At 45.3% G+C, this 144,179-nt stretch overlaps 2 protein-coding genes across 3 annotated transcripts; one reads left to right on the forward strand and one right to left on the reverse strand.

Moving 5' to 3' along the window:
* Nucleotides 1-13,582: 13,582 nt before the first annotated feature.
* LOC140720363 (uncharacterized) lies at nucleotides 13,583-16,623 on the reverse strand. The gene is made up of 2 exons (XM_073035236.1): nucleotides 16,091-16,623; nucleotides 13,583-14,885 (listed from the first exon to the last, which is right to left on the reverse strand). The coding sequence occupies exons 1-2, from the start codon at nucleotides 16,601-16,603 to the stop codon at nucleotides 14,334-14,336; spliced, it is 1,065 nt and encodes a 354-aa protein (XP_072891337.1). The 5' UTR covers nucleotides 16,604-16,623; the 3' UTR covers nucleotides 13,583-14,333.
* Nucleotides 16,624-26,032: 9,409 nt separating this feature from the next.
* Nucleotides 26,033-110,967, forward strand: LOC140720380 (NACHT, LRR and PYD domains-containing protein 3-like). Of its 2 annotated transcripts, XM_073035257.1 has the most exons (12): nucleotides 26,033-26,173; nucleotides 85,414-85,544; nucleotides 90,964-91,051; nucleotides 92,645-92,811; nucleotides 95,398-95,569; nucleotides 95,668-95,733; nucleotides 102,055-103,810; nucleotides 104,943-105,029; nucleotides 105,183-105,353; nucleotides 109,554-109,724; nucleotides 109,880-110,047; nucleotides 110,212-110,967. In XM_073035257.1, exons 3-12 carry the CDS (start codon nucleotides 91,042-91,044, stop codon nucleotides 110,312-110,314), a joined length of 2,871 nt encoding a protein of 956 aa, XP_072891358.1. In that variant the 5' UTR covers nucleotides 26,033-26,173; nucleotides 85,414-85,544; nucleotides 90,964-91,041; the 3' UTR covers nucleotides 110,315-110,967. The 2 variants fall into 2 exon arrangements, with proteins under 2 accessions (XP_072891358.1, XP_072891359.1); XM_073035258.1 differs by lacking the exons at nucleotides 26,033-26,173; nucleotides 85,414-85,544 and adding an exon at nucleotides 85,787-85,893.
* Nucleotides 110,968-144,179: the final 33,212 nt, after the last annotated feature.

Here is a 144,179-nt window from a genome sequence, read left to right on the forward strand (position 1 = left end):
CGCGTTCACTGCGTCACTCAAATGGGATATCCAGTAATCTGGCGGATTGAAGACATTTACTACCCTGTTATTTCAGCCCTTGGAATTCCCGGTAAGCCGCTGTCACACCTGCAAACGGCAGAAACTGAGAGTTAATTCCAATGTTCCGAAGTGTTTCTCTCGCTACTTGTTTCCACAGCCACCTGTCCAGTCCCCGCCTTTCAGTCATGGGCGGAAGGCGCTGACAATATTAATCCCATTGCTTTCGTAGCAGGCAGCGCTCCATACTGGAGCCGAGATGCTGACTTTGACTGAAATCCTCTCCGCTGTCTCGGTATAATGTAATAATTGTGAATGGAAATGTCTGCACAGGGGGACACCGGGCTACACTGCATCCGTGGGAGCCAGCCGACCTTCTGTTCTGACCGTATGAATCGACTATGAATTGCCTGACTGGGTGATGGAACAACGCGAATGGCTCATTTATGTTAGAAATATGAGCAGAGGGAACCGCCGATGTGGATTTCATTTCATTCCTGTGCGGTTCAGACCAGTGACGTTGGTATATCAGACCCATTCCTTACTGCGGCCAGGAAGCGTTTACCCAGCTGTCATCTGGTCGGTTTGGGAATTCACCCAGATTGAACCCATTTACAAAACTCGCGGAGAGTTCTTTGTCACGCCGAAATTGCACACTGTCAGCGGGTTCATATGTTCTGAGTCCAGTATCCACCATTTGAAGCAGAAAAAAAACACAAGATGAAGTCTAATAATAATAATTTTGCTCTATTGCCCTGACTAGTCAGTAATTTCTCTGCTTCTTTCCCTCCCTCTTGCAGTTAACCTGGTGGCGATTGTTATCCTGTCCCGAGGAAAGTGCGGTCTCTCCAAATGTATCACTCGCTACCTGCTGGGAATGGCAGCGGCCGATCTCCTGGTCGTTATCTCTGACCCTCTGCTGAAATGGACTATTCTCATATACTTTCGGTCTTCCTTCCTCCATTGGACTCCCGTTTGTAGGGTTGTTCATTGCCTGCTTTTAGCAAGCACCGGGGTCTCTGTCTGGCTGACAGTCGCGTTCACCTGTGACAGATTGTGGCCATTTGTTGTGAAAAGCTGAAAACAAAATATTGTACCGAAAGAACGGCGGCTGTGGTTATCGGGACAGTGAGTGTTCTGGGCTGTTTAGAAAGTATCCCTTTCTACTTTATATTAGAACCTGGGATGATAATTGATGGAGTTTACTATGGTTGCGCCACCAAAGAGAATTTCTATACATCTCCCTCCTGGGCGGCACTTCGCACGATACATCGCATTTTAATGCCTTGTCTCCCGTTTGTTCTGATTTTATTGTTCAATGCTCTGACAGTCAGACGGATTTTGTCCGCTAATAAAGTCCGGATGGGTTTCCGGGGCCGCAGTAACGGAAAGAATGACAAGGACCCGGAGATGGAGAACCGAAAGAAATCGGTCGTTTTACTATTCAGTATAACCGGTAGTTTTATATTTCTGTGGTTAACACTGCTGGTTTTTGATATCTACGTACTGATTGCAAACATCCCTCGTTACTCGGAAACTGATCCGATTTATATCGCAGAATCCACGGCGACGATGCTGCAGATCCTCAGCTCCTGCACCAACACATGTATTTACGCCGTGACTCAGAGCAAGTTCAGAGAGGAGCTGAAGAACGCGGTGAAATACCCGCTGAAACTGTTAACCAAATTCGTTAAATCATAGAGCGACTTGTTTCTTTCTGCCGGAGATTTCAGTCAAACACCATGTTTCCTCCATAATCTATCCACTTGCCGATATGTAGAACCACAGGTAACAACTGAGCGCTGTGAAATACGCATGCGTTTTGTGATGATATATTTCACTCGCTGTTTACACCGTACAGGTGAAATGTGTCCTTCATCAAATATGTAATATGTAGCGGTCAGCTCAGCTATAATTCACCCCGACGGAGGGTCTATACTCAGGTCCCGCCCGTTTTACTTTAATAATCTCCCTTACATCTGACCGCGTTTTACTCTGGGTTGGTCCAGTTAAAATCCTCTCCGTTTTTTCCTTTCTCTCCGTTGTTTCTGATGCATCCATTTCCGTGACGCTCACGGTGTTTTACTCCCAATATCTCTCACGTTGTCCTCGCTCACTCCTTCCCCCACGCCAGTGAGGGGAACGTTATCAGAATGAAACATAGCGGGTATGTGTGTGTGTGTGTGTGTGTGTGTGTGTGTGTGTGTGTGTGTGTGTGTGTGTGTGTGTGTGTGTGTGTGTGTGTGTGTGTGTGTGTGTGTGTGTGTGTGTGTGTGTGTACATAATACTTTTAAGTATGCCTTTATTTGATGACTTGGCTTTATTTGACGGTCCTGCGAAGGACACTGTAAAGGAAATGCCAAAGACACGGTTATTATCTTAAACCATGAGATCTTATCGGAAGGGAATCTATACATGCCCAAAAGTATTTTGTTAAATCATGCCGGTATTTACACCATGGAGAAACTTGTTAATGGTTGTGCTCTTAACCCACAGGGCAGTGAATGAAAGCCTTATCAGCCCATCATATTCCTACAGCAAAATGAACGCCACAGTGTTTCAGCATCTAACTGTTCCTCAGGCGGATTCAACAGAGATTTTGTCCGTCACTTTACTGTTCGAAATCCACAGCACGAATAACAAATGTTATGCATATAGATTTTGTGATATATAAGAGTTGCACACAAACATCCATACACATGCGCACACGCAATAAAAACACACACAAACACACCTATACACACACCCACACACACACACGCACGCACACACATACGCACGCACAAACACACGCACAAACACCCACACACACACACCCACACACACACACCCACACACACACACACGCACGCACACACACACACACACACACACACACACACACACACACACATACGCACACACAGACACACGCACAAGCACACACACACGCACACACACAGACACACACATATACACATAAAAACACGCGCGCGCTCATACGCACAAACCCACACCCACACACATACATATAAACATAGGTACACACAGATATTACAGATGTGGAGAAGATAGTTTAAGAGTTGGAGGGAACCGTGGACAGTTCTGGACTTACCGACGGTGTCGAAAATAAACATTATACAGGGAAAGTGATCAAACTGACGTAAACATCGATGCCGTCCAGGTCTGAAGGAGAACTGGACAGAGTGTCTGTGTACACAGCGGGTATGTTTATATCTGTCGGCACATAATGGAGCATAATGGGGTGGGTTTAACAGCTGAGCGGTCAAAGTGAAGCTGCTGAATTAAAAACAAATACAAAGTGAATGACATTAACTGAAAGTCTACAGAAGGAGACTGACAGTGTCCCTGGATCCACAGCACACTGAGGGGAAACCAGGTCTATTTGTAGATGAAACAATAGATGTGACAGTGAAAATTGTCCAAAATGTTGGAAGCACCGATTCCCGTTTGCTCGTGGAAAGAGAACCAAAGTGAAAGTCTGAAGGAGAACTGGACCGAGTGTCTGTGTACACAACGACTATGTTTTGTATATGGTGACACATCGTCGGACGTGGTGGGATGGGTTTGGTGTCTGATGGGGAACTGGACCGTGTGTCTGTGTACACAACGACTATGTTTTGTATATGGTGACACATCGTCGGACGGGGTGGGATGGGTTTGATGTCTGAGCGGCCAGAGTAGAACTGCTGAATTAAGAAAAAGTGCATGGTATTAAATTAAAGTCCGCGGGAGGAGACTGAGAGGGGTTTTCATGTGTCCCTGGATCCAGAGCACACTGAGGGGAAACCGGAGCTATTTGTAGATGAAACAGCAGGCATAACAGTGAAAATTGCTGAAAATGCTGGAAACATCGATTCCGGAATGCCTGTGGAAAGAGAACCACAGTGAAAGTTTCAGGTTGAAAAATGCGAACAGTTGGAATCTCTGCCAATACAACTGTAGAATGTTGTAAATGAAGCTGATTGCTCACTTACAGGTCTCAAAGCACATTTTGCTCGAATTACACAAAGGGATCTGACTGAGGTAATGCTAATGATATTGATGTGTTCGCGTTACATCCCCACATAATTCACATCTGAGACACTGCCGGTGATCTAATTTGTGTGTTCAATAACAATGGTCAGAGGTGGGACCTTGTCACTGGAGATCCGTATAAATCAGAGCCTGTTGCAGTACGTCAGCCCAGAGTGTCTTGCCGAGCTGTGGAATTCAGAGCAATAGCGTTCACTGCGTCACTCAAATGGGATATCCAGTAATCTGGCGGATTGAAGACATTTACTACCCTGTTATTTCAGCCGTTGGAATTCCCGGTAAGCCGCTGTCACACCTGCAAACGGCAGAAACTGAGAGTTAATTCCGATGTTCTGAAGTGTTTCTCTCGCTACTTGTTTCCACAGCCACCTGTCCAGACCCCGCATTTCAGTCATGGGTGGAAGGCGCTGACAATATTAATCCCATTGTTTTCGTAGCAGGCAGTACTCCATATTGGAGCCGAGATGCTGCCTTTGACTGAAATCCTCTCCGCTGTCTCGGCATCATGTAATAATTGTGAATCGAAATGTCTGCACAGGATGACTCCGGGCTACACTGCATCCCTGGGAGCCAGCCGACCTTCCGTTCTGTCCGTATGAATCGACTATGAATTGCCTGACTGGGTGATGGAACAACGCGAAGGGCTCATTTATGTTAGAAATATGAGCAGAGGGAACCGCCGATGTGGATTTCATTTCATTCCTGTGCGGCTCAGACCAGTGACGTTGGTATATCAGACCCATTCCTTACTGCGGCGAGGAAGCGTTTACCCAGCTGTCATCTGGTCGGTTTGGGAATTCACCCAGATTGAACCCATTTACAAAACTCGCGGAGAGTTCTCTGTCACGCCGATATTGCACACCGTCAGCGAGTTCATATGTTCTGGGTCCAGTATCCACCATTTGAAGCAGGATAAAAAAACACAAGATGAAATCTAATAATAATAATTTTGTTCTATTGCCCTGACAGGTCAGTAATTTCTCTGTTTCCCTCCCTCTCTCTTTCAGTTAACCCGATGGCGATTGTTATCCTGTCCCGAGGAAAGTGCGGTCTCTCCAAATGCATCACTCGCTAACTGCTGGGAATGGCAGCGGCCGTACTCCTGGTCGTTATCTCTGACCCTCTGCTGAGGTGGACTGTTCTCATATACTTTAGGTTTTCCTTCCTCCATTGGACTCCCGTTTGTAGAGTTGTTCGTTGCCTGCTTTTAGCAAGCACCGGGTTCTCTGTCTGACTGACAGTCGCGTTCACCTGTGACAGATTTGTGGCCATTTGTTGTGAAAAGCTGAAAACAAAATATTGTCCCGAAAGAACGGCGGCTGTGGTTATCGGGACAGTGAGTGTGTTGGGCTGTTTGGAAAGTATCCCTTTCTACTTTACATTGGAGCCTGTGGTGATAATTGATGGAGTTTTCTATGGCTGTGCCACCAAAGAGAGCTTCTATACTTCTCCCTCGTGGGCCGCACTTATTATGATACATCGCATTTACATGCCTTGTCTCCCGTTTATTCTGATTTTATTGTTCAATGCTCTGACAGTTAGACGGATTTTGTCCGCTAATAAAGTCCGGATGGGGCTCCGGGGCCGCAGTAACGGAAAGAATGACAAGGACCCGGAGATGGAGAACCGAAAGAAATCGGTCGTTTTACTATTCAGTGTAACCGGTAGTTTTATATTTCTGTGGTTAACACTGCTGGTTTTTGATATTTACGTACTGATTGCAAACATCCCTCGTGACACGGACACGGATCCGATTTATATCGCAGAATCCACGGCGACGATTCTGCAGATCGTCAGCTCCTGCACCAACACATGTATTTACGCCGTGACTCAGAGCAAGTTCAGAGAGGAGCTGAAAAACGCGGTGAAATACCCGCTAAAACTGTTAACCAAATGCCTCAAAACATAGAGCCACTTGTTGGTTTCTGCCAGAGATTTCAGTCGAACACCATGTTTCCTCCATAATCTATCCACTTTCCGATATGTAGAACCACGGGTAACAACTGAGCGCTCTGAAATACGCATGTGTTTTGTGATGATATATTTCACTCACTGTTTAGCCCGTACAGGTGAAATGTGTCCTTCATCAAATATGTAATATGTAGCGGTCACCTCAGCTGTAATTCACCCCGATGGAGGGTCTATAGTCAGTCCCTGCCCGTTTTATTTTAATAAACTCCCTTACATCTGACAGCGTTTTACTCTGGGTTGGTCCAGTTAGGAAGAATCCTCTCCCTTTTCTCCATTCTCTCCGTTGTTTCTGATTCTTCCTTTTCAGTGACGCTCACGGTGTTTTACTCCCAATATCTCTCACGTTGTCCTCGCTCACTCCTTCCCCCTCGCCGGTGAGGGGAACGTGATCAGACTGAAACATAGCGGAGTTGTGTGTGTGTGTGTGTGTGTGTGTGTGTGTGTGTGTGTGTGTGTGTGTGTGTGTGTGTGTGTGTGTGTGTGTGTGTGTGTGTGTGTGTGTGTGTGTTTTCTTTCCTTTTCCATCTCCGGACTGCTCCGCTTTGTCCTTTCCTATCTGCCTCTTTATCTCCGTTCACATTCGGTGGTCCCGTGAAAATCTGTTTCCTCTGTTCCCTGTTTCTCTCTGTCCACAAGTCGGGTCCCGTTCTGAACAAAATCTAATCTCATTGTAGACGAGTGAGTTTCACCGTGAGGGAAACATGATCGGGCTGGAACAGAGCGTGTGTGCGTTATTTTCCTTCTTTTTCAACTCCATCTCCATCTCCGACCTGCTCCCTCGTTGTCCCCGCATCTCTCCGGCTTTATCTCTGTTCACATCCCGAGGCCCCGTCACAGTCTGATTCTTTCCCTCTGTTTCCCTCTGTTCTCTTTCTCTCTGACCACTCTTCCGTCCGGTCGCGTACTGAGCAAAGTAAATCTCATTGCAGGAACATATATTTATATTGATCATCAATGTACGCTGAAATTTAATCAACTTCCAGAGCCACGGGAAAAAGTTATTTGTTTATTTTTTTCTCTCTCGAACTAACTGAGCTCTACCTGGAAGTTTTATCGATGCACGAAAAATAAAAGAACGATACTGGAAATCCGAATTAAAATTACTTTAAAAGATGTTTTACCGCTTTCTGACGGAACATTACTCACTCTGTTGCATTTCCAGTTCCGTCTCACTGATGTCTGTCCTGCCACCGATCAGCGTTACACAACACCGGTGATTCTCCTCTCCCGGGGTTGACGGAAGCAAGAGTCGACACGACAGATACCTTTTCGAGCGCAGAATAGATTTATGCATCTCGCGCCAGTTAATGCTAACTCAACGCTTTATCAGAAATAATGTTTCGAGTGATACGTAAGGATTATGTCCAATCTCCGGCCACCGTTAGCACAAATGCAGCGTGAATCCCAAGCGACGACATTCTAGTCTTGTCCAATTTAACTCCCAATCAGATTGAGTGGCTTAAAGACTACGACATAATTGCCTGGCAAGATTAAATGACAAGAGCTTCGCATTCCGGAGTTGGTAATGACCCGGGGTTAATTTTGCCTGGTGAAGGCAGCGCAGTTTCCAATGCTGTTGACTGTTGTCCAAGTCTAATCGCAAACTGGGGAACATCTGCAGACGCTGGAAATCAAAGTAATACCCACACAATCCTAAGGAGCTCAGCAAGCCGGGCAGAATCTATGCAAAAGAGTAAACGGTCAATGTTCCGGGCCGACACACTTCATCAGGGAGATCCCATTTAATAGCATCGGACGTTTCTACCATAATTATATGTATAAGATGATGAGCGGCATTGATCATGTGGATAACCAGAGGCAAAATGGCTAATACGCGGGGTATACTTTTAATGTGCTTGGAAATAGGTACCGAGGGAATGTCAGAGTCCAGTTTTCACACAGAGAGTGTTGTGTGCGTGGAATACACTGCCGGCGGCGGTGATGGAAGCGAATACAATAGGGTGTTTCAGAGCCTCTCGGACAGGTACATGGAACTTTGAAAAGTAGAGGTCTATGCACTGGGGAAATCCAAGGCAGTTTCTAGAGTGGGTTTCATGGTGGGCACAACATTGTGGGCCGAAGGGCCTGTAATGGGCTGTAGGTTTCTATGTTCTATGTTTTTTAATTGTAGTATCGGTGACAGATGTTAGACACCTAGGTATGCCTCTCACAACTGCTGGTAATTGTGCAGAGCACTGTGCAATGGGTTGTCTGCGGTCCCGTGTCGTTCTGATAACTTGCCATCAGTAAACCCTTCACATGCTATCCTGCTAATCGCTCTTAAGTATTGCAAAAAAAAAAGTCACTCATTATCACGACCTGTTTTTGGAACTGGTAAACTAAGAGAATTACGGGGACTACAGGTTGGTAGAAGCCCTTCCTGATCGAATAGTACTTTATGACAGGTTTCATGCTTTACATTGCCTCCAGTGACAAATCATGTAGCCGTATACATGATTTGTCGTGTATATAAAAGCACGAGGAAAGACATTCTTGCCATAGAGGGAGTACAAAGAAGGTTCACCAGATTGATTCCTGGGATGGCAGGACTTTCATATGAAGAAAGACTGGATCGACTAGGCTTATACTCGCTGGAATTTAGAAGACTGAGGGGGGATCTTATTGAAACATATAAAATTCTAAAGGGATTGGACAGGCTAGATGCAGGAAGATTGTTTCCGATGTTGGAGAAGTCCAGAACGAGGGGATCACAGTTTAAGGATAAAGGGGAAGACTTTTAGGACCGAGATGAGTAAAAACCTGTTCACACACAGAGTGGTGAATCTGTGGAATTCTCTGCCACATGAAACAGTTGAGGCCGGTCCATTTGCTATATTTGAGGAAGTTAGGTATGGCCCTTGTTGCTAAAGGGATCAGGGGGTATGGAGAGAAAGCAGGTACAGGGTTCTGAGTTGGATGATCAGCCATGATCAGACTGAATGGCGGTGCAGGCTCGCCGGGCCGAATGGCCTACTCCTGCACCTATTTTCTATGTTTCTATGTATAGAGTCTTCGTGTGGTGGGGCGGAATGTACAAATCCCTCGTGATGTTTGTTTATCACCCACCGAGAGGGAAGTGCCTGCGAAAGCCACGCGTGTACGACATGCTCAGGCAAAGCAGCGGGAGCAAAGATGACAAACTTTGTTTTAACGATGAAGAAAGAAATATTATACATCCAGCCTGAGCGGAATGGAGTTGTAGAGCAGCGTTAGTATTAGGCAGAGTTAGACACTGTGTGCGGTTTAACTCCTGTAAAGTCTGAAGCACGGGTTCGAGTATTTGAGAAGTTGCAGTCTTTTCTGACTATAGTGACATGAGGGGTTGAGTTTGGCAATTCAACTCGTTGATTCTGTTGTTCACTCAAAAACCCTACTACCACTTTGTCCATTGGACCATAATAGATGAGTCCGGTTAAAGAAAGAGTTTCTGCTCTGTTACGCACAGAAAGGAGCTTCCGGTGATCGCTCGGCTGAGATGTTTCGGTGTATCGGGCGGTGCGATGGAAATGCTTCAGAGGTCGGCATGTCAGGATAAGCTGTCGTTGGTTAACATCTTAGTCCAAGTGGTTTTTTTTTCAGTTCTGTGTTTGGCAGCGCAGAGTTGCTCTGCAAGTCTATCAAGTGTCAGGGAAACGGGAAATGAAGTCAGTTATATTGTCTCCTGATTTTTGCCTGCACCAGGTTCCCTCTCCATAATCACTCTGCTGACGGATTGCCCCACTCGGGTAGGTTCCCTCTCCAAAATCACTCTGCTGACCGATTGTCCCACACGGGCAGCCGAGCACGGTCCCCTTTAACCACATCCCCATGGTAACGGAATATCCATCATTATCGTTTCCCCCTCTATTCCTCTGGGGAATTCAAACGCGCTTTGTACTTCAGGCCAAGTGGGTTCCGCACACAAGTTTTCAGAACATCTCAACATTTCCAGGCAAGGAGTTATAAATTTCACAAATTTGTCCCATAGCCCGAACTTCATACGGGGTCTATAGCCCAATTACTGTGGTGGTGCCAATAATATTTTTTTTTTGGATATTATGTAGCAGGATCGAGTTCTGAATTCGCTTCTTTCTTATTTCTCCTCATTTCCTGTTCAAATACGCAAATTATAGACATGTCCTTTTTTTTTGAGACCCCTCGACCGTTCAGAAGCGACCTTAAAACTGGGCTCATCTTTCCTTGCATAGTTCTTTGTCTTGCTGTTTGTCCCCCTCCTGCTCATCTGCTTCGTTATCAGGCGGGGTCGGGGTGTTAGATTCTGTCGTATCGCTTCTGCTGACATGAAATCTTTGTCCAGACCTGATTCCGGCCTGGGCACAGGCTGTCTAGGTGAGGACATAAACATTGAGACGCCTCCACTTTCGTTTGTTTGGACATTGTTTGGTCAGTCAGTCTATTTTGTTGTTGTTGTTGTTGTTGTTGTTGTTGTTGTTGTTGTTGTTTCGGAGTTTGGTGTCTCTTAGATGCCTCCAGCACTTATTCAACTCAAGTCCAGTTTACTGTCATTTAACTACGCACACGCACACCGACAAACGAGACAACGTTTCTCCGACCCAGGGTGTGAAGCACAGCAGCGCACACAGAACACACACAACACAGCAACACTTCTCAAAGCAAGGACAACATCCTCCGATGAGACAGGCACCAATAAACAAAGTTGTGCATAAGTCAAAGCACGTTTTTATATAATCATAATCCCACGTAGGATCTCCGTCTCCGCTACCAGTTTACTGTTGAAAATATTTGATATACTTTAACTAAAAAGATCCCCATAGAGCCACCGTCCTTTGGTCCAATCACACAAGCCACTAGTAAAAGGAATCACATGGCTAGTATACCCACTTTCCAACCAGACCTTATCAGCCGGGAGACCCCAACGGATCTCCCAGTGGTCACTTTATTCGTTCAACATTCGGATGCTTCTTTCTCGTTTTCTTCTTCATCTTTACAGATAAAATTCTCCCCGCATTACACTCATCAACATTACTATCATTACTTATCATCTTCCTTCAATCTACTTACCTTGTTTTCATCTTTATCTTTACAGGGAATTCTCTCCACTCCTCCACATTCCTGATCAATGTTACTGTTCTACTTCCCATCCTACTTCAATCTACTTACCTGGTCCTGCAAAGGGAAGACAGTCAGTCGCAGGCACAAGCGCGAAAGAAATTTCGTTACATTCCTCTCTTCAAATCTTATTTATATCTATTGGTTTTATTTACTAATCGGAGAATATCTTGGGTGGGACTAGGATCCGGATCTGGATCTCCTTATTTCAGACAATACTTCACATAATACTGCCGTCTTTCCTACTTGGTTCCTCCGATCCCATCCTTTCTACCCGGTCATGGGCCAGGATCAGGGAGGCTCACAGCGAAACACCCAACGGGTGGCGAACTCGAAATTGCCTCTGCGAGTCTCAGTCATTCCATCGTTCCACCCCGTTTTGTTGGGATCCTCCTGGTCTACAGCAATTTGTCAGAGATATTTCAAAATGAAGTTCGGTACCAGATTTCAATAGGAGAATATTTTATTTTAGCATGATATCACAGAGAGTCCACATGTGTGGAACTCTGAGGTACAAGTAAAAGGCTTGCCTTTAGATCTAGTAGCAGGGAACCGTGCGAAACCGTAGAACAATAGAATGCGGTAATAATATTGTTTTCTTGATTTGTGGTTCATCCATTTCCACCCATCTGACTTGTGCGGCCGCGTTATCGTTCCAAGCCGCATTGGTGAGGAGAGGATTTCTTAAGTGGAAAACGCAGAAGTCTTCAATTTCACAAACTAAAGCAACATCAGGTACAACATCGGGATAATGAACGATACAAAGTCCTGCACCGCTTGATTCAGAGAACATGTAAGGAAGCGAAAGAGAATTGGATGAATGAACAGTGCGGTGAAATTGAGCAGCATGAACGAAGTCATGGTTATAGAGGCCTTCACCAACAGGCAAAGGATATGAGGAAATGAAGGAGGACTGTGTCATCAGCTGGGTGTATGGAAGACGGTAGTGGTAATCCATGCCATGATAAAGAAGAGATCATGGACAGATGAGTTAAGTACATCTCGGAATTATTTGAAGATAGCAGGATTGAGGATTTACCACAATCAAATCAAATGACTAATCAGCAGAAAAACAATTGATGTCAGAGATGGAAAGTGCGATTCGGAGTCTAAACGTCAGAAAGGCGGCCGGTGAAGATAAGATTTCCACACAAGTTCTGAAATCACTTGGCCCGAAGGGAAAAATGAACCTTTCAGCGATACTAAACAACAGTTATACGACAGGAAATCTTCTGGAGGACTTTCTCTAATAGGTATTTATCGCCTTACCAATAAAGCCAAGGACGATAAAATGTAACGAACACAGGACGATGAGCATAATGTCTCATTGCGTCAAGGTACTGTTGAAAATAGTGTTCAGCAGAATGAAAGGTACAATCAGCGGTGAAACAGAAGAAACACAGTTTGGTTTTCGTAAAGGCTCAGGAACAAGGGAAGGAATATTTGCGATGAGAAACTTCATGGACAGATGCACTGAGGCAAAAAAGACCATCTACTTATGCTTTATTGACTATGAAAATGCTTTTGATAAAGAAAAACATGAGAAAGTAACAGAGATGCTGAACAAGTACGATCTGGGATGGGAGCATTTGCAAATAATAAGGAAATTGTATTGGAAACAGAAAGCGGCGGTCAGGGCAGAAAATGGGCTATCACCATGGGCATGTATTAAACCAGGCGTAAGGCTCTCCGGATTTGTTCAACCTCTTCGGAGAATGGATATTTCGGGAATGCGACCATCAGGAGACAGGTATTCCAATGGGAGGCCGGAAGGTGGAAAACTTCAGGTATGCGGACGACACCGCGTTGTTAGCTGACAGTGAAAGAGAACTGCAAATTATGCTGAATAAAGTGAATGAGAAAGGCCTTGAATACGGACTAAAAATCAATCGTAAGAAAACAAAATCGATGGTGGTAAGCAAAACAAACACTAAGGCTCATTCATGATGGTATCATTGCAAGTCAATGGACAAGACATTGAACAGGTGCGAAAGTTTGATTATCTTGGCAGTTTTCTGACAGATAACGGGAGATGTGAGGTTGAGATCAGAAGGAGAATAGTTATGGCTAAAACCCAGTTCATGAAGCTAAATGATCTACTATGCAATCGGAAGGTAGACATCCAAAAGTAGAATCCGCTTCGTCGAGTGTTACGGGTGGTCAGTGCTGAGGTGAGGATCAGAAACATAGATCCTGAGGAATGATGACATGAAACGAATTCATGCTTTTGAAATGTGCTGCTGTCGACGAATGTTGTAGATCAGCTGGGTGGAGAAAGTTTCAAATGAGAGGGTTTTGTCCGAAGCTGGTAGACCACTGATGTTGCTGGAGAAGATTATGAAGGTAAAAGTTGCTTATTGTGGACACGTTACGCGGAGCTATAACATCTTGTCGGACTTGCTATTGTCGTGGTTTCTCGTGCCCCGCAAATGACTAGGAGACGCAGAAGATTCTTCAAGAAGGGTTAAACTTTAATTTGCAAATCAAAGCTGAGACAGTCATTGAGCTAGTCGCTGATTGCCCACCGATCCTTGGACACAGCATTTTTTATAGCAATCTCCTGGTCCAGTTGCATTAGCATATGTAATCGATCTATAGTTGCGTATTACACGTACCTCACGTACATCATGTCCCTACTGTTTCTATCAATTGACTTAATCATGTTCTAATCTACATCTCTTAGCTACCTCTCATTAACATACCATTGTCTTCTACTACATTTTTAAGATTTCAGTCTCCTACCAAATTGGGTACATGTATAGCAAATAGTAGTCCTAGGATTATGTGACTTAATTATGTTCTAATCTATATCTCTTAGCTACTTCTCTATATCTCTTAGCTACTTCTCATTAACACATCATTGTCTTCTACATTTTTAGGATACATGCATAGCAAATAGTAAGCTCTTTCTGTAGCTACCTCTCATTAACACACCATTGTCTTTTACATTCTTAAGATACATGCATAGCAAATAGCAAGTTTCAAAACTGACTTCATAGTTTTGGTAAATTTATACTTTTATACTCCAATATATCCCCCCTTTGAGACCCAGAGGGTCTCACACAGAGAAAGAAGACTAAGAGTTTGCGCACAAAAGCCCCAATAAACTCAAGCACTTATTCCCAAATCTCGGCTTAAATTAAATTTTCTGCGCCAAGACCTCAAAGTATTCTCTCCCTGTTACCCTGGGCCGCTGAGCCAAAAACCTGTCCCTATGTATCTGAGACAGGGAAAAAGACTCAGCAGCCCTTACAATCTACTCCCACACTGTCGTTTTGCTTCTGTTCATCCTGCAGGTGTTGTAGGCTGTAACGATACATTTTCGGTGTTTCTTTCTCCACTAAGCTTGCTTCAGTAATTGCCACGAGCATCGGAAATTGTTTGGTTGCAGCACACACTACAAGAGATTTGAGACAAGGAAGAAAACAGCACAGCAGAAGCGCACAGCTGAACAATATAATACTAACAGTTATTGCTATTTTAGTCAGCCATGCTCCCCATCCTCCGAGTCTACTTTCTAACCAATCAAAGAACTGATGTCCGAACCCTGCATTCTGTTTGACCTCCGTCCGCAGATTCTTTAACTTATTCATTGCTCTGGTGAAAGACCCTTCTGGGCTAGTATTGTTCGGTATGAAAGTACAGCATTGTTCTCCAAACATTACACACACACCCCCTTTCTCTGCCAAAAGCCAATCCAGTACCTGTCTGTTTTGCCACGCCATCCTGCTAGTTGCATCCAGCTGTTGCCCTAAGGCCTCCAGTGCATCATCGGTGTAGTTGATGAATCTCTGCTGATTATAGTATATATAGTTTATCCATTCAACATTTTTGCTCACCCCTATCACAGGTATGATAGCTTCCCAGCCTGCAGCAATCTCATTTCGTGCCTTGAATTCGTTAGGTATACCTCTGGGCTGCCCTATACTGTCAAACCGGATTGTCGGATCCGGGTCATATTTTCTCTTCTGCCGTAGCAGAGTCCGCTGCTCAGGGAAGTTAGCATTGGATTGTACTTCAGGGAACATTATAACTTCCTAAAGCAGCATGACACGCGTACATGTTCCTGCCCACCTGAGGGGGAGCGTAGATCTCAGACCTCCTTCCTGCCCACACAGCCACCAAGTGTCTGCTAATGGGATAGTCTGAGACTCCATTGCACTCCATTGTACCTGGGGTTACATCCCATGTCTGAGTGCAGTTGCCTCGGAAATGGCCAACTGGGTGAGTGCCCACCCGCATGAAACATTCATAATGCAGATGGTCCTGCATTATAAGCTGTGGCAGTGTAGGTGTCTGGCTTCTTTTGTTTATAGCCCAGGGTCTGCTATAATTACTGTGATAGGCAAGCTTGTTTTGGTCAAACTGCGAGGACTCCTGATATAGCATACACCAATATGGGCACATGGGTGCATTGTTCATACAGTTTTGATAGCAGGAATCTGTTTTAACGCAAACCCTCATGAAACAAGCCCTACCCGGACCTGGACACTGTCATTCGCATTGTTCCCTGTGCTCTCTTCGCCACCGCTTGCAAGTGGAGGAGTTATAAGGCATGGGAACTACATGCTGAGTGGGGGTTTCCCTTGAGCACAGGTAACAATTCTGTCTCTTCATCATTCCTGCCGTGTAAGCTGCCCATTGATACCACTGATTAGTATGTGTCTTTAACCATGGCGAGGAGGTAAGTGTTGTGCTCCTCTTACTTCTTTTCTGCAGGTTACCAGTCCCATTCCATATCTGCCCCACTAATGGTACCCAAGTCTGCACTACTAGAGTATGTGGGTGTTTTGTCCCCAGGGGCACAACTGGTCGTTCCCAGCTCATCCCCATTATCTGGAGAAGCCCTATTATCCACCACCACATCCTGAGGGTCTTGAGGCCCATCCTCAGAATCAAAAATTTCCCTTACCAATTGATCAAACTCCTGTGGTGCAGTGTCAGCTTCTTGTTCCCCCTGTCTGTCTCCTGCTAATTGCTCTTCCGCATCACTTACCTCGGACACTTCACCTGATTGCCCTTGCAGGACTGCCCTCGTGCAATGGTTCAGGTGGTACCAGGTGGAACGTCCTTCTACCTGAACTGCGGTGGGTGATGCCTTAGTTACCGTAAAGGGTCCCTCCCTTCTTGGCTTGTTCCACTTTCTCCAAAAAACTCGCAGGTAAACCTGGTCTCCTGGTTTAATCCGTCCTTCCCCTTGTATGGTCTCCGGCTCTTTCTGTTTTTCCTGGACATAAATAGACCTGTGTATCATAGTTAGCTGCTGCATGTATTGTTTCAATTCTATTTCCAATTGTTCCAAGCTAGGTCCCTTATACGGCCCTCTCCACTGGGGCACTGGCATGGGCCTCCCAGTGAGCATCTCATGCGGTGTCAGGCATGTTATTCCATTAGTTTGCATGCGGTAACTCATCAATGCTAACGGTAAAGCATCGACCCAATTAAGTTTAGTATCTGCACAAATTTTGTTTAGTTTGGCTTTCAGGGTTCCATTAATTCTCTCTACCATGCCCTGCGACTGAGGGTGGTATACACATTCAAACCTTTGCTTTATCCTGAGCGCCTGTAGTACCAGTTTGACCACTTTCTGGATAAAAGCTGAACCGTTGTCTGAACTAACTTCTGTAGGTATTCCAAACCTTGGGATCACTTCATTTGTCAGAAATTTTACCACTGTCTTTGCCGCTTGATCTCTTGAAGGTACCGCCTCCACCCATCTGCTAAATCTATCAATTACTACCAGCATGTATCTTTTCCCTCTCACTGTCTTTATAATGTCTACGTAATCGATCACTAAATGTTTAAATGGTCCTTCAGGTACAGGAATGTGACCTATTGGGGTTGTAATTCCCTTCCGAACATTATATTGTGCGCATACCTCGCACTGTGACGAAACAAAGTCCACTGAAGCCTGTAAATAAGGTGACCAAAAATCATCCTTCTTTATTTTCCTTCTCACTTCCCCCCTTGCACAATGGTCCATCCCATGCGCTTCTGAAATCAGAATCGTCAGTAGAGGGGTGGGCGCTACCAACAAACCGTCTTCCGTGCTCCACAAACCTTCCGGGTTCTGCTTGGCCCCCTTTTTCTCCACATTGTCTGTTCTGCCAAAGTTGCCTTACCTTGTATTTCAATTAGGTCCTCTACGTCAGGTTCTGGAGTTAGGCTTACCTGGGGGGCAATGACAGCTGACGTACATCCAGACGCTTTTCTAGCTGCCTCGTCTGCAGCTTGATTTCCCTTTGTTATTACATCGTTTCCCTTTTTATGTGCCTGGCATTTTACTATAGCCAATGCTTTAGGTTTCATTATGGCTTTTATTAAGTCTAGAATTTGCTGACAATGTTGTATGGGATCTCCGCTACTTTTTTAAAAAACCTCTCTGCTTCCACACTGCCCCGAACAAATGGCATACTCCGTGAGCATATGCTGAATCAGTATAGGTGTCTACTTTCTCACCTTCCATCATTTCACCCATGCAGCTGTCAGGGCTTTGAGTTCTGCTAGTTGGGCGAAACACGGTTGGGGACAGGACTCCATCCTAATAATCTTATAGCTCGACTGATCCTGCTGCACCACTGAGAATCCTGCGTGATTTCCATCATAATCCGTATAATAAGAGCCATCTACGAACAGAACCTTTTTATCTATCTCCTCTAGTGGTTCTGACCGTAAATCTGCTCTCAATTTGGCAAATGCCATCGTCTTCCCTACACAATCATGGGGTTCTCCTTCATAGTCTAAAGGGACAAAATCGGCTATATTACTGGTAGTGCATCTCTGTATAGTTATGGCAGGAAATGTCAATAGCATCTGATACGCTGCTATCCTGGCTGGCGTCAGCACAAATTTCCCTTTTTCCAGCAATTCTGCTACTTTGCGGTGTGTGTACAGAGTTACAGGATAGCCCAGGGTTACCGATGATGCTTTTTCATATGCATAGTACAGCGCCGCCAATCCCTGATAACAGGGTGGGTACCCCTGAGCCACCTCATCTAGTCTCGTACTGTAGTATGCTATCGGCTGCTTTGCTTTTCCTGTGCCTGTCTCTTGTGTTAGAACCGCTGTAACATAACCCTCCTGTCGATTGGATACATACAAATAAAAAATCTTCTCGTAGTCAGGCAAAGCTAATGCTGGTGCTGACTGCAATTCCTGCTTAATAGTATTGAAAGCTATCTCCGCCTCTCCATTCCACTGTAAGCCGTTCTTCAAATTTGTATGTCCTGCTTCTTTCATTATCTTTCTTAAAGGTGCCACAATCTCAGCATATTCTCCTATCCAATCTGAGCTATACCCTGCCGTTCCCAAAAATGTCATCATCTGCCCTACAGTCTGGGGTTTTGGGACCTTAGCTATCGCCTCAATCTGATCTGGTGCTATCGCCTTCACTCCCTTGGATATTACCCTGCCTAAGTACTCCACTTGCTGTGGGCAGAATTGCAGTTTCTTTTTGGATACTTTATGTCCTCCGTGCACTAGCTTCTCTAACAGAGTTATAGTGTCCTGCTTACACTGTTCCTCGCTGTGGGAGCAAATCAACAGGTCATCCACATATTGTAACAATGTACTTTCCAATGGCATGCCCTCTAGGTCTGCCTTCAATACCTGATTAAAAATGTGTGGTGAATGTTTAAATCCTTGCGGCATTCTGGTCTAGGTATACTGAGCACCTCTGTAGGTAAATGCAAACAAATACTGACACTGGTCGGCCAGAGGAATGCTGAAGAAAGCCGAACACAAATCAACACTGAAAAGTAACTTGCTTCTGGTGGAACATTAGTCAAAAGCGTGTGTGGGTTGGGGACTACCGCTGGCCAGTCCTCTACCACATTGTTTACCGCTCGCAAATCATGCACCAATCTCCACTAAGATTTATCTGCTTTTAAGACCGGCAACAATGGGGTATTGCATGGACTGTTTGTTCTTTTAAGCACTCCTATTTCAAGCAACCCCTGCACTGTCGATGCTATTCCCTCTTCTGCTTCTGGTCTTAGTGGGTATTGTGGTCTCCTGGGTGGAATTGCTCCTTTTTTCAGCCTTATTTCCACCGGACTAGCTGTTTTTATTTTCCCTACGTCCGTGTCATGCTGTGACCACAGAATAGACGGCAACTCATCTAACCTTTTATCTTTCTGCTGGTCTCTTTCCTTTCCCAGCACGGGCATGTGTGATTGGGGAGTTGTTTCGACCTCCCTCACTGTCCCTACCATATCTACACTTACCATTATTTGAATACAATTATTGTCTTCTGATATCCACACCTCTGGCGTGATTTTCCTCCACATTGTTACGGTTTCAGCACTCTTAACTAAAGGTCCTAAGTCTTTAGACTGATATCCCTTATTTACCAACAACGTTACGTGGGGCGCCGCCTCCGGTATCCTGTACCATTTTTCTAAAAAGGTGTTCCACTTAACTTGTAAAGCTGCCCCTTGCTTTCCAATTATCACCGCCTCCCCTTCCAGGTGCTGTTGGGCACATGCCTCCAGGTGCCATTTCTCCTCTAACTCCCTGAGTCTCGTCAAAAATCACTGTACAATGTAGCTCAGATTTGGGCATTACAACCCTGGATAATATAGCCTGCACGCCCTTTTTCCATTTTTCCCAGGTTTCCTGAATCTGATCTGTGATGTCTCCTATCCAAAAGACATTAGCCTTCTTGTCTTCTCGCACTATCAATTGAGCCCCTGCTCTTTTCACACTCAGCCCATTTTTGGTGCATTCTAATTTTAATCCCAGTTTCAACAAGGCATCTCTGCCTAACAAATTAATCGGAGTTCCTTTAAATACTAGCACCGGCAAAACAATTTCTTTATTTCCCATTCTCAAACACACTGGAGCCATGCACTGTGTCAACTGTGTTTTTCCCGAGAACCCTACCGTCTTAATAAACTTTCCTGACATGGGAAGGTGAAGGGCATACTGTGGCTGTACGCAAGTGTACGTGGCTCCAGTATCTATCATCATTGTTGTCAGTTGCCCTTCTAACATAACCTGAACAATGGGTTCCTCATCTGCCTCCCTTGTTATCATTGGGTAATGTCCCTTCCCACTCAAGTTCTCAGGGCACCCCTAAAACCTCGCATAGGGGTTCACAGGTCCGCTTGGGCCGGTGGGGGCTAGTCCTTGGCTAAACTTTAGTTCCCTTCTTATCGGTTCCTGCTGGTGTGTGACAGGCCATAGTATAAACGGACAATCTCTTCTCATGTGAGCTGGCTGATTACATTCCCAGCACAATCTCTCTACCTCTCTTTCCCACTGTCTTCTCACTGGTCTCCTTTGCCCATAGCTCCTCTGTCCCCCTCCTTGGGACTTCCAGTCCTGTCTGGGCTGTTTGAATTTAGTCTGTTCCTGATAGAGCATTTGTGGGAACGCTCCCTCAAAGTTAATTATTGGCATGGGGTTTTCCAGCCCTTGTCTTACAGTATGACCGCTCCCTCCATATAGCATTGCTTTGTCCAGCTCGATGGCTGTACTCGAACCGGTGGTTGTTGGCAGCATCTTTTTGTTTTTCGCTTTTTCCTTCTTTTTGAGTTCTTCGAGCTGCATTTGTATTAACTTTCTTTGCACCTCTTCCTGCTGCTCAGCCAACCTTTGTTTGTCTTTCCGGTATTTCTCAACCGCATGGACTACGTGGACTCTAAATTCTTGTGGGGTCTTTGACGTTAGCCCAACCACCTCCTCCAGTTTGGATTTTACTTGTGGTGGCATTGCATCCAAAAGGCTATGTCGGAACAGTGAGGTCATAAATAAGCTATTCTCCACCTCTTGCTCAGTCTCCAGTCTCCACCTTTTCAACTGGTTTTCTACGTAGGCTGCTGGGTTTTCAGTGTCTCCCAGTGGATTCCCTTTTAAGGCTTTGGGGTCCACTTTGGGTGGATAAAGCTTTCTGAGGGCCTGCCATACCCTCTGCCTCACTCTGTCAAAGCCATCTCCATCAGTTCTTGGGTCGTTCGAGTTTACTATGCCAGCCATTTCCATTAGTTCGTTAAATTTGGAGGTTCCCATCAGCCTTATCAACAATGCCTTCAACTCTCCCATAGCCAATAATCGTCCCGCTGTTTCTTCTTCAAAGGCTCTAATCCATTTCCCTGCTCCTTCATGTAAATTGGGCAGAGTGTTTTTCAGACCTTCTAGGTCCTGGGATCCCCAAGGGATATACTGCACTTGTCCTGATCCTTTAACTAACAACGGCATCATTCTTCCTGCTCCTTCCCACCTGCCCTGGCTTTCCTCCTCACCTGACTCCCCATTTGTCTCTGGGTATGTCTTTACTGCCTCTCACACAAATGTCTCCGGGGTTCTGCTCTTCCCTCGGTCTCCCTGTGGAGTCCTTCATTTCTGTATTGATTCAATACTTGGTTGGCCCCTAGAATATTTTTCGCATCTCTCCTGGCAATCCCCTTTCAGTAACTTATCTGGCTCTCTCTCTACTTCCGCAAGTCGCTCTCCTACTGCCTCCTTCTTTCCTTCTAGGCTTCTGCCTCCTACCTCTTCCCCACAAATTCTCACATCCTCTCTCTCTCCACTTAACTCTTGCTCCTCCAATGAGTCACCTTTTCTAGTCTGTTTATTTCTATGGTATAATCGATACTCCTCATATTCCTTTTCCTCTCTCAAGTATTTCATCCGTTCAATCTGTTTTTGCATTTCTCTCTGTACCTGTTCTATCTTTATCCTTTCTGCCTGTATCTCCTGCCATATCGCCGCTTTTTCCTTCTCGTATTTCTTTTTCCTCCTCATTATCCCAAACTTGGACTTCTCCCTGCATGTTTACTGTTCCCGTCAGCAGGGGGCACTGCTTAGGGGTTCCTTCCTCATTATAGGGAGGGGGTTTTTCTGTTTCTTTCGCATCCGGGTACGGAGCCGAAGACAACTTCTCACCGTACCCTTCTCTCTCTTTAACAGGCTGTTTCTCCAGCACCTTAGTGTCTTCCTCGCTTGTAATCAATATTCTACCTGTCCTCCTCAGCATTTCTCCCTCCGTTCTGAAGAGTTTTAGCACTTCCATTTCTCGTTCTCTTTTTTGCTCTCTTTTCTTAGATTTATCTTTTGATTTGTAATTTTTAATTAGTCCCTCCATTTCCTCGCACAAACTTACATCAAATGTTCCTTCTTTTAGCCACTTTGTGACCAGGTTTTTGGTTCTTTTTTCCCATTTTTCTGAAGTTTTTGTGATCTCATCTTGAACTAATGGGAGTTTTTTTGCTCAGAATCTCTAATGCTGTTCCTTTACCTGTCATGTTATTCTCTCTTGTTAAGGTATTTTAGAGATTCACAGTTTGTTTACTGGATAATACTATTTACTCTAATTCTACACCTAGTCCTAGTCTAACACCATGTGGACTTTTTCTTCCTATAACTTACTCTAATTCTACGCCTAATCTAACACCTCGCCCGTTCAGACCCTTATCTCTTAAGGCGGTAACCACGAGGACTTTCTACTCTAATTCTATTCTAACACCTCGCCCGAGCAGACCCTTATCTCTTAAGGCAGTAACCACGATGACTATCTACTCTAATTCTATTCTAACACCTCGCCCGAGCAGACCCTTATCTCTTAAGGCAGTAACCACGAGGACTTTCTCTACTCTAATTCTATTCTAACACCTCGCCCGGGCAGACCCTTATCTCTTAAGGCGGTATCCACGAGGACTTTCTACTCTAATTCTATTCTACTTTCCCTGCCCGTTCAGCCCTTCCTTTCATACGAAGCGGTACCCACAGGGATTTACCAACACCACGTGGACTTTTTCTTAACGTATTAACTTATTTGTACTTACCCTCACTGCAGTGTTCTTGAGCAATCCTCTGAGCCTCCTCTGTTAACCCCCAATTCTGCCAGATTCTTTGGACCGGAGAGACCCTTCGGCAGTGGTTCCACACTTCTGAGACTCCAAGACCTCCCCAAAGCCAACCGAATTCTTAGTCCAAATTGTCGCAAAAAGCGCTTTCCTTTTGTTTGGGTGCACCCTTAATTCTGTTAGCCTTGTGGGGGTCCCTAGAGGACCGGGAAGCGTTCCCAATCTGCGGTTTCCCTTCCGCAGGTCTCTATCCGGTCCCATCTGGGTCGCCAATTATGTCGTGGTTTTTCGATCTTCACAAATGACCAGGAGACGCAGAAGATTCTTCAAGAAGGGTTAAACTTTAATTTGCAAATCAAAGTTGAGACAGTCATTGAGCTAGTCGCTGATTGCCCCCCGATCCCCGGACACTGCAGCTTTTACAGCAATCTCTAGTTGCATACTGCACATACTGCACGTACATCATGTCCCTTTTGTTCCTATCAATTGGCTTAATCATGTTTTAATCTACATCTCTTAGCTACCTCTCATTAACACACCATTGTCTTCTACATTTTTAAGACTTTGGTCTCCTACCAAATTGGATACATGCATAGAAAATAATAAACTGAGAACTGAGCAATGTTCTAATCTACATTTCTTTAGTTCTTTAGCTACCTCTCATTAACACACTATTGTCTTCTACATTCCTAAGATTTCATTCTACTAAATTGAGTACATGCATAGCAAATAACTGACTTCATAGTTAAAGTTTATACTTTTATACTCCAATAAACACAGCAGGCAAGGCAGCATCTATAGGCAGAAGCACTTTCGACGTTTCAGGCCGAGACCCTTCGTCAGGACTAACTGAAAGGAAAGATAGTAAGAGATTTGAAAGTACGAGGGGAGGGGAAAATGCGAAATGATAGAAGACTGGAGGGGTGGGGAGAAGCCAAGAGCTGGAAAGGTGATTGGCGAAAGTGATACAGAGCTGGAGAAGGGAAAGGATCATGGGACGGGAGTCCTCAGGAGAAAGAAAGAGGGAGGGGGGCACCAGAGGGAGATGGAGAACAGGTAGAGTGACGGGCAGAAAGAGAGAAAAAAAAGGAGGGTGAAAACAAACTAAATATATCAGGGATGGGGTAAGAAGGGGAGGAGGGGCATTAATGGAAGTTAGAGAAGTCAATGTTCATGCCATCAGGTTGTAGGCTACCCAGCCGGTATATAAGGTGTTGTTCCTCCAACCTGAGTGTGGCTTCATCTTGACAGTAGAGGAGACCATGGATAGACATATCAGAATGGGAATGGGACGTGGAATTAAAATGTGTGGCCACTGGGAAATCCTGCTTTCCTTGGCAGACAGAGCGTAGGTGTTCAGCAAAACAGTCTCTCAGTCTGCGTCGGGTCTCACCAAAGGCCACACCGGGAGCAGCGGACGCAGTATACCACACCAGCCGACTCACAGGTGAAGTGTCGCCTCACCTGGAAGGACTGTCTGGGGCCCTGAATGGTGGTGAGGGAGGAAGTGTAAGGGCAGGTGTAGCAGTTGTTCTGCTTACAGGGATAAGTGCCAGGAGGGAGATCGGTGGGGAGGGATGGGGGGACAAGGGAGTCGGATAGGGAGCGATCCCTGTGGAAAGCAGAAAGGGAATGTGGAGGGAAAGATGTGCTTAGTAGTGGGATCTCGTCGGAGGTGGTGGAGGTTACGGAGAATTATACGTTGGACCTGGAGGCTGGCGGGGTGGTAGGTGAGGACAAGGGGAACCCTATCCCGAGTCGGGTGGTGGGCAGATGGGGTGAGGGCAGATGTGCGGGAAATGGGAGAGATACGTTTCAGAGCAGAGGTGATGACAGACAGACAGACATACTTTATTGATCCCGAGGGAAATTGGGTTTCGTTACAGACACACCACCAAGAATAGTGAAGAAATATAGCAATATAAAACCACAAATAATTAAATAATAATAAGCTAATCATGCCAAGTGGAAATAAGTCCAGGGCCAGCCTATTGGCTCAGGGTGTCTGACACACCGCGGGAGGAGTTGTAAAGTTTGATGGCCACAGGCAGGAATGACTTCCTATGATGCTCAGTGTTGCATCTCGGTGGAATGAGTCTCTGGCTGAATGTACTCCTGTGCCTAACCAGTACATTATGGAGTGGATGGGAGTCATTGTCCAAGATGGCATGCAACTTGGACAGCATCCTCTTTTCAGACACCACCGTCAGAGCCCCTTTGTTTAAAAAAGGAAGACATCTCCTTCGTCCTGCAATGAAAAGCCTCATCCTGAGAGCAGATGCGGCAGAGACGGAGGAAATGTGAGAAGGGATAGCATTATTGCAAGAGACAGGGTAGGGAGAATAATAGTCCAGGTAGCTGTGAGAGTCTGTAGGCTTCTAGTAGATATCAGTAGATAGGCCGTCTCCAGAGATGGAGACAGAAAGATCAAGAAAGGGGAGGGAGGTGTCGGAAATGGACCAGGTAAATTTGAGGGCAGGGTGAAAGTTGGAGGCAAAGTTAATGAAGTCAACGAACTGAGCATGCGTGCAGGAGGCAGCGCCAATGCAGTCGTTGATGTAGCGAAGGAAAAGAGGGGGACGGATACCCGTATAGACTTTGAACATGGACCGTTCCACAAAGCCAACAAAAAGGCAGGCATAACTGGGACCCATGCGGGTGCCCATGGCTACACCCTTGGTTTGGAGGAAGTGGGAGGAGGCAAAGGAGAAATGATTGAGAGTAAGAACTAATTCCGCTAGACGGAGGAGAGTGGTGGTAGAGGGGAATTGTTTAGGTCTGGAATGCAAAAGGAAGCGGAGAGCTTTGAGACCGTCCAGGTGGGGGATGGAGGTATAGAGGGACTGGACGTCCATGGAGAAAATAAGGCGGTGGAGGCGAGGGAACTTAAAATCATTGAAAAAATTCAAAGCGTGCGAAGTGTCACGAACATTGGTGGGAAGGGATTGAACAAGGGGGGATAAGACAGCGTCAAGGTATGCAGAAATGAGTTCGGTGGGGCAGAAGCAATCTGAGACAATGGGTCTACCTGGCCAGGCAGGTTTGTGGATCTGCAGCTTCGTTCCGAGGCCCCGCCCACTTACCTGGTGACGGGCTGGCGACATCGCGCATGCTCAGTACGGGAAGGGCGGTGTTGTTTTTCGTTCTTTGTTGAAGCGGGTCGGCCGTGGGATCGAGATCGGGATCGGGAGGGGGTCCTCACCCTCGCCCCCTGGGGTGCGGAGCCGGGGACAGATTATTCTCTGCAGGGCGACGACAACAGTTTCCTTTCGGTGAGTATTGAAACAGGTCCGGAGCGGGGAGGTCCCGAATTCAAACAAGAGAACTGGAGAACAAAAGGTGGGGGTGGGGAGGGAGAGAGAAACACAAGGTGATCGGTGAAACCTGAAGGGGGTGGGGATGAACTTTCCCGAACTGGCGGCCTCGCCTCGCTTCCTTCACAGAATCTGCCGGGGTCGGTCCGGGTTGTGAGACCTTCACACCGAACCGTCTGAGATGAGCCGGCGCTCAGCCCCTGTTGTTCTGGTCCTATTAGCAGGATGAAGTAAAACATGTTTCTATACTGTTACTGACAGAGAATTGTATAATTTGTGTTCCGTGTGTTATCTGAATGTACTTGCCTGTGATGCTGCCACAAGTCAGTGTTTCTCTGTCCCTGTACCTTCCCGTACTTGTGCACTTGGTAATAAATTCAACAGGACCTGAGAAATCTCAGTGAGATTTGATTAGTGATGATCATCTTGTCAACTCGGTCGGTCGAATGTATGCGACAGTACACTGTTAAATGCAAAACCCTGAACAGTGTTAATGATCAGAGGGATCTTAGACTCCAAGTTCATCGTTCCCTGAAAGAGACTGCTCAGATTGATCGGGTGGTTAAGAAGGCAAATGGTTGTCTTTATTAGTTGAAGCATTGAGTTCAAAAGTCGGGAAGTTGTGTTGCAGCTTTATAAAACTAGTTAGACCACATCTGGAGTGTTTCATACAGTTCTGGTCGCTCCCATTCTCGGAAGGATGTCGGGGCTTTGGAGAGGGCGCAGAAGAGGTTTACCAGGACACTGCCTGGATTAGAGGGCATGAGCTATAACGAGAGGCTGGACAAACTTGTGTTGTTTTCTCCAGAGCGGCGCAGGCTGGGGTGAGACTGGATGGACATTTATACGATTATGAGAGGGATAGAGTGGATAGACGATATATTTTTCCCCAGGGTTGAAATTTCTAAGATAAGAGGCCATCCATTTGAGGTGAGAGGGGGTAGGTTAATGGAGATATGAGGGGCGTGTATGTTGTTCCTCACCGAGTCTGCTGGGTCGGTCACTGGAATTTGCTCCCTGGGGTGACCCTCCGCTCTGACGCAGTAATCCCCCTGTGCATGCTCACAGTCGCCGCCCGTCCCCCGGATCGATGGTGGTTTTTCTCCCCGTTCTTTGTTGAAACGATATATATATACCTTCGGGCCGGGAGCCGGGGGAAAATCAGATTCCCGTCGGTGAGTACTGAGGCCAGTGTCGAGTCGGCAGTGAGTCCCGGTAACTTCCCGAACTGTCGGCCATTTACTCATTTTCCAACTATCTGGTCGTGGAGTGGGGCTGAGGAGGGGGAAAAGGGTCACCCTGATTGAACGCCGGAGCAGAGTCGATGGGCTAAACGGCCTAATTCTGCTCCTATGTTCTGTGGAGCCGGTTTATTGTCGGGGAGACGCGCCCACCGGTCACGGTATCCTGTTTTCCGCTCTTATTCTGCCGCAGATCTGCAGCCTGCGGGTTTTTCCCGAGGCCCCGTCCCCCCGGCTCTGTCGATGTGAAAATCGCATTGCGCATGCTCACAGTCCGCGGAATGCAGTGATTTTTGGCCGGCAGAGTGCAGTCACCGTTTTGTGCTGACGTGGATTTTTTGGAGAAATCTAATATTGGCCAATGAGTCCCGTTAACTTCCCGAACTGTCGACTTCGCCTCGCTTCCTGGAACTTCAAAAAAACTTTTTTCACTTCAGATAATCCGCTTTTAAGCCTGGTGATATGTATCTTCTCCCTAATGGGGGTGGGTGAGAAAAGGGAATGCCCAGGTTGTGGGGATCTTTGATTTTACCGAGGGAGCGGGAAGTCAGAAGGAGTTCACGTAGGGGAGACTAGTTTCTGTGATGAGCTGATCTGTGTCCGTAACTCTGCAGTTCCTTGCCGCCATGGGCAAAGCAGTCACCATACCAATGTGACTTATAGTTTGTTCCAGTTTGTTCAGATTTTTTATATAGTAGTATTCTGGTGAGCATTTGGTCCATAATGACAGATGAGGCAGCTCATTAAACTCAATAACAGTTTTATCGTGATAAACACAAAATAGACCGGCCAGCACGACCCCGAGAGTGAACCCAACCAGTCTCATACAGACAGGGGAGGCGACCATCACACACTCTGGTTACAGTTAGTGTGACCCAGAAATATGATCCAAGCTAAAAGGTAACAATAAATGAACTGGAACATCCCATCATAATCCCACAAAAGCATTTTAATACAAGAACAATAAACAGTGCTGTTCATTAGAAATCTAGGGGCGGGCTGTTAACCAACCCCTCCTCCTGAGGACCTCATACAGACAGGGGAGGCGACCATCACACACCCTGGTTACAGTTAGTGTGACCCAGAAATATATGATCCAAGCTAAAAGGTAACAATAAATGAACTGGAACATCCCATCATAATCCCACAAAAGCATTTTAATACAAGAACAATAAACAGTGCTGTTCATTAGAAATCTAGGGGCGGGCTGTTAACCAACCCCTCCTCCTGAGGACCTCATACAGACAGGGGAGGCGACCATCACACACCCTGGTTACAGTTAGTGTGACCCAGAAATATATGATCCAAGCTAAAAGGTAACAATAAATGAACTGGAACATCCCATCATAATCCCACAAAAGCATTTTAATACAAGAACAATAAACAGTGCTGTTCATTAGAAATCTAGGGGCGGGCTGTTAACCAACCCCTCCTCCTGAGGACCATCAGTGATCATCCTTGATCCCTTCTCCCAGCTGATCCCATCTGCTCATTCCCCGCCCATGCTGTTCAACCTCTGTCCAGTCTGTATCCCACCACCCCAATGATATATATCAACCATCTTGTTCAACCTCTGTCCAGTCTGTATCACATCACCTCAATGATATGTATCAACCATCTTGTTCAACCTCTGTCCAGTCTGTATCCCATCATCTCAATGATGTATATCAACCATCTTGTTCAATCTCTGTCCAGTCTGTATCCCTCCACCTCAATGATATATATCAACCATCTTGTTCAACCTCTGTCCAGCCCCTATCCCACCACCTCAAATATATATATCAACCATCTTGTTCAACCTCTGTCCAGTCTGTATGCCACCACCTCAATGATATATATCAACCATCTTGTTCAACCTCTGTCCAGTCTGTATCCCTCCACCTCAATGATATATATCAACCATCTTGTTCAACCTCTGTCAAGTCTGTATCCCTCCACCTCAATGATATATATCAACCATCTTGTTCAACCTCTGTCCAGTCTGTATCCCATCATCTCAATGATGTATATCAACCATCTTGTTCAACCTCCATCCAGTCTCTGCTGCCTGGGGTGATGGTAGTGGCAGATACATTGGGACTTTTAAGAGATATTTAGATCAGCACATGAATGTGAGGAAAATGGAAGGATATGGACATTGTTCTGGCAGATGGGATTAGTTTAGTTGGCCACTTCATTAATTGAATAGACTGAGCACTGTGCTGTACTGTTCTGTGTCTCTTGTTGAGAGGTTTTGGGGTAATGGAGGGAAAGGAGTGAGTGGGAACAACAGGTCACAGTAGCCCAGTGTGGGAAATGGCAGATCACCCACTTCTGTAGGAGAAACTGAAATCCTGAGTATGTTAAAATGGAGAGTTTGTGCAGTGGGTAGAGAGGGAGGTGAAAGGTACATTGTATTTATTGTAAGAGTTATTGGGTGTAAGAGTGAAATGACATTAACAATTACTTGCGTTTTGTTGAGATTGTACCTGGAATATGGTGTAAAATCCCGCTCCCCATACTAACATGGATTATATGTTGAAGAAACATGCTGTTGAAGAAAGGCTGAAAAAAATAAACCAGCAAACTATAGGCCAGTGCTTCTGACATCAGTATTAGAAGCACTGCATATATAAGTATTTGAAAAGACAAGACTGACTTGGAACAGTCAGCATGACTTTGTTTGCTCTTGGCAACACACAGAATTTTTTTTTTGGATGAGGTTATGGGGAATGTTACCAGTAAAGTAGATTTCCTTGTTACCAATAAAGCAAATTTTGTTTACATGGTCTTTTGCAAGCATTTAACAATCCCGCGTGGGAGGTTGTTCAAGAAAATACATTTGCATCACGTTCAACGAAAGGAAGTAAATTGGAGTAGACAATGGCATTTTGGGAGAAGGTGGACTGTGATGGTAGATGATTGTCTCCATTAATCGGGGCTTATGACCAGTGGAGAGCCGCAAGAATGTAGTTGGGTCCGTTGCTGTTTGTCATCTATATCAATGATTGGGATGGTAATGTTTTTAACTTAATAAGCACATTTACATGTGACACCAAGATTAGGGGTGTAGTTGACAGAGAGGCAAATTATCTATCATAGGTTACAGGGATCTGGAACAGCTGGAAATACTGAGCTGAAAATGGCAGATGGAATTTAATGCAGGCAAGTGCGAAGTGTTGTGCTATGGTAGGTCTTACACAGTAAACAGCAGAGCACTAACGTTGCGGTGGAACAAAAGGATTTGGGAATAAAGGTCCATAATTCATTGAAAGCAGCGCCACGGGTAGATAGGGTGGTTAATAAATGCTTTTGGCATAGTGACCTTCATCAATTAAATTATTGACTGCAGGAGATGGGATGTTATTTTGAAGTTGTATAAGACATCGGTGAGTCCGAATTTGGAGTATTGTGTGTAGTTTTGGTCACCTACCCACAGGAAAGATGTAAGTAAGTTTGAAAGAGCACTGGGAAAAATTTCAAGAATGTTTCCGGAGGACCTGGGTGATAAGGAAAGGATGAATAGTTTCGGACTTTAATCCTTGAAATGCTAAAAATTGAGAGGAGACTTGATAGAGCAGGACAACATGAAGATGGGTAGAGATAGGTAAATGCAAGCAGGCCTTTTCCAGTGAAGTCAGGTGGAACGACAACCAGAGATCATGCATTGTGGGTGAAAGATGAAAAGTTTTATGGGGACATGAGTGGATAAGTCTTCAATCAGAGGGTTGAGAGACTGTTGAATGAGCTGCCAACAGGAGTGGTACATGCGAGCATGATTTCGCCTTTGAAAATATGGATGGGTGAATATGGCTGTGCAGGTGGGTGGGAACAAGTGGTTCAAATGACTGAGACAAAGCGCCTGTACTGTGGAGCGTTTTGATATGACTCTCTAACTATGACTCTGACTGCTTGATCACAGACAAAGGTTTGATTGAGTAAAAATCAATTAAATATTAAAAAATAATATCAGACTTGAATGATTCACACCTTAATTCCCCAAGAATATTCAACAGCATGGATATGTTTTGATATGATGTCAAACTGCCCACACACTCCCAGTCACGGATCTTTCGTAACCAGGGAAAGACAAAATGCTGGAGTAACGCTGCAGGTCCGCGGAGGCAGTGTGTATGGAACTGAATACAAAGGGAGCGTTTCAGGCTGAGACCCTTCAGAGGAACTGGAAAGGAAGGGGGAAGAGGCAATATCATTGATTGATTTGGATTGTGCAGGTTGCTTTTCTGTGAGACTCGGAGCTCAGGGTTTGTGTTTAAGCAGCTGCCTGCACATTCCTCAGAACAGGGACCGGCATTTCTGCTGAAACTAGTTCGACATTTCACTCTCAATCCTGTAAACAAAGTCACTTCAGTATTCTATTTAACTATTTCTGCATATGCAAATATGCTAAGCTGTTAATAGTTTGCAATGAACCTGTAGCATGTCGTAAACGACACTGCTGATGGGCTCGAACCAGCTATGTTACCAATTACAGCTGTGAGTTTGCAGTATTTAATTATTTTTACTTCAGACTCACATTATCTGCAGTTATTTTTAAACTTTTTTTCCCAGTACTTTTAAAAAAAATGGATCCACGACATTCCCAACTGTGACATTCCTTAATATAAAGAATATTACACAGTGTATGAAACATGCATGCATCTTTCTCAGTCAAAGTTGCCAATAACCCTTGAAATATTGTTGATGTAAGGGTAAAGGTGAGGGGTGGAATGAGGTGGAGAGAGAGAGGTTGAGCAGGGAGAAGGGAAACGGTCAGGGCGAGGGTCTGCAAGGTGGACAGGGAGCAGCTAAGATGAGGGTGAGTCAGTGGAGTAGGTAGATGGGGGTTAGACCTTGGGACAGAATGGGTAGACAGCGGGAGCAGATATAATTAGAGAGAAAGGGACAGAGAGGGCGGAGGGTGACAGAGTGGGTGAGTGAGGGGTTTGAAAGATGGGTAGAAAGGGGAGAGAGAGGTGGGAAGGGAAAGAAGAGTGAGAAAGGGTAAGAGGGAGTAGGAGATACAGGGTGAGAGGGAGGGAATGTGAGAAAGGGAGTGAGGGAGATAGTGAGAAGAGTAGAGTGTTGGTGGAATAGGAGAGAAAGGTGGAGCAGTTGATTGACAGAATGGAGTGAGTAACATGTACAGAGGATGAGGGAGTACAGCTGGAGTGATAGTGTGAGTGGGGTTTCAGGAGTGGGGGAGTGGAGGATGGAGATGAGGAAGAAGAGGTGTGGATGAGGGGGCGAGGAGGATGGGTGAGCGAGAGCAGCTGCAAGCAAGCAGGGGTGAGTGACTGGGGATTTGTGAGAGAGGGACGAGTGAGATAGGCCGTGAGGAGGGAGCGGAGCTGGATGTTCAGTGAGGAGCGAGGGGTGACTGAGTTGTCGTGGCAGGTATATTTAAATTATACTTGCTGACATGTGAGGTAATGGAGGGTTGGAGGATAGCTAACGTTGTTCTGTTTAAGAAATGCTGAAAAATTAAACCAGAAAACTATAGGCCAGTGATTCGTAATACTTAATACTTTATTGTCACCAAACAATTAATACTAGAGCATACAATCGTTACAGCGATATTTGATTCTGTGCTTCGCACTCCCTGAAGTACAAATTGAATTAAGTATAATAAAAATTGAAATTATAAATCATAATTAGAAAATAGAAAAGGGAAAGTAAGGTAGTGCAAGTTAGGTTCGGTTATTTGGAAGGTACGGCCCAGATCCGGGTCAGGATCTGTTCAGCAGATTCTGACACCAGTAGTGTGAATGGTATTGAAAGCACCACATTATATAACTATTTGAAAAGACAGGACTGATTTGGCATGATCAGCATGACTTCCTCTGTGCTTGGCAATGACATAATTTTTTTCGATGAGGTTAGGGGGAATGTTACAATGGAAGTAAGTAAAGTCAATGCAGTGGATGTTGGCAACATGAACTTTTGCAAGGCATTTAACTATCCCGTGTGGGGGTTTGGTAAAGAAAATTCATTTGCTCCAAGTTCAATGTAAGGAAGTAAATTAGAGTAGACAGTGGTGTTTTGGATGAAGGCCGACAGTGATGATAGATGGTTGTCTCCCTGATTGGGGGTTTATGACCGGTGGAGGGCCACAGAAACGGTAGTTGGGCCGTTGCTGTTTGTCATCTATGATATCGTGTTTAACTTGATAAGCACATTTGCATATGACAGCAATATCAGGGGTGTAGTTAGCAGAGAGGCAGGTTACAGTGGGATCTGGCGCAGCTGCAAATTCTGAGCTGAAAATGGCAGATGGAATTTAATGTAGACAAGTGCAAAGTGTTGCACTATGTAGGTCTTACACAGTAAACGATTGCGCACTAAAGAGCGTGGTGGAATAAAGGGATCTGGGCATACAGGTCCATAATTCATTGAAAGTAGCATCACAGGTAGATTGGGTCATAAAAAAGAGCCTTTTCCAGATTGCCTGTGTAAATTAATGTACTGAATCCTGGAGATGGGATGTTGTTTTGAGGTTGTAAAAGACATTGGTGAGTTCGAATTTGGAGTATTGACTGCAGTTTTGGTCATCTATCTATAGAAGACAAGTAAATAAATTTGAAAGAGTACTGGGAAAATGTTTTCCTGTGAGATTCTGAGCTTAGGGTCTGATGTAAGCAGCTGTCTGGCCCCACATATTCCACAGAACTACAGGCAGTTCTTCTTAAAGCAGAACTTTAGGCCATTCTGCTAAAACCATATCCAACTCTCATTCGGGTGTTAAAACATTCACATTATTAGTCTGTTTGACTATTTCTGCTGCAGGGAGGGTCAATGAATGTGAAAGCTGATATAAAGAACACTACCAATGATTTTGAAACCACAACGTTACCAATTACAGATGATGCTCTGCTTGCTGTGAGTTTCTGGAATTTTATAATTTCTTCCTTCAGACTCACATTGTCTATATTTGTTTCTAAAACATTCTTTTCATGATTCCATAAAAAATCAGTCTGTGACAGTCACCGGACCATGAGACACAGGAGCAGAATTCAGCTCCGACATTCCATCATGGCTGATCCCCGATCCCACTCAACCCTATACATCTGCCTTCTTGCCATATCCTTTGATGTTCTGAATGATCAGGAGACAATCAACTTTTGCCTTAAATACACCCACGGATTGTCCTCCACTACAGTCTGTGATAGATTCACTACTCTCTGGCTAAAACAAATCCTTCTTTAATCTTTTCTAAACGGTCGCCCCTCAATTTTAAGGCTGCAACCCCCAGATTTGGATACCTTCACCACAGTACGCATCCTCTCCACATTCGCCCCAGCCAGTCCTTTTAACAGTCAGTAGGTGTCAATGAGATCCCCCAGCATTTTTCTAAATTCCAGTCAGTACAGGCCCAAAGCTGCCACATGCTCCTCATATGTGAACCCCTTCATTGCTGGAATCATCCTCATGAACCTCCTGCGGTCACTCAACGATGACAACACATGGTTTCTGAGATATTGGGCCCAAAACTGTTGATGACACTTGAAATATGTCCTGATTAATGTCTCATAAAGACTCAGAATTTTCTCCTTGCTTTTATATTCTATTCCCCTTGAAATAAATGACAACATTGCACTTGCCTTCTTTATCACAGACTCAACCTATAAATTAACCTTCCAGGAGTCAGACCCGAGTACACCTGATTCCCTCTGCACCTCTGATGTTTGAACATTCTCCCGTTTAGATGACAGTCTACATTATTAGACAGGGATAGACAGGCGGTAGCTGGGCAGGAAGAAGAAGGAGAGATGGAGAGGGATGAAGGCATGAGAGAGCAGGGAAGGGTGTGGGGAAAGAGGAAGGAGAGTTGAGCATGGGATGAGTAGAGCACGAGAGGGGGAAGGAGAGAGCTCGGGGTAGGTGGGGAAGGAGAGGGTGGGAGGAAAAGTGTACAGGGGGTGGAAGAAGAGCGCAGCAGGGAGGGGGCAAGTGGGAGGACAGCGTGGGAAGGAAAGCGAGTGTTTTGTGCTGAGCGACAGACACTATATAACTGAATAACCTCGGGTGTAGCGGCTCAGACTGACATCTCTGTGTATGCTGAGCAGACCACTCACCCGGCACCTCACTGAACTCCGTCCGGTTTCAACATCACAGTAAGTGTTGTCTCCGATTCTTCAAAACCAGGGAGCATTTACAATGGGTTTTGGCTTTTGTCGGGCTCGGGAGGGAAGTCAGTGGGAGAAGGGATCTCTGAAATCTTCAAATTAACAAATTAATTATTGACCAAATGGATTAAAAGAAACAATTACCTTCAACTACAAACATTCTCCAGGTGATTTCTACTGAGACGCTGTAGAAAAACCTTTCTGCAGTGATATGCAAAATGTCCCCCCAGGGCAGTGAAAGAGTCTCTCTCCCTCTTCGCCCTCCCTGACACACACTCACTCACATTCACAGGAAAAACTATTGAGAATACAGAGCTACTGTAAGATATTGGCATTCGGAACATCGTCGTGGACTATGCCACAGATCGATTCATTTAATTAAATCGCAAATATATATATATATTAAAACTACAGATATTGGGTGTTTGAAGTAAAATAAACTACTGGAAACTCTCAAAGTCTGATAGCAATTGTAATAAGTAGACATTCAGACTGCAGACACTGGTGAACTTTCTTTTCTATATCATCGATGTTTTAATGTTTTTTCCTGTTACAGAAATATTTAAATACAGTGTTAAATTAGCTTTGTTCACAGTTGAAGGTGAGCGCGAAATGTTGAAGTAGTTTGTTTGTTTTCAGCAGAGAAGCCGCTCCCTGCTCCGAGGAATGCCTGTGTGTCAGAATTTGCCCTGTAGACAGGCAGCAGCTTGCACACAGAAAATTGCACTGTGAGTCTCACAGAGCAGCAACATCGGCCCCTCCCCCATAGTTACTAAATGACCCTCGTCTGATGGTCTGGTGTAAAACTAGAAGAAAACGACTTGAAAATATACGCACAGGGAGACTAAACGTTCTTAGTGAATTAAGGTGAATTCAGCTTCTGTTCACACGCTACCTGTGTTTTGGATCAGTGATCAAGAAGTTACTTGCAAACAAGAGAACATTTGCAGATGCTGGAGCAACACACACGAAATGTTGGTGAAACTCAGCAGGCCAGACAGCATCTCGGAAAAGAGTGAACAGACTCCTTTCCCAGATGTTGCCTGGCCTGCTTAGCTCTTCCGGCATTTTGTGTGTATTGGAAGAAGTTATTCGCTCTATTTTGTCCCTTCTGTCGGTCGTGGTATTTGTGTTCTTGCATTATCCTGTCTGCACGGTTGAGATTCTCCACAATTCATGTCAAGGTTAAAAACAGTTCCCAAATCAGGGGTTAAAATTCCAAAGCAAGTGTGCAAAAAGATGTTTAGTCAGCACGGCTTCTGTTTCCAAAACTTGTGACTTCAGATGAATGCATGTTGTTTTTCTCATGACTGTGTTTATTGTTGGTGTTTCGAGCTGATTTCCTCAACGTCCTTTAAAAGAAAAGACGTTGATTCTGTTCAAGGTCTCGATACATAACAAACATTGGGGGTGGGGTGGGGACCAGTTCCAGAAAGCGACAGGCGGCATTACAGAGCGAACACCATGAGATTTCACTCTGTGAGGCAGGAGGCTCGATGGGCTGAGTGGCCAATTTCTGCCTGGTCTATGCACAAGAAAAGCTCTGACTACAGAGTTACTGTAAACTAAGTTAATAAGTACGGACCACGGCAAATAACCTACTGTTGAACAAAAAACAGCTATTAGATAGATAGATAGATAGATAGATAGATAGATACTTTATTCATCCCCATGGGGAAATTCAACTTTTTTCCAATGTCCCATACACTTGTTGTAGCAAAACTAATTACATACAATACTTAACTCAGTGAAAAAAAATATGATATGCATCTAAATCACCATCTCAAAAAGCATTAATAATAGCTTTAAAAAGTTCTTAAGTCCTGGCGGTAGAATTGTAAAGCCTAATGGCATTGGGGAGTATTGACCTCTTCATCCTGTCTGAGGAGCATTGCATCGATAGTAACCTGTCGCTGAAACTGCTTCTCTGTAACTATTGCAGTAATTAAATCATCCAGAACATTGACCGAGATGATAAGCAACAATGAACCTAGCACTGACCCCCACTGCACCCCACGAGTCACTGGTCTCCAGTCAGAGAGTCAAACCATCTTCCACCACTTACTGGCTTCTCCCGCAAAACCAATGTCCAAACCAATTTACCACCTCATTCAGAATGCCAAACTTCTTGACTAATCTCCCAGGTGGGGACTCTGCCAAATGTCTTGCTACATTGTACTGAACTATATATTTTTAATTCAGTAAATTAACTGTTCTCTCTCCCAGAGCAGTAAGTGTCACGTTGTTCCAGTTTGATAACTGACCAACAACATTCTTGCACACCATACTTTCACTGCTCTGGGGAGAAACTAACCATGAAAGTTATGGGGGAGACTTTGCAGAGCTCTGCTGTTGCCCAAAGCCCAGTGTCTGAGTCCAGGTCCTGATGACCCCGGGGCTGCTGCAGGACCGTCCACACTGCAAGTGTCCTCTCAGGGCAGTGGAGTGAGTCTGTTTCAGAAAGCCTCGGATATCCCCGTGAACACAGCCCCAAATCGGCAATGCTCAGAGTCTGGCTCTCTGGAAAGTGATATGAGAAAGGTGGTTTCCCATCACTGACAAGTGGAGCAGCGGCATTACTGCCCCACGATGGCTGTGATTGTCCCAGGGATGAGGATGTGATCTTTGTCCGTCTGTCTGCACAGTTTGTTATTGGGGAACAGAGAAGAACACGGGAAGTGGATCTTCAGCCTGATAGGCCCAATCGGGATTAATCCCCGTAGAGTCATCAGCAGGATGTATCATATCACAGGCATACGTAGTGAATGTTGTTGGCTTTGTGGCAGCAGTACAATGCAATATATAATAGTAGAGAAAAAACTATTACAATCAGTATCTGTTACTGAAAGTTAAATAAATATTGCAAAAATGAATTCAATGAAGTAGGTTCGTGGGTTCCATGTCAATTCAGAAATCGGATGGCAGAGGGAAGGAAGTGGTTCCTGACTAGTTGAGTGTGTGCCTTCAGTCTCTTGTACCACCTTCCTAGTGATACCAATGAGAAGAGGGCATCTCCTTGGTGAAGCAGATCCCTAATGACTGATGCCGCCGTTTTGAGGCATTGCTCCATGACGATGTCCTGGATGCTACGGAGGCTACTGCCCATGATGGAGCTGACTGAACTGACAACATTGCTGAGAGTATTTCGATCCTGTGCAGTAGCTTCACCACTTCCCCCACCCCACCATGTCAAGTGATGTGCAGTCAGTTAGAACAGTTTTTACAGTACAGCTGTAGCAATCTGTGAGTCTTTGGTCACATCCATAATTTCGTCAAACTCCTAATGAAATATAGCTGCTGTCATGCATTCTTTGTAACCGCATCGGTATGCTGGGCCCTGGATAGATCCACAGAGATACTGACACACAGGAACATGAAGTTGCTCACTCTTTCCACTGCTGACTGATCAATGACGATTGGTGTGTGTGTGAGAACTCATCTTACCCGTTCAGAAGTCCACAGTTAGTTTGTTGATCATACCGATGTTGAGTGCAAGTTTGTTGCTGCAACACCACTCATCCAGGTGATATATCTCGCTCCTGTTTGCCTTCTCCTCGCCATCTGATAATCTGTCAACAATAGCCGTGTCGCTGGTGATGTGCAGGCGTTATATCCAATCCTCAACAATTGTGGTTTTCCGGTGAGGAAATCAAGAATCCAGTTGCAAAGGGAGGTAGAAAGGCCCAGCGGTTCGAGCCTTTTGATCAGAACTGTAGGAATAATTGCATTAGACACTGAGCTCTGGTCGAGAAACAGCATTCTGATGTAAGTATTCGTATTGTCAAGGTAATCCAAAGCCGCGTGATGAGCCAATGAGATCATATTGTGACCTATTTTGGATACAGGCAAATTACAGTGGGCCCAGGTCCTTGCTGAGAGAAGAGCTTGGGCACTGGTATAATTGTTAGCCTTTTAAGGGATGTGGAAGCTTCCAACTGCAGCAAAAATGACCCCATCTCTGAAGCATTCACAGAATACAACTCCTGTTTTTCTGGGGTGGCTGAAATCCCTCATAACTCTGTGTGACGAGTTCACCCACCACTTCCTCACTCTCCCGAAATTGAGGGAAACACAAACATTTTCCCACAATGCCCCAGGATTAGTCTCAGTAAGAATCTCTATTGATGCCATCAGTGTTCCAAGATGGGGTGCAGAATGGTGCAGTGTAATGCTATTCAAAGACCCAAGTGGGGCTCAGTCTCAGACACCAGTAATGCCATCAGTATCCCAGGATAGGGCACAGAATGGGACCCCAGTAATCAGATTCATTATCTCAGGGGTGAGGTTATGTGGGGGGAAAACCCATTTGGCTGTGTTATGAGGTCGGTGGAGCTGGACTGTTTACTCCTGTCCCTGTTGCAGCCTGTCTGTAGAATGTTGATTTGGCAAATATCTCAACAGTTGACTCTGGATCTGCAGACATGCTCGGACACGCTGCTGCACTGTAGTTTTATATCAATGCAGAATGACGGTGATAATTGCGGACAGTTTAACTCATTATTGTCAATTTGTTAATGATGGTGGATTTATCGTCTGGAAGAAAATGTCGAAGTCGAATGGATCAAGGACAGTGGAAGCAGACAGATCAATTGTCTTTGCTCTTTCCTCGTGCTTGAAGATGGAAGCTGCCATTTTGTGGAACTGTTTTACATCCTCCATTTTGTGAGACAAAGTTGCTTTGCTTTTTTGTGTTTTAAAATAGACACAGTGGTGTTTCACATCATTTACTAAACTAGAGATCCTTTCCAAAGAAGTTATTTGGGAGCTGTCCTTTGATATGATATAACATGCAGTTTTGTGAATGCTGGGGATGGTGCCTGCCTGATGTGATTCGAGTTGATTACGGAAGAGTATTATTAAGAATTAGGGATCTCTTTCTAGTGTTACAGATTCAGCAACAATAAATATATGAGTGAGGCATGGGTTTTTATAACAAATAACACGTTTATTAAACACTGAAAAACAAACCCCCAAAAGTAAACAAACCACTCACGTAACCGGAAATCAGCTGCTGTGCAGCAGCTTAAACAGTTCTTAAAACGATGTTGCAAAAACAGTTCTTCAAATTAGTATTGCAAAAGTTCAAAATGCTTACAGTCCATTTAACGGAGAGACTTTTTAAGACGATTTAAATTCTCTTTCACGTCGTCTTGCTTCGGTTCCCAGTTGAACTACTTTTCCCACGAAGAATTTACAAAGATGAAAAATGAAACGGCTTAAAGGCACTGACCTTTCCTTTACAACACTGTTCCCAATCCTTTCTGTTATTTCACAGGGATTAACACGAGCACAGTCAACGAATTCCTTCCGAATGGGGATTAAACAAGGTCGAACCTGTTTCACCGTCGAAATCGACTTTCCTCGATCTTTTAACTCCCGAACTCCGATCTTCACTCTCCACTGATTCTCAACTAGCAGTGTTATAAAGAAACTGCTGGCAATGACCTTTTAAACTTTAGGCATTAAATAAAACTCCATCTTTCAACTAAACTGCATCATAACATTAAATCACGCAGTGCCATGAAGTTAACATGGCAAATCCAGCCACAAACTGTCCCTCCTCACAGGGAGGGGTCCTCCTTTTATACCCTGTAAAAAAAAACCTGTCACATGACCTATACTGGCGGGAAAATGACGTCACTCCACCAGCACAAGACCATTACCTCAAGTCCAGTATAGCTTCAACACCTGTCACGTGACAAGTACACCACTGTCACGTGTCACGGGTACGTAACACTAGTCATCCTCCTCCACTTGATGAATGTATTGAATGCCTTAGGATTCACCTTAATCTGACTTGCCAAGAATTTTTCATCACCCCTCTTGCCTTTTGTAATTCCCTTTTTTAGTTGTTTTCTGGTGTCTTTGTTTTGTTTGATTTAGTTGTTTTCTGGTGTCTTTGTTTTGTTTGATTCTAACTTCTGAAGATTTGAATACGTTCCCTTTCCCTTCTTGAACAAATTTACCACCTCCCTGGCTGTCGAACGTCCTCGTGTCTTTTCATCCCCGTCCTTTCTTTTAACAGGAACATTCGGTAAATGTCAGAAGTTGAATGATTCACAGTAATTCCCCAAGAATAGTCTAACAGTGTTTTGATGTCAGAACTGCTGCAATCAAATGGAACCAGTTCGACAAATCACTCTCATTCGAGTTTGAACAAAGTCACTTTAGTATTGTATTTAACCGTTTCTGCTGCAGTGTAGTGATAGAGCCTTTAACACGACATAAAGAACATGACTTAGGGTCTTGAACCCATAACGTTACCAGTTTCATTTGCTGCCCTGTTTGCTGTGAGTTTACAAAATTTTATTTTTACCTCAACTCTCATCATCTGCAGTTGTGTATTTTCCATGATTCCTTCAAATAAACCAGTTCATGCCATTCCCAAATGTGACAATATTTAAATTAAAGAATATTACCCTAGGGTATGGAACCTGCAGTGTTTTAACTGTTGTTGATGTCAGGGTGAGTGACTGAGGGTAAGGAGGGGAGTGATGGGGTGAGCAGGGTCAGGGGAAGGGCAGGGTGAATGTCTGGAAGGTGGAGAGGGGGAAGTAGAGGAATTAGGGAGAATGGGGAGAGAGAGATGGGGAATGAGGGGAGAGGGCAAGAGTGAGGGGAGGGAGAGGGAGGGTCAGACAGAGGGGGAGTAACATAGTGATACGTGGGAAGGGAAAGGAGGGGGAGAGGGACAGTGAGGTGGGGAGAGAAAAAGCAGGGTGAGAGAGGTCTAGAAAGAGGAGAGGGGAACAGATGGGGAGAGAGTCAGAGAGAGAAAGAAGGGGCAGAGAGAGGGAGGAATGAGGGGGAACGTGTGGGGAGAGTGACTGAGAGGCTGAGAGAAAGGGAGTGAGAGGGATGGATGGATTGTGAGAGGGTTAATGAGAGGCATAGAGAGAGGGGAGTGGAATAGGAGAGAGGGTGAAGGAAAGAGGCAGAGAAAGAGAGGAGCAAGAGCGCTGAAGGATAATTGGTGGGGAGAGTGAGAGAGTGACAGGGAGAAGGAGATAGGGTTAGGGAGAGTAGGAGGGGAAGGTGGAATAAATATTGTCGAGGAGGGGTTGAGTGAGTGGGATGTCAAAGGAGGGGTGTGCAGGAGGCTGCGAGGAATGGGTGAGCAAGAGGGGCAAGTAGGTTAGCAAGGAGAGAGGGATGAGATGGGTGGTGAGGAGGGAGGGCGGGGTGGGATGTACAGTGAGGAGGAAGAGTGACCAAGTTGGGTGGCGAAGAATGATGAGCGAGTGAGAATGACATCAGTGGCAGAGCAGTGAGGGAAATAGGATTGAGGCAGAAGGAATGAAGGTGTCGGGTAGGAGGGTGAAGTCTGGGGTGATGATGAGAAAGGAGTGTGACGTTGACGGGTAGCAAATAGTGTGGTGCTAGTTGGGAAGAGTGAGGGAGAGGGATAGAGAAGAGAGCAGAGTGAAGAGCGTTGGTGAGGAGGCAAGGATGAGTGAGGGAGGCCAGAATTATTGGACAAAATATTTATCCATCCACAATGGTAAGGATGTTCGTCATGGCTGATCACAAGTCACTGAACAACTCCACCATGAGGTTATTGTTCCCGGTCTTGATATTCCACAGCGGGGGTGTTTACCATGCACGTTTCCTGGTCTGCAAATCCACACGAGAATTTCTCTGCAAACAATTCTATGGTCTTTGGATCGTATCGCCCACCATTCCCGGTCTCCATACACCACAACGTCTGCTTTACTGCAAATGATTCCTCTTCTCCCTTTCCCACACCGAAAGTTTTACTGTGGATGGTTCCCAGTCTCCCTGTCGAACTGTTAATCCGACGTGACCTTTTGACCTGCCCTCCACACCTCCCATCCATGTACCTATCCAAGTTTCTCAAACAGATGTTGTTAAGACCTCAGACTAGGTCAGGAATCGAAGGTTAACCATGGTGTGATTAATGTTCTGAGCTGAGTATATTTTAATGGAACAAGTATTGAAGGAAAGGCAGATGAGCTCAGGTCATGGATCAACACATGGCATTATGATATTGTCACCATTATTGAGACTGGCTTGCAGAGGACTGGCAGCTCAATAGTCTGGGGTTTTGTTGCTTTAGACACGACATAGCGTGAGAGATTAAGCGGGTAGGTGTGATTTCACAACTCAGGAAATCTGTCACAGCAGTGTGCAATAAGGACAGATGGGAGAACTCATCTAGTGAGGCTTTTTGGGTAGACCGGAGAAATTCATTAGTACACTGAAGTCCTAAAGACTCAAATGTGATACTTGATCTCCTATTAGTGACTGAGACAGAACAGACGTAACAGATGTCTGTGTGGGAAACTGTTTGCATCTGGTGATCACAATGCCATCAGATTCAAAGGAAGTATGGAGAACAATAGCTCTGCTCCGTGGTATTGAGGTTCTGCTATAGAAGAAAAAAATAGATGTATAACAGTTGTAGGCAGGTAGGGAAAAAAATTCAGGTACTTATGAAGTCGAGGAAATCAGGCTTCAGCGAGAACAGGCAGAGGCGAGGTTTGAATGGGGCACAACTGTGCAAGCGAGTGAAAGTCGGCCCGTGAGGCAGCGGGCGAATTTAAAATGCGAGCAGAGGCTGAATACGAGCTTCACTCCAGGTGAGGTAAGGCCGGGTAAGCTCCTTTAATTAATCTAATTAGCTGAGGAGTAGGAAATGGAGGCAGCAGTTAGGGCAGTTGTGTGCTCAGTTTGCAGTATGTTGGAAGTCATGATGATGACTACACCTGCAAAAGGTGCATCCAGCTGCAGCTCCTGACAAACGGAGTTAGGGAACTGGAGCTGGAGCTGGATGAACTTAGGATCATTCGGGCGGCAGAAATAGAGAGGAGTTTCAGGGACATAGTCACCCCTAGGAGTCAGCAGACAGGTAGTTGGGTGACTATCAGGAGAGGGAAGGGGAGTAGACAGGAAGAGCAGAGCACCCCTGTGGCCGTTCCCATCAATAATAAGTATAACGTTTTGGATACTGTTGGTGGGGACGACCTACCAGGGACAAGTTGCAGTGGTTGTGTCTCTGGCGATGAGACTGGACCCTCAGCTCAGAAGGGAAGGAGGGAAAAGAGGAGAGCAGTAAGTGATAGAGGATTCGATAGTTAAGGGGACAGATAGTAGGTTCTGTAGAAGAGATCGAGAATCCCGGATGGTCTGTTACCTCCTTGGTGCCAGGGTCTGCGTTATCTGGGATTGAGTTCTCAGTATTCTCAAGAGGGAGGGTGAGCAGCCGGATGTCGCGGTCCATGTAGGGACTAATGACGTGGGTAGGAAGAATGAGGAGGTCCTGAAAGGTGAGTTTAGGGAGCTATGTGCCAAGTTAAAGGACAGGACCTCCAGGATAGCAATCTCAGGATTGCTACCAGTGCCACATGCAGGTGGGTTCAGAAATAGTAAGATAGTACAGATCAACACGTGGCTGAAGACATGGTACAGGAGGGAGAGCTTCTGGTTTATAGACAATTGGGCAGTTTTCCAGGGAAGGTGGGACCTTGTCCGGCGGGACTGTTTACATCTGAACTGAAGAGGGACAAATATTCTTGCAGGTAGGTTTGCTAGAGAGGCGCCAGTGAATTCAAACTGGATATTAGAGAGGAGGGGAGCCAGAGTGTAGAAACAGATGTATGGGAGAAGGAAGAAAAAGAAGACAGTAAAGTTCTGTGTACTGTTAGAGATAAACAGAGAGGAAGAGGTGGAGAATTTCTTAAATGCATTTATTTTAATGCTAGGAGCATTGTAAGAAAGGTGGATGAGCTTAGAGCATGGATTGATATCTGGAAATATGATGTTGTAGATATTAGTGAAACATGGTAGCAGGACGGGTTTGATTGGCAACTAAATATTCCTGGATTTTGTTGCTTCAGGTGTGATAGTATCGGAGGGACAAGAGGGGGAGGTGTTGCGTTGCTTGTTAGAGAAAATATTACAGCGCTGCTCTGGCAGGATAGATTAGAAGTCTCATCTAGGGAGGCTATTTGGGTGGAATTGAGGAATTGGAAAGGTGTAGTAATACTAATAGGGGTCATTATAGACCACCTAATGGGGAGTGAGTATTGGAGGAGCAAATTTGCAAGGAGATAGCAGATATTTGTAGTAAGCACGGGGTTGTGATTGTGGGAGATTTTAATTTTCCACACATAGACTGGGGAGCCCATATTGTAAAAGGGATGGATGGTTTGGAGTTTGTAAAATGTGTGCAGGATAGTTTTTTGCAGCAATACATAGAGGTACCAACTAGAGAAGGGGCAGTGTTGGATCTTCTGTTAGGGAATGAAATAGGTCAGGTGACGGAGGTATGTGTTGGGGAGCACTTTGGGTCCACTGATCACAATGCCATTAGTTTCAATATAATTATGGAAAAGGATAAGACGACCCAGGATTGAGATTTATCTGTATGGACTTCAGTAAGGCCTTTGAAGGTTAGTTAGGAAGGTTCAATCGTTAGATATTAATATTGAAGTAGTAAAATGGATTCTACAGTGGCTGGATGGAAGATGCCACAGAGTAGTGTCAGATTGGACCCCGGTGACTAGTGGTGTGCCACAGGGATCAAAGGCCTTACTGAAGTCCATATAGATAACATCCACTGCTTTAGCCTCATCAACTTTCCTCAGAACTTCTTCAAAAAATTCAATAAGATTTGTCAAACAAGACCTTCCATGCACAAATCCATGTTGACTGTTCCTAATCAGACACTGTCTAGCCAGATAATTATATATACCATCTCTAAGAATACTTTCCATTAATTTACCCATCACAGGTACTGGGTCCAATGTTGTTTGTCATATACATTAATGATCTGGATGATTGGGTGGTAAATTGGATTAGTAAGTATGCAGATGATACTAAGGTAGGAGGCGTTGTGGATAATGAAGTTAGTTTTCAAAGCTTGCAGAGAGATTTAGGCCAGTTAGAAGAGTTGGCTGAGCGATGGCAGATGGAGTTTAATGCTGATAAGTGTGAGGTGCTACATTTTGGTAGGAATAATCCAAATAAGACATGCATGATAAATGGTAGGGCGTTGAAGAATGCAGTAGAACAGAGTGATCTAGGAATAATGGTGCATAGTTCCCTGAAAGTGGAATCTCATGTGGATAGGGTGGTGAAGAAAGCTTTTGGTATACTGGCCTTTATAAATCAGAGCATTGAGTATAGGAGTTGGGATGTAATGTTAAAATTGTACAAGGCATTGTTACGGCCAAATTAGGAGTATTGTGTACAGTTCTGGTCACCGAATTATAGGAAAGATGTAAAAAAATGGAGAGAGTACAGAGAAGATTTACTAGAACGTTACCTGGGTTTCAGCACCTAAATTACAGGGAAAGACTGAACAAGTTAGGTCTTTATTCTTTGAAGCGTAGAAGGTTGAGGGGGGACTTGATAGAGGTATTTAAAATCATGAGGGGGATAGATAGACTTGACGTGGATAGGCTTTTTCCATTGAGAGCAGGAGAGATTGAAACAAGAGGACATGAGTTGAGAGTTAGGGGGCAAAAGTTTAAGGGTAACACAAGGGCGAATTTCTTTACTCAGAGAGTGGTAGCTGTGTGGAATGAGCTTCCAGTAGAAGTAGTAGGGGCAGGTTTGGTATTGTAATTTAAAGCAAAATTGGATAGGTATATGGACAGGAAAGGAATGGAGGGTTATGGGCTGAGTGCGGTTCCGTGGGACTAAGTAAGGGTAAGCGTTCGGCACGGACTAGAAGGGCTGAGATGGCCTGTTTCTGTGCTGTAATTGTTATATGATTACATGGAATTCTTGAACATCGAATTCTCCAACTTCCAGTAATTCCCTCCCTCTCCCTTCCCCCAACCCACCTTCACTCTGTCTCCTCTTCTAGCTGCCCATCACCTCTCATGACTCTGCCTCCTTCTACTACCCATAGTGCTTTCCCCTTAGATCCCTTCTTCACCTCTCCTGCCTATCCCCTCCCTGCTTCCCCTCCCGCACCTTTTGATCTTTCCTCTGATTGGTTTTCCACCCTCCCCCCACCTTCTTTATAGGGCCCCTACCCCCTCCCTCTTTAGTCCTGATGAAGGATCTCAACCCGAAACGTTGACCGCTCATTTCAATGGATGATGCCCGACCTGCTGAGTTCATCCAGCTTTTTTGTACGTCTTGATTGACCACAGCATCTGCAGTGTACTTTGTGTTTAGAAAAAAAAAATAGATGCATAACCGGTGCAGGCAGGTAGGAAAAAATTCAGGTACTTATGGAGTTGAGAAAATGCAAGATAGGATTGAGGAAAGAAACCAGGAAGGCTATAGGGTGGCATAAGGTTGTCCTAACAGACAAGGTGAGGGATCATACAGATGTCTTAAAGGCAAAAGGATTTCAGGGGACACAATTGATTGTCTGGATTATCAGAATGTCAATGTACACATGGAGCTAAAAAAGGTAGAGGAGTTCTTAAGCGGATTTTTGCTTCTGTGTTCACTCGGGAAAATAATCTGTTGAAGTGAGGCCATGGATGTTGTACAAATTACGGATGAGTAAGTGTTATGGGCAAATTGGGCAACTTTGAGTGTATAAATCCCCAGCGACTGAGAAAATCAGTCCTCGGACCTAGATGGAGGTGGATGCAGAAATTGCAGGGACATAACCTAATTTGGAGTATGTTTGCAGTTTACGTCACCTAAATAGGAAAGATGTAAGTAAGGTTGACAGAGTACAACGACAATGTACAAGGATGTTCCTGCAATTGGAGGACCTGAGTTATAAGGGAAGATTGAATAGGTTACGACTTTGTTCCTTGGAAGATTTGATGGAGGTCTACAAAATCATGAGGGTAGTTGGGGTAGAGGGATGACGATAGTGAGGGTTAGGTCAGTGGATAGAGCGGAGTGAGGCTCCCACTTTTAATCGGCACACAATTCCCCCTCCTCAATCAGTGCGTCATTCCCTCCCTGTCGGCCATTTTAACGAATATGACAATTTTCAGTGAGTGCGTCACTCCCTCCCTTGGTAAACTTGAGGCCATTTGGAATAAATGACTTTTAAAAGTAAATGATTTAACAAGTATTTCTGGCGGAGTGTTGATCAACAACCTCCGCTTGTGAAATGAAACCCGCTGTTAACCGGGGGCGAGGAGGGTTCTTGTGACTGTAGTTGTCCGGATGGAAATGCAATAATTGCTCCCAGTTTTTTTTTCCCAGTTACTGGAAATATATAGTCGGACGTGTTTGGTTTAATTTCAGCAGGAATGCGGCTCCCTGGACCTGAACAGGCGAGGGACGTTTGAGCTGAAACTCTATCCATGTCAGGCAGTCTTTCTTAAACAGAGGGTAGAGCTCAGACCCTCCCAGAACCCGGGCTGGATCAAATTCGCAGCCTGGGACTCGCTGAGTTAAACAGAGAAACTCTGCCCCACTGGTTACGGTGAAAGAAAAAGGAGAGATCCACTCGGAAATCCGGACAGAATGGTTAACGCAGCCTGTTTGTTTTCCTCTTCAGGGTTGCTGCAGTGATCCCACTCCCACGTCCTCCCGCTGTCAGACCCGTCCTGAGCCGGTGAGAGTTAATGTGACCCGGACTGCGGCAGTCCCGCTCTACCCCGGCTCACCCGGCCCTGTCCATCTGTAATGAGCGACGGACACATCACAGCCGAGTGGCCTCGGGAGCAGCAGCTCAGACTCAACTCTCCATACAGGGTGAACACACCGGTGCAGGGACATTGTCGATCACCCGGGTAGTCAGACTGTGATTTCCCGGGACCACACTGAACGCCGTCCGGTTACAACATCAGAGGTAAGTGTTGTCTATGATTCTGCACAACTATTCAGTGTTTAAAGTGAGGCTCGCCTTTGGTCAGGATCGGGAGTGAATTTAGTGGGAGAAGGGAGTTCTGACATGTTCATGTTAACAAGTCAATTACTGTCCAAATGGATTAAGAGAAATAATGCCATTGCCGTCAACTACAAATACTCTCCACGGTCGTTTCTACTGAGTGCGAGCAGAAGGCATCTTTCACCCCGGTAGTGAGATGTGAAATATCCCAGGGGGCAGTGACCCGCCACCGATCTCTCTCAAACAAGGTATCAGCAGATAGATGCTGGCAATCCGAGCAACACACACAAAATGCTGGAGGAACTCTACAGGCCAACTTCGAGAGCCCAGCTAATGAACTTTACATCACCTCATCTTTCACCTGTCACGTACCCGGTAACTGGGTGTCTAACCAGAAGAGAAAGAAGAATCTGTTGGAGTCCAGTGGTACCAAACTAAAGGTGTTTATTAATAAAAATAAGCAAAACCATATCAATAATGCAAATATACACATAAAACAAGTTAGCAGTAATAAACCTAAAAGTGTAGGAATAATAATAATAATCTATAATAAACAAGCTCTATTGATGTCTAGGGGTAATTGAATTGTCATTGAAAGGTATAAAGTTCAGTTCAGTTCAGTTCATGGGTGCTGATGTAGTTATGGTTGTTGTATTGTAATCGTTGGAGAGAGAGAGAGAGAGAGCGAGCGAGCAAGCTGAAACAGCTACAGCAGTCAAACCTTTTCCTTTCTTAATCTGTCGTATCGTTGTTATGGTGGTCAATCAGTTATGACCCCTCTGTCCTTCAGCTAGACCGTTCTTCTGTGGTGGACTCGTCACTCTGGCATGAGTGGACACACACACAAGTCCCCACCGGCCCTGCTTTTACACTGATAGCCTTACTGACCGACCTCCTGGTTCGGTCTTCGAAGCCCCCACCTTTCTTGTGGGTTCCAACACTCAGTCAGTGTCCATTGGCTGTCTGAAGGGTGTCTCTCCAGACCTGTCTTTTATCCCTACCAACGAGGTCTCAGCTATCCATCAATTCTGAATGACTTTGTCCATCAAATTAGGCCACTCCTGCAGTCCACTGAGGAATGTTATGAGCAAACTATTGTCCTTGCAGCGAAACAGTAAATAATTTCAAAAAGGAGTCACAATACAGTTAATCAGCAATTTCTCCCTCTCTCTCTCATCAGTCGCTGATGTTCTTGCCTGTTTTTCTCTCTCTTTGTCATGGTCAGCATAACAACAGTAATAGTTCGTGGTTCTTGGGGGGGGGGGGTGTTAACTCTGTACCCTATTGTTCATCATGGTCTGTTCATCACTCATAACACACCCCAGTAGTGACATGTGAAATATCCCACAGGGCAGTGACCCGTCACCGATCTCTCTCAAACAAGAGTAAATCAGCAGATAGATGCTCGGAATCCGAGCAACGCACACAAAATGCTGGAGGAACTCTGCAGGCCAGGCAGTCGACCTTCGAGAGTCCAGCTAATGTACTTTACATCACCTCATTGGTTCTATTGCTCCTCCTTGTAGCGCAAAGGGTTAAATTTTCTTCATGCTTGAATGACAGTGTTTTGCTGAAACGGTTTGGATTTGATTTCAGCGGAATGGCTGCTCCCTGTTCTGAGGAATTTTCTGACAGGCAGCTGCTTGCATGCCGACCCTGAGCTCAGAGTCTCACAGAACAACAAACCACACCTTCCAAGTTAGTCAATCATCTGCCCTCTTCCCCTTTCCATTCCAGTCCTGATGAAGGGACTTGGTCCATAACGTCGACTGCTTACACCAATCAGTAAATGCTGGCTAACCTGCTGAGTTCATCCAGCACCCTGTGTGTTGCCATGGTTACATGAAATACGTGTGGGGTTGTGGGCGGGATTATTTGTAAGAAACGGTACACAGTATTCACACTCTCAGAAAACTCTCACACTCTTGGGGAATTGACTTAAGAATAATTCAGCTTCTGATATTTATTTCGGATCTTTATTTCCAAACAACAAGTTGTCTCTGTATTGAATCAGCGATCAAGGAGATATTTGTTTATTTTGAGCCACTTCTGGCGGCTTTGCTTTTTCTGTTCCTAGTGTTAGAATTTTTTGAGGTTGTGACTAAACACATTTCTGAAGTAAGAGCAGTAGATGTAGTGTATATGGATTTCAGCAAGGCATTTGATAAGGTACCACACGCAAGGCTTATTGAGAAAGTAAGGAGGCATGGGATGCAAGGGGACATTGCTTTGTGGATCCAGAGCTGGCTTGCCCACAGAAGGCAAAGAGTGGTTGTAGATGGGTCATATTCTGCATGGTAACCAGTGGTGTGTTTCAGGGATCTGTTCTGGGACCCTTACTCTTCATAGTTTTTATAATTGACCTGGATGAAGAAGTGGAGGAATGGGTTAGTAAGTTTGCTGATGACACAAATGCTGGAGGTGTTGTGAATAGTGTAGAGGTCTGTCAGAGGTTACAGCGGGACACTGATAGGATGCAAAACCGGGCTGAGAAGTGGCAAATGGAGTTTAATCCAGAAAAGCGTGAAATAGTTCATTTTGGTAGGTCTAATATGATGGCAGAATATAGTATTAATGGTATGATTTTTGACCCTGTGGAGGATCAGAGGAGTCTTGGGGTCCGAGTCCATAGGACGCTCAGAGTTGCTGCGCAGGTTGACTCCATGGTTAAGAAGGCATTCGGTGTGTATTGGCCTTCATCAATCGTGGAAATGAATTTCGGAGCCGAGAAGTAATGTTGCAGCTATATAGGACCCCGTGCTCAGTTCTAGTCTCCTCACTACAGGAAAGATGTGGAAACCATAGAAAGGGTGAAGAAGAGATTTTCAAGGATGTTGCCCGGATTGGGGAGCATGCCTTATCAAAACAGGTTGAGTGAACTTGGCCTTTTCTCCTTGGAGCGACGGAGGATGAGAGTTGACCTGATAGAGATGTATACGATGGTGAGAGGCATTGATCGTGCCAATAGTCAGAGGCTTTTTCTCAGGGCTGAAATGGCTGCCTCAAGAGGGCACATGTTTAAGGTGCTTGGGAGTCGGTAAGAAGAGATGTCAGGGGTAACTTTTTTTACACAGAGAGTGGTGAGTGGTGTAATGGGCTGCCGGCAACGATGGTGCAGGCGGATACGATAGGCTCTTTTAAGAGACTTTTGGATAGGTACATGGAGCTTAGAAAACTTGAGGGTTATGGGTAACCCTAGTAATTTCTACGGTAGGGATACGTTCGGCACAACTTTGTTTACCGAAGGGCCTGTATTGTGCTGTAGGTTTTCTATGTTCCATGTTTTTCTATGTTAACTGTTTGCACGATTGACATTTTCCACAAGCTTAGTAAAGATTAAGAACAGCTCTAGAACAATGGCCACCTGTTTCAAAGCGAAGGTGCGGGATCTGTACAGAAAACACCGGTTCCCTTTTCAGAATTTCTAATTTCAGACGGATACATCTGTTGTTCATGTGTTGATTGAGGGTGTTCTGAACTCTTCTCCTCAATGGCCAGTGGAAGCGAAGCCTTTGATTCTTTTGAAGGCTGAGATTCTTGATAAACAGTAGGTTACGGGGATGGACATGGGAGAATACGGAATGAAATTTCAGATCAGATCAGCCATGATTTCATTACCTGCAGCATCAGTTTTGAGGGATGTGTGGTCCAGTTATGTGTACAGTATTGGTATGTTGACTGCAAAAGCTCTGACAATTTAAATAATGTAAGCTGGTACAGTGACTGCATTCGAAGAGAGATACAATTTTATTTTTATGGTGAGCTGAAAACAAGCATTAAATAGATGAACGATTTACATCCAACTTTGTGCTTTAAGTATGTGCCCCAGCTACGTCAGGTGATGGAATTTATGACTAACTCGGTGAGCTGGGCATCAAGGTGTTGGACTGAGAGACAAGTTCCCGATTCCATGTTAATCCTGCTGCAGACTCCGTGAGTCTTTCCACGACACAGACCCCTCAGCAACAGTAGAGGTTAAGGGACCTTGGATGGCCACGAGTGTCCGGAGATCCCCGTGGACCCACCATTTGTCGGCGGTCGGATGGACAATGGAGAGGGTTCAGCTGTCCGGCCCTTTCTGTGCGACACTCCCGATCTCCACATCAACTCCATCCATCTGACTCTGGGCAAATTTTAACAACAAACATAATTCCTCTCAGCGATCAGCTCTCTGATGATCCCCTGGTTTTTAGAGGAAGGGGTATCTATGGTCCACACTGTCAGGGTGTTGAGTTTACCAGGAGACAAAGACTGCAGGGACGAAAGGTTTTCTGTTGACTAATACACTGTGTGTGGACCCCACTGGCAATTCTGGTTTACATTTGTAAAACATTTTTTTTCAAAATACTGAACAGCGAAACACTGCACAATAGACAATAATAGACAATAGACAGTAAGTGCAGGAGTAGGCCATTCGGCCCTTCTAGCCAGCGCTGACATTCACTGTGATCATGGCTGATCATACACAATCAGTACCCTGTTCCTGCCCTCTCCCAATATCCCTTGACCCCGCTATCTATAAGAGCTCTATCTAACTTTCTCTTGAATGCATCAGAGACTTGGCCTCCACTGCCTTCTGGGGCAGAGCATTCCACATATCCACCACTCTCTGGGTGAAAAAGTTTTCCCACATCTCAGTTCTAAATGGCCTACCCAGTATTCTTAGACTGTGGCCTATAGTTCTGGACTCACCCATCAGCGGGAACATGCTTCCTGCCTACAGTGTGTCCAAGCCCTTAATAATCTTATATGTTTCAATCAGATCCCCTCTCATCCTTCTCAATTCCAGTGTATACAAGCCTAGTCGCTCCAATCTTTCAACATATGACAGTCCCGCCATTCCGGGAATTAACCTTGTGAACCTACGCTACACTCCCTCAATAGCACGAATGTCCTTCCTCAAATTTGGAGACCTAAACTGCACACAATGCTCCAGGTGTGGTCTCACCAGGGCCCTGTACAGCTGCAGAAGGACCTCTTTACTCCTATACTCAATTCGTCTTGTTATAAAAGCCAGCATGCCATTAGCTTTCTTCACTGCCTGCTGTACCTGCATGCTTGCTTTCATTGACTGATGTACAAGAACACCTAGATCTCGTTGTAGTTCCCCTTTTCCTAACTTGACTCTATTTAGATAGTAATCTGCCTTCCTGTTCTTGCCACCACTCACCTAGCCTGTTCAAGTCACCCTGCATTCTCACAAAATCCTCCTGACATTTCACACTGCCACCCAGCTTTGTGTTATTGGCAAATTTGGTAATGTTACTTTTAATCCCTTCAGCTAAATCATTAATGCATATTGTAAACAGCTGCGGTCCCAGCACCAAAACTTGCGGTACTCCAATGGTCACAGCCTGCCATTTCGAAAGGGACCCGTTAATCGCTACTCTTTGTTTCCTGTCAACCAGCCAATTTTCAATCCATGTCAGTACTCTGCCCCCATACCATGTGCTCTAATTTTGCCCACTAATCTCCTATGTGGGACTTTATCAAAAGCTTTCTGGAAGTCCATGTACACTACATCCACTGTCTCTCCCTTGTCCATTTTCATAGTTGCACTGATCAATCTACTTGAAACCAGATCAGCCTCAATAGTTCTCCCAAATCAGTCGGGACTTTGTGACCGAACTGGTGACAAGTAGCACGCTGCCCACTCCAACAACGGCACAGCCGGGCGAATCCTAGGATTGATTTTGTTGTCGCTCTGAAACCAGAATAAACGGGCATTCAGGTGGTTTAAAATACAAGTGCTCTTCCACACCACGACCTAACGACACGTGTGCGGTACTTTACGTCGCACTAATAGAAACATAGAAAGCCTACAGCACAATACAGGCCCTTGGGCCAACAAAGCTGTGCCGAACATGCCCTTACCTTAGAGCTACCTAGGTTTGCACATAGGCCTCTATTTTTCTGAGCTCCATGTACCTATCCAGGAGACTCTTTAACAACCCTATCGTATCAGCCTCCACCACTGTCGCCGGCAGCCCATTCCACGCACTCAGCACTCTCTACGTAAAAAACTTACCCCTGACATTTTCTCCGTACCAACTTCCAAGCACCTTAAAACTATGCACTCTCGTTGTAGCCATTTCAGCCCTGGGAAAAAAAAACAAAACCTCTTACTATCAACAGGATCAATGCCTCTCATCATCATATACACCTCTATCACATCACCTCTCATCCTCCGTCGCTCCAAGGAGAAAAGGCCGAGTTCACTCAACCGCGCTGCCAGGCTCGCATTGAGACGGGTTAACGGCTGAGGTACCAATCACGACATCCCCCCCACCCCACCACCGGCGCTGTCAACAGAGTATTCACAAGCTACGTTATTCTCATTGATGCAAAGAGATGTCAATTACTGGTTACACCCAATAGTGGAGGCGGACCAGACGAAAGGGTGGTACCACCATAGACCAGTCTCCCATTCCCTCTCCGTCAAAGTGGAACAAACCTCAAAGTAAATGTCCCCCTTTTTTATTTATCTCCATTTCTTTCCGAGGGAAGTTGGGTGCGTTTGTGAACCGTCTTCTGCAACCGGTGTCTGATGTATGGCTGAGAGGCAGGAGGAGACCGCTTGTCCATCGGTTTGATGCCTGCTTCCCGGGGTGGGAGAGATTCGCCTTTATTTCGTTAAGTTACTATATTATAAGTAGATACTAATAGAGACAGTGGTTTGAACATCAAAACCAGACTCCAGTGTGAACTCTATTGCTGCTGGTTCGTTTCTAAAACGTTTCAGTTCGTAACACAGTTTTATAAAACTAGTTAGACCACATCTGGAGTGTTTCATACAGTTTTGGTCGCCCCCATTCTCGGAAGGATGTCGGGGCTTTGGAGAGGACGCAGAAGAGGTTTACGAGGATATTGCCTGGATTAGAGGGCATGAGCTATAACGAGAGGCTGGGCAAACTTGTGTTGTTTTCTCCAGAGCAGTGCAAACTGGGGTGAGACTGGATGGATGTTTATAAGATTATGCGAAGCATATATGGAGTAGACAGACAAGATCTTTTACAATGGTAGCAACGTCTAACACCAGAGGCCATACATTCAAGGTGAAAAGGGGTAGTTTGAAAGGAGATGTCAGGGGCAAGTGTTCCTTACAGAGAGAGTGGTGGGTCGCTGGAATGTGCTGCCTGGGGAAAAGAAACTAAATATATCAGGGATGGGGTAAGGAGGGGAGTAGGGGCATTAACGGAAGTTAGAGAAGTCACACATTTTAATTCCACGTCCCATTCCCAGTCGGACTGTCTACTGTCAAGAGGAAGCCTTAGTTGTTTGCTTTTTTTTCTCTCTCCCTCTCTCTCTCTGCCCATCACTGTGCCTGTTCTCCATGTCCCTCTGGTGCTCCCCTCCCCATCTTTCTCCCTAGGCCTCCCATCCCATGATCCTTTCCCTTCTCCAGCTCTGTATGCCTTTTACCAATCACCTTTCTGGCTCTCAGCTTCATCCCACCACCTCCGGTCTTCTCCTTTCATTTCGCATTTCCCCCTCCCCCTCCTACTTTCAAATCTCTTAGTATCTCTTCCTTTCAGTTAGTCCTGACGAAGGGTCTAGTCCCGAAACGTCGACAGTGCTTCTCCCTATAGATGCTGCCTGGCCTGCTGTGTTCCACCAGCATTTTGTGTGTGTTGTTTGAATTTCCAGCATCTGCACATTTCCTCGTGTTGGCTTGTGTTATGGTGTTTCAATAAGCCCACTTGTCACGGCAAGTATTTCTAGTTTTACTACCTTATCAATACTATCAGTTGCTGTTCCAGGGGAAGCTCAAACAGGTGAAGATAGGTGTGGTTATTCTTATGAGGTGGAACTGTCTTCAAAGGAAATGAGAAGCAGAGTTTTTTTTAATGTTTTTAATTCCGCAGGGCACAGATTCTGGTCAGGCAAGGGAGTGAAGTGTTGCAGACGGTCACAGGGATGTGTCACTGAGATCACGGTCCAGCTGTGATCATAGAGAATGGCGGAACAGGACTGAGGGGGTGAATGTCCTGTTACTAATTACACATACCAGCAGCGCACTCTGACAAATGAGAAACGCAGTGAAATTAATGCTTTTTCCCATCGTTCTTTGACGAGGAACGGTACAAGTTCTTGTAAAACAAGTGCGATGATGGTTGATGTATGTGTGAAGTAAATATCGCCAGTGGGATATGATCATACTGAAGGAGAAGGGTGTCCTTATCATGCTGTCGAATTTGTCCGGTTGTTGTAGAACATAGAACATAGAATAGTACAGCACATTACAGGCCCTTCAACCCACAATGTTGTGCCGACCCTCAAACCCGGCCTCCCATATAACCCCCCACCTTAAATTCCTCCATATACCTGTCTAGTAGTCTCTTAAACTTCACTAGTGTATCTGCCTCCACCACTGACTCAGGCAGTGCATTCCACGCACCAACCACTCTGAGTGAAAAACCTTCCTCTAATATCCCCCTTGAACTTCCCTCCCCTTACCTTAAAGCCAAGTCCTCTTGTACTGAACAGTGGTGCCCTGGGGAAGAGGTGCTGGCTGTCCACTCTATCTATTCCTCTTAATATCTTGTACACCTCTATCATGTGTCCTCTCATTCTCCTTCTCTCCAAAGAGTAAACCCTAGCTCCCTTAATCTCGGATCATAATCCATACTCTCTATACCAGGCAGCATCCTGGTAAATCTCCTCTGGACCCTTCCAATGCTTCCATATCCTTCCTATAGTGAGGCAACCAGAACTGGACACTGTACTCCAAGTGTGGCCTAACCAGAGTTTTATAGAGCTGCATCATTACATTACGACTCTTAAACTCTATACCTCGACTTATGAAAGCTAACACCCCATAAGCTTTCTTAACGACCCGATCTATCTGTGAGGCAACATTCAGGGATCTGTGGACATGTACCCCCAGATCCCTCTGCTCCTCCACACTACCAAGTACCCGGCCATTTACTTTGTACTCCGCCTTGGAGTTTGTCCTTCCAAAGTGTACCACCTCACACTTCGGGTTGAACTCCAGCTGCCACTTCGCAGCCCACTTCTGCATCCTATCCATGTCTCTGCAATCTTTGACAATCCCCTACACTATCTACAACAGCACCAACTTTGAGTCATCTGCAAACTTGCCAACCCACCCTTCTACACCCACATACAGGTCGTAAATAAAAATCACGAAAAGTAGAGGTACCAAAACAGATCCTTGTGGGACACCACTAGTCACAACCCTCCAATCCGAATGTACTCCCTCCACCACGACACTCTGCCTTCTGCAGGCAAGCCAATTCTGAACCCACCTGGCCAAACTTCCCTGGATCCCATGCCTTCTGACTTTCTGAATAAGCCTACCGTGTGGAACCTTGTCAAATGCCTTACTAAAATTCATCTTTGGAGAAGGAAGGAGGAGGATCCGAATGGGAGTGTGGCGGAAGCCATCTTGAATTTTCCTTATTCTCATCGGAGTTAAGAGAGGTGGGACTGCGCAGGCGTGTGAAGCCGGGCAGTGAAGCGGGGGAGATTTAAAAAGCACACAGCCTTATGCAGCGGGCAGCGTCATTTTGCGGGCAGCGGAGTGAGACGGGAGCAGAGAGAAGGCTAAAGTGCTTGGGTTCAATGGGCTTAGGTGGAAGCGGGCGAGGCAAGGTAGGTTTAGGTTTCAGTTTTTCCTGTTATTTGCGGAAAGGGGAAGTATGAGTGTGAGGGCAGCTTGTTGTTCTCTGTGTCGGATGTGGGAAGTCCTGGAGTCTCCTAGCCTCCCGGACGTTCACAGCTGCGCCAGGTGCACCGAGCTGCAGATCCTAAGGGACCGAGTTAGGGAACTGGAGATGCAGATCGATGAGCTTCGTCTGGTCAGGGAGAGTGAGGAGGTGATAAAGAGGAGTTACAGGCAGGTGGCCACACTGGGGCAATGGGAGACAGACAGGTGGGTCATGGTTAGGAGGGGGAAGGGGAAGAGTCAGGTACTAGAGAGTACCCCAGTGGCTGTATCCCTTGACAATAAGTACTCCTGTTTGAGTACTGTTGGGGGGTGGGGGGGGAGGATGGGGGGAAGACAGCCTACCCGGGGGAAGCAACAGCGGCCGTGCCTCCAGCACAGAGTCTGGCCCTGTGGCTCAGAAGGGTAGGGAAAGGAAGAGGAAGGCAGTAGCAATAGGGGACTCAATAGTTAGGGGTCAGATAGGCAATTCTGTGGACACGATCAGGAGACCCGGATGGTAGTTTGCCTCCCTTGTGCCAGGGTTTCTGGATGTTACTGATCACGTCCATGATATCCTGAAGTGGGAAGATGAGGAGCCAGAGATTGTGTTACATATAGGTACTAATGACATAGGTAGGAAAAGGGAAGAGGTCCTGAAAGGAAAATACAGGGAGTTAGGAAGTCAGTTGAGAAGAAGGACCACAAAGGTAGTAATCTCAGGATTACTGCCTGTGCCACGCAATAGTGAGAGTAGGAATGGAATGAGGTGTAGGATAAATGCTTGGTTGAGGAATTGGAACAGGGGCAGGGATTCAAGTTTCTGGATCATTGGGACCTCTTTTGGGGCAGGTGTGACCAGTACAAAAATGATGGGTTACACTTGAAACCCAGGGGGACCAATATCCTGGTGGGGAGATTTGCTAAGGCTACTGGGGAGACTTTAAACTAGAATGGTTGGGAGGTGGGAATCAATTTGAAGAGACTAGTTCACAAATAGAGAAAGCTACTAGACAATGTGTGAGGGAGGATAGGCAGGTGATAGGGAAGGGGAGCGCTGAGACCGAAGATGTAGGGGAGGAGGAGGAAAAAGATAATAAAGTTGATTGCATTGTTAGGGATAAACAAGAGAGTAAGAGGTGGAGAGTTTCTTAAATGCATCGATTTTAATGCTAGGAGCATTGTAAGAAAGGTGGATGAGCGGAGAGCATGGATTGATATGTGAAATATGATGTAACTATTAGTGAAACATGGCAGCAGGAGGGGTGTGATTGGCAACTATTTATTCATGGCTTTCGTTGCTTCAGGTGTGATAGAGTCGGAGGGGGCAAGAGGGGGATGTTTTGCATTGCTTGTGAGAGAAAATATTACAGCGGTGTTTTGGCAGGATAGATTAGAGGGCTCATCTAGGGACACTATTTGGGTGGAATTGAGGAATGGGAAATGTGTTGTAACACTTACAGGGGTGTATTATAGACCACCTAATGGGGAACGAGAATTGGAGGAGCAAATTTGTAAGGAGATAGCAGATAGCTGATAGGTCAGCTGACAGATGTATGTGTTGGGGAGCACTTCGGGTCCAGTGATCACAATAGCATTAGCTTCAATGTAATTATGGAGAAGGACAGGACTGGACCTAAAGTTGAGATTTTTGATTGGAGAAAGGCTAACTTTGAGGAGATGCGCAGGGATTTAGAGAGAGAGGATTGGGTCAAGTTGTTTTATGGGAAGGATGTAATAGAGAAATGGAGGTCATTTAAGGGTGAAATTATGAGGGTACAGAATCTTTATGTTCCTGTTCGGTTGAAAGGAAAGGTTAAAGGTTTGAAAGTGCCATGGTTTTCAAGGGATATTAGAAACTTGGTTCGAAAAAAGAGGGATGTCTACAATAGATATAGGGAGCATGGAGTAAAGGAATTGCTCGAGGAATATAAAGAATGTAAAAGGAAACAAGAAAGAGATTAGAAAAGCTAAAAGAAGTTAAGAGTTTGGTTTGGCAAATAAGGTGGAAATAAATCCGAAAGGCTTCTACAGTTATATTAAAAGCAAGAGCATAGTGAGGGATAAAATTGGTCCCTTAGAGAATCAGGGTGGTCAGCTATGTGTGGAGCCAAGGGAAATGGGAGAGATTTTGAACGATTTCTTCTCTTCAGTCTTCACTAAGGAGAAGGATATTGAATTGTGTAAGGGGTGGGAAACAAGTAAGGAAGTTATGGAACCTATGACAATTAAAGAGGTGGAAATACTGGCACTTTTAAGAAATTTAAAAGTGGATAAATCTCCGGGTCCTGACAGGATATTCCCCAGGACCTTGAGGGAAGTTTGTGTAGAGATAGCAGGAGCTCTGACGGAGATCTTTCAGATGTCATTAGAAACGGGGATTGTGCCGGAGGATTGGCGTATTGCTCATGTGGTTCCATTGTTTAAAAAGGGTTCTAGAAGTAAGCCTGGCAATTATAGACCAGTCAGTTTGACATCAGTGGTGGGTAAATTAATGGAAAGTATTCTTAGAGATAGTATTTATAATTATCTGTATAGACAGGATCTGATTAGGAGTAGCCAGCATGGATTTGTGCGTGGAAGGTCATGTTTGACAAATCTTTTTGTATTTTTTGAAGTTACAAGGAAAGTTGATGAGGGTAAAGCAGTGGATGTTGTCTACATGGACTTCAGTAAGGCTTTTGACAACGTTTCGCACGGTGGAATGTTCAATCGTTAGGTATTAATATTGAAGTAGTAAAATGGATTCAACAGTGGCTGCATGGGAAATGCCAAAGAGTAGTGGTGGATAACTGTTTGTCCGGTTGGAGGCCGGTGACTAGTGGTGTGCCTCAGGGATCTGTACTGGGTCCAATGTTGTTTGTCATATACATTAATGATCTGGATCAGGGGTGTCAAACTCATTTTAGGTCATGGGCCGGATTGAGCAAAATGCAGCTTCATGCGGGCCGGATCAGTCGGAAGCGTGCGAACGCAGCTTTCGTTACCTCCGTTTTTTCAGCCTGCTCTCATGTGTCTCAGTCTCTGCTATAACTACAAAGTGTTTCACTTTACAAATTCCGTTTCTTAGGAAGAAGGCTGCCGAGCAAGACTGCCGAATAAACACTAAAAACCCTGAAAACCTGGTACCTGAATAAACTCAGCATTAGCCATATCATACGCCATAGGCACTTCGATTACTGGGGCCAGCTTTAATAGTAATTAGATATTATCTCGCGGGCCAAAGATAATTCCACGGCCCGTGGGCCTTGAGTTTGACATATATGATCTGGATGACGGGGTGGTAAATTGGATTAGTAAGTATGCAGATGATACTAAGGTAGATGGTGTTGTGGACAATGAAGTAGGTTTTCAAAGCTTGTTGAGAGATTTAGTCCAGTTAGAAGAGTGGGCTGAATGATGGCAGATGGAGTTCAATGCTGATGAGTGTGAGGTGCTACATTTTGTTAGGAATCATCCAAATAGGACATACATGGTAAATGGTAGGCCATTAAGAATGCAGTAGAACAGAGTGATCTAGGAATAATGGTGCATAGTTCCCTGAAGGTGGAATCTCATGTGGATAGGGTGGTGAAGAAAGCTTTTGGTATGCTGGCCTTTGTAAATCAGAGCATTGAGTGTAAGAGTTGGGATGTAATGTTAAAATTGTACAAGGCATTGGTAAGGCCGAATTTGGAGTATTGTGTACAGTTCTGGTCACCGAAGTATCGGGAAGATATAAACAAAATAGAGAGAGTACAGCACAGATTTACTAGAATGTTACCTGGGTTTAAGCACCTAAGTGACATGGAAAGGCTGAGCAAGTTATGTCTTTATTCATTGGAGCATAGAAGGTTGAGGGGGGACTTGATGGAGGTATTTAAAATAATGAGGGGGATAGATCGAGTTGATGTGGATAGGCTTTTTCCATTGAGTGTAGGGGAGATTCAAACAAGAGGACATGATTTGAGAGTTAGGGGGCAAAAGTTTAAGGGTAACACGAGGGAGAACTTCTTTACTCAGAGTGGTAGTTGTGTGGAACGCGCTTCCAGTAGAAGTGGTAGAGGCAGGATCGGTATTGTCATTTAAAGTAAAATTGGATAGCTACATGGAGGTTTATGGACAGGAAAGGAATGGAGTGTTATGGGCTGAGTGCAGGCCACTGGGACTAGGTGAGAGTAAGCGTCGGCACGCCCTAGAAGGGCCGAGATGGCCTGTTTCTGTGCTGTAATTGTTATATGGTTATAATATAGAGTTTATAATGGAAGACTTAGACTCCAGGTGTGTCCATTTCTGCTGGTTCTTCTTAACCGGCTCAAAGTTCATTTTAACAACTCCATCTTGCCATCTCCTTCTCTAATCCATCTTCGCGAAGACCCTCAGTTCCTCTCCCGACCACGCTCTTCTGCACAACGCCCTCCCTCCCCTCCTCCGACCTGACCCGACCCTCACTATCTCTGCCACCCTCTAAAGAATTTGACTTCCCTGCCCTCTTTGGCGCCCCTTGTCCTTCCCGATCGGGACCATGCCTGCCTGCCGGCGAGAGATGCGGTTATGTGGACGGCATACAGTTAGCCCTCTTTCCAGTCTGCAGTCGGATTTAGATTGGAGCCGGAGCCCAGTGCAGACTAGAGCCGGGGTGGACTGGAAGTAGGTAGGGAGAATCTGGCCCGTGTCTCCGTCGCCTGTACCTTGAAGTACCCGTGTTCCCCCTCCACCCATCAGGTCCCTTCTGCTCCTATTCAATATGGTGAATCACCGGTGCCTACCCTCATCCGGACGCAAAACGCACCCGAGCTCCTGCCTCCGTCCCAGGCAGTAAGGGTGCTGAAGGCGCGGGAGCAACCCGAGCTTGTGTACCGAGGGGTCTCGCTTGCGAGGCGTTTCGAGTCCAGAGGTCCTGAGGCCGAAGAGGCTGTGAGAAGGTGAGGGAAGGTTGGAGATTTACCTCACGTCCGTGATCCATGGGGGAGAGCTGGCCCGGTGGGTGGGTGATCAGAACACCTGGCACACATGTGTTTGGCGGTGCTCCTGGGCTCCGGGATTCCATGTCCTGGAGGTCAAAGGAAGGCTTGAGTGAAAACACAGGAACGTGGGGTTGGGCCACTCGGGGGAGCTACTGGATGGTGGGATGGGGCGCGGGAGCTCGATTTGTCATTTTAACTATTTATGGAACAACACTAACCTAACACGTGAAAAATACAGTAAAATTCGTATTTTAGTGTGCTTCAGTCTGTACTGGCACCCACCTTTCATAAATGTGGACACACACTAATCCCAGAGGCCTGTGCCAGTACAAAACTAATGCCACCATCTCGCTGTCTCCCCAGCCTGGTGTCACCGCAAACTAACCCCACTGCCCCGTTAAGACCCAGCTTATTCCCCACAGCCCTGTGTCAGTCCATAATCTAATCCCGCTGCCCCGCTCTCTCCCCACACAATCGTGTCAGTTCCCAAATGAATCCCGTTACCGCGATCTCTCCCTACGAACCTATGTCAGTCCCCGAACTAACCACACTGCCCACTCCCAACAGGCCCGAAGTTTCCAAATTAATGTATTGGCTAAATGGAATTATGATGTTTTAGGCTGGAATCTCAGAACTAAAACTGGGAATGGATGCACCCTGGAAAATGCATAATGGAAATGAGAAGGTATTTTAGACAGCACTTGCATAGGGTTTTGGATAGGTGAAGGAACCATGTTTGACAGAGATGTGGATCATCTAGTCAATAGAAAGAAAGAAGCTGACCAGGTTTAGAAAGCTAGGATCGGACACGGCTGTAGAGTTACAAGGCATCCAGGGATGAACTGAAGAATGGAATGAAGAGAACTTGAAACCTCTACAGAAGGCCTACAGCGGGATTAAGGACAACCCCGCGACATTCTAGATTTGTGTGAAGAAGAGGATGACTAGACTGAGAGTAGGACCTGTCAGGGATAGAGATGAAACATTCGGCTGGAGCTGGTGGAGGTGGGACAGGTCCTTAATGAGGACTTCACTTCAATTTTCACCAGTGAGAGAGATCCTGACGTTTGGGAGGACAGTTTTAAACGGGCTTATGTGCAACGACAGGACGAGAATTTAAAAAAAATTGGATGTACAGGAACTTTTGAAAAACATTGGGATAGATGAGTCCTCTTGTGAAGTTGCAAGAATTCCAGGTTACTGTGGGAAGTGGAGGAAGAGATTGCTGTGCCCTTGGTGATTGCTTTGTGTTATCACTGCTGCACTTGTAGTATCAGGGGATTGGAAATGGAAATATTATCTCTTTGCTCGGGAAAGGGAGAAAAGATAGCCTTGTAAATTATAGCCCAGTGAATCCTACTTCAGTGATGGGCAAGTTATTGGAGAACATTCTTAGAAACTGAATTTGCGAGGTTTGGAAGACCCTGATTTCGGAGAGTCAGAATGGCTTTGTGAGAAGCAGGTCATAGATCACTGTTGTGATGGAAAATAACTGTTTCTTTCAGTCTCAACAGTAGAGGCCTGGACACACACAGTTTTAATAATAAGGAATTTATTTACAAGGGGAAGTTGGGTCAACACAAGCAACTACAATATTCTAACAAAAAACGTTTAAGGTTAACACATGTGGGGAAGGTCGGGTCGGCTGTACAATACACAGAAAGAGGTGTGGGGACTGGGTACAGTTACACATACAAAGAACAAGGGAAAAGCAATACGACAGCTATCCTCCTTGATCTTGGATAGCTGCAGCTCCCTTACTAGGACCAACGATAGACCTTCCCAAACATAAATCAATGCACTTACCTTCAATGAGGTCATTTGTAAGACAGACCAAGCCAGGCACATGTCTCACCTTTTATAGCATGGGGCTGGGAGAGTTAATCCAATTAAGGTGACCAATAATTTAGGTGTGCATTGATTAGTTGAGAGGGACCAAATGTTGATTGGCATGTGGTGTGTCCTCCGACCAGCCAGGTGGCAGTGCACCGAATGTTAATTGGCATGTGGTGTGTCCTCCGACCAGCCAGGTGGCAGTGCATCTGTCACGTGGCTGGTATCTCTGGATACACTCCACCCCTCGGAAGACGCACCACCTAGCCAACACACATAAGAGGGTGAAACAAAATCGCATATACCAGAAATAACCAATTCTGAGCAGCTAAGTAAATGCAGAGACACTCTTAATCATCTGGCATGCACAACATAGTATAAAAATGGCTATGATTACAAGAATGAGTGCAATGGACCAGTGAATGAGAGTTGCCCACCACTTCTCTAGGGACCCAAATGGCCACCAGTTGCCCCATGAGTTGTTGTGCTGGAGGAGCTGGTCCTTTGTTTTTTGAATTGTAGCCACCGAGTCCCGAATGTGAGCGGCGAAGTGAGTGATGTTGCTGGACTCATCAGGGATAAAGGTACAGCATTCCTTACCAACCACTGCACACGTTCCACCATCAGCAGCGAGTAGGTAGTCCAGAGCCATTCGGTTCTGCAGGGCGACCATCCTGACAGCTGTCGGTTCTGCCGCCGTTCGGGTGAGGGCATCCTCCGTGTGTTGCAGTGCCACTGCCGTCTCGTTGGCCAGAGTCTCGAGCACACTGGTCATCTGGATCACCTCCCGGGACAGCCGGGCCGTGCCGTATCTGGGAGAGGCTATCGTCCAGAACCTCTCCGCCTCCGTGATGGCCCACTTGTCCCGGTGGCCGCTGTACGCCCGATGCTCCCCAAGGTCATTCAGGGGGTGGATGAAGGGCACCACATATGCTGAAAAGCAGTAACCGTACCAGCTCGTGGGGAGCCACGGGTAGGTGCGGAGAGTGGCTTGGTGTGAGCATGGTCTGGCCTGGCGGTCTGGGGGCTGTGGGCGCCCCCTGCATCGGGTCTGGCGGTCTTTTTGTAACTAGTCTTCCCCCTGTAATGCTCCTTCCACAGGGCATATAGTTTGGGGGTGGGGATGCCATCTATATGGTTACGATCCACCCCTGCACTCAGCAGGTCCGTGTACAGCTGCCTGTGTGTATATCTGAGAGGGATAGTGTCTAGGGCCCTTGTCTTGGTCTTGCGGACCTGCATAGGTGCCCCCTCTGCATATATTCTAATCCCTCCTGGGGAGTGATGGCATCCCGTACGGTCCTACCGCTGGCTGGTGCCATGAGGGGCAGGATTACCGACTTCAGATCGGGGTGCACGGTAGTGGCCAAGTATCTCGCTAGGGCACCCGGCCACTCATGTGTTTTCAAGGAAGTTGAGGTCGCAGACACCTTGATAGATGCCGTTGACCAGTGCCCATTCCCTGATAACCCGGGTGCCCTCACTGACCGTACCCCATTGCGGGCGCCCGTGTAGATCCCACTCCAGAAGTGTGGGATAGCGAGCTCGTACTGCGGTCACTACCTGATCCCACAGGGTTGTGCCGTCGCGGATTTCTGCTTGTGGCGCACGCAGCGCATTGTTTATGCTCTGCTGGTCAGAGAGGCTTCCCAGGGCGCTTGCCTCCTGACGGGAGAGGCTGAGGTTGGGACCCCCCTCGTCCCACAGCCAGAGCAGCCAGGCGGCGAGGTGCTCGCCTGGTCGTTGGCAGTAGCGATCCGCCAGTTGGGTCAGCTCCTTGGGGGAGAAGTCCCGGGTCTCCGTGGTCTCGGACTGACTAGCGGAAGGTCCGGCTGTCTCCCCCTTGTTCCCTTCCTCCCTGCGGTCAACCTGGGACCGCGTGGTGACGGGTCGGGCATGTTGGAGCTCGGGTGAGAAGGGGGAAGGGTGGTTGTGGGGCCTTGGTTCCTCGGGCACCCCCTCATCGTCACTATCCAGCCAGATGTCCCCAACCCCCAGCCATGCGTTCAGCTTGTCGCCACACTGGACTAAGGCTCGAATCTTTAATGGGTCCGGCTGCCAGCCAGACCGACGGGCTGCCCTGGCCTGCTGAAGTTTTATGAGGCGACAGGCAAGTTCAGTTCCCCTAACTTCAAGGTCATTGGCTCGGGCCTGGGCAGCCTGTGCTGCTTCCTTCAGCGTGCAACAACGCTGACTGAGGTCTTCAATTTCCCTGTCCTTCTGACCACACAAGTGCTGCTGGTGATCAGTAATTCTAACCTGGCATCTCAGCAGGGACGCAAACAACCAGAAGGCACCCCGTTGACTCCCCTTGGCTTTGGGGAACCCTGATTCCTTCAGGAGAGAGACCACATGATGGCCCAGCTTCTCTCCACGGGGCTCTAACTGCTCAGACCAGTCCACTGGTTTTCTGTGGTCTGCCAGCATGCTGGCCAGACTCTCAAACCCCTCCCTTTCATCAGCCCACCCAGGGATCTTATCCTGGGTGCCTGCACTGGCTTTCTTCCCCTTATTCCAGAACATTATCCCCTGTGCTTGTGTCCAGCCAAAACCTATCAGACCCTGCTCTGCAGCGCCAAATGATGTGATGGAAATAACTGGCACTTTGAGTCTCAACAGTAGAGGCCTGGACACACACAGTTTTAATAATAAGGAATTTATTTACAAGGGGAAGTCGGGTCAACACAAGCAACTACAATACACAGAAAGCAGTGTGGGGACAGGGTACAGTTACACATACAAAGAACAAGGGGAAAGCACTACAACAGCTATCCCCCCGCTTGACCTTAGATAGTTGCGGCTCCCTTACCACGACAAATGATAGACCTTCCCAAACATAAATGAATGCAATGACCTTCAATGAGGTGGTCTGTAAGACAGACCGAGCAATGCACATGTCTCACCTTTTATAACATGGGGCTGGGCGAGATAATCCAATTAAGGTGACCAATAACTTAGGTGTGCACTGATTAGTTGGGAGGGACTAAATGTTGATTGGCATGTGGTGTGTCCTCCAACCAGCCAGGTGGAAGTGCATCTGTCACGGGGCCGGTATCGCTAGATAAAGTTCCTTCAGCATTTTATACGTCCATCAAATTGATGCCGTCCCTCACATGGTAAACCAACTCCCATCAAAGATGGCGCCGGTATGAAGCAAAGTATTCAGCAAAGTATGACATTCCTGCCATGGAGGGAGTACAGAGAAGGTTCACCAGATTGATTCCTGGGATTGCAGGACTTTCATATGAAGAAAGACTGGATCGACTAGTCTTATACTCACTGGAATTTAGAAGATTGAGGGGGAATCTTATTGAAACATATAAAATTCTAAAGGGATTGGACAGGCTAGATGCAGGAAGATTGTTTCCGATGTTGGGGAAGTCCAGAACAAGGGGTCACAGTTTAAGGATAAAGAGGAAGCCTTTTAGGACCAAGATGAGGAAAAACTTCTTCACACAGAGAGTGGTGAATCTGTGGAATTCTCTGCCACAGGAAACAGTTGAGGCCGGTTCATTGGCTATATTTAAGAGGAAGTTAGATATGGCCCTTGTGGCTAAAGGGATCAGGGGGTATGGAGAGAAAGCCGGTACAGGGTTCTGAGTTGGATGATCAGCCATGATCATACTGAATGGCGGTTCAGGCTCGAAGGGCCGAATGGCCTACTCCTGCACCTATTTTCTATGTTTCTCAGTCGCCGTACAGATGACCCTCGAATTGGTGCAAAAGTAGAAATGTCGACAGGGTGTGGAGGGTGAGTGGTGGGGGCAGCACAGGGCTGCAAATTATTGTGTCGATCCGTGGCTTCCTTCTGTGTTAAGATGAGTCCACCCTCAGGGTGGAAAAGAAACGCCATAAATTCCTTCCGAGTGCCCTCACCCGATTGTAGGAATATCGATTCAATCTTCCAGTAATCAAAATTTCCAACCGCCTCCCCCCACCCCTTATCCTATTCCACACTCTGACATTTTACTTTTTCTCACCCGCCTGTTACTTCCCCTTGGGTTCCCTCCCCCTCCCCTTTCACCTATCACCCACTCTCCTTTCATGTCAAATTCTTTCTTCTCCAGCACTTTCCCATCCATCTGTCACCTGTCACTTTCCAGATCGCCTCTTTCCCCACCCGCCACATTTTAATTCAGGTGCCTCCCCCGACACCCACTACTTCCTTCAGTCCTGAAGAGGGGTTTCGGCCAGAAATGTCCACTATTTTCCATAGATGCTACCTGACCTTCTGAGTTCCTCCAGAAGGAAGTTACTTTTATAGAGGATTAAGAAAGGCACTAGAGAGTAATTATTTGGAGGATGCAATAAAGATCGACCAGATTGATCCCTGTATCAGTGGAGTCTTCATTTGCAGAAAGATGAAACGCGATAAACTTTTATTAAGAGAATCGAGGACTGAGTGGTGAACGCATTGAAATGCACAACATCACTACCGGTTGAACCAGGGATTCCAGTCTCCGAAAAAGGGGGTGGACTGTCCGGGACTAAGATGAGGAGAAATGTCTCCACTCCGAGGGTGGGAATGTCTTTAAATCCCCACCACAGGGGGCGGTGAAGACTCAGTGATCGTCCTCACATAAAACAGCTGATGTGTGGAGACCGAAGGGATCGAGGAAATGAGGATCGGGCGGAAACATGTGGCTGAGATGGGAGAGCAGCCGCCAACTTGCTGATGGTTAGAGGGGCTGAATGACCAACTCCTTCTGTTTCTCAATTGCTGATGTGTCTGTGTTCCTGTCCAGTGAGGCTGGAGGAATGTGAATAGAAATCAGTGTTTATAAACACAGAAGTAACTTAAATGACACTTCTCCGATTTGGATGTAAATTGTATGTCGGAATCGTATGAGGATCAGCCTTGTGACTGTGTGACACGAGAGAGGACGAAAGGGGAAGATACCGAAGAAAAAAATAAAAATGTAGTTGCTGTAAATATGAAGTAATGTAGAAAATGCTGCAGGTGGGCCGGGCAGCGTGTGAGGGGCGAGGAGAACAGTCACTGAGTCAGGTGGGTGTCTGGTAAACCGGACATGTGATACCGTTTCGCGCTCCAATTTTACTGCGCATCTGCGGGTTTGTTTCTCGTCTGTGTCTCGTTCGGACAAAGCAACAAGATCCAGATCTGTCATGTCCTCTCAATCTGGCTGGGAATTTTTTCCTGACTCCTTTGCCGAAGAGCAGCCAGTATTTCCCAGTGCATGACCGTATCCTACCAAGATTTAACAGCTTTTCCATTTATTTGGGATTCTCAAAAATGTTAACAGTATGTTTAAACCTCCCTGCGGATGATCCAGATCAACAAACCAAGCTGCCTAATATTTCCACTCAACTAAAACAGAGAATCGGCTAATTACGCTTTAATTTAAATTTTGTACTCTTATTTAATTTAATTCACTCTCACACACACACACACACACGCACACGCACGCACACACACACACACACACACACACACACACACACACACACACACACACACACACACACACACACACACACACACACACACACACACACATTTTTCGACTATGATGAATTTCATTGTACTTCTGCCGTAAAGATAACATGTTTCATGACATTTGCTGGTGATATTAAACCAGATTCTGAAATTGTCACGGCAGACCCGCCCATCGGTCACGTGATCTCATTTTACCGCAGATCTGAGCATCTGAATGCCGGTGATATTGAACTTGATTCTAATATTGACATGAGAGACTCACGAATCCCGTTTACCGCGGAGCTGCAGCATCTGCAGGTTTGTTTCCCTCCGCCAAACAAAGCTCTGGAGAGGCGGAGCTCAGACTGCGCATGCTCAGTCTCGATAGTCGGTGGATTCCTTTCCGTACCGTGTTGATGCAGATCGTCGGCGGGGAGCCAGGGGAAGATTTTCTGTCTTCGGGGAAAGCTCCCATCGGTGAGTATGGAGCCCTGTCCCGAGCGGGGAAGTCTGACCATGGGTAGAGAGTCCTGTTAACTCACCCAAACTGGAGGTTAGGTCCAGGTTGTTGGCCAAAACCTGCCGGGGTCGATCCGGTTTGTGGGACAATCACACCGAGGCGCCTGAGATTAGCCTCCACTCAGCCCCTGCTGCTCTAGTCCTAGGAGCGTGATGAGGCAGGGATGCCGGAACTGCTCCCATCTGTGGGTAAGTTTTTTACGCAGAGTGGTGTGTACGTGGAATGGGTTGCCCGCGGCGCTGGTAAAGACGGAAACGCTGGGGTCTTTAAGAGACTCCTGGATGGCTACATGGAGCTTAGAAAAATAGAGGGCTATGGGTAAAGCCTAGGTAGTTCTAAAGTAGGGACATGTTCAGCACGGCTTTGTGGGCCGAAGGGCCTCTGTTGTGCTCTATGTTTTCTATGTTTCTATGTACCCGGGGAACTTTAGACCCATGACCCGGCCCGGTAGCAGATCCAAACTTCACCTGGAGCGATGCCTGGGGTCGACGATTGTTTTATATCGTTCCGTACACGGGAAACGGCCGTTCGGCCTGTTGTGTTCTTGCAGACAGAGAAGACTAATGGCAGTAACACCACGTTCAAGATATTACCCCACGTTTATGAGCAGTTTTATCTTTCGCCCTTTGAGACCAATGGTGAGATCCAGATCTGGGACGTCCCCTCTTTTTTTGTCTGGACATTTTGATCTTGTTTTCATTCCCCTGTAATGACTTGCAGAAGTTCAGCCCATGTGTTCGGGTATCTGACCCTGTTAATGCGAGAATTAAGCGTATTCCATATGTGTGGGTTTCTGTAAAGAGTGTACACTTCAGTGAAGCCTCTCTCCAGATGTTCCAGAGCAGAAGCTCAGTCTGTCTCATATTACCACACAATTGAAGTGCAGATTCGTTTATTACTGTCATGTACCGAGGTATATTGATAAATTAGTCTTGGGAACCATCCATAGTCATCAATACATTACCACAGAACATTGAGATGATAGAAATGTTACGATTTGTAACGTACCAGCCGCGAGGGATTTCACACCGATTCAAGTTTTAACGTTAAAACCACTATCTTTATTAGTACCTACTTATACTATAGTAGTTTAAACGAGATAAATAAAAAGTTAACAGTTTTATATGGGTGTGTGTGTCTCCCCAAACCATCAAGTTCAGGAATAGTTATTAAAATCTTAAATTGGCAAGTTAGTACGGTTCAGTGATCCACAAAATAAATTATGGGAGAGAGATTTGTAATCCGCATAGAAGTAAGCAGAGAGAGGGCGATACGAAGATTTACAGGTTCCACTCTGGTAAAACAAAATACCAGATGTCGAAGAACTCGTCCATCGAATCGTTCCGAAATCCACTTAGAAATGTCACCAGGTGACAGTGACAGGAATATCGTCTGCAAGTGGTTACCACAGAACACCCCGATTCCAGAGTAGGGTCAACAAAAGTGATGCCATAGGATACTCCAGCGGATTCACACATATGGATTATACGAAGTGACAGTCACACATCCTCTGTGCACTGTGTGCCGATGATCAACCCAACCGTTTGGGCATAGAACCGTGTGTTCCAAACCACAGTGACCAGCTGTAGTGCCACCGGTTTCCCCACCCCCACCCCCCCGCCCCTCTCACCTCTCTCTCTCTCTCTCTCTCTCCCCTCTCTCACTCTCTCGCTCAGTCCACAGCAAGCAGTCACAGCCTGTGACTGACGTCATAGTCCCGCCTCACTCACTCAGGCGCTCTTAAAGTAAAACTCACAGTAAAACGAGCCTGCGTCTCTCGTAGCAGAAAGTAAAACAACAGAAGGTAACAAATCACTATGGTTACAGAGAAAGTGCGGTGCAGGTAGACATATGGTGCAAGGTCACATTGAGTTACATAGCGAGGTCCAGAGTCCATCTTATTAATCTGTGTCTTATTATACTGCGAACATTCAATTTGATATAACAGCAAAATTGAGGCCATCTTTGAGCCCAGTGGTATGTTTTCTATTTTTTTATCTTCGACCAGATGGGCGCGTGGGAGGTGAGAATGTTTAGGTTTGTGGGGAATTTTAACTGTGTTGCCTGCTTTGCTGAGGCAACGGGAAATATAGACACAGTCCATGGAGAGGCGGCCAGTTTCTATGTTGTGTCAGTCGTGTCCACGGTTCTCTGCTGTTTCATGTAGACATGGGCAAGGCAGTGGGAAATATAGACCCAGTCCATGGAGGAGAGGCCAGTTTCTATGTTGTTCTCAGCTGTGTCCACGGTTCTCTGCTGTTTCATGTAGACATGGGCAGGGCAGTGGGAAATATAGACCCAGTCCATGGAGGAGAGGCCTGTTTCTATGTTGTGCTCAGTCGTGTCCACGGTTCTCTGCTGTTTCATGTAGACATGGGCAGGGCAGTGGGAAATATAGACCCAGTCCATGGAGGAGAGGGTGTTTCTATGTTGTGTCAGCTGTGTCCACGGTTCTCTGCTGTTTCATGTAGACATGGGCAGGGCAGTGGGAAATATAGACGCAGTCCATGGAGGAGAGGCCTGTTTCTATGTTGTGCTCAGCTGTGTCCACGGTTCTCTGCTGTTTCATGTAGACATGGGCAGGGCAGTGGGAAATATAGACCCAGTCCGTGGAGGAGAGGCCTGTTTCTATGTTGTGCTCAGTTGTGTCCACGGTTCTCTGCTGTTTCATGTAGACATGGGCGGGGCAGTAGCCGTATGAAGGCTGGAAGAATCCCGATCGGATGCTTTCCATGACGCATTGATAAAGTTTGGTAAGGGGCAAAGGGCACCTGCCAAATTTCTTATTGTTCTAGCTTTGTCATTTTAGGATACCCTAATGACAAGCACCAGCAATATTTGTAAAGTGTTCTCGTTCACCGTTTACTTCATTGAATTTTCCAGGAGTGGTTACTGTTTTATTTGTTTTCTTTGTGTGTGTGTGTTTCATTGTTGTTTCTTTTGTCCTTCTTTAGCTAGAACTACCAGAGTACTAATTGAATACAGTACGAGGCAGGATATAATCAGGTAATACAATTTCAGTCTTAGAATTACAAAATGTCTGCAGTTTTAATCTTTGTCCTGACGAAACTCAAAGCATTTTATATTGAGTTTGTTATTTCCTTTCTCAACTACTTGTGGTGAGCCACTTCCTTCGTTTCCATGGTAACAGCCCGCCAGCGCTACAAGAAGTGTTGCACATTTGTATCGCCCTGTGTTCACCGCCACTCAGGGTAGAGACAGTTGCCTCAGGGGAAAATGCAACAGAATGATAGTGGGAGGAAAGGATGATGTGAACATTGACTGTACGAAATGTGTTACAACAGGGTCGGAATGAACTGAGAACTAACAAACTGGAGGGCTGAGGGTAGCATTTTGGGTTGGCCCCAACATTTTTGCAAACAGCTACTATCTGTGCATTGAAATAAATAAAAAAGGGCTGCTGCCGGATATTTAAATTTTTAAAAAAAGGAGAATGTTGGAAACATTCAGCAGATCGGCAGCAGCTTGGGCAGTCTCCGTTCTGAAAATGGCTCTTCCACCATTTCTCCTTTCACTGATGTAGACTGATATACTGAGTTCCCAGCATTTTCTACTTTATAATTTTACATTTTGTTTCTGCTACCCTGAGGGAAACATGGCAGCCAATCCTGTTCGGCAGGATCCCTCACGGCAATAAGATCGTGATCAAATGTGTTAACCTTAGCTGCTAGAGACAGGCAGAAGTGTATCCAGATCCTCTCTCAAACTAAAGCCTGGTAAACCAGCCTCAGCCCGGTCCCAGCAGAGGGTCGTTAGGTCCGGTTCCAACTTAGTTTGTAAATCGAAAGTGGCAGGAACACCACGGCAGATCGGCGGCAGCAAAGCATTTGTGTGTGGGTTATAATATCAGGGTGGAGTCTCTCAGAATATCGAACTGGCACTGTACGGGCATCAGTCCGGGTTGGTAATTCTACAGCTGGGATCAAAATTTCCTCAGTCTGCAGTCTCAGGTGGTTGGACATTGGTTATGGGGAAATCACGGACTACACCATCCAGTGTGACATCATACGATATAGCCATATAACCATATAACAACTACAGCACGGAAACAGGCCATCTCGGCCCTTCTAGTCCGTGCCAAATGCTGACTCTTACCTAGTCCCACTGGCCCGCACTCAGCCCATAACCCTCCATTCCTTTCCTGTCCATATACCTGTCCAATTTTACTTTAAATGACAATACCGAACCTGCCTCTACCTCTTCTACTGGAAGCTCATTCCACACAGCTACCACTCTCTGAGTAAAGAAATTCACCTCGTGTTTCCCTTAAACTTCTGCCCCCTAACTCTCAACTCATGTCCTCTTGTTTGAATGTCCCCTACTCTCATAGAATAAGCCTATCCACATCAACTCTACTTATTCCCCTCATAATTTAAATATCTCTATCAAGACCCCTCAACCTTCTACGCTCCAAAGAATAAAGACCTAACTTGTTCAACCTTTCCCTGTAACTTAGGTGCTGAAACCCAGGTATTATTCTAGTAAATCTTCTCTGTACTCATTCTATTATGTTGATATCTTTCCTATAATTTGGTGATCAGAACTGTACACAATACTCCAAATTCGGCCTTACCAATGCTTTGTACATTTTAACATTACATCCCAACTCCTATACTCAATGCTCTGATTTATAAAGGCCAGCATACCAAAAGCTTTCTTCACCACCCAATCCACATGAGATTCCACCTTCAGGGAACTATGCACCATTATTCCTCGATCACTCTGTTCTACTGCATTCCTCAATGCCCTACCATTTACCATGTATGTCCTATTTGGATTATTCCTACCAAAATGTAACTCCTCACACTTATCAGCATTAAACTCCATCTGCCATCGTTCAGCCCACTCTTCTAACTGGCCTAAATCTCTCTGCAAGCTTTTTAAAAACCACTTCATTATCCACATCGCCACCGACCTTAGTATCATCTACATACTTACTAATCCAATTTACCACCCCATCATCCAGATCATTAATGTATATGACAAACACCATTGGACCCAAATACCTGTCAAGTATTCTGGAGATGTTTGACGAGGTGACTATGGAGATACATAAGTTGGGCAGTGATGTTCTGTGTAAGGACTTTGGTAAAGCCTCGAAAAAGATCCCGCATGGCAGCTGATCTGGAAGTTCCGGTCACGTGGGATTCACGGCGAGCTGGCGAGGTGGGTTCACACCGGGCTCAATGACAGGAAGCAGAGAATAATACAGTTCTTCTTGTCCTTATCTACCTGCCCTTCAGCCTCTGCAACTTCCATCATATCAAAAGAGGTATTACAATGGAACATATCTTTACCTTCCTCGCTCCCACCCTGCCCTCTTCTTCCAACAGCGATCATCCCTCCTCAATTCCCTTGTATTTTCATTCCTTCTCACTAATCTCCCTCAAGTCACATCCTGCAAGTGGGTTAAGTGCTACACCTACCCGTAAACCTTCTCCCTCTCCTCTATTCGGAGCTCGAAGCTGTCATTCCAGGTGAGGGAACACTTCACCTGCATATCTGCTGGGGTCGTCTATTGTGCCCCGTGCTCCCGATGCGGCCTCCTTTACATTGGTGAGATCGGCCATAAATTGAGAGACCGTTTTGTCAAGCATTTCTGTATCAATTGCAACAAGGGGGACTTCGCACTGGCAAAACTGTTAATTCTGATTCCCATTTCGACGTCTTGATCTTTTGCCTCCTTTTGTGCCAAGATGGAACCACCCTCAGGGTGGCAGAACAACACCTTATATTGCATCTGAATACACTCCAACCTGATCGTATGAATATTGGATTCTCCTTCCAGTAAACAAATCTCCCCACCCGCTCCTCTATTCCCCACTATGAAACATTTCTGAAAATTTGGCGCCCTTATTTACAAAAGACAGGATTAAATATATAGGTGCTCCGAAGATAAAATAATTGGTTATTTGAGGAAATAAATAAATATATATACTAAAGTTATTACCAACTCCATGGAGCATGTGGGGATCTTCCGATATCCAGGCACTCTTTCTTTCTTTCTTTCTTTCTTTTTTTTCCTTTTTTTTTCTATAGGGATGTTAGGGGGAGGGGCTAAGGGGAGGGGGGAAGGGTATATAATTTTTTTTCTTTCTGTAATCATTTGAAAACTCAATAAAAAATTTTTTTAAAAAGAATGAACTAGGGCGTTAGGTGAAGTTGGGCAGTGACGTTGTTCATCTGAACTTTGGTAAAGTCTGTAACAAGTTCCCGCATGGCAGCTGATCGGGGAGGTTCGGTCACGTGGGATTCACAGGGAGCTGGCGAGGTGGATTCACACTGGGCTCGAGAACAAGAAGGAGAGGGGGATGAATGTAGATGGTTCTAGCGAATGGAGGCCTGTGACGAGTGGGATATGAGTGTCAGTGTTGAGAGCTCTGTAATTTATTATTCATGCCATTGATTTGTATATGAATGTACATGGCTACACAGAGTATTATGTCCCGTTGTGTTCACCCTACTGTAGTAAATATATTATCAAGCTGGAGAGGGTGCAGAACAGATTGCTGAAGATGTTGCCTGAACTAGAGGGCCGAGTCATAGGAAGCTTTTGGCCGAGCTGGGTCTTCATTGCAGAGGAGAATTATAGGAGTTCATGAAATCAAGAGGGAACATAGATAATGTGGTTGGTCGTGGTATTTTACCCAGGTTTCAAGATTCAAAATTGTTTAATGTCATTCCAGTAACAAGTGTAAAGGAGAACAAAATAATTGTTACTCAGGACAGAAGAAAAAGCCAAAATGATGGAGACCACAATAATAAACAAAACACAATACATGAAGTATGACAGTTTAAAAAGATTGATTGTATTTCCATAAAGTGACATGAATCAAAGGGGTGTCTGGACATGAGAGACTAACATTGATTCTTCTTCTGCATGTGACTTGCATGTTACACGCTTGGGCGATCATGGGTCTCCACATCCGATGATCCCTCACAGCGTCAATGATATCTCGCACACTTAGATCTGTTAGTTCTTTCACAGTGTCCATATATGTTCTTCTTTGCCTTCCTCTTCCGCGTTTCCCAGGCATACGGCCTTGCATTGTAAGACATCCTATTTCTCTCTTTCTGATGACATGCCCCGGGAATTGAAGTTCCCTCTCATTTAATGTTCTCATTAAAGATCTTTTGGTGTGGGTACATTGGAGTACTGTCTCGTTAGCTACCCTGTCTCTATGTGATATTTTCAACATTCTTCTAAAAAACACATTTCTGTTGCTTCTATGTTTCTTTGGAGTTCTGATGTTATAGTCCACGTTTCAGAAGCACACAGCAAGATTGACCAGATGTAACATTTTAGTAGCCTGAGCCTTGTTGTCATAGAAATGTGTCTGTTGGTAAAAATGGGTTTCATTTTTTGGAAGTTGATTTTGGCAATGGCAACTCTTTTTATTTCTACTTTACTTCTAGCATCTTGTGATATAAAGCTACCAAGGTAATTAACGCTGGTCTTTTGTTCAATCGCTTTTGTTACTGACGGGCAACTTGCAGTTGGGAGTATCCTGCTCTTTTGATATTACCACATACTTCTATTTTTTTACAGTTAATGGTTAGACCAAAATCTGCACTTGTTTGTACTACTTTGTCCAGGAGAATTTGTAGGTCTTCTGCAGCACTTGCTATTAGAGTGGTATCGTCTGCATATCTTATATTGTTGATGGAAACATCTCCAATGTTTATCCCATCTAGGTCTTCTGTTTCTCTAAGAATCATTTCAGTATAGATATTAAATAATTTCTGTGAGGCAACGCATCTCTGTCTAACTTCCCTTTGAATTTTAGTCCAACCGCTTATATTATCATCATCTTTTACCGCCACCGTTTGATTACAATATGAATTTTGAAGCGGTTATTTGTCCCTTCCGTCAATGTTTAGTTAAATGAGAATTTGAAATAATTTTTCATGTTGCACTTTGTCGAATGCTTTAGTGAAATCAATAAAACATAAAAAGACATCATTTTGATATTCAATTGCCCTTTCTGAAAGAATTCGTAGTATGAAAATTGCTTTCCTAGTTCCTCTATTAAATTGTTTTTAATTTGACTCAGAACAATTCTCAACAAAATCTTTGTTATGTGACTCATAAGACTGATTGTTCTATAATTTTTGCAGTCAATAGTTCCAGGAATTTTAGGCCGAGTTATAAATACTGATTTCAAGAGATCGTCAGGCAATACACCAGACTCATAAGTGCCATTATACTCTTCAAAAAGAATATCTACTCCCAGACCTTCTGGGGCTTGTATCATTTCCACTGAAATTCCATCAGGTCCAGTGGCTTTACCTTGTTTCATGCTTTTCATTGCTTTAGTTCTTTCTTCTTCGGTAATAAGAGGGCCAGAATTAGGGTATTTTATATATGGGGGTTCCCTCTATTATCTCAAAAAGCTGCTCTACATACTGAATCCACCTCTCACATACTTTATCCGTTAGGATGGGTCAGTCTGCTGATTCTAGGCATCCTGTAGAGGAGGTTTTCTTAATGCCAGTAGTTTCCTTAAATTTTCTGGTGCATTTCTTTGCTGTTGTTAATACGGCCTTCCACTTCATTGCATTTTTTGATTCAGCCATTCTCCTTTTGCAATATTGCATAATTCTCTGGTCTGTGAGATTGATCGTACGTCCATAAAGTGACGTCAGGCACAGGAGTATCTGGACATGTGAGACTGACATTGATTCTGTGTCCATGAAGTGACGATAGACACAGGAGTGTCTGGCCATGTGAGACTGACATTGATTCTGTGTCCATGAAGTGATGATAAGACACAGGATTGTCTGGACATATGAGACTGACAACGATTCTATGTCCGTAAAGTGACATTAGGCACAGGAAAGCCTGGACCTACGGAGAATATTGATTGTCTGTCCATAAAGTGACTTTAGGCACAGGAGTGCCTAGAACTGTCAGAAAATGTTAAACCAGTAGTGGGTGGGGTGCGGAGGGTGGGTTAGTGAGTAGAGCTGTTAATCAGGCTTACTGTTTGGTGAAAATAACTGTTTTGAGCCCGATTGTCCTGCCGTGGGTGTTACAGATCCACAATTCCTTTAAAGTAACACCAGAGTTGTAAAGAGAGTTTAGGACATATTGACCATTATAACGCAGGCTATTACGAAGAGGGGCCTGGATATTAATGCTAAAGTTGTAAAAGACACCAGGAATCCAAAACAAAAAAACAAAAAAAAAACAGAATTGAGTGTTGTTCTGGCCAGCTACTTGGAGGAAAGATGTCGATAAGCGTGAAAGAGTGTAGGGAAAATTACACGGACATTGCTAGTATTTCAGGAAATAATTATAGTGATAGGTTGAACAGGTTAGAACTCGATTACCTGAAATACAGGGGAATGATGGGGTATCCTAGCAGGATTCCAACTTTTCTATGCCATTTGCCCATACAATTAGAGGAAGGGTCCAGGACCCTAGGTTGGGAAGCCCTGCTAGAGATATAGAAATCTATGATGGTATAAATAGGGTGAATGCAGTTAGTCATTTCCCCCTCAGGTTGCGTAAAATCATGGATTTAGGGCAAAAAGTGACACATTTAAGGGTAATCTGAGGGAGAACTACTTCACTCAGAGGGTGGAGCAAATGCGGAACAAGTTCCCAGCAGATGTAAGAGATGAAGGTCCGATTGTGGTATTTCAGAGATGTGTGGAGAGGTACATGGATGAGGGAGGTATAGAGAGCTATGGTCTGGGTGCAGGGGGATGGAACCACACCGAACATGGCACGGACTGGATGGGCTAACAGTCCTGTGTCTGTGCTGTAAGGGCTCTGTGAATCTCAATTGAAACTTCTACACATAATCGACATTTATTGCAGACTGGTCATAGAAAACATAGAAAATAGGTGCAGGAGTATGTCATTCGGCCCTTCGAGCCTGCACCGCCTTTCAGTATGATCATGGCTGATCATCCAACTCAGAACCCTGTACTTGCTTTCTCTCCATCCCTTTAGCCACTAGGGCCATATCTAATTTATATTATATCTAACTTATAGGTTGTATACAACACTGCGATTTATTTTGGACCAGCGTCTGCCCTGCTGAGAGCTCTGTAGAGCTGGAACCACATTGAGATTTACTGAATGCACCTCCAAGGGGTAAAAACAACCGCTGGAATTTCAGTATCACCATTACAAAATGGATGAATGTTCAGTTCATCTTTGTCACAATGAAACCGAGAACGTGTCACACTGAGTTTGTTATTTCCCCGCTCGGTTATCTTTGTGAGCCACTTCCTCCGTCACCAGGGCAACAGCTCACCAGAGCTGCAGAGAGTGTTGAACATGTTTATCGCTCTCTGGTTGCTGACTCTCAGCGGAGAGAGAGTGGCCTCAGATACGAGGATGCTTTGAGCATTTCCTGTCCGGGATGGAATGAAGAAGATTGTAGGGATTGTATTTATGCGATTCTGTTCTGGGGGTCAAACATCTTGCAGTTAGTCATCGTTTCTGCATCAAAAGAAACAAAATGAAATCTCCTGCACTGAGTTTCCAGTGCTATATTTTCAATTTTATATTTAAAACATTTTGTTCCTGTTACACGACGGGGAAAGTGGCTGCTAATTGACCTGGGCTACACCGCACTCAGCAATAAAATAATGAACAACTGTGTTCAATCTAACTGTGGGAACAAGCTAAAATGTATCAGCACCCTCTTTGTGATCCAAGGCCCATGTTTTAAAGCTAATCCCTGTCTAGAAAGAGGATCATCGGGCTCCAGTTCTGTCATGGGTTGGTGTGGGAGTGTAAGTTTTTGAACTGGGATTACTGAGACACTGCCGCATATTACCGGCAGCAAAGAGCCCTGGGAGAGTTGGTGCTTGAGATACAATCTTGGGATGGGGGCTCCAGGAATATGGAGCTGGTAGTGTTTGGGCTTCGGTCTACGTTGGTGTTTTTACAGATGCGGCTGGATGTTCCATGATGAAGCAGACGTCTCCGGGGGCTGGATATTGGTAGCGTGGATCTCTCAGTGTGAGATGCGGGAACACCAGTGTGAGATGTGGAAAAGATGTGCGAGGCTCTCGGTGTGGGCTGTGACCCTCTGAGGTTGGACCTGGGATACCACACCTGATTTGATCCAGATAAAATGAGTCAGGGGATCAAGCTGTCAGGGTTTATGAGATGTTGAGCGAGTATTTCTGTTCTGTGCTCAGATGTTTGGTTCTGAAGTCTCTTTGGAAGCAAAGCAGAGAATGTTGCTATTCCATCCCTCTCAGGGAGAGGCTGTGATTAAATACGCTGTTTTGTGTTTGCACCAGTAGACATAGACCGGGGTTTCAGAATTCAATTCACATTTAGAAATTCCCCCTCACTGTCACCTTCTATCTGCCAGTGGGCAGATACTCAAACAGAAACTCAGGATGCTGAAGATGGAACAGAACATGGAACAGTACATCACAGGAACAGGCCCTTCGGCCACAATGGTGTGCCAAACCAGCAGAAAAGTAAATCAACACCTACCCTCAAAATCTAGGGTTGGTGGGGGGGGGGGGTTTGAAGTTAGGGCGGGGGTGATTATTTACCAACTGAATAACAACAAGTCTGGATGCAGTGGGAGTGGAGAGAGTGTCTGGATTAGACGGAGAGTCTGGGATCTGAGAGTGCTGCCTCAGAATAAAGAAGCATCACTTTAAAATTGAGATCGTAGACATTACTTCAGCCAAAGGTTGTTTGATCTGTGGAATTTGTCACCACAAACAGTGGCGGAGGCTCTCGTTGGGTATATTCTTGTTCTGGATTGCTAAATAGGTTGAGAATTATAGCAGGAAGCAAGGATATAAAAACAGAGAACCACAACTCCTCTTGACAATTCATACAAAAAAAGACTGGAAATGTTCTATTTATAGAAGAGAAAAAAAACACAAAACTAACCTAAAACAAACAAAAAAAGGACTGGGCAGTCCATCTGAGGACAAGATTACAAAAAAAGAAGAAAACGTCCTTCTGGTCAAATCTGAAACTTCACGGAGGGAGCAAGAAAAGAAATTAGATTGTATGAAAATATTGAATAAAAGGTAGCTAGGTTTGTTCAAATTTGAAAGATGTATCGAACGTCCGACTTCTAATTTTCTCCAAGTTTAAACAAAACATAATGGAGGAGAGCCTGAAAAAAGCAGTAGGTGGATTAGGATCCTTCCAATGCAACAAAATAGCTCTCCTAACCAATAAATTTGAAAAGGCTATCACATTTACCATCTATAGAAATCTTCGAACCAGGGAAGAAAAAATCCGTCTCTGCTTCCATTTCCTTTTCATTTATTACCACAGAGTTAACAGGACTGGCTGGTTTTCTTAATATTGAGCAAGAAGCCAGCTTTCCACTTTCATTAGAAGCTTCTTCAGATCCTCCTCACTTTCAGCCATTAGAATAGTATCACATGCATATCTGAATTTATTAATATTCTGTCTGGTAATTTTGACTGCAACATTTTGAGTCCTCTCGACCAGCATTCCTCATATGTTCAGTATATAGATTAAATAAGCAGGGTGAGGGGGCGTCACGTGATGACGTAGGGTCGAGACGTTGGGAATCCAGCTCCCTCGTAAAAAGTAATGAAATAGGGTTTAAATGAAGAAGAGTTAATAAATACCTATATAAGCAACTCAAGATTATTTTTGGATATGGCTCCTAAACCGAAACAGAAGAAAGTTACTACTTCGAAGACTGCGCAAATCGGCGGGGGAAAAGGCCTAACCGTCTCGGCGAAGCCTCGGACTCAAGTTGGATCTCCTCTCGGCGAGGTGCATGCCATAGCACTTCTGATGATGCGGGACAGGAAGTTGCAGCAATGTCGGCGGTCTCCGAGAAGAAACGGCAAGAACAACGCATGCGCGAAGACAAAAGCTTGCATGAACAGATATTAACGAAACTACAAATCCCAACTACGGCTGGAAGTGAAATTGGAAGTGAATCGGAAGTGGAATCAGACTCTTTGGGAAATTCAGAGGTGAAGAAGAGGAAAAGGAGGAGATTAAGAGATATCCTGATATATATGATGAATGAATTAAAAGCTATAAGAACAGATATAAGAAGGATGCAGACTACACTCGATAATGTGGTGGAAAAACAAAAGAAGATGGATAATAAAGTTAAAGAGATGGAAGTAAAAATGGAAGAAAACACTGAAAGAATAGATAAGATAGAAGACAATAATCTTGCCTGGACAATAGAAAGAAAACGGATGTTGGAAAAAATAGATGCGCTTGAAAACTGTAGTAGACAAAATAATATTAAAATTGTTGGTCTTATGGAAGGTACAGAGGGAGAAAATCCAATAAAATTCTTTCAAGAATGGATTCCGAAAATTTTGGAAATGAAAGAAGGAAGCCAAGTAATTGAAATTGAAAGAGCACACAGAGCTTTAAGACCAAGACCTCAGCAAGATCAAAATCCAAGATCAATTTTGATAAAATGCTTCAGGTACCAAGATAAAGAAATGATCTTGAAGGCAGCTACTCAAGGTGCTAAAAAGAGAAATGGGCCATTGATAATAGAAGGGAAAAGAGTTTTTTAAAATCCAGACATAAGTTACGATCTTCTGAAGAGGCGGAAGGAATTTAATCCAGTGAAAATATCTTTATGGGAAAAGGGCTATAAATTTTTATTGAGTTACCCAGCAAAATTTATAATTTTCCTAGATAACGAAGAAAGAAGATTTTTCGTTGACTACCGGAAAGCGGAGAAATTTGTACAAGAATTACCTGATGTCCACGAAGAGGACTAAAGAATTATAGAAATGAAGTGGACTAATGATGAAGACTGAAATAAGGTTGGACTTGACGGGCATTTATAAGGAAAACAAAAATAGTTGAGGAGTATTAATTGGGAGTAGAGACATTAATTATTATTTTTTTCTTCACTAATATATTTTTTTTGCGGGGGAGCTGGAGGAGCTCCTGATCAATGGCTGCGAGTTTCACGTCTACAATCATGGCGATTGCCATGACCCGTTAAATGGGGGGGGGTAATCTGTTATTTTTATTTGCAGCATTAATGGGGGGGGGGTATTTTGTTTTTTTTTCCTTATATATTAGTTACCTTTTTTCTATTTTTCTTTTTTGCCTGGATGGTTGGGGAGAGACTCATAGCAACCTGGAGAATTTCAAAGAGTTCCCAAGGTATTATGAATGATTAATTTACTTAATTTTTAAAGTTTTAATGTTAATGGACTTAATGAACCTGTGAAAAGAAAAAGAGTTTTAACATATATTAAGAAAATGAAAGGAGATACAGCTTTTTTACAAGAAACACATTTAACAGAAACAGAACATAAGAAATTAAAGAGAGATTGGGTTGGAAATGTCATTGCAGCTTAATTTAATTCAAAATCGAGAGGAGTTGCAATTTTGGTTAGTAAAACTTTACCAATTAAAATACAAAATGTAGTAATTGATTCTGTGGGGAGATATGTGATTATACATTGTCAATTTTTTTCAGAATTATGGACTTTCATGAACATTTATGCACCAAATGAAAATGATGCAAAATTCATACAAGAAGGTTTATTGAACTTGGCTGATGCACATGATAAAATATTAATAGGTGGAGACTTTAATTTTTGTTTAGATCCAGTTTTCGATAGGTCAACTAAAGTTGCTACAAAATCAAAAGTAATAAAACTAACTTTATCATTAATGAAATATTTAAACCTGATTGATATATGGAGAAAAATTAATCCAAGAGAAAGAGATTATTCATTTTATTCAAATGGACATAAAACTTACTCAAGGATTGATTTTTTTTATTATCAAAAAATATTCAGGATAGAGTGAAAAGTGTGGAATATAAAGCAGGAATACTGTCAGATCATTCCCCCTTGATAATGACAATGATAATGATGGATAAGGAGGAATCGATCTATAGATGGAGATTTAATTCAATTTTATTAAAACGTAAAGATTTTTGTGATTTTATGAATTTTTTTTGGATACAAATTTACATTCAGTTGAGGATAAAATTATTATGGGAAGTGATGAAAGCATATTTAAGGGGTCAGATTATAAGTTATACATCTAAAATTAAGAAGGAATACATGGCAGAAATAGATCAATTGGAAAAAGATATCAAAGTTAGAAAAAGAATCTCAAAGATATATGACAGAAGAAAAACGAAGACGTTGTTAATAAAAAACTACAATATAATACACTCCAGACATACCGTACAGAAAAAGTAATTATGAGAACTAAACAGAAATATTACGAATTAGGTGAAAGATCACATAAGATTCTTGCTTGGCAGTTGAAAACAGAACAGGCTTCTAAAACAATAAATGCAATTAGAACAAGTGTAAATAAGGTTACTTATAAACCTTTAGAAATTAATGAAACTTGAAAAAAAATTTATACTGAACTATATCAATCAGAATCACAAAATAAGATTGCTGAGATAGATAAATTTTTATCACAAATAACCCTTCCAAAATTAAATTTGGAAGAACAGAAAGGATTAGATATGCCCTTTACATTAAAAGAGGTTGAAGAAGCTTTAGGATCACTTCAGAGTAATAAATCCCCAGGAGAAGATGGTTTTCCTCCTGAATTTTATAAAAAATTTGAAGATTTATTAATTCCTCCTTTTATGGAATTAATATATCAAGTGGAAAGAATGCATAAACTCCCACAATCTTTTTTAACTGCGATCATAAGTGTATTGCCAAAAAAAGAGATCCTTTAAAACCAACATCATATAGGCCTACTTCTTTGTTGAATACAGATTATAAAATAATAGCAAACATTTTATCTATAGAATATCTAAATATTTACCAAAATTAATACATTTGGATCAAACAGGTTTTATTAAAAACAGACAATCAATGGATAATATAACCCAGTTACTTCGTCTAATTCATTTGGCACAAAAAAGAGAGGAAATGAGTGTGGCAGTTGCTTTGGATGCAGAAAAAGCATTTGATAGATTGGAATGGGATTTTTTATTTAAGGTATTGGAAAAATATGAGTTAGGAAAATCTTTTATACAATGGATTAAAACCTTAAATACTAATCCTCAAGCTAAAGTAGTTACAAATGGTCAGATTTCAACACCATTTTGCTTAACGAGGTCAACTAGACAAGGCTGTCCATTATCACCTGCTTTATTTGTATTGGCAATAGAACCATTAGCTGAATTAATCAGAACAGCTTCAGACATTGGGGGCTTTAGAGTTAATCAAGAAGAATATAAGATTAATTTATTTGCTGATGATGTTTTGATTTATTTAACAAACCCATTGCAATCTTTGCAAAGATGATCTTTTAGATTGGAAGAATATGGGAAAGTATCAGGGTATAAAGTAAATTGGGATAAAAGTGAAATTTTACCCCTTACCGAAGGAAATTATAATCAATGTCGATTAGTAACTCAATTTCGATGGTCAATAAATGGGATAAAATATTTAGGTATTAGAGTTGATAATGATGTAAAAAATTTATATAAACAAAATTATTTGCCATTATTAAAAAAAATAAAAGAGGATCTTGATAAATGGATGATGTTACCAATAACATTAATAGGTAGAGTTAATGCTGTAAAAATGAATATATTTCCTAGATTGCAATATTTATTCCAAACTTTACCAATACAATTACCTCAGAAGTTTTTTCAAGAACTGAATAAATATGTAAGGAAATTTCTTTGGAAAGGAAAGATGTCAAGAATATCATTGGAAAAATTGACATGTAAATTTGATTTAGGAGGGTTACAACTTCCAAATTTTAAGAATTATTATAAAGCAAATCAACTTAGATTGATTGCGTCTTTTTTTGATGAAAAAAAACCCGGCATGGATTAGAATAGAATTAGATAAGATAGGAGAAAACATACCAGAAGGTTTTATATATAAATGGGAATTCAAATGGATACGGGGAAAAAAAAGAATCTCCTATATTAAGACACTTGATTGATTTATGGAATAAGGTAAATATGGATGATGAGATAAAGAAATCTTTATTAGCAAAAAGAACTGTAATTCAAAATAGGCTTATTCCTTTTACAATGGATAATAAACATTTATATAATTGGTTCCAAAAGGGGATTAAATATATAGGTGATCGTTTTGAAGGAGGTATATTGATGTTGTTTGATCAATTAAAAAATAAATTTAAAATATCAATCAACACTCTTTTCTGTTATTTTCAATTAAAGGCTTATTTACGAGAAAAGCTGGGTCAAACAATGTTGATGCCAAAACCTAGTGAAATAGAAATATTAATTCAAAAAGGAAAAATTTAAAAAATTACATCTTGTATGTACAATTTGGTTCAAAAACAGACAATTAAATCAGGAATTCATAAATCAATACAAAAATGGGAATCTGATTTGAATGTTAAAATTGATGGAAGAAGTTGGTCAAGATTATGTTCTGATAGTATGATAAATACAATAAATGTTCGACTTAGATTAATACAATATAATTTTTTACATCAATTATATATAACACCACAGAAAATAAATAGATTAAATTCAAATATGTCTGACCAATGTTTTCGATGTAATCAGCAAATTGGTACTTTTTTACATTTTACTTGGTCTTATTTTAAAATTCAACCTTTTTGGATAAATCTGAGACTTTTATTGGAACAAATTACTGGAGTACAACTCCCACATAGTCCAATATTATTTTTATTAGGAGATATTGAAGGGACAATACCGAAACTTGAATAAGTATCAGAGAAAATTTATAAAAATTGCATTGGCAGTAGCCAAAAAAGTTATCGCAGTTACTTGGAAATCTGATTTATATTTAACTATGGATCGTTGGCATAATGAAATATATAGTTGTATTCCACTTGAAAAGATTACATATAATCTAAGAAATGAATATGATATATTTTTGAAAATTTGGCTCCCATACCTACGAAACATAGGATTAAATACATAGGTCCTTTGAAGATAAAATTATAAAGTAATTGGGGAAAGTAAAAATAAATATTAAAATTATTTTGAACTCCATGGAGCATGTGGGGATCCTCCGATATCCAGGCAATCTTTCTCTTTTTTTTCTTTCTTTAGATAAGGGTTAAGGGGGGGGGGAGGGTTAATATTAATTTTCTTTTTCTTACTATTTTATCATCACATTTATTCTTTGTAATTTTCTAAAAAATTAATAAATAAATAAATTGGAAAAAAAAAACAAACAGGGTGACAGTATGCAGCCTGGTCATGCTCCTTTCCAAATCTTGAACCAGTTTGTTGTTCTGTGTCGTTCTAACTGTTGCTTCTTGATCTTTGTACAAGTTTCTCATAAGGCAGAACAAATGTCCAGGTATTCCCATTTCTTTAAGGATTTGCCATAGTTTATTATGGACCACACTGCTGAAGGCTTTAGAGTAGTCAATAAAACATAGATAAATACTTTTCTGAAATTCTCGCGATTTCTCCATTATCCAGCGTAGGTTAGCAATTTGGTCTCTGGTGCTTCTGCCTCTTCTAAAAGCAGCTTCTATCTGGCAGTTCGTGTTCCATATATTGCTCGGGTCTTGCTTGCAAGATCTTTAGCATTACCTTTCTAGCTCGTGAAAACTTCCGGTAATTTGAACAATACTTTACATTTCCGTTCTTGGGTATTGGGACAAAAACGGATCTTAATCCAGCCTGAAAGTCATTGTTGTTTATATTTTCCCAGATCTGCTGGAAAATTGCATGCAACACTTTTACAGCATCACCTTTTAGAATTTTTAACAATTTTACTGAAATCCTGTCACATCCTGCAGCCTTATTATTGGCAATGTTTTCTATCACCCATTCGACTTCACTTTCCAGAATGTCTGGCTCTAGATCGATGAGGGAGTGATTGCAGGTGTCTTCGCTGTTGGATCTTTCTGCAATTCTTCTGTGTGTTCCTGCCATTTCTCTTTGATGTCCTTTGCTTCTGTAAGGTCCTTCCCTTCTTTGTCTTTTCCTATGCTCATTTTACATGAAATGTTCCTTTGATTTCCCTAACATTTAGAAAAGATCTCTTGTGTTTTTTCTTCCAATTCTGTTGGCTTCTTCAGCTTCAGTGCATCGCTCCTTTAAGTAAGTTTCCTTATATTTCCTTGCTATCTTCTTGAAATTTGTGTTCAGTTGGAGGTCTTTGTTCCAAACTCCATTTACTCCCTGGAATGTCGGAGAGTGAGCAGTGACCTTACAAAAGTGTTTTAAATTTGAAGGACAGAGTAACTGAATCATACTTTTTTATTTGTGTAATTCAGGTCATTGCCAGCAGGTGGGGCATTCTTCCACCCGGACGTCAGACAAGCAGACGGTAATCAACCAACGACAGAGTCAGAATGGACACAGGTATGCTCACTGGCCTCCTTCTCATTAAAACTCTGTCATCATGGTACACGTGTAGTCAAATCGTCAATAATTCAGAGGGATAAACTTGGGCGATAAAGGGGCAGAGAGAAAGTACCATCAAACGGGCTCATTGTTCCAACTGGTAAAGCGTCCATGAGCATTGGAACAATTCACCAGGTCCAGCGCAGGGACCTAACAAGGGGAATGGTCGAATCACTCCCCTCACCACACAAATCTTCACCTGAGTGAAAGGAGAAGGAGCCCCTGAATAAGGTAGGAGTGGGTAACACTCAGACAGGAATACAACAGCGGGCAATGTAACAGTCGAGGGAACAGACAGAATTTCCGTCAGCATTTGGTACGACCTGATGTGGGAAATGCCTCCGACAGCCGTTGAGAGAAACAGAAGTTGTTTTCTGTTTGGAAGGGCAATGGTGAATTCTCCCCAGATTAACGGGTTGTTGCACAATGGAGGTGAGGGGAGTTCCCGGTGTCTGTTTCCCGTGGCCGAGTTAAAGAACGTTATATTGAGGGTGGACGGGCTGGGTGCAGGAGACAGTTAACAACAGAAATTGTACTGAGGGAATCTGGGGGGGGGGGGGGGCTACTGAAGCAATGAAATGACCTTGGCGAATAGGATTAAAGTAAAACAAAATAATAAGTGGAGAGGGCACCGTACAAAATGCTGGAGGAACTCAGCTGGTCAGGAAGCACCTACAGAGAAAAAATAACCTTCAACGTTTCGGGCTGAGAATCTGTAAATTGATTTCAAAGTCGTCCTGGGTACATAAAATGGAGTCAGCACTAGAGGAGCGTTGTTCTGGCTGAAGGTCTGTGACCAGTCGTGTCCGCAAGGATCACTGTTTCGCCATGCGTCATGTGTGTGAATCAAATAGGTTAATCATATGATATACTGGGTGGACTTATTCGTTGATTTACAGAGTTGGAGGAGTTGAATAAATTTGGGACTGTTGTCAAAGCGTTCAGCATCCAGTTAGAAATAGGAACAGAGAGTCACCAAGTACAGATAATTCAGGCAAATGTGAGAAGTTGCATTTTGAGAGGTCAAATTCGTGAGCAATGTGCACAGTGAATGTTGGGACTGATAATAAGATTGATGTACTGTGGGGTCTTGTGATGGGTATGCACAGCTCCCTGAAGGTGGCAACACAAATGGTAGTGTGCTAACAATGAGTTGAGGTATTTGTTAAAGTTAGACTGTAACTGGATACACGTTGGTTAAGAGACAATTTCAGTATTGTGCACAAATCGAGAATGATATGGAGGGTCTATAGAGGGTGCAGACGAGTTTCACCACAAAAACCTGAGGTAACAGGTTTGTTTAGATGGTAAAGTTTAAAGGGGATTTAGGATGCATGTTTTCCACAGAGAGTGATCGGTGTCTGGAATGAGCTGCCGAGGGAGGGACTGGAAACAGATACTCAGCATCATCTGAGAGGCGTTTGAACTCATGAGCCGGCCGGGAACGGAGGGATATTGATCATGTTCCTGAAGATGGGATTGGTTTAAATTGGCATTGTGTCTGCAAACGCATGGTACATCTATTATTTTATGTTCTATGACCGACTACAGATCTGAACTCCGCCATCTCCGCCTTCCTGTCAAATTGTGACGATCACCAACTGTTCCAGTTGACGAGATTCTACATGGAGCGTCTGGAGCAGGCGATTGAGGAGGGTGTGGAGGGAGTCAGCTTCATGTTAATGGGCGAGGATCACTTCACCGGGCGAGAGTATCACGTAAGTGGAATGGACATACACTGAGTGTAGATTCTACCGAATCAATCACAGACCAACAGAACCGGTGTAACGACACCTCTGGGCAGTGAAAATCCTGTAATGCTTGTGGTCAGCATCAAGAAAAGAGTTTTCATTTGCGAAAACCTGGAACTTTTATTAACCAATACAAGCCTCTCTCCAGTTTTCTGATCACATTCATTTATAGACAGGTTAAGACACAGACACTGATTGACTGGTGAATTTAGTGATGTGACACCTGACGGACATTGCAAGTGGACAGAGAACCACTCTACACCACTCAGTCTGACATCACATCATGTTCCCAGTGTTCGACCTTAATGACCATTCACCAATCTGTGTTCTTCTCATGACCCACGGGTTTCCCACAAATCAAATATATAGTGACTTATTTCTCAGCTCATTCTCAGTCTACCTTCAACCCTATTTTCAACTCAGGCAACACTGACTATCGTCTCTCATTTGAACTGCTGATCAATATCCCAACATGCCTCATGTTTCTGTTGCCTTCTGTTCCTTGTGACTTCCAATTTGAGTTTGTAATTACCACAGCGTATACTGTTAACATGGGAAGTGCTACATTAGTGCCACTGAAAATATTCTTAACATCTACAACTAACATAGAATTACAAAGAAACAGCTTTCCAGTGGTCCTCGTGCTACTGGAGTGCGTTCACCTGTTACCACCCAGAATGAATATTAGTGAAGAGCCAGACACCATACTGAACACTACATTCCACGTGAGGCAGCTGACAATTTCAGTCCAAACTTCTTACTCAACATTACCACCAGTCGGCTTTGGTCTGTCACACACGCACAATAGTCCTGAGTTTGTTGGCTGCTCCTCACTGCCAGTTCCCAGCTGTTGGCTGGCACTGGACCCCTCATGGAGCCTGGCAGTGAAGGGTGAAGCTGCTGCGGTTCACCAGGGATTACCCTGGCGAAAATCAACAGTGACCCGGCCATAGTTTCACCTAGTCATCGTCATCAAACCCTACAGTACAGCAGCAGGCTCTTCTGCCCATCTAGTCCACACCGACCTATTATCTGCTTAGTCCCATTGATCTGAACCCGGACTGGAGACGTCCATAACTCCCCCATTGAATGAACTTATCCAAACTGATCTTAAATAATCAACTCGAATGTACATCGACTAATTAAGATGGCAGCACGTTCCGCGCTCTTCAGCAACCTCTGAGTGAATAAGTTCCCCCTCATATTGCCTTTCACCTGTTATCATTACCCTATGATCTCTAAATCCAGTCCCACCCAACTTCAATAATAAATGCATTTTTGCACTAACGCTCTCTATACCTTTTATAAATGTGTATATCTCTTTCACATCTCTCATGGTCCTCCTACACTCTTCCTCTATATCTCAGATCCTCAAGTCCTGGTAACAATCTGTATTTTATTCTGCATTCGTTCAATCTTATTGATATCCTTCCAGGAGGAAGATGTGCACATTGCTTCAAATTAGCCTCTGCAACATCAACTTCGACATAATATTCCAGCTTCTGTATACAATATTTTGATTCATGAAGCCCCATGTCCAAAAAGCTTTACAACGCCATCTACCTTTGACAACACTTTCAAGAAATTTTGGATCTGTATCACTTTGCAGGATCTCATCACACTTCCTACTCTTGTCATTGGTACCAGCGTGGACCAAGACCTGCTCATCCTGCCCTCAAGAAAGTTTCAGAGTCGATACGAGATATCACTGACCTTGGCAACACACCATCCAAAAATCCTGTTCTCGTAAATAGGATCTCCAGTCTGTTCTCCTGACATTGAACTCCCCCTGTCAGTGCAGCTCAGCACTTCTCATCCCTTCCGAGTCACAAAGCCAAACTCAAAGCCAGAGGCATAATCACCGTGGCTTTCCTCTGCGAGGCCATACCACGAAACAAAAAGCCGTATACCTGTTGTAGAGGGGTTTCCTGTAGTGGCTGCCTGTTCCCTTCCCCCTCCTGACAGTCACCCAGTTTCCTGTGTTCTGCGCATTATGTATAGCTCCCTCCCAGTATAGCCTGTCAGTCAATCTCTCAGCCTCCGGAATGATGCTGAGTTCACCCAGCTCCAGCTCCAATTCCTCAGCACGGTCTGTAAGAAGCTGCAGCTGGATGAAATTCCTGAAGGTGTAGTTATCGGGGACACTGAACATCTCCCTGTCTTGCCGCACCCTGTAGGAACAGCATCCCACTCTCCTGCCTGGCTTTCCCACTGTTCTAACCGTGAAAAAGAGAAGGGAAATATTACCCAAGATCTACCCAAGCCTCCGCCTCTCCTCACTGAACCCTCTCTGACACAAAGCATCAATAACCTACTCTATCTCTGGCTCACTCACACTATGTCTGCTCTGTTTAAACCTTGCCAAGTGGATAAGTACCCCGCAATCTGTGGCGTTCAGAAAGCCATGCTAACTTCTTTTAATTTATTTTTCCTGCTACGAACAATTGCTGTCAGTGATCTGTGACGAGCAGAATGTGCTGGGTCAGTCCATGTTCTGGGTAGATTTGAACCCATCCCTCCGTTCCTCAATATATTCCCCATTGTTCATTACAGAGCGTGACTGAGCTCGCGGAGAAGAGAAACCGATCGGGCGCTTCCAAACTCCTCCTGGATCTGGTGATGGAGAAGGGCTCCGGGGCCCGGAGGGTGATGTGGGAATCCTTTGTGAAACTACATCACCATTTACCGAAGCTGAGCAGAATATTGAATGAAATACGGGCACGAGGTACAGTGAACAATACACTATGTGTTACAGATGTAAATGCTGATGAATTTACAGTATTACACAGAACAGACTTCATGCAGGTTAATCTGTTTGAACAGGTGACGGCCAGTTCGCCTACATGGACACTGAGCGGGGATTATCTGAAGTGCCCGCACATCTGGAAGGTAGGTGATGGACTGGAAATCTCAAAGTCTGTATTTCACTCTGAGAGTCTGAATACGTCTCTTTAGAGGCCTGTTTAGAGACGGTCAGAGTCTGGGAGACAGGTTTTTGTTGTTATTTCACACTGAGAGTCTGAATACGTCTCTTTAGAGGCCTGTGTAGAGACTGTCAGAGTCTGCGAGACAGGTTTTTGTTGTTATTTCACTCTGAGAGTCTGAATACGTCTCTTTAGAGGCCTGTTTAGAGACTATCAGAGTCTGGGAGACAGGTTTTTGTTGTTATTTCACATTGAGAGTCTGAATACGTCTCTTTAGAGGCCTGTGTAGAGACTGTCAGAGTCTGGGAGACAGGTTTTGTTGCTGGAGGACAGGAAGCAATTTGCATTTGTCACAACACCTTTTCTGTAGGGCCGAATATCTGGAGATTTGACAAAACTGAAGCCAAACCATTCCAATTGGAACATCCAACTCCAGCAAGGGAAATCTCACACCTCCGATCCAAAGTGGAGCTGAGATTTGTTGTTATTCCTCCATAAGAACATGACATGGGAGCAGAATTAGGCCATTCAGCCCATCAGTCTGCTCCGCCATTCCATCATGGCTGATCCCCGATTCCACTCAACACCATACACCTGCCTTTTCGCCATATCCTTTGATGCCCTGACCGATCAGGAACTTCTGCCTTCAATACACCCATGGACTCGGCCTCCACTGCAGTCTGAGGCAGAGCCTTACAGAGAGTCGTTACTCTCTGGCTCAAAGAGTCCTCCTTACCTGTTGTAAAGGATCGCCCCTCAATTTTGAGGCCCTGGCCCCTAGTTCTGGATGCACCTACCACAGGAAACATCCTTTCAACATCCACCCTATCTGGTCCTTTCAACATTCTGCAGGTTTAAGAGATTCTCTTGCATTCCTTAAAATTCCAGTGAGTACAGGCCCAAAGTTGCCAAAACACACCTCATATGTTACCCCCTTCATTCCTGCAATCATCCTCTTGAATCTCCTCGGGACTCTCTCTAATGACCACACATTTTTTCAGAGGTACGGGGTGCAAAGCTGTTGACAATACTCCTCTAGTGCAGCCTGACTATACAGTCTTGTAAAGGCTCAGCATTTATATTCGATTCTCTTTTTTTCCGCCTTTACCGCAGACCCGACCTTTAAATTAATCTTCTGGGAGTTTTGCTCGAGGCTCCGAGGTCCCTCTGAAGTTGCTCTGCACCTCTGATCCTTGGACCTTCTGCCCATTTAGATAATAGTCCGCTCCTTCCACCAAAATGCATTATCATACAATTCCAACACTGTATTCCATCTGCCACCTTTTTGCCCATTTTCCCAGTTAGTCTCAGTCCTGTTGCAATCACATTACCTAACTCTGCACCTGTCTTTGTATAATCCACAAAATTTGCCGCAAATCCATTCATTCCATCATCTAAATCACTGACAAGAAATCTGAAAGTCAGCGGTCCCAATACTGATCCCTGCGGAACAACAGCAGTCACTGGCAGCCAACCAGAAAAGGCCCCTTTTATTGCCACTCGCTGCCTGCTGCTTGTCGGCAATTCCGCTCCACGTGCCAGTATCTTTCCTGTGACATCATAGATATTTATCTGGTGAAGGAGACTCATATGCGGCAGCTTATCAAATGCCTTCTGAAAATCCAAGTAAATGGCATCCACTGACTCCTTTGTCCTCTCTGCTTCTTACTCCCACAATGAATTCTACCAGAAACCAAGCTAACTTACATTGTCATTAGTCTCCAAGTACCTCGAAACCTCAACCTTAATAAGAGACTCCAACTCTTTCCCAGTCGCTGAGGTTTGGCTAACTGGCCTCTAATTTTCCTTCTTTTGCCTTCCTCCCTTCTTAAAGAGCAGAGTGACAATTGCAATCTTCCAGTCTCCGGGACCATGCCAGAATAAAGTGATTCTTCAAAGATCATGATTAATCCATTTGTCATCACTTCAGCAACCTCTCTCAGATCTCTGGAATGCAGTCCATCAGGCCCAGGTGACTTTGCACCTTAAGAGCTTTCAGTATGCCGAGATGTTTTTCTTTTGTAATAGCAATGGCACTCACTCCTACTGCCTGACACTCGCAGACTGCTAGCGTCTGGAACAGTGAAGATATATGCAGAGTGCACATTATCCAGTGTTCCAGCATGGACTCTCACCTCCCTTTTAATTTTATATAACTGAAAAAAGTGTTTATTATCCTGCTTTATATTATTGGCTTTTCTGCCCTCATATTTCATCTTTTCCCTACTTATAGCTTTTTTAGTTGACTATTGTTATCTTGTATGCCCTTTCCTAGGCTTTTATGCAATCCTTAACTTCCTTTGTCAACCATGTTTGCCTACACGTGTCACTTGAGAACTTCTTCCTCCGTGGGCCGTATCCATCCTGCAACTTGTGACCTATTCCCAGAAGCTTCAGCCATCTCCGCTAGTATCCTTCTCCAATCTACCTGGGAAAGCTTCTCTCTCGTGCCTCTGTAAATCGCTTTATTCCATTGCGATCATCTCCGCTAGTATCCTTCTCCAATCTACCTGGGAAAGCTTCTCTCTCGTGTCTCTGTAATTCGCTTTATTCCATTGCGATCATCTCCGCTGGTATCCTTCTCAAATCTACCTGGGAAAGCTTCCCTCTCGTGCCTCTGTAATTCACTTTATTCCATTGCGACCATCTCCGCTAGTATCCTTCTCCAATCTACCTGGGAAAGCTTCTCTCTCGTGCCTCTGTAATTCGCTTTATTCCATTGCGACCATCTCCGCTGATATCCTTCTCCAATCTACCTGGGAAAGCTTCTCTCTCGTGCCTCTGTAATTCGCTTTATTCCATTGCGATCATATCCGCTAGTATCCTTCTCCAATCTACCTGGGAAAGCTTCTCTCTCGTGCCTCTGTAATTCACTTTATTCCATTGCGATCATCTCCGCTAGTATCCTTCTCCAATCTACCTGGGAAAGCTTCTCTCTCGTGCCTCTGTAATTCGCTTTATTCCATTGTGATCATCTCCGCTAGTATCCTTCTCCAATCTACCTGGGAAAGCTTCTCTCTCGTGCTTCTGTAACTCGCTTTATTCCATAGCGACCATCTCCGCTGATATCCTTCTCCAATCTACCTGGGAAAGCTTCTCTCTCGTGTCTCTGTAATTCGCTTTATTCCATTGCGATCATCTCCGCTAGTATCCTTCTCCAATCTACCTGGGAAAGCTTCTCTCTCGTGTCTCTGTAATTCGCTTTATTCCATTGTGATCATCTCCGCTAGTATCCTTCTCCAATCTACCTGGGAAAGCTTCTCTCTCGTGCCTCTGTAATTCACTTTATTCCATTGCGACCATCTCCGCTGATATCCTTCTCCAATCTACCTGGGAAAGCCTCTCTCTCGTGCCTCTGTAATTCACTTTATTCCATTGTGATCATCTCCGCTAGTATCCTTCTCCAATCTACCTGGGAAATCTTCTCTCTCGTGCCTCCGTAATTCGCTTTATTCCATTGAGACCATCTCCGCTAGTATCCTTCTCCAATCTACCTGGGAAAGCTTCTCTCTCGTGCCTCTGTAATTCACTTTATTCCATTGCGATCATCTCCGCTAGTATCCTTCTCCAATCTACCTGGGAAATCTTCTCTCTCGTGCCTCTGTAATTCGCTTTATTCCATTGAGACCATCTCCGCTAGTATCCTTCTCCAATCTACCTGGGAAAGCTTCTCTCTCGTGCCTCTGTAATTCACTTTATTCCATTGCGACCATCTCCGCTAGTATCCTTCTCCAATCTACCTGGGAAAGCTTCTCTCTCGTGCCTCTGTAATTCCCTTTATTCCATTGCGATACTGATACTGTCAATTATGCTTCTCCTTCTCAAACTGCAGTATGAATTCACTCATATTATGATCACTACCTCTTAATGGTTCTTTTACATTAAGCTCCCTCATAAGATCAGGGCTGTTACACAACACCCAATCAAAGATAGCCTTTCACTGAGTCGTCTCAAGCACAAGCTGCTCTAAAACGCTATCTCGTGGGAATTCAATAAATTCTCTCTCTTGCGATCAGACTCCTGACGTTTGTTTTTATTTTCTTATTCCCCGTGTACATTGAAGTCCTTCATTACAACTGCGTCATTAGCTTTAACACACGCCTTTTCCAACTCCCTTTGCAATCTCAACCCCACACATTCGCTATTTTCAGGCCAATATAGGGTCCCTATAAAGCTTTTTTTTTAAACTTACAGTTTCCTATCTCCATCCACAAAGCTTTATCATTCTCCAACCCTATGACACCTCTTTCTACAGATGTGATTCCACCTCAAACCAGCACAGCCACATCACCAACGCCAATGCCTTCCTGCCTGTCCTTTCAATAAGATGTAAATATTTTAACGTTAAGCTCCCAGCTATGGTCTTCTTTCAGCCACGACTCAGTGATGCCGACAACATCATACCGACCAATCTCTAATTGCGCCAAAAGTTTGTCTACTTTATTCTGAATGTTGCGTGCATTTAAATACAATGCGTTTAGTCCTGTATCTCCGCCCTTTTGAATGTTGTGGATGTGGTACAATTTAACACTTTGCTCTGTCTGTATTTGAACCCAGTCATTGGCTTGTCCTTCCTCACATTCATGTTAAACCCATCATCTACTTGTAAAACTGCTGGTTCATCCACAGCTCTATCGTCCTAGTTCCAGTCCCCCGGCCAAAACACTCCCAACAGCTCCAGTAAATCTGCCCGCAAGAATATTGGTCCTCATCGTCCTAGTTCCAGTCCCCCGGCCAAAACACTCCCAACAGCTCCAGTAAATCTGCCCGGAAGAATATTGGTCCTCATCGTCCTAGTTCCAGTCCCCCGGCCAAAACACTCCCAACAGCTCCAGTAAATCTGCCCATAAGAATATTGGTCCTCATCGTCCTAGTTCCAGTCCCCCGGCCAAAACACTCCCAACAGCTCCAGTAAATCTGCCCGCAAGAATATTGGTCCTCATCGTCCTAGTTCCAGTCCCCCGGCCAAAACACTCCCAACAGCTCCAGTAAATCTGCCCGGAACAATATTGGTCCTCATCGTCCTAGTTCCAGTCCCCCGGCCAAAACACTCCCAACAGCTCCAGTAAATCTGCCCGGAAGAATATTGGTCCTCATCGTCCGAGTTCCAGTCCCCCGGCCAAAACACTCCCAACAGCTCCAGTAAATCTGCCCGCAAGAATATTGGTCCTCATCGTCCTAGTTCCAGTCCCCCGGCCAAAACACTCCCAAGAGCTCCAGTAAATCTGCCCGGAAGAATATTGGTCCTCATCGGATTCACGTGCAACCCGTGCCTTTTGTAGAGATCCTACCTGCCCCGGAAGTGGTCCCAATTATCCAGAAATCTGAATTCCTGCCCCCTGCTCCAAATGCTCTGCCACACATTTCTCTGCCACCTCATTCTATTCCTATTGCCACTGTTGGGTGGCACAGGCAACAATCCTGAGATCACTACTTTTGAGGTGCTGTTCCTCAGCTTTTTTCCTAACCCCCTGTGTTTGGTTTTCCAGACCTCTTCTCTTTGCTTTTCCTATGTCATTGTTACCAATGTTTGTCATGACTTCTGGCTGCTCAGCCTCCCTTCTCAGGATATTGTGGACGCGTCCAGAAACATTTCGGACAATGGCACCTGAGAGGCAAAGTACCATCGGTGTCCACAGAATCGCCTACCTGCCCTCCTGACTTTAGAGTTCCCTATTACCGCTGCCATCCTCTTCAGCTTCCTGCTCTTCCGCGCATCATCGGGGAATTGCCTGAGTTCATGTACCAGCTCCTCGGAGAATAAGAGACTGTAGACCAGTGCGGGGTATGTTACATCGTGACTGGCTCAGCCTGGAAAAGGGAACAGAAATTATGTTCCTTTTCTGTGGCTCAGTACTGACAGCTTCATCCTAAAGGAGTGTCAAGAACATGGGGTCCATTGAGAGAAAAGTAAAAGTCAGTAGAGCAAGTAAATGCCCCCCCCCCCTACTGTTACCCTCTGCAGGGTTGCACAGTTCAGCAGAAGCTGAGCAGTGAAAGCAGTGAAACCACCCGCTCCACACAACACTCTCCTCTCCAGAATCACGTGTGCACTTGGTGTTCGCTGGAACACCGGGAATCTGCAAACTACCAACAGAGGGGAGAGTGGAACCTTTAACAGCGGATCTGAATCAGATCAAAAATGTTTCTGGGTCATCGTTCATTTTCAGACACTATTATCTCTGATCTCCCGATTACCCCAATGTCTTAAAACAGTGTTTTTTGTATTAAAGAAAATACGTTGAGTGCTCTATGTTCATCAGATCCTATTTCTGTCTGTCCTAAGATGTTCAACAGAAACACAAGGAGACTCTGCGGGCACAAACTGAAACACTGAGAGTGAACACGATCCTGATGAGGGAGAAGGTGAAGGTTTTCCAGCTGGTTGATCGATACGCTGAGCTCACGGTCATTTCTACTGTTCGAGATCGGAGTCTAGTGGAACATGAGCTGCTGGCAAGAGGCAGAGACCACGAGGAGTGGAGAGAGAAACATCTCCGGGGTAAGCTGGACAAAATCCGGACTGATCAGTTATTCAAGAGGAGTTTTGTTCAAAAATTGAAAAGATCTATTTTTAGAAACAAATCCGGGATGTCGGCAGCAGTGGCCGGAGTCCCGGGGATTGGGAAAACAACAATGGTACAAAAGATTGTTTATGACTGGGCCACAGGGAAGATATACCAACAATTCCAGTTTGTCTTCAGTTTCAAATTCCGGGATTTAAACTCCATTAACTGCAGAATAAATCTGAGGGAACTGATTCTGGATCAGTATCCTTACTTTGGGAATTTACTGAGAGAGGTCTGGAAGAACCCAGAGGGATTGCTATTTATATTCGATGGTTTGGATGAATTCAAACACAAAATTGATTTTGCTGACAGTCGGAGAGATACAGACCCCAAACACCAGTGCCCAGATCCCGAGTGGTGGTGTGAAGTGTCTGACATTGTGTACAGTTTAATCCAGGGCAAGCTGCTCCCAGGGTGTTCAGTGCTGGTGACCACACGCCCCACTGAGTTACAGTTATTGGAAAAGGCAGATATTGGTATCTGGGCTGAAATCCTGGGATTTGTTGGTGAGGAACGGATGGAATACTTCATCAGGTATTTTGAAGATCAGACGGTGGCAGAAGCTGTTTTCAAACACGTGGAGGAGAACGAGATCCTGTACACCATGAGCTACAACCCATCCTACTGCTGGATCCTCGCTCTGGCACTGGGCCCCTTTTTCACACAAAGAGTCAGGGACCCGCAGCGAGTTCCCAAGACCATCACCCAACTGTACTCCTACTATATTTACAACATCCTGAAAAACCACGGCCGTGAGATTGAGAACCCCCGTGATGTGTTACTCAGGGTTGGTCAGATGGCCTTCAGAGGAGTGTCCGAGAGGAAGATTGTGTTTAGAGATGGAGATTTGATTAATTACAATCTGCAGCCTTCCCAGTTCCTGTCCGGGTTCCTGATGGAGCTTTTGGAGAGAGAGGATTCTGCCCGGAGCGTGGTGTACACATTCCCACACCTTACCATCCAAGAGTTTGTAGCTGCAGTCGCACAATTCCTGAATCCACATCCTGGGGATTTCCTGCAATTCCTCACTGAAGCCCACAGCACGACAGATGGGCAATTTGATGTATTCCTCCGTTTTGTTGCTGGTCTCTCCTCCCCAATGACAGCTCGGGGTCTGGAGGAGTTTCTGGGTCCATTTCCTCAGGAAACAACCTGCCAGGTGATTGACTGGGTGAAGGAGGAGGTTAAACGCCAGATTGCTAGCACGGGGAGTGAATCTGGTAAAAGGAGCCTCCTGAACACATTGCACTACCTGTTTGAGTCTCAGAATCGTGGACTGGCTCAGGCCGCACTGGGATCTGTGGAAACACTTTCATTTAGTAGGATGACACTGACCCCGATTGACTGCGCGGTCCTGTCTCATGCCATCGGACTCTGTGATACAATAAAACACCTCGACCTGGCTGGCTGCCACATTCAGTGTGAAGGAATCCAGCGGCTGGGACCCGGGCTGCACAAGTGCCAGGAGTTGAGGTAACTTGATTTATCTCTCACTCTGAACTGTCAAACTGTTCCACTGTGTTGTTTCAATGTAAAGGGATTTGTGTGAAACTGCAGTAAATCAGATTGTGAAGAATTAAGACAAATACCCAGGGGATCGGTCAGTAATTCCCCAAGGACAGGAGGGTTCTGTGGTTCCTTGTGAAGGGATGTTGAAGACTTCATCAGATCAGTGAATAAAGACCATTGGTTTAATAGTTGTAAATCACAGGAATGGCCGTGTTTATTCCTGCCTGTGAAACATCCATTGACAATGTTCCTTCTCACTGTTACTGACACCCAGACCGACACTGACTGCAGCAGGTGGGTCAGAGATTCATACCCCCTTCCCGGTGAGGGACAAGAGACCGTCAGCAGACTGTCCCAGTGAGAAGGAAAGAAATACCATTGTGAGATTGTCCTCCCCTGCCCTTCCCCGTGTGTGACTATCACCATCTGTCCTCCTGTGTGACTGTGCTCACTACCAAATACCCAGACCACATTGGCGCATTCCCTCTCCCGATTGTGGGCCTCAGGTTAAACACATCCCTCCCATACGATCTATTTCTGAAATCTCTCATCTTTTCGGGTTACCTTTTCTCAACGGTACCCTCCTTTGGGACCTCTCTTCCCCATCCCCCTCCCTCCTATAGGATCTCTCTTCCCCATCCCTCTTCCTCCTGTGGGACCCTTCCTCCTTCCTCCCTTGGGGTCTCTTTACCATTCTTCCTCCTGCAGGTTTTCTCGTCCTATCCTTTTTCCTCAGGTGTGTTCACTTCCATCATCTTCCATCGACACATTCCCACACACAAATCTTCCTCAATGTGAGACTTCCTCCCACTGTTCAAACCTCCTCCTTCCGACCCTCTCACATCAGGAAGAGTTTTCTAACCATCAGGGAATGAGACAGAACATGTACAGTTTACAGGGTCACACCGAGAGACTAAATTACTGACAATGGGTGAATCCCCTGGAGCTAGACAGTGAGGGACATTGACAGTGATGGGAACTCCAATCAGTGATTTAGTGAAGGGTTTAATGTTTCCTGAAATATCCGAGTGAGAGAAATTCCCTCAGACCCACGGTTTGAATCACTTTGTTCATCAATTTGTCTGTTTGTGTTTAGACTTGGGTGGAATAAACTGGGAGATTCAGGAGTGAAACTGGTGTCTGTGGCTCTGAGGAACCCAGAGTGTAAAATACAGAAACTGTGGTAAGTACCAGACTGTGGGAGATTGTGTTTACAGTCACTGGGTGTCTGACACTGAACATTAATGTGATCAGTAATTGTGTTACTGATAAACAAGGGATTTGTACCGTCTCCTGTCTCTCTGTGTTCTTCACCCTCACTCTCTCTCGTCTCCAGGCTGAGGGATGTCGGTCTCACAGATTCTGGTGCCGAGGATCTCGTCTCCGCTCTCAGTGTAAATCTATCACTGACAGAGCTGAACCTGAGTGCCAATGACCTGGGAGATTCAGGAGTGAAACTAGTGTCTGCGGCTCTGAAGAACACGGTGTGTAAAATACAGAAACTGGAGTAAGTACCAGTCTGTGGGAGATTGTGTGTACAGTCACTGGGTGTCTGAAACTGAACATTAATATGATCAGTAGAAACAAAGAAACATAGAAAACATACAGCACAATACAGGCCCTTCGGCCCACAAAGCTGTGCAGAACATGTCCCTACCTTAGTACTACCTAGGCTTTACCTCTATTTTTCTGAGCTCCACGTAGCGATCCAGAAGTCTCCTAAAGACCCTATGGTTTCCACCTCCACCACCGCTGCCGACAGCCCATTGCATGCACTCACCACCCTCTGTGTAAAACCCTACCTCTGACATCTCCTCTGTACCTACTTCCAAGCACCTTATAAATATGCCCTCTCGTGCTAACCATTTCAGCCCTGGGGAAAAGCCTCTAACAATCCACACAATCAATGCCTCTCATTATCTTGCACACCTCTATCGAGTTAACTCTCATCCTCCGTCACTCCAAGTGAAAATGCCGAGTTCACTCAACCTATTCTCATAAGGTATGCTCCCCAATCCAGGCAACATACTTGTAAATCTCCTCTGCACCCTTTCTATGGTTTCCACGTCCTTCCTACAGTGAGGCGACCAGAACTGAGCACAATACTCCAAGTGGGGTCTGACAAGGGTTCTATATAGCTGCAAAATTACCTCTCGGCTCTTAAACTCAATCCATGATTGATGAACGCCTTCTGAACCACAAACTCAACCTATGCTGCTACTTTGAGCGTTCGGTGGACTCGGAACACAAGATCCCTCCGATCCTCCAAACTGCCAATAATACTGTATTCTGCCAAAGTGAACCACCTCACACTTATTTGGGTTGAACTCCATCTGCCACTTCTCAGCCCAGTTTTGCATCCTATCAATGTCCTGCTGTAACCTCTGACAGCCCTCCACACTATCCACAACACCTCCAACCTTTGTGTCATCAGCAAATTTACTAACCCATCACTCCACTTCCTCATCCAGGATATTTATGAAAATCACAAAGACTGAGGGTCCAAGAACAGATTCCTGAGGCACTTCACTGGTCACCGACCACCATGCAGAAGATGATCCGTCTACAATGACACTTTGCCTTCTGTGGGCAATCCAGTTCTGGATCCACAAAGCCATGTCGCCTTGCATCCCATGCCTCCTTACTTTCTCAATAAGGCTTGCATGGGGTACCTTATCAAGTGCCTTGCTGAAATCAATATACACGACATCCACTGCTCTACCTTCATCAATGTGCTTATTCACATCCTCAAAAAATTCAATCAGGCTCATAAGGCACAACCTGCCTTTGACAATGCCATGCTGACTATTCCTAATCATATTTTGCCTCTCTACATGTTCATAAGTCCTACCTCTCAGGATCGTCTCCATCGACTTACCAAATACTGAAGTAAGCCTATAATTTCCAGGGCTATCCCTACTCCCTTTCTTGAATATGGGAACAACATCCGCAACCCTCTAATCCTCCACAACCCCTACTGTCCTCATGGATGATGCAAAGATCATTGCCAGAGGCTCAGCAATCTCTCACTCGCTTCCCACAGTACCCTGGGGTACATCCCGTCATGGCCTGGGGACTTATCCAACTTGATGCTTTCCAAAAGCTCCAGAACATCCTCTTTCTTAACATTTACATTCTCAAGCTTTTCAGTCCACTGCAAGTCATCCCTACAATCGCCAAGATCCGTTTCCTTCATGAATACTCAAGCAAATGATACATTAAATACCTCCGCTATTTCCTCCAGCTCCATACGCACTTTTCCATTGTTACATTTGATTGGTCCTCACGTCTCATCCTTTTGTTCTTCACATACTTGCAGAATGCTTTGGGGTTTTCCTTAATCCTGTCCGGCAAGGCCTTCTCATGGCCCCTTCTAGCTCTCCAGATTTCATTCTTAAGCTCCTTCCGGCTAGCCTGATAATCTTCCAGATCCATATTACCTAGGTTTTTTGAACCTTTCGTAAGCTCTTGTTTTCTTCTTGACTGGATTTACAACAGCCTTTGTACACCACGGACCTTGTACCCTATCATCCTTTCCATGTCTCATTGGGACGTACCTACTCAGAACCTCATGCAAATATCACTTGAACATTTTCTACATTTCTTCGGTATGTTTCCCTGAGAAAATCTGTTTCCAATTCATGCTTACAAGTTCCAGCCTGATAGCCTCATAGTTCCCCTTGCTGCAATTAAGGGTTTCCCTAACTTGACTGTACCTATCCCTCTCCAATGCAATGGTAAAGGAGATAGAATTGTGATCACTGTCTCCAAAATGCTCTCCCACTGAGAGATCTGACACCTGTCCAGGTTCATTTCCCAATACCAGATCAAGTACAGCTTCTCCTCTTGTAGGTTTATTTATATATTGTGTCAGGAAACTTTCCTGAAAACACCTAACAAACTCCACTCCATCTAAACCCCTCACTCCCGGGAGATGCCAATCAATATTTGGGAAATTAAAATCTCACACTTCAACAACCCTGTCATTGTTACTCCTTTTCAGAATCTGTCTCTCTATCTGCTCCTCAATGTCCCTGTTACTGTTGGATGGTCTATAAAAATCACCCAGTAGAGTTATTGACCCCTTCCTTTTCCTAGCTTTCACCCACAGAGTCTCCATAGTCAAACCCTTCATGACTTCCTCCTTTTCTGCAGCCGTGACACTATCTCTGATCAACAGTGCCATGCTCCCACCACTTTTGCCTTCCTCCCTGTCCTTTCTTAAACATCTAAAGTCTGGCACTTGAAGTAGCCATTCCTGTCCCTGTACCAGCAAAGTCTCTGTAATGGCCACAACATCATATCTCCAAGTGCTGATCCACACTCTAAGCCGATGCGCTTTATTCATTATACTCGCATTAAAATAGACACATCTCAAACCATTGGACTGAGTGCGTCCCTTCTCTATCACCTGCCTATCCTCCCTGCCACACTGTCTCCAAATTTTCTCTGTTTGTGAGCCAACCTCCCTTTCCTCTGTCACATCAGTTCGGTTCCCAGCCCCCAGCAATTCTAGTTTAAACTCTCCCCAGTAGCTTTAGCAAATCTCCCCACAAGGATACTTGTCCTGCTGGGATTCAAGTGCAACCCGTCCTTTCTGTGCAGGTCACACCTGCTCCAAAAGAGGTCCAATGATCCAGAAATCAGAATCCCTGCCTCCTGCTCCAATCCCTCAGGCACGCATTTGTCCTCCACCTCATTCTATTCCTATACTCACTGTCACGTGGCACAGGTAGTAATCCCGAGATTACTACCTTTGCGGTACTGCTTCACAACATATTTCCTAAATCCTTGTAGTCTGTTTTCAGGACCTCTTCCCTTTTCCTTCCTATGTCATTGGTACCAATATGTACCACAAACTCTGGCTGTTCTCCCTCCCACTGCAGGATATCTTGGACGTGATCTGAAACATCCCAGACCCTGGCATCTGGGAGGCAAACTACCATCCGCGTTTCTTTCCTGCATCCAAAGAATCGCCTGTCTGACCCCCTAACTATAGAGTCCCCTATCAATACTGCATTTATCTTCCTTCCCCTATCCTTCTGAGCTACAGGGACGGACTGTTGCTTACCTGCACCCAGACCGTTCCACCTCCAGCAGTACTCGAACAGGAGTACTTATTGTCCAGGGGTAAAGCCACAGGGGTACTCTCTAGTACCTGCTTCTTGCCCTTCCCTCTTCTGACTGTGACCCACTTCTTCAGTCTCCCGTGGCCCCGGAGTGACCACCTGCCTGTAACTCCTCTCTATCACCTCCTCACTCTCCCTGACCAGACGAAGGTCATCGAGCTGAATCTCCAGTTCCCTAACTCGGTCCCTAAGGAGCTGCAGCTCGACACACCGGGTGCAGATGTTGCCGTCCAGGAGGCTGGGAGTCTCCAGGATCTCCCACATCTGACACCGAGCACAGAAAACCAGCCTCACACACATACTCTCTTTCTGTATTGTAAACAGATAACCTACCTCACCTCGACCCTTTATCGCCAAAGCCCCGTTGAGCCAAAGCCTTCCTACTCTGTCTCCCGCTACTCTGACGCTCGCTCTGTAAATCTGTCTTCCTTTTAAACTCTTCTCGATGTTCTCACTGGCCGACTTGCGCAGTCGTGCTGAAGAAAAAATATCAGTAATTGTGTTACTGATAAACACTGGGGATTTGTACCGTCTCCTGTCTCTCTGTGTCCTTCACCCTCATTCTCTCTCATCTCCAGGCTGGACAATGTCGGTCTCACATATTCTGGTTCCGAGGATCTCGTCTCCGCTCTCAGTGCAAACCCATCATTGACGGAGCTGAGCCTGAGTGCTAATAAACTGGGAGATTCAGGAGTGAAACTGGTGTCTGCGGCTCTGAGGAACCCGGAGTGTAAAATACAGAAACTGCGGTAAGTACCAGACTGTGGGAGATTGTGTTTACAGTCACTGGGTGTCTGACACTGAACATTAATGTGATCAGTAATTGTGTTACTGATAAACACTGGGGATTTGTACCGTCTCCTGTCTCTCTGTGTCCTTCACCCTCACTGTCTCTCATCTCCAGGCTGTGGAAAGTCGGTCTCACAGATTCTGGTGCTGCGGATCTCGCCTCCGCTCTCAGTACAAACCCATCACTGACGGAGCTGAACATGGGTGAAAACTCGCTGACCGACCGATCTGTCCCCGCTCTCCGTCGCCTCATACTGACTCTCCCAAGTCTGAATCAGATTTGGTGAGTGTTTGTGTTAATGTTCAATGTGATAAAATATCAGCGGATCCGTGGGTTTTCTGGTGATATTTGGCTGTGAGTGTTGTTGAAACATTAACCCCGGTCCCCTGTTACTGATACTGTTGTGTAATCTGTTTATTTCATCGTCATTCTTCCATCTGTTCCAGGCTGCTGGGGAATCGGTTGAGTGACACCGGGAGGAAGGAAATGAGATCTCTGCAGGAACCGAGACCCGGACTGAGAGTGTACTGTGAACATCTGAATGCGTGAACATCCCCGCCCGCGGGATGGTGATACTTTGGCCGATTCCCCGCCCTCCCCTTTAACTCCCGCCTTTACCTTTAAAAGCCGCGAGCCGGGGGTATTTCCAATGGTTTTAACGGAACTGGCTCCTGTCTCGAGCTCGGTGACATCAGAAGCGGACCTGCAGTGACGTATTTCCGTCTGTTGTCCAGCGGCGCAGCTTCCTCCGGACGTGTGGGTTCGCCACTTGAGATCCCGGAAAATTACCCAGACAGGAAGAGACCCGGGGACAGGGGCTCAGTCTGGGACACCGGTGTCCCGGGGTGGGGGGGATGATCCCGGGAGAGAATCCTTTTGCTCCCTTTGCTGAGGACGGTGCATTCGGCAGCCTGGCCGATATAATGATGTTAAATGGACAAATCCCTCGGCAGTGACCCTGGATCTGCAGCGATCCCGGACACGGCCCTGAAGTGTGATTTTATAATCATCGGTTCCCCGATGCAGAGTGACGGTGAGAAACGGGACTGATTAATCAACCGGTCACTCGTTGTCGCCGGTCAGTTAATTGTGTGTGACTGTGAGTGAGTCGGGAGCAGCTTATTTATTCCCGCACGTCAGCAGCTCACACATTGTTTAATTTACATTTGTCATGATGAAATCAATAAACAGCTGTAACTTCCTGTCCTGGTGCCGGACTCGAGTTTTATTTGAGGTTTCTGCTGCCCGCCGCACCCTGTGCACTGCAACAGTGGGTCGGAGCTCCTCACACTGACACAGTAGCGTCTCAGCTCCAGGCTGAGGGAGGTCGGACTGGCAGAGTCTGGGTGTCCAGGATCGTATCCCACCCAAACCCCTCAGTGTAGGAGCCGAAACATCGTTTGAGACATCTCGACCTCTCACGGCCTGGAGGTTCTGCAGGACTAACGGAGCCTTTCCTGGCATTGGAATTTCTGGCACTGAGCCAGCAAGGTGCTGTCGAGTACAAACTTTTCCGGACAGTTACTCAACTCCAGGACTTTATAAGCAGCATCAGCGTCTAGTTCTCGATTGGGACACAGAAGCAACATACCGGACCGGTCTACAGGGAGTCACAGGCCTTCGGGGAGTTATGCAAAGGCGGCTGCCTCTCCAGACTCGGACAACGCCCTGTTTCGGTCGGTGGAAGTGGAACACGGGGTGCAATGTATTTTGCGAACTGGAACTACCCTAGAAAAGTGCGCGGAGGCTATGGATGACTTGTTGGAAAGAGATGGTGTTTTGACCATTGAGAAAGAGTTCGGGAAGGCGGTGTTTTATCTGAGGAATGATGAGTTGGTGCATCGGGCCCTCAGCAGAGAGATCACGGTGGAAAACATCTTTTTACAGATGGAGCTAGTGACAGCTCCCACACAACACATTGTCCTCGGTCACGTAAAGCCTTTCATCCCCAACGAGTACCTGCTTCCCGCACTAACACGCTTCGGGCAAGTAAGGTCAGAAATAACTGTCATCAAGCACAAATTCAGGAGACGCACCCCCTGTACCGTAATCTCTTTCCGGCGACAGGTATTCATGAAGCTGGGAAAGGAGGACGAAGTTGAGGGCAGGTTTACTGTCCGACACGAGGGGGTAAATTATCAGTTGGAGCTATGAGCGCCCACGGTGCCATGCGTGCGGGGAGGTGGGGCACTTTCGGAGGGACTGTCCTAGCACCCGAAAACCCAGGGAGTCCACTTCGGGAACTAGTGCCCCAGCTACCACTGCCCCAGATCCCATTCCTGCTCCTACACCTGTGCCGGCCCCTGCGCCTGCCCCTGACCCTGTCCTTTTTCCTACGTCTGTTCCAGTTCCTGCCCCTACCCCTCTGGATCAGGCGGGTGTTCCTGAGGCTACGTGCAGGGAGGTTCAGGCGAGGGACAGGGTGGAGCCTGTGTGAGGAAGGAAAGTGAGGAAGAAATCCAAACACATGAAGAAGTCGGCCCCCGAGACCGCAGAGCTCACGCCCATTTGCCCTGAAGTGGAGCGGGAGGCTCGGGGAAGTGCACAGTCGGACGGGGTGTTGGAAGAGGAGAGTAACGCTCCATCGGTGAATCCCGCACCTGTGTGCTCCTCCCGCTTGAAGAGGAGAAGGGAATGTTCCCCCAAGAGGGCAGGGAATGTAGATGCGGGAGAGTCCCAGAAATGGGTGGGAATCCGGGTGTCTAACCCTGAATCCCCAGATGTAGTCACCAGTCCTGTGGTGGGTGGTGTGGTTGTGCAGGAAGCTAGTGCTGGGCCTGTTTGCACAACTAAAACAGACCTGGAGCCCTCCACCCAGGACTTAGCAGTAAGCGCCTCCCTGCAGGCAAGTGTATTAAACAGTATGAGCGGAGAGGAGACCAAGCTCTCTCACTGTCAGCATCAGGCTGCCGGTGAATCCCTTGGACCAGAGCTGCTGGGGTCCCCTTCATACCTGTCTCCTGGGGAGGGTGATATAACCTGCATGCCGACCCCATCAACTAATGGCCTGCAGGGAGTCCCTGGGGATTTTCCCTCCATCGTCGTGACTGTGGATAAGACTGATGCGACGGTGGAGCGGGAAGATATGAGGGAGGTACCCGCTGTGCAGTGTGGGTTACAGGGGCAGCCACCTTATGCACCACATGAGGAGGAAGATGGGGGATCTGTCTGCAGTGAGGAGTTGGAAGGAGACTCTATTGATAGTGAGACAATGGACATCCTCACCCCTCCTGAGAAATCCCCATTGATAACTGTGGAGGAGATCAGAGAGTTTATTCTCACCTCTGAGGGTGCAAGGCATCGGCCTATACTAGCCTCGCTTCGCTGGCCTAGCATGCCGAGGCTGGTGAAGTCCCTGCGAGTCATTCTCGGACGGAAGGGGAAAGGAAAGAGGAATGTTGTGTCAGGAACGACAGACGGCAGCTGAAAACCTTCCTGGATGACCTGGAGAGGGACATCAGGGTGAAAAGCAGCCTCGCTCCTTCGGGAGATGGTGGGTCACAGGGTAGCGATGGTAGCAGTCGGGCCCGGAAAGCCAAGAATATTCTTGGTTTTCTTCGGGATAGTGCGGCTTAGGGCTCCACCGCTCTCAGCGGGAAGGGTACTGGTGCTGAGGCCTAGTGTGCTCCCGACATGAAACTTACCATATATAGTCTTAATGTAAACCAGGGGTGTCAAACTCATTTTAGGTCACGGGCCGGATTGAGCAAAATGCAGCATCATGCGGGCCGGATCAGTCGGACGCGTGCGAACGCAGCTTTCGTTGCCTCCGTTTTTTCAGCCTGCTCTCATGAGTCTCAGTCTTTGCTATAACTACAAAGTGTTTCACTTCACAAATTCCGTTTCTTATGAAGAAGACTGCCGAGCAAGAATGCCGAATAAACAGTAAAAACCCTGAAAACCTGGTACCTGAATAAACTAAGCATTAGCCATATCATACGCCATAGGCGCTTCGATTACTGGGGCCAGCTTTAATAGTGGTTAGATATTATCTCGCGGGCCAAAGATAATTCCACCGCGGGCCGGATTTGGCCTGCGGGCCTTGAGTTTGACATATATGATGTAAACGGTAACAGGGGCTCTCTCCGCAGATATAACTATCTCTCAGTCCTCAGGGATGCGTTTCCTGCAGGAAACCCATACCAACCCGGGGCACGAGTCCGCTTGGCTCCTGGAGTGGCAGGGCGGGGTCTACATGAGTCACCTTTGCTCCAACTCTTGCGGGGTGGCGATCCTGTTGGCCCCAAACTTTCGGCCAGAAATCGTGGGAGTCCAAGATGTTGTGCCCGGCCGTCTGCTCCACCTGGCTGTGCGCCTCGATGGAGTACCGCTGCATTCTATCAACGTGTTTGCTCCGAGGCGCGGGGTGATGCAGACGCGCCTATTCTGTCAGCTGTCCACCTTGCTGAGTTCCATCGATCCTGGGGACTGCGTCATCCTCGGGGGAGACATCAACTGTACCCTTGAGGTGGAGGACCGCTCGGGCCTCCAACGCGACCCAGCATCGGCGAAAAAGTTAAAGGAGCTAGTCAGCTCCTTTGGCTTGGTGGACAGCTGGCGGAATGTTCACCCTGACTCTAGAACCTTCTCGAGAAGATTTAGAGAGGGGAGTTTCCGGATAGACCGGCTGTAGATCTCTCGGGCTTGTATCTCCCGCGTGTCGGTGTCCTCCATGCGGCCAGAGTCGTGCTCGGATCATCACCTTGTGTGAATGGAATTTACTCCTCTGCACCCTCGGGTGGGATCCGGGTATTTGCACTTTAACAACAGGCAGCTGGAGGAGAGCCGATTCCGGGATTCGTTCCGAGCGTTCTGGGCCTCCTGGAGAGAGAGACGGAGAAAGTTCTGATCCCTACGGCTGTGGTGTGATGTGGGCAAGGCCCACTTCCGGTTTTTATGTCGGGAGTACACTGGGGGATCGACAAAGAGGCGGGGCTCTGAGATTGAGCGGCTTGTGAGAGCGTTGCTTGACCTAGAGTCCCATGTTGGTCCGACCGCTGGAGACCAACAACTGTGGCAGGAATACCAGGAGAAGAAGGACGCACTAAGGAGTCTGCAGCTTCAGCAGTCCCGAGGTACATATGTGAAGTCGCGGATCCAAATGCTGCAAGGTTTGGACCGCGGCTCACCCTTCTTCTACTCGTTGGAGAAGTGGCGGGGAGTTCAAAAGCAGCTGGTGGAGCTATTGGTTGCTGATGGCTCCTCCGTCACGGAACTCGAGGAAATTATCAAAGAAGTCCGCACTTTCTATCGGTCCTTATTCTCACCAGATCCGTCTAATGCGGCCGCGTGCAGTGAGGTCTGGGAAGATTTGCCAATGGTCAGCCCAGAGGACGCAGCGCGTCTGGACGCTCCCCTGACTCGGGAGGAGCTGTCTACTGCCTTTTGGCAACTCCGGAGGGGTAAATCCCCTGGCTTAGATGGTCTGAGTGTAGAGTTCTATCAGGCTTTTTGGGATGTCCTGGGGGTTGATTACATCCTTGTTCTAGGGGAGAACCTAGCCACCGTGGAAATGCCCCTCTCATGGCAGAGAGCTGTTGTGGTCCTGCTGCCCAAGAAGGGAGACCTTCGCCTGCTAAAGAACTGGCGCCCGGTCTCCCACTTGTGCGCGGACTACAAGATCTTCGCCCGGGCAATGGCTAAACGTCTTGGGTCAGTACTGAGACAGCTGATCCATCTTGACCAATCTTACACGTTCCCAGGCAGCTCCATCCAGGACAATGTCCACCTAGTACGGGAACTGGTATACCTGCAGCAGGAGACTGGGTCCCGGGCAGCGTTTCTTTCTCTTGACCAGGAGAAGGCGTTTGACCGGGTAGACCACAATTTCCCGGTGGGCACTCTGCAGGCTTTTGCGCTCGGACCATACTTTGTGGCCCGAGTTCGGCTCCTATACTCTGCCGCAGAGTGCCTTGTTAAAGTCAATGGATCACTGGCAGCGCCCATTCCCTTCAGGAGAGGAGTCCGTCAGAGGAGCCCCATGTCCGATCAATTGTACGCGATCTGTGTCGAGCCATTCCTGAGCCTCCTACGGCGAAGGCTGACAGGTCTGGTTCTGCGTGAACCGGACATGGAGGTCGTCATGTCGGCTTACGCCGATGATGTACTACTCATGATGACAGATCCCAATGACCTGCGGAGGATGCGCGAGTGCCAGGAAGTTTTCTAGGCGGCATCCTCCGCTAGGATCAACTGAGCAAAATGTTCCAGACTCTTAGTGGGTCATTGGCAGGTGGACTCCCTGCCGGAGGAGATGAGAACTTTCGAATGGAGCACTGGACGTCTCCTCTATCTGGGAGTCTACCTGAGTCCTTCTGGGGAGACCTGGCTGGTGAACTGGCAGGACCTGGAGACGAAAGTCATGGCCCGGCTGGGGCGTTGGTCAGGCCTTCTCAGGTTGCCTTCCTATCGAGGCAGGGTGGTATTATTATTATTATTATTATTATTATTATTATTATTATTATTATTATTATTATTATTATTTTGTTTTCTGTTTGAATTTGCATAGTTTGTTGTCTTGTGCACACTGTTTGTCTGTTCTGTTTGCACGGTTACTGGACTTATTATGTCAGAATGAAAATTATTCTGAGGTTGGATGTATATGGTGACGTATGGTTACTTTAAAAATAAATTTACTCTGAACTTTGAATGTGATCATCCCCGATTAAACTGATCTGAGAGGACCGGCTGGTCTTTCTTTCCATGGCGATGTCCTCCTGTGAACTACAGTGATGTTCTCCACACTCAATCGTGCAAATCTCTTCCTCTGCTAATTTCATCTTCATCAGCGCATTCACGGCCTGGAAGCCTGAGGAGCGAGTCGTACGCGTCCATCAACAAAGTATTCAAAATAGTTACCATTCACAACCACCTGCAGGTCAGGGGATTCTCTGGTCACACTACCTCAGTAGTTCAGTACTGAAGAAAATGACTTCAGTAGTTTTAAAAATAATATCGTGCTCTCCCCGCGTATATGACGAATAAACTCTCCTGGGTCATCAAGCGGGTACAGGTATCGATTATAAACGACGTTTCAATGAAAACCTCTACCATCTTCTTCAAGGATAATGCCTGGGCATGTCTTGCCCGGTGATATTTTTAGCCTGAATTCCGGCCCTCCTTATTGGTTAATCCTCATCCAATCAGTTTTCCGTTCTGCTACCTTGTTTACAATCGAATTCCAGTTCCGGTTTCGCCTTTGTTGAAAAACTTTTCCTCCGGTTTTATTTCAATGGCTTCCTTTACCAGGCTGAACCAAAAGCCATTAGGGCGGCACAGTAGTTTTGTGCTGTCGAAGTGAATCCTATGGCTAATGGAAATGCAATACTCTCCTACCACCGATTTCTCTGGGTAACCCAAACGGATGCACATTCTGTACACCTTGATAAGCGTTTCCACCGTGCATCCCGTCTGGCCGACACATGGATTACTGTAAAATACAGTCGATCAGAGTCCCAACTCACCTTTGACCCGCATAAGCTGTGCCTCGACTTTCCTTGCAGTTTTGTGGGTTGTATTAATCGAGTATTTCTTCAAGATCCTGGCGATTCTTCCAGAAACCGTGGAATTATTGGAAAGACAGGCATTAGCGATGGGCTCCTCCTCGTTGTTAGATTTCCTTGCTTTTTCTGACAACCTCTTTAAGGGTCCGATTAATTTCGTTCAACCTGTAACCATTCTGTAGAAACGACGTGCGTCAACGTCTTATTTCCTCGGGGAGACCCTCCGGGTCCGAAGTAGTAGAAACAGTCGCTCTACCTTCAGACACGTAATGCTGGCTGGTATTGTTGAGGGCTGGAATAGAAGGAATCTGACAGGAGAGGAGAGTGGATCAGGGGAGAACGGAAAAGAGAAGCGGCAACAGGGAGAGATGGTAGGCAAGCAAGGAGCAGACTAAGAGGCCAGAGTGGGGAAATGAAGAAGAGGGATAGCGGAGTGGAAAAAAACCGAATGTTTGACATATCCGTATTCATGTCATAAGATTAGAGGTTACCTAAGCGGAATATAAGGCGTTAATCCCCCCAGCCTGAGAGTGACCACATCGTGGCAGAAAGGGCGGTCACGGACCGACACGTCGGTCCGGGAATGGGGATAGGAAATGAAAGGAATGGCCGCTGGGAAATACCGCTTTTGTTGATGGAGCTGGCGAGCTCGAAGAAGCGTAAATCAATTTAAAGAAATGTCTCGGCCAGGAATGTCGACAGATTATTCATTTCCTATGATGCAGCCTAATCCGTTGAGTTCCTCCAGCATTTTTTATGTTTTGTAATTAATTTGATTAACGGATTGCATGCGTTCAGTATCTTCTGAAGCCTGGATGTGATATTAGTTTAAGGCTCTTCACCATATTACAGGAACGTACAAACAACGTATTCTTTATTTTATATTCCCAGAGTGAAACAGAGCTGACCAAAAACAGTATGGCTTTGGCATATGTTGACAAAGGATACAGAGTGCAAAAATAGACAAAGTCAACACTAACAATCATGAAACCGAGATGGTGAGCCTCAGAGTGTTTCACAACCACGTTCAGTGACTTCTCCAGTCGTCATTTCTCTGTCTTTGAGATTTTGCAATTTCCCGTCAAGCTATCCATATCTCATCACAGTTGGGATTTTACTTGAATTACATCATGTTTATTTTTACCCCAGCTGTTGGAAGACACGTCAGCCTTGTGTAGTATTGAATATTCAGTGTGCTGGAGCGAGTATAAACGAATGATCGTGGAGATTCATCAGCTCAGAGTTTCTTCAGCAAGATCGCGGGCAGCTGGAAGAAAGGCTGAATCTCACACAGCATGATTGAAACGTTTTACCGTGTGAGAAAGATATGGTACATGATCATCGCCGTTATCGGTGTTCCCGGTAAGAACAGAGGCGAAGTAAGGTTTGTAATTCTGTGTGCGCTGTCTTTGGACTCGTTCTGTTACCGACAGCGCTGTGATGCCGGTGTCAAAGCTCCGTGTTCGAGGTTTTCTTACAGTTTAATCAGTGGCCTCGATTGAAAGTAAACCCGAGGTTGAAACAGATGGAGAGTGGAAGATCGGGGGCATGGACACATTTTGCGGATTCGTGGCGGGCAGTTTGGATTTGTCAAAGCAAAGCCGCTGGGAAAGTAAATTCTGCGCTTGTGACCTTTGCGGGTCACATGGTGTTACGCCGTAGAAATAACGGAACAGATTTTCCTGGTGAGATTGACGGGAGAACTCTGGACATCAGTTGCGTGTGAGACTCTGAACCATCGGGAGTTTTGAAAATACAAAGAAGGGAATACGTGTGTTCCAGTGGACCAGGTTTTGCTTCCGCGCCCCATTAGACATGAAGTGAAGAGGGAGTTAAGCGCCAACATGGTGTTGTCCTTTAGTGGGCAGACGGGGTAAGGTACATGCGATACTCCGCTCTGGAAAAACAAGCGCCGAATCAATTAGAAAAATGCTGCAGTAATTTGGAGAAACCCCGAAAAGAGGCAGATGTTTTAAAATAATTTCATGGTCTTTCCTTTGGAAATTTGATGGTTTAGGCACTAACGTGCACAATACCTGAAGCGATCAGCAGGTTAGGCAGAATCTTTAAACACGAAATTGAGAGCTTTCTGATCGGAAACATTGACTAAGTGTGAAGGAACCCCGGACAAGAGTAGCGCACCCGGATGGGGAGGGGGTGACAAATGGGCAGCCGAGGAGGAGTCGAAGTGTTGCAACGGGGGAAATAGATTTGATTTGAAATTTGAACTTTGCAAGTGAGCGGGCCTTCGTTGTACGGTTGACTGCCAGAACATAGGTGCCGGGAACGCGGCAATCACCATTGCTGAGGAAGTTGCGGAGGTGACCTGGTTTTACACATCTGTGGAAAACCTGATGGTGGGAGATTTATATTGATTTCCTCAAAGCGCCCTCGGTGATCAGTTGATAATTCCTCCTTCCCAAACTCTGCTCTTCTTCCACTAAAGAGTACCGTGCATTTTCACCCAGCAGACACGCGTTTACGGCAGCTGCTCCTCCCGCTTTACACCTTTTAAACCTCCAGAAATGAGTTGTCTGCAAAGATTAACTGTTCTCAGTTTCCAGCTTATATCTGTCCTGAAACCCAAGGGACAACGAGACAGTAATTCAGTCATTCTTTCTTGTTGTTCCCCCAGTGAATTTAGTGGCGATTGCGATCCTGTCCCGGGGAAAGTGCGGACTCTCCACCTGTACCACACGCTACCTGGTAGCCATGGCGACGGCGGATCTACTAACCATCATCTTTGCGGTCATATTTTGGCGAGTCAGTTATTATTACTTCCCCGGAACTTTCCTGGACATCACCCCCGTGTGCAGTGTGATCTCTGCACTGGCAGAGGCAGCCACTGACTGTTCTGTCTGGTTCACCGTCACTTTTACATTTGATCGGTTTGTCGCCATCCGTTGTCAGAAGCGGAAAACGAAGTATTGCACCGGGAAAACTGCGGCTGTGGTTCTGACAACAACCGGCGTTCTGCTCTGTTTTTAAAATGTGCCCTACTTATTTAAATATCGTCCTGTGAAAGTGATTGTCAATATCCCCTGGGACTGTATTCCAAAGCCCGGGTCCTTTACGGATCCTGGATGGGTGGGCTACAGATGGCTTTCTAAACTTCTAAAGCCATTACTCCCGTTCGTGTTAATTCTACTGTTCAACGCTCTGACAGTCAGACACATTTTAGTGACTAGTCGCGTCCGTAAGGGGCTGAGGGGTCAGAGCAAGACGGAGAACGGCAGTGACCCGGAGATGGAGAGCAGGAGGAGGTCTGTGATCTTACTTCTCACCACCTCCGGAAGCTTCATCATCCTGTGGTTGGTAAATGTTGCCGAATTCCTTTATTATATCATTGCTGGGTTGGATCAGAATAATTACAATGATTCGGAATACATATTTCAACACACCGGATACATGCTGATGGTATTAAGTTGCTGCACAAACACGTTTATTTATGGGGTTACTCAGTCCAAGTTCAGAGAGCAGTTTATCAGCGCAGCGAAATATCCGCTCGCATCAATTATTGAACTAATTACTAAACAAAATATCTAAGCTCTTCTCAGAGTCGGTCGCAGTGTTTTCCATATTGACACTACAGAACCGGCTGTCATCGGGCAACGTGGTGGTGCTGAGAATAAAACTGGTTTAGAGCCCGAGAGACACAGCACGGGATCAGACCCTTCGGGTCCCGCAGCTCGCGTGCCCCTCCTCCCACCTAAAATTAATTTCATCCTAGCTTATATATTTTTCACCACATTCCCGCTCTCGTCACAGCCCCGCCCCTTTGGATAATGAGAGAGCGGGTTTGGATCAGAGGACAATGAAGAGCAAGTCGGCCGAAATGCAACTCATTCGTTACTTTAGTCGTTTGCAGAAGAGTGAAATGAAAGCAAGAAAATGAACGGTCCACACGAATTTACAGTAAACCTTGCGCTTGTCCTTTGCATTAGATAAACCTTTTATGGAGAAATGTTTAACACAACAGATCTCGTGCATTCTGCTTATAATTGTGCTGATTTCTGTGGAAAAACCCAATGCCTACTCTGCTTCATGGAGAGAATGTCGCCTCACTTCCGGATTTCTAATGATTTTCCACCCGAATAAACTGCACGTTGAATCTCCACTGCACTCACTCCAGTACAATTGTATATTTATTGTGATTCTTTTTCTCAGTTAAAGCTGGTAAAACTTCAGATATCAACAGAGATAATCACACTCATTTCTCAATTGTTACAAACGGCGGGGGAGACGGGGGTAGAGAGAGAGAGACGTGCCGAAGAGAGACTGCGGACAGAGATGGTAGGGGCTTAGCTGGGGGGAGATGAAGGCTGGGGGGAGAGAGTCTTGTAGGGGACCGTGACGTGGGTAGAAAGAGAGACTCGTGGGAGCGAGAGACCGGGGTTGGGGAGTGAATCGGATGAGTCCCTAGGGCAGAAAGTGTTTTAGAGACTGATGGGGGGTGGTGGGCGTGAAGAGATTGGGGATACAGAGAGTCGGAAGATAAAAAAGACTGGGTAAGGAAATAGTCACTGGGGTTTGAGAGAGCGACTGGGATGAGGTGGGTGGTGTGAGTTAGAGAACAGGCTGTACATATGTACAACGAGCAGCTAGAGGGCATTCCTTCTCGTGGGGCATTTTGGGATTGCAGTGCATCCATTCTAAAATCCTTCTGAAACATCCAACTGTTACCGCTTCGCAGACCTATCCCATACCGTCTCTTTTACCCCACTCCTTCCCACATCGATTCCGCGATATCCCTTTCTCCAACCCGTTTTCGCGACTGTCAATCGGCCTTTCTCAGTCTGTGCCGTCCTCTCTCCCTCCCCCGTCGCCGTGACCACATCCCCCGCCTCATGATACGCATACGCGGATTAGTCTGGTTAAACACTTGTACCGAGTCGTGTTAGTACTGGGACACAGTGGGCAATTAACAATGAGGTTGCTACGAACCGAACCCACCGAGAGGAAAAACATGGACTCTCGAAAGCCCGCGCCAATACAGCACCTCCGACGGGCAAGAGGGCCAATCGATACACACCCCGCTCTATCGAACAGCCGCATGCGCACATGCCACTTTGTCACAGTTCACATCCTTCCACTGCACATCTTCCCATCTCCTCGTTACATTCTCTTCCATCCTCCGACCTCTCCTTGATCTTTTTAACTGTTTATGCAATAACACAAACAGAAGACTTGTGTAAAATAGAATAATATTAATATTTTATTGTGATTTACTCTGTTCCAGCAGCTTCCATTTATCAACAGGGAACCCACACTAATCCCACAGACTGTGTCAGTCTCCAAACTCATTGCCTCACTCTTTTCCCACAGCCCGTGTTAGTTCCCGGACTAATCACACTTTCCCACTCTCTCCCCAGAGTCCGTGTCAGTCACCGAACTAATCACACTGTCCCACTCTCTCGCCACAGCCTGTGTCAATCCTCAGATTAATCCCAAGGCCCCGTTCTCTTTCCACAGGCCCACGTCAGTCCCCAAATTAATTCCATTGCCCCCCTCTCTCTGCAGTCCGATTCAGTCTTCGAACTAATTACTCTGCCCCACTCTCTCCACGCAGCCCGTGTCTGTCCCTGGACTGATCCCACGGTTCCGTTCTCTTCCGACAGGAGTACTACTGTCCCCAAACTAATTCCACTGCCCTTCTCTCTCCTCACCGCTCTCGTCAGTCTCCAAACGAAGCAGCCTGTCCCACTACCGCCAACAGACAGCGTCAGACCTCGAAACATTCAGTCCCTCTATCTACCCACAGACCGCTCATCCTCGAACCATTATCTCCACACAGCTCTGTCTCAGTTTCTAAAGCAATGAGTTGAGGGAAGTGCAATTGCAGTGGCATGCAAAAGTCTAGGCACCCCGGGACAACATTTCTGTTACTGTGAATAGCTAAGCGAGCAGAAGATGACCTGCTTCGAACAGACATAAAGTTAAAGATGACACATATCTTTAGGTTTCGGCACCCTGGATGGTGGTGATGATAAACCGGATTCTGATTCTGACTCTGATGAGCACTCACGAAAACCCCGCTATACTTTGTGAATATCCCAGCACTACTCACCCAGGGACAATAATCACCACACACCTCAATATTGACCCCGATCTGCCGTTCAGTGCCCAACCAATGAAATTAATCCCATAACCCACGACCCATTAATTTATTACTGCAACGACTGTCTAGTCACAGTGTAAGCCCCTTCTTGTACGCCATTCAATTCAGACCATGTAATACATGAGCATTTCGTTACGAACAATCATATCTGTTATATTTCCAATGAAAGCGCCGGACAGTTCGTCAAATATGTTAATCCGACACCTACCTCACTGTCAACAACGCTACCAATTTTGTGCATCTGCAAAACAATTGCATTGTTGGTACAAATGTAATGAATGCAGATGCTCTGTCGGTTTCAGCAGTCCGAGGAGCGTGTGCTTGGTGATTGAATTACTTTACGTCAGACCAGCGCGAACCTTGACTGGAGCTGGTTTAGCACGTGACGGTCTGCACCAACGCTGGAAGAACACAGCCGGTCCGGCAGCGTCTATGGAACTGAATCGGCCCTTGATGTTTCGGGCCCAAACCTACAAGAGAACTGGAGAGAAATGCAGGACGATGTCAGAATAGGAATGTTTGGGAGAGCTAGAGGAGGACAAGCCGGAAGATGATAGGTGAAGCCCGGTGGTTGGAGAAAGGTGATCAAATAAGAGGCTGGAAGGTGATTGGTGGAAATTGCAGAGTGCTTGAGAAGAAAGATTATGATAGGACAGAAGAGTGGATCATGCGAGAAAGGGAATGAGTAGGGGCATCAGCGGGAGGGGTGATAGACGGATGAGGAGAAGAGTAAGAGTCCAGAGTGGAGAAATGTAGAAGAGGGAAGGGAGAAATTTCGGAAGATGGCGATATCCATGTCCATGCCATAAGATTGGAGGTTACTTTGAGGGAATAAGAGGTGTTCCTCCTCCAGTGTGAGAGTGGCCGTATCGAGGCAGAATAGGGGGCTATAGATATGTCGGACAGGGAATGGGGATAGAAAGGAAACGGTTGGCTACTGGAATAGTTTGTCGTTGGAGCTGAGGTGCTCGACGACGCGTTCATTAATTAGAAAAAGGGTCTCGGTGAGAGCGATGACTGTTTATATATTTCCTCAGATGCTGCCTGACCTGTTGACTACCTCCAGCATTCTGTGTCTGTGTTGTAATTCATTTGATGAACGGTTTGGTGCGTTGACTATCTTTGTAAGCCTGGATGCGATATTAGTTTAAGGCCCTTCACTATATACAGAGACATACAAACAACTTAATCTGTTTTATGTAATACTATTGTAAGATCTATCACCGAAACAATTCTCAGAGTGAAACAGATCAGCCAATGACAATACAGCCGCATGTCAACAAACCCACACAGAACATCAGTAAAACACACAACGACGCAGGATAGACATAGTTTAACATTGGACTCCGCAGTCCACCGATATCATCTGCAGTCTGTCTCCCGACGCCCGCTAGACGACCGACTCCTACCAGGCGAATCCATGGCTTTGAGACCCAGTCATCCCATTTACAAAGCAGAACGAGACATATATATTCCAGACCCACTCTGACTGAGTTCAACTTGAAATTTCATAGGGAGGAAGTAAAGTCTGCTGTAGCAGTGTTTCAGTGGAGTAAGGGGAATTACTGTGGTAAGTGAGAGAAGTTGACCAAAGTGAATTGGAAGGAGCTGCTGGCAGGGATGTCAGCAGAGCAGCAATGGCGTGCAGAGAGCGAGAGAGACTGGGGAGGGGGATGATGAGTCAGTGACACGAGAGGGTGAGAGACTGGTGCTATGGAGAGAGAAACGGAGGAGTGGAGGTGCCTATCCACATCCGGAGAGAAAACGCCCCTGACCTCCTGCCTCTGTCCCAGGCGGTCAGGGTTCAGAAGGCGCGGGAGCATCCCGGGAATGTGTTCAGAGTGGCCTCGCTTGCGAGGTGTTTCGGTCGATTGGTCCTGAGGCCGTAGAGGCTGTGGGAAGGTGAGGGAGGTTGGAGAATTACCTCACCTCCGTGATCCATGGGGGAGAGCCGGCACGGTAGGTGGATGATCAGAAGTCCCGGCACTCGTGGGTTTGGCGGTGCTCCTGGGCTCGGGAATTCCGTAGCCTGGAGGCCAAAGGAAGGCTGGAGTGAAAGCATGGGAATGCGGGATTACGCCATTAGGGGCAGCTACTGGATGGAGGGATGTGGCGGGGGAGATCGATTTGTCATTTTAACTATTTATGGAACAACACAAACCGGACACTTGTGAAAAATACAGTAAAATTCGTATTTTAATGTGCTTCATTCTGTACTGGCACCCACCTTTCGTAAACGGGGACACACACTAATCCCAGAGGCCTGTGCCAGTATCAAAATAATGCCACCATCTCGCTGTCTCCCCAGCCTCGTGTCACCCCAACCTAACCCCACTGCCCCGTGACGTCCCAGCTTATTTCCCAGAGCCCTGTGTCAGTTCTTAAAGTAATCCCGCTGCCCCGCTTTCTCCCCACACTATCGTGTCAGATCCGAAACGAATCCCGTTACCGATCTCTCCCCACGAACCTATGTCAGTCCCCGAACTAACCACACTGACTGCTATCTCCCCACAGGCCCGAAGTTTCCAAAGTAGCGAATTGGCTAAATGTAATTGTGATGCTTTAGACTGGAATCTCAGAGATAAAACCGGTAATGGATGCACCCTGGAAAATTGTACAACGGAAATGAGGAGGTATTTTAGACAGTACTTGCAAAGAGTTTTGGATAGGTAAAGGAACCATGTTTGACAGAGATATGGATCATCTAGTCAAGAGGAAGAAAGCAGCTGACCAGGTTTAGAAAGCTAGGATCGGACTCGGCTGTAGAGTTACAAGGCAGCCAGGGACGAACTGAAGAATGGAATTAGGAGAACTTGAAACCTCTACAGAAGGCCTACAGCAGGATTAATGAAAACCCCGCGACATTTTAGGTGTGTGTGAAGAAGAGGGTGACTAGAGTGAGAGTAGGACCGGTCGGGGATAGAGATGAAACATATGGGTGGAGCTGGTGGAGGTGGGATAGGTCTTGCATGAGGACGTCACTGCAATTTTCACCAGTGAGAGATCCTGACGTTTGGGAGGAGAGTTTTAAACGGGCTTATGTGCAAAGACAGGACGAGAATAGAAAAAAAAATGGATGTACAGGAATTTTTGAAAAACATTCGGATAGATGAGTCCTCTTGTGAAGTTGCGAGAAACCCCAGGTTACTGTGGGAAGCGGAGGAAGAGATTGCTGCGCCCTTGGCGATTACCTTTGCGTTATCACTGTCGCACTTGTAGTATCAGGGGATTGGAAATGGAAATATTATCCCTTTGCTCAGGAAAGGGAGTAAGGATACTATTGTAATTTATAGCCCAATGATTCCTACTTCAGTGATGGGCAAATTATTGGAGAACATTCATTGAAACCGAATTTACGAGGTTTGGGAGACCCTGATTTGGAAGAGTCAGAATGGCTTTGGGAGAGGCAGGTCATGCCTCACGTGCCTGGTTCAGTTCTGTGAGGATGTGACAAAGCACATTGGTAAAGGTAGAGAAGTTGATCTGGTATAAATAGATTTTAATAAGGCATTTGATACGGTTAACCGTGGTAGGACCGTTCATAGCGGCAGAAGGCTTGGTATCCAAGGAGAAGTGGCTGGAGGATTCAGGACTGACGCCCATAGAAGGGAGACTGTAGTTGTGGATGGAGCGTTTTCTCCCTGGATGTCGGTGACCAGTGATGTCCTGCACGGATCAGTTTGAGACCCCCGGCTTTTGTGTTTTTATGAATGATTTGGATGAGGAGCTGGATTATTGTATTTAGAATGATGTGGAGGTTGGTGCAATTATGGATGGTGTAGAAGGTTGTCACAGATTACAACAGGACAGTGACAGGACGCAGAGCGCTGAGAAGTTACAGATGGGTTCAACCCGGAAAGGTACGAAGTGATTCTCTTTGGGAGAGTGGATTTGAAGGCAGAGGTATTACTTGCTCGAGTAAACCGAGGGCCGCACATTAGTACAAGTTCCACAATGGAAACAGAGTGATGAGACTCTCTCCAATAAGCCGAGGCCCACTCATCGGTACGAGAACCACAATCGGCACGGAGCGGTTCACTGCAGGAGCAGAAGGAAGTGTGATTGACAGGTGAGCTTGAACACTTCCGCTTTTCTGCACGTACATATAGTGGCAACTGTATTATGAAAACAGTTGAGTCATTTCGGCCTTTTCTCCTTGGAGCGACGGAGGATGAGAGGTGACCTGATAGACGTGTACAGGGTAATGAGAGGCATTGAACTTGTGGATAGTCAGAGGCTTTTTCCCAGGGCGGGAATAGATAGAATGATAGATAGATACTTTATTCATCCCCATGGGGAAATTCAGCATTTTTTCCAATGTCCCATACACTTCTTGTAGCAAAACTAATTACATACCATACTTAACTCAGTAAAAATATGATATGCATCTAAAGTCACCCTCTCAAAAAGCATTAATAAATAGCTTTTAAAAAGTTCTTAAATACATTGAATGGTAACTTAAGCTCAGTCCTAACCCCGGCACTTTATCTTACTCCTGGCGGTTGAATTGTAAAGCCGAATGGCATTGGGGAGTATTGATCTCTTCATCCTGTCTGAGGAGCATTGCATCGATAGCAACCTGTCGCTGAAACTGCTTCTCTGTCTCTGGATGGAGAAGCTAGACTGGACTGCCAACACAGATGCCTTGTGCAGGAAGGCACAGAGTCGACTGTACTTCCTTAGAAGGTTGGCGTCATTCAATGTCTGTAGTGAGATGCTGAAGATGTTCTATAGGTCAGTTGTGGAGAGCGCCCTCTTCTTTGTGGTGGCGTGTTGGGGAGGCAGCATTAAGAAGAGGGACGCCTCACGTCTTAATAAGCTGGTAAGGAAGGCGTGCTCTGTCGTGGGCAAAGAACTGGAGAGTATAACATCGGTAGCAGAGCAAAGGGCGCTAATGGTTGCCACAAGAGGATACAGGATTAGGGTGCTTGGGAGGAGGTACAGAGGAGATGTCAGGGGTAAGTTTTCTACGCAGAGAGTGGTGAGTGCGTGGAATGGGCTGCCAGCAACGGTGGTGGAGGCGTATACGATAGGGTCTTTTATGGGAATTTTGGATAGTTACATGGGGTGAGAAAAATAGATTATGGGTAACCATAGTAATATCTGAGGTAGGGACATGTTAAGCACAACTTTGGGCCAAAGGGCTTATACTGTGCTGTACGTTTTCTATGTTTCTATGTTTGTATGAAAAACAATATACCTGAAAGCAAATCAGGAAAACAGACAACTTCGTGGCAAATAATAGCCTGAAAACCGGCGGAATGTTCACAGATTTTACTTGTTACTTTTGTTCAAACATAGAATGGATGGCGAAATACTAGTAGAATTGTAGCTGGTTTGAGAATTTCTTTAAAGTTAAATCGAAGGCATCGCAGGTCACGGGTATGGGGTGGTCAAGTCATTCACTGGAAGAGGTCAGGTACCTGCTGAACAACCCATGTTTGCGCTTGAAACCACCGTTCTTCAAACTACACACAACCCTCGCTAATTTCCTGAGGAGACGCTCCCTTTATGATCACACGCCTCTGGAATATCGCTGTGAATCTTTTAAATTGTTTGGAGGAATATTAGTGCAGTGTATTTTATTGTAATATATGTCAGCTGTCACTGTGATTTCCATCACTCACACCGCCCGGAATGAGTGGTATGAACGGAAGAAAAGAATGAACGAATGTTGCCCTTTAATAAAGAAGTGTTCTCCATTTCACCCGCCAGAGCAAACTCCTTCCCTCAATTTTAGAAGCGTATGTGACCCGTCAAATGATACAAAATAAATCGACTTCAATCTGCATGCCGACTTTAAAAGCAACACAGATACAAAAAAGTCCTATTGAAATAGCTGAAGCCAGGTATCATGGAAAATAACATGGAAAATTCACATGATATAAGTAAATAGGTTGCAATATCCCTTGAGGAATCAAATTAATGACACGGGAACAGTGAGCAAAAATAGTTTAACGTAATTGTTTGTGCAGTTGGTGGCCACTAATGTCCCTGGCGTGACAGCCACGCTAATTGCCTCAGTGGAATTGCTCTCACCTCAATAAAAGTCTGCTAAACCGATCACCAGTCCATCTGAGCAGCTGAAACGCTCCGTACAACTGAACGCTGCTTCTGACGGAATATGGGATATCCGGCGATTTACTACATCGCGGCCATTTTCTATCCCACACTTGCAGCGGTTGGTGTCCCCGGTAAGATGCCGGAGCTGGTTACTTTATGTATGGTGCCGTCGTTACTCTGCTGCGGTATCCGCAATGTTACTGAACACAGATGCTACCGTCGGCTGAAACGTGTCTCCGGAATGGAGGATTCAAGCATCCAATGGTTTTATTTTCATTTTCCATACTTCGATCGCAGTGTTTTCTTCTTTTGTCAATTAAGTAGGTGTCGATATTGTCGTTGTTTCATAATTTCATCTCGCCATGCTTTCTGAAGTGACGCTGGTCTCGGCTCTTCCAGACCCGAGTCTCTATCAATGCAGACACTTCGACCTTATAACAACGTGGCAGCTTATTTAAATGATGGTCCAGTCTATTTGCGACACGTAGGTCTGTTCTTCTTAAGTCAGTAAATGAGAACTCGTGCTTTATATCTCCTTGACTCCACTTTGTCACCGCTACAACCAATCTCCTCAGCTATTTCGCCTCTAATAATGGAAATGGTGTTGTTTACAGGAGCGATCGACTGCTCACCGGTCCGTGAGTCGTGGAACTCGGATGCCTCGCTCTAAACTGTGGGAAGGTCGCCAATCCACTGACACTCACATCCGTCATTGTCCTCCAGCCGGAGTGCAGCGACCGAGACTGCACACACTGGATTCCCGCTTTCCACTTCCAAACAGACCACACCCTGCACAGCATCGGTAGAATGGGGGGATTCCGAGAGTGGCTGCTGACCAGATTTCTATTTTGTTTCCAAATTTCTTGCAGTTAACTTAACGGCGATTGTGATCCTATCTCGGGGAAAATGCGGACTCTCCAAATGCATCACCCTTTACCTGGTTGGAATGGCAACAGCGGATCTGATGGTGGTTATCGTTGCTGCTTTCGTGGAACAGACCAACAATATCTACCTTTATTCCAGATCCCTGCTCATCACTCCTGTATGCGCTCTGACACTTGTATTTCGGTTAGTAACGATGGACTGTTCTGTTTGGTTCACGGTCAGTTTTACCTTCGATCGCTTCATCGCAATTTGTTGTCGAAAGCTATGGGAGAGATACTGCACCGAGAGAACAGCAACGGTGTTTATGGTGACCGTGGTTATAGTGAGCTGCGGGAGATGTGCCCCGTTTTACTTTGCCATTGAACCTTACGTCATCATTGACAACACGCCGTGGCGGTGCATCGGCACATATGAATACGCCACTTTACCCGTGTGGAGAGGATACCAATTACTGGACCGTATTTTAACACCAATGATACCAATCGGCTTAATCCTGGTGTTTAACGGGTTAACCGTAAGACATATCGTTGTGGCAAATAGAGTCCGCAGAAGGCTTCGGCACAACAGCGACAATCAGAAAGATGCCGAGGTGGAAAAACGCAGAAAATCGATGATTTTGTTGTTTTCTATATCAGCTAATTTTATATTATTTTGGATACCCTCTGTAGCCCGTTCTCTATAATGGCAAGTGCAAAACTTTTTTTACGAGGACAGATATTTGAATTCCCCGGTATACATCCTACAGCAATTTGGGTTCATGTTGCAAATTCTCAGCATGTGCACCAATACTTGTATCTATACACTGACACAGAGGAAATTCAGAGAAGAGTTGAGGAATGGAATGAAGTATGTGTTTACATTAAATGGTCATCTGTGTAGATAACGTCCACGTCCAATTGCAATTCAGCGGAGTTTTCAAATAACGCCATTTGACAATGAACAGCTTTGGTAAATATGTCATAAATTCAAACAATCATATGTCTGGTCATCCTGAAATTGCAGAATTCCCGGAAGACTGCGGACTTCATACAGTTCAGTTTGGTAGCAATACAAACGTTCAATGCTGCTGGCGTGAGTGTTACTTTGGTTGAAGTATGTTCCAAACTATTACAGGCACTCGACTGTCACAAGGGTCGGGATAGCTGCAGGATTTACCGTGTTTTAGATGTTGAAAACTGTACAGGGTCGGGTAACAGTGTAAAAGGGAGTGTGATGAGAAATCGGGGATAGTATCACAGATGCAGAAACGGAGGACAACGTGGAGCGTTTGTTTGTTAATGGACTCTGTGACGAACACAGAAACATGAGGGGCGCCATCACTTTATATGGAGTATTCTCTACAGCCGCCCACCAGATTAGCAAGAAAATAAAAACCGCAACGGCAACAGTGAGGAACCGATCGGGAACGGAGCATGGACATATGTCATGTTATTGGCACGAGTAAATGAAACTTCCACAATATTCTTTGGCACCTCCCCAGGGTAAAAGGTTTAGGCGTTGCTTAATTTCTCAGTTCTGCGCATGAAGGTTTCATGTCACTATAAGAAGAAAGGCGGGCGAGCGAACATACCGGATCTAAAATTAGAAAGGGAAACGGATCAAGTGACAGATCTCTCCGCGGGTCCGCATTTCAGAACGACAGGGATAACTCCCCTAGATTCACCTTGCACAGAGTTAGGACCAGGGAGCATGGGATCTATTTAATTAGGGGTCAGCGAATTATGGCGCAACCTGGCAGGAACTCGGTAACGTTCATTGGGAAATGATGCACTGAGGGAAATGCGCAACACTCTGGCTACGGAGAGACAACGTGGCTCTTTGAGAGGTATGTTGTCCGATGTGAGCCAGATTGAATTATTTGTAAAAGTGAACATAAAGCAAACAGAAGAATCTGAACAGTCGATGTAGGTGTATTAATTCCGAGGGTCAGGGGGCATGGGATCTAGGTAATCCTATGTTGATTCAGAATTGGTTTCCTAACAGAAGGCAGACAATGCAGCAGATAGAGTGAATACTGGCTGGAAGACAGCGGGCACCTGCGTCTCGCTAGGTGAGTTGAAATTTCGGTATATTGTACAACTTTTGGACTCTGCAGTTGCAGTGTTCCGAGAAGTGGGGCTGAGGGAAACAATCAACATAATCTGACCACACAGCAGCAGCTGGATAATTTATGGGATTAGGGCTGATGACATAAGCAAATCGCTGAGCTATTGACTGCACCCCCACGTTATCTGAGCTGACCTGTCAGTTGCATACAACGGGGCAGACGCTACAATGAACACAAACGGTCTTTTTCAATGGTGACCTACAACTTAAAACCAGCATTTAAAGGTGTTCAGAGCAGCTTCTGGTGCTCATTGAAATAACCAGCCTTCCAGAATGACAATTCAAGTGTGCACCGATTTATCCCAATACTTCGAAATCTTGGTTTTATCGTATCGGGTGTAGATTCGCTCAAACCTCGATCCCTTTAACCCTGTGTCTACATGGCCGGTGTGAAATCCGTGTCTCCCTCTGAAATTAATAATAAATGAAATTTACAAAACGACACAAACTAAAAACACAACGAGCAAAGCAAACACCCGTGCTCAAGCGTGTCTTCCTTCAACACCATCGCAGGCAATTGCAGAATACAGAATAAACAACTTCTAAAGCAAAACGCTTCAGCACGTATTTTAAAAAAAAACTTAGGAGAGTGAGATGTGGAGAGCTGAGGCTCACATACATCAGCACTTCATAGAATTTCGGAAAGATATGCATCCTTCGAATTTCGCATCAGTTCCTGGAAATCACATCTCGCAAGATGACACCATTTTTTGTCACATGCATAGAGAAAAAAAAGATTAATTTAGTCACCCCCCCAACACAAAGAAAAGAAACACATAACTCACATAAAGCCATTCATTGCCGTAATCTTTCTCTTTCTCTTCCAATTGAACTCACTTATGTACAAAAACATCGTGCTATATTTTAAAACTGCAATGCATTCATACTTTCAAAATATCGCAGAAAATGACGTGCCTTATGTGTTCAATAGGTAACAGACATCTGTAATGGCAATCACACCACATTTAATGAAGACTTTCGACTCTAAGACAAAGAGCCACAGAAGGTACCGTATTGTCCACGAGTTAATATTCAACACAATTAAAACATGACGTCTCCACAACTCCAAACCTCCAACGACTTCCAGTATTTCTGACCTCCGGCTTCTGACCAAGGATAGGATTCGGATTAAATGAACCCATTGTTGTATAGTATCGGGGCGAATGATCCCCATTACAACCGATGAAGCAACAGATCTGTTCACTGTACTGGGTCCACTGTCACACCCACCGGAACTACTGTGTTTACCGCCTGACCTGTAGTGTGATACTCCCTTCATCATCTCACATCTGCGTTTCCATCTTCTCATGCCATAACCATCACTTTCATTCAGTCTCCATTGTTCAGTGTGTGCATGGACAAAGGGATCGAACAGTATCTCTGACTTTCTAGATTGGTCGGTGCTATGAGACACTAACGTTCTAACCCAGACATACAGTCAGACAGCCACAGGAAACCACTGCACAGAAACAGGGTCTTCAGCTTGTCAGGCCAGTGCGAAATTATTTACACTACCTATTCCCATCGATCTGTACCGGGACATGTCCATCCATCTCCCTCTCACCCATATATTTATCCAATCACCTCTTAAACGTTGACATCCGAATCGTAATCACCATTTGCGTTGGCAGTACTGTCTACAATATGACGACCCCTCTGGATGAAGAAGTTTCCCCTCACGTTTCCCATAAATATCTAACGTTTTACTCTTCACCTATGATCTCCAGATGCATTCTCGCCCAATATCAGTGGAGAAAGCCCGCTTGCATTTATTTACACTCTCTATACGCCTCATTATGTTGTATACCTCGATGAAATCTCCTCTCAGTCTTCTACTCGCTCGGGAATAAAGTGCTGAGATATGTAATCTTTCCTTTCAATTCAATATAACCCGTCCCGGCAATAACAGTGTAATATTTTTCTGTATTCTTTCAAACTTATTTACATCATTCCTTTAGGTAGTTGAGCCCAACCGCACACAATAGTCCAAATTGGGCCTCATTAAAGTTTTAAACAGCATCAACATAACATCCTCACTCCTGTACTCAGTACTTTGGCCTATGAAGGTAAATGTGGGAAAAGCTTATTTTTTACGACCCTGTCTAACTTCGCGTCAGCTGTCATTGAGTATGGACCTGCATTCCCAGATTCGTTTGTTCTATCGTACTCCTCAGTGCCTATTTCTCATTGGCTGGTCCTTCCAAAGTGCAACATCTAATATTTCCCTGGGCTAAATTCTATCGGCCATTTTTCAGCCCATCTCTCCAGCTGGTCCAGATCCCGCCTGATGCTCCGGTAGTCTTCCTCGCTGTGGACTACACCCAGAGTGTTGGTGTTATCGGCAAATTTGGTGATCTAGTTAACGACATTTTTATCGAGATCGTTGCTATAGATTACAAATAACAACATATGCAGCAACGATCCCTGCGGCACTCCTCTCGTCACAAGTCCCCAGTCAGAGAGACAACCATCCATTACCACACTCTAGCTTCCCCAACATAGCCAATGGCTAAATCATCTTACTACCTCATCGTGAAAGCCAAGCGACTGAACCTTCTCAAGCATCCTCCCATACGGAACCTTGAGAAATTCCTTGCTGAAGTCCCTGTTAGACGGCATCCACTGCCTTGCCTTCCACACCATTCCTGGTAACTACCTCGTAAAGCTCTGTGAGATTGGTTAGACATGACCTACTACGCACTGATCCATAATGACTATCGCTAATGCTCCTGTTTGTCCAGATACATCCCTTCGTACCCCATGACCAGCGTAGTCTGAACACCGAGGACAATTCATCATTACGTAATACTTGGCGAGTCCCTTCCAAGCAAAGCTATCGAGATCATCCAGCGGTCGGTACTGATATTTATGGTCTATTGTTTTTTTTAAAAAAAAATATTCGACGCATTGAGAGTAGTCTGGAAAAAGCAAGGCGCCATAGCTTTAAATAATTAATGGACTTACTTAACTATAGCAAGATATGGTACGCTCGATTGAGCACAGAACATAAAATATTACAGCACAGTGCACAAGGTTCTGATAGGCTTTCAACTAATTTAAGTTCGATCTGACACATCCCTCCTGCATCTGATTCAGAATCAAAGGTTTCAAAGGTACATTTAAAGAATCAGAACCAGATTTAATATCACAGACATACGTCGTGAAATTGTTAAATTTACGGCAGCAGTACAATGAAATACAGGATAAATAAATATAGTGAAAACAAAACTGAGATACAGGTGGCAACGTGAAAAAAAGCTGTTCCTGAATCGCTGAGCCGGAGCTTTCAGGCTTCTGTATCTCCTTCCCGATGGTAACACTGTGTAGAGGGCACGTCCTGTTAGTGGACAATGCTAATGATGGATGCCACTGTGACAAGAATCATCCCTTGCAACAATGATCAATGAGATACAGAGAATCTGTATTTACCAACAAGTATCTTTTATTATTTCTGCTAAAAGCACGTAGATTTACACACTATCTTCCTGTGTGCACCCTACTGGAAACCCTGACACTCCATGAACAGTCAATGAAGCTAAAAGGTATTATCCGGGAAGAGAGTCTACGCTGGCAAGACATTTCATAGAAACACAGAAAACATAGAAAATCTACAGCACAATACAGGGCCTTCGGTCCACAAAGTTGTGCCGAACATGTCGTTACCTTAGAAATGACTAGGCTTACCTATAGCCCTGTATCTTTCTAAGCTCCATGTACCGATCCAAAAGTTTCTTAAAAAGAACCAATCGTATCCGTCTCCACCACTGATGCCGGCAGCCTATTCCACGCACCCACCACTCTCAGTAAAAACACTTACCTCTGACTTCTCCTCTGTACGGACTCCCCAGCACCTTCAACCTGTGTCCTCTTGTGGCAACTATTTCAGCCCTGGGAAAAAGCCTCTGACTGTCCACACGATCAATGCCTCTCATCATCTTCCGATCCTCATGTTCCCGATCTCCACTTGTCCGTGTGGTCCTACTTTTCGGCAATGGTTGGTCTCCGGCCGCTGGAGAGTTATCACCCCTGCACGTTTGGAGCTCCGGAATCTTATATTGTTCCTCATCAATTGAACCATTGTATCTCCAAACCATTGGCTCAAGGTCACCTGACCTACCTGGGTCACATGGTTACTGATCATTGTACAGAGCTACAACCAACATATTGTACGTGGCTCTGCCCACCCCAGCCTTGTGTATTCGTGTCTTTACACCCTGACTGGTCCAAACCAGTTAAATGAGGCAACCCAGACAGCGACTAACGAGACTACAGATTGCTTCTTTGATATGTCTGGCATTTTACATAACAAGTAGCTGCTCCTCTGAGCATGGTCTAAGGTTTATTGCTCTGATTAGATTGTCCCAGAGTCAAGAATCAGTTCAGAGTCCACGCCCTTCACATAACAAATGGCGACTTGTTTGAGAATGGTCTCAGGTTTAGCAGATCATTACCTGAAGCTTCCTGTGTCCACATTCAGTTCCTCTGATTCAATTATTCCAGTGCAAGAATCAGTTCATAGTCCACAAAATGGGGGAAAACAGAGAGAACTCATTTGGCTGCTTTCCCTTGTCCTTGATCAGACTGTAGTTTCTTTTGGCCAACAGTGTTTTATGAGCCATTCAATCTGACACGACGGTATCTTTCTCGGGTCTGCTGTCGTCTGAATGCACCAGGGTGGATGATGGAGGTTTTGCAGAGATGCCGAGTGCTGTAGGGGTCAAAGGGGTTTACAGAAATGCGGTGTGATGTAGGGGTTGCAACGGTTTTGTTACGTGCCCCGTAACGGGTTAAAAGAACCAGCAGAAATGGAACACACCTGGAGTCTGGTATTGTTACAATCAAAACACTATTTAGCAGTATCTACGTAATATAGTAATATAAAACCGGTTAAATCAAACAGGTTAGCAGAGTTTATGCATATATGTGTAAATATAAAACCCCAAACTTCTTCAAGTTTAGGTGGTAAATGATACAGTTTTACGATGGTATAGGAATGACGTTAGTTCAGTTATTGATATTAAGTTGAGTGGAATTGAGGAGAGCGAGAGAGAGGGAGAGAGAGAGAGGTGATTTGTTTTCCAAATAATCCAATGCTATCGATCGCTCCGTTCTACACTGAAGTCCTGTTAAAATTACCGATTGTGACCACACAAAAGCGTATCGTCTTCACGCGGTAAAGCTATCAACCCAGTCAAAGGTTAAACACACCGATAACATTCCACCTGTCACCCCTTTTCCACACTGCGAGCAAAATCCAGCCTTTCGTGGGCACTGAAAGTTCATCCAGTGTCTATTTCTTCTGTATTTCTGTTCGTGTCCTCCGTGTCTCTGTGTGTCTGTGTGAAAAGCCGGCTGACCTTGTATATATCCCAAACATGCTGAACACCAACTGTACATTATATAGCTCCGCCCTTCCGTAACCATGGCGACTCACGAGCTGTTCCGTGCTCTCTCTCTCTCTCTCTCTGAATCGGTGTACACCCGCTCTATCTTTTTAAAGGCACAGTCCATAGTGAATGCACCTCAGGATCTCATCACAGTTTTTACAGATAGCGAGGAGTATCAGCACACTTATCCACCGAACTGGCATTTTGTCTGTAACAAAACGAAACCAGTATCGTGTCGGAGTGTTTTACTAATAAGGTTCGTGCAACATTATGCTGAGTGAACCTGAGTACCTGACTGCAGACCGCAGTCCCTACACTGTATTTCATCTGCCACTTCATTGTCTGTTCTCCAAACCGGTCTGAGTGCTTCTGCAGACACCCACTTTGCTCTAAGCTGCCGATCCGGCACCTACCTTCGTAGCAACTACAAAGTCGGTCACCAAGCCAATAACTCTTTCTTTTAAATCGTTGATTTTAACATGAACATAAATAATCTCATTACCGACTCTAGTGGAACGCCATTGGTTACCGGTAGCAAACAGAATAGGTTGGCATTGTTCTAACTCTTTCTCTCATGCCAGTAAACCAATCTTCGATCCGTGCCAGTATCTTTCCTGTAATACCATGAGTTGTGATTTTGTTTGGCAGCCTCATGTGCAGCAAGTCGTTAAAACCATCTGAAAATCCAAGAGAAAAACATCCACTGCCTCTCCTTTGTCTATTCTGCTTGTTATTTTGTCAAACAATTCCAAGAGATTTGTCAGGCAATATACACCCTGAAGAAAACCATGCTGAATGTGGCCTACTTTAGCATGCGCCAATTACCCCGAAAAATCATCCTTAATGGAATCCAACCACTGTCTAACTGTTCTATAATTTCCTTTCTAACACCTCCCTTCCTTCTTAAAGAGTGGGGTGACATTTGCAACTTCCTAGTTCGCCAGGAAAATCTCAAAATCGAGACACTCTTGAAAGATCATTACTTATTCTTTAAGAGAAACATGAGGGGGAACGTCTTCACTCGGAGGCGGTGAGAATATGGACTGTGCTGCCAGAGCAAGCGGCAGGGTCGATTTTCATTATTTCAGAGAAGTTTGAATGGGTATATGGATGGGAGGGAATGGATGACTATGGTCCCGTTAGATGAAGCTGGAACTAGGCAGATTAATTGCTTGGCACAGACTAGAATGGCCGAAAGGCATTCCCTGCGTTGTAATGTTTCATGACTCTAATACCTTCACAAACTCTTCAACGACCTCTTTCTGAACCCTGGGGTGTACATCATCTGGTCCAGGAGTCTTATCTACAACCAGGCGTTCCAGATTCCAAAGAACATTTTCTCATTAGTAATGACATTTATACTCACTTCTGTCCACGATACTCTTGAATTATTGGTTTTGTTTTTGAAAAAGATGATAGGTCAGAGTAAGAAGTGTAGTGGGCAGGGGCGGAAGAATAACAAGGAAGTACTTCATCGGTGAAACTGGGAAATGGGAAGGGGTGTTAATTAATCTGTCTTAAATAAGCACAAAATCTTGCGCTCCACGCTGTCTGTGGCAATGAATTCCACAGATTCACCACTCTCTGGCTAAACTCATCAATGTTGCAAATGGAGGACTCCCTATTCAGAGATTGTCCCCTCTGGTATTGGACTCTTCTACCATAGGGCACAACCCGTCCACATCCAGCCCATCGAGGATATTCGATAGGTTTAAACTGTATCACCCATCAAATCCTCTTCATATGACAAGGTATTCAATCCTGGAATCATTTTCATAAATATCTGTTAAACTCAATCAAGTGTTAGCCCATCCTTTCTAAAATCAGCGGCCCAAAACTGCTAACAATCTCTAGGTGAGCTGTCGTGCCTTTTTTTCAATTCACGGCTGGTATGTACAGACCACGTGAGGTCCTCGGTGATGTGGATGCTGAAGAATTTAAAGCTGTTTACCCTCTCAACCCCAGATCCATTGATGTCAATAGGGGTTATCTCGTCTGCAATCCTCCTGTAATCAACAACCAGCTCCTTTGTTTTTGCGACATTGAGGGAGAGGTTTCTTACTTGACGAAAGTGTGTCTGAGAGATAACATTTTCCCTGTAGGTCACTTCGTTATTTTTTGAGATTAGGCCAATCAAGATAGCATCGTCGGCAAATGTAATTAACAGATTGGAGCTGTGGGTGGCGATGCAGTCATGTGTATACAGGAAGTAAGGGAGGGTACTCAGTTCATGGCCCTGAGAGGCTCCTGTGTTGAAAGGGTGAAGGTGAAGGCGCACACTCTTACAACCTGCTGGCGATCTGAGAGGCAGGGTCAAGGACGAGATCTCTGAGCTTCCTGCCGAGACTGGGGGGAATTATGGTGTTGAATGCTGAACTGTAGTCCAAGAACAGCATTCTCACATAAGCATCCTTCTTCTCCAGATGTGTAAGGACGGTGTGTAGAACAGTGGTTCTTCCACCGTCTGTGGATCGGTGGTGTCGGGAGGCAAATTATAAGGGTTTCAGCACCCTCCTTTCGTAAAACACACAGACCCGTGTCAGTCACCAAGTAATCTCAATGCCCTGCTGTGTCCCCACAACCTCGTGTCATTCCCCATACCCATCCCATTGTCCCACTCTCTGCCCACAGCCCTGTGTCAATTCCCAAATTTATTAACAGTGTAAGAGGATTTACGATTATGTTAAGCTGGAACATCAAAGCATAAATCAGGAAAGTATATATCCTGGGAAATAAACAACGGAAATGTGAAGGTACTTTAAGCTGCACTTACATGGGGTTCTGGACAGGTTTTCCCCGTTCAGACAGGGAATGGACGGTAGGATGAAGGAACCATGGTTGATAAGAAATGTGAAGTATCTGGTCTAGAGGAAGAAAGAAGCTTAAGGAAGCTGACCTCAGGATTAGAAAACAAGGATCAGACATGACTGTAGATTTACAAAGTAGCCGGGAACGAACTAAAGAATAGAATTTTGATAACAAGAAACATCTACAGAAGGTCTGCAGTGGCTTTAAGGAAAACCCCAAGCTATTATAGATGTATGTAAAAAAAAAGATGACCAGAGTGAATGTAGGACCGGTCGGGGACAGAAGATGAAACAGGCCCCTGAAGTCGAGAGAAGAAGGGCAGGTCCTGATAGAAGACATTAGTTCAGTATTCACCAGTGAGAGGGACATTTGTGAGGAGAGCGTTAAACAAGCCGATCTGAGACAACATATCGAGGTTAAGAGAGAGAATGTACTGGAACCTTTTAAAAAATAAACAAAATTAGGACAGATAAGTCCTCTTGTGTGCTCGGGAGGAACCCTGGGTGACTGCGGGAAGCGATGAGTCCTATTTTATTGACGGGCAAATTATTGGAGAACATTCTTAGAAACAGGATTTATGTGAATTTGGAGAAGCAGTAACCGATTTTGGAGAATCAGTGTGGCTTTGTGAGGGGTAGATCATGTCTCACGATCCTGGTTCAATTTGTGAGGATGTGACGGTTATATTTGCGGTTAACCATGGTAGGACCTTTCAGAAGGCTTGGTATCCTGCGAAAGTTGGCTTGTGGATTCAGGACTGACCCCCAAGTAGGCAGAGGATATTTGTGGGTGGATCGTTTTCTCCCTGTCCTGCAGAGATCTGTTCTGAGACTCCCGGAATTTTGTGTTTTAAAAATGATGTGAATAAGGAAGTGGAAGGGTGTTTTATTGTATTTTCAACGATGTGGAAGTTGGTGGAATTATGGATAGCATAGAAGGTTGTCACAGATTATAATAGGACGCAGAGCAGCGCTGAGAAGTTGCCGATGGAGTTCAACCCAGAATATTACGGAGTGATTCACTTTGGAAGGATAAATTTGAAAGCAGAGGTGATACTTTCTCGAGTCAATCCGCAGTCGCACATTAGTACTAGTTCCACAATGGAAATAGAGTGATGAGACTTTCTCCAATAAGCCGAGGCCCGCTCATCGGTACGAGAACCAAAATCGGAACGGAGTGGTGCACTGCAGGAGCAGAAGGAAGTGTGATTGACAGGTGAGCTTGAACACATCCGCTGTTCTGCACACACTCATAGTGACGCTCGAAAGGCAATATGCCTGACAGTAAATCAGGAGAAAAAAAGACAACTTCATGGCAAATAATACAACAACCTGAGAATCTGCGGATTGTGCATAGATTTTACTTTCTATGTTCAAACAGAGAACGGATGGAGAAATAGTGGTAGAATTGTGGCAGGTTTGAGAGTATCTTTAAAGTTAAATCGACTGCATGGCACGTCAAGAGTGTGGGGTGTCAAGTCATTTACTGGCAGAGGTCAGGTTCCTGCCAAACAGCCCCTGTGTGCTCTGGAAAACATTGTTCTTCAAACTGTCCTCAGCCCTCGCTAATTTCCCGAAGATATTCTCCCCTTTTCATCACAGGTCTCTGGAATATCGCTGTGGATCTTTTAAATTGTTTGGAGGAATATAAATGCAGTGTATTGTAACACATGTCAGAAGTCACTGTGATTTCCATCACTCAAACTGCCCGGAATGATTGGAACGAACGAAAGAATAGAATGAACGAATGTTCACCTTTAACAAAGAAGTGTTCTCCATTCCCCCTGCCAGAACAATCTCCTTCCCTCAATTTCAGAAGCGAATGCGCTCCGTCAAATGTTACAAAATAAATCGACTTCATTATGAACGCCTCCATATACACTGATACAAACATGTCCTGTTTAAATAGCTGAGGTCAGTTGCCATGGAATTTATACTGGCAAATTCACATTATATTTTGTTTTAAAGTAGATTGCAATGTTCCTTGAAGAGTCAAATTCATGACACGGTGACAGAGTGAGTAAAAATAGTTTAACGTAAGTGTTTGTGCAGTTGGTTGTCACTAATGTCCCTGACGTGATAGCCACATTAATTGCCTCAGTGGAATTGGTCTCTCCTCAATAAAAGTCCGCTTAACCGACCACCAGCCATCTGTACAACTGAACGCTGATTCTGACGGAATATGGGATATGCGGCGATTTACTACATCGCGGCCATTTTCTATCCCACACTTGTAGCGGTTGGTGTCCCCGGTAAGATGGCGGAGCTGGTCACTTTCTGTATGGAGTCGTCGTTACTCTGCTGCGGTATCCGCACTGTTACTAAGCACAGATGTTACCGTCGGCTGAAACGTGTTCCCGGGATGGAGGATTCAAGCTTCTCATTGTTTTGTTTTCATTTTCGTACTTTGATTGATGTTATTTTTCTTTTGTTAATTATCTTCGTGCCGATATTGACATTGTTTCATAATTTCACCTCGCTAGGCTTTCTGAAGTGATGCTGGTCTCTGCTTTTCCAGGTCCGAGTCTCTATCCGCGCAGAAACGTCGACCTTATAACAACGTGGCAGCTTATTTAAATGGCGATCCAGTCTATTTCCGACACATAGATCTGTTCTTTCATAAGTCAGTAAATGACAAATTTTGTTTTGTATCTTTTGATTCCACTTTCTCACAGCTGCAAACAATCCCATCAACTATTTCACCCCTGATAATGGAAATGGTGTTGTTTACGATCTTCCGTTCAGCGTTCCGGGAGTCGTGGAACTCGGATGCCTCGCTCTAAACTGTGGGAAGGTCGCCAATACACTAACACTCACATCCGTCATTGTCCTCCAGCCGGAGTGCAGCGACCGAGACCGCACACGCTGGACTTCGCCTTTCCAGTTCCAAACAGACCACACCCTGCACAGCATCGGTAGAATGGGGACATTCAGGGAGATGACGTATTTCTATTTTGTTTCCAATTTATTGCAGTTAACTTAACGGCGATTGTGATCCTATCTCGGGGAAAATGCGGACTCTCCAAATGCATCACCTGTTACCTGGTTGGAATGGCAACAGCGGATCTGATGGTGGTTATCGTTGTCGCTTTAGTGGAACAGATCAATAATATCTACATTTATTCCAGATCATTGCTCATCACTCCTGTATGCGCTCTGACAATGGTATTCGGGATGGCAGCGACGGACTGTTCTGTTTGGTTCACGGTCAGTTTTACCTTCGATCGCTTCAATATGTTGCCGAAAGCTGCGGGAGCGATACTGCACCGAGAGAACAGCAACGGTCGTTATTGTGACCGTGGTTATAGTGAGCTGCGGGAGATGTGCCGCGGGTTACTTTGCCCTTGAACCTTACGTCATCATTAACAACACGCCGTGGCGGTGCATCCGCACAGATGAATACGCTACTTCACCCGCGTGGAAAGTATACGAATTACTGGACAGCATTTTAAAACCATTGCTGCCAATCGGCTTAATCCTGTTGTTTAACGGTTTTACTGTAAGACATATCATTGTTGCAAATAGAGTTCGCAGAAGGCTTCGGCA

The sequence above is a fragment of the Hemitrygon akajei genome, unplaced genomic scaffold (genome assembly GCF_048418815.1).
Source record: "Hemitrygon akajei unplaced genomic scaffold, sHemAka1.3 Scf000041, whole genome shotgun sequence".
Classification (NCBI taxonomy): Eukaryota; Metazoa; Chordata; class Chondrichthyes; order Myliobatiformes; family Dasyatidae; genus Hemitrygon; species Hemitrygon akajei.

Coding starts and splice junctions, on each gene's coding strand:
- LOC140720363 (XM_073035236.1), bottom strand. CDS start 16,603: ATGGTAGAGAGAATTAATGGAACCCTGAAAGCCAAACTAAACAAAATT. Junction 14,886..16,090: donor AATCAGGTGAAGTGTCCGAG/GTAAGTGATGCG, acceptor TATAATCAGCAG/AGATTCATCAACTACACCGA.
- LOC140720380 (XM_073035257.1), top strand. Junction 95,570..95,667: donor GAATGAAATACGGGCACGAG/GTACAGTGAACA, acceptor CTGTTTGAACAG/GTGACGGCCAGTTCGCCTAC. Junction 105,354..109,553: donor TGTAAAATACAGAAACTGGA/GTAAGTACCAGT, acceptor TCTCATCTCCAG/GCTGGACAATGTCGGTCTCA.